We start from the raw sequence: 144,179 nt of genomic DNA, 5'->3' as shown, positions 1-144,179 counted from the left end.
GACACGATGGATGTTGGTAATCCATGGTGTTTAAAAATTTGTGATATGAAGAGAGTTGCCATTTGGTGTGCCTTAATAATCTTTTTGACAGGAATAAAGTGTGCTTGCTTGCTAAACCTGTCGACTATTGTCCATATTCCCGTATTCCCATGGATACACTTGGGTTATCCAAAAATCAAATCCATGGATATACTCTCCCATGGTGAATTTGGGATAGGCAATGGCTGGAGTAATCCAAATTGCTTCCCTCTATCATACTTAGTCTTTTCGCATACTGCACATTTTGAAACATACTCTTGTATGTCCACTTTCATGGTAGGCCAATAGGAGTATGTCTCAACTCCTCGGAGAGTAGGTTGAATGCCTCTGTGCCCCTCATAGCGAAGAACATGGGATTCATACATAACTTTCTCACAAAGGGAATGAGTAACACATAGCCTATTGCCGTGGAGAAGATAACCATCCTGCAAGGTGAGTGGTTCCTCTTTCTTCCCCAAAGCAAGGGATGACATTAAGTCTCTAAAGTTACGGTCAGTAGCATACTCATCTATCATATAAGATAGATCATTGTGAGTAGCTATAGACACCGCATTAATTTTTGGTCGTCATGAAAGTGCATCAGCCACTTGATTGTGCTTACTAGCAATGTGAGCAATAAGGAAATTAAATTGCGAAAGAAAATTTGCCCACCTCATTTGTTTGTCGAAAAGCTTGGTTTGCGTCATGAAATACTTGAGACTTTGGTGGTCGGTTCGTAGAATAACTGGAGTCCCCAATAAGCAGTGCTTCCATGTGTCTAGGGCATGTAGAACAGCTAAAAGCTCTTTCTCATAAATGCCCAAGACTCGTTCATCGATATTGGGCCTTCGGCTCTCATATGCTATGGCGTGCCCTTCTTGAAGCAAAACTGCTCCAAGGCAATCACCACAAGCATCACATTGGACCTTAAATGGCTTTGAGAGATCGGGAAGCATGAGGACTGGTTGAGATGTAAGCTTCTCCTTGAGCTTGTCAAAAACATTTTGCTCCTTAGCAATCCATACATACTTAACGTTCTTCTTAGTTAGGTCATGTAGTGGTCTTGTTATTTTAGAGAATTTTTCTATGAAGGGTCTATAGTATGCGCCCATACCAATAAAGCTTCTTAGCTCATGTAGATTCCTTGGATTAGGCCATGCTTTTATTACCTCTAACTTGGATGGATCCATACGGATACCATCTTGAGAGATAATATGACCTTGGTATCGAATCTCTTGAAGAAAAAATTCGTATTTCTTTTGGTTGGGAAAAATCTTATTCTCCCTAAATGCTTGAAAAATCACTTGGAGGTGTTGCTTATGTTCCTCCAAAGACTTGGAGTAGATGATGATATCATCAAAGAACACTCCAGTGAATTTGCGATAAGGTCTAGAATATTTCTCTCTATTAGACAATTGAACGTAGCAAGTGCATTAGTCAAGCCAAAAGGCATGACTAGATATTCATAAAGACCAAACGTTGTGCGAAACGCGGTCTTTAGGATATCTTCATACACTATCTTTATTTGATGATAGCCACTTTTAAGGTCAATCCTACTAAATTAGGTAGAGCCTTGTCGCTTATCAAACAGATCTTCTACCCGAGGCACGGGAAATCTGTTTTTGATAGTGATATGGTTTAGTGCGCGATAGTTCACACACATACGGTATGTACCATCTTTCTTTTGCACTAAAAGGACTGGAGAACAAAACGGAGAGAAGCTAGGCCTCACCATACTTTCTCTACCAATTCGTGTACTTGCCTCATGATCTCCTCTTGTTGAGCTTGAGAGACTCGATAAGGAGGCTTGTTAGGCGGTGAGCTTCCTGGAAGAAGCTCAATTCAATGGTCATCATCCCCTTGTTTTGGACGTAAGTTCATACGGATATCATCGATGAACAAATCTTGGAATCCTTTTAGAAAATTAGAGAAGATGGAAAGCTTCATGCATCACGAGTTTAACATAAACTTTGCAAAACGCATTGACTATCCCAAGCCTCAGTCCCAAGGCCTCAAACACCATCGAAGGTGGAGAGAGCTAGCAGGGAATGAGGGTAGGGAAGAGGAAGAAGAAACATTTCATAGGACAAAGAACTAGTTCCTCACTTATCATTACTATTCTTGCTACCATGCATAGTACCATAGTAATGAATATCGAGAAGATGGCAAGCTTAAGCATTGAAGCATGGCTCTTGGTTGAATTTGCATTCCATAGCCAAGAGTGTTGGTGTAGACTCTCAACCTCTCTACTTGCTTGGAGAAGGAGAGGGGGCTCTTGCACTTCGCACTCCACACAATGAGAGTGTGTGTGAGTGTGTGTGGGAGAGTATACCCCCTAAGCAGGCCCCCTACTGGCTTTGGTAGACCCCCCCTTGTAGCTCATGCTTGAAGCTCATTGGAACCATCCATGCGTAACTAGCCAATCACAAGCAAGAGTCATACCAAGCAACAAGGGTAGCCTTGGGACAAGTGTCCCCCTTTCCTCTTTGAGAGAGAAGGCTTGATAAATGCTAAAACAATCAATTATATTTTCTAAATTACCATTGGACCCCTTGGGTGGCCAACCAATAGGCTTCAGGCATACCATATGAGGGCAACATGAGGAGGAACTTGACAACTGTCCCTTTTGCTTTCTGTGTACCAAGCTTGCCTTGAGTGAGTGTGTGGGTGTCCTCTCTCATCCCCCCTCTTGTAGGGCCCCCCCCCCCCCCCCCCCCCCCCCCCCCCCCCCCCCCCCCTCCTTGTAGGAAGTGGTGTTGAATTTTGTACACCTCAAGCCACTCAACCTTGGGCCCGGTTCCTACCATAAGCTTGGCCCTTAAGCCCCTCAAGCTTCAGCCAGGTTCCCACCTAAGTACAACCCTAGCATCCCAAGTATGACAAGCACCTCAATCATCCCAATCATCAAGCACCTCAAGCACCTTAGTCATCAAGCACGACAAGCACCTTAAGCTTGAGCCGGGTTCCCACGTCAAGCTCAGCCCTAGCTTACCTAAGGTCAAAGGACTTTTACACTAACTATTGGAGGTCTTCAATGAAGCTAACCCTAAGGTCTTTATGCTCCATTGGTTAGCGTTTCTCTTTTATAGACCATCTTTCATTTGGGCCCCTTTACCATTGGCCTCGTGTTGAGATAGATCTATAAGCACATGTCTATATCTTAACCATTGGTCTCGTTTATTCTCTCACATTGAATGATTAGTTTAATATGAGAAAATCATTTGGATTGGTTAGGTATTAGATTGTATGACATTACCTCTCTCTTGAAATCATAGTCATCCTCGACTATGAGGTGGAAGAGATAAAGCCTTAGTCATTAGTCAATCTTACTTATCGGGTAGAGGATCCCTTTTTACCCTACGACATTTTTCCAAGATGGATGACTAATCCATTTGGTGCTTGGGAGACGTAGCTGCCGCAAGCATGTCTACTCCTTAGTCCATTTCATTCTCCCAAAGTAGAGTGACAAATTCTACTTGGTGTTTGAGAGACGTCGTCATCACAAACATGATTCTAAGCATGCATACTATTTAAATTTGTGCACAATTAAAAAGAGAACTAGTCTTATGAGACAAAAACATGGGTCATTTAAAGAAATTTGTACATTTGCTTACTCTAATGTAGCATTGTAAGCATTGACAAGGTTCATATTATCCTTAAGTTGTATTCCTTGCATCCATCTAGCATCTTCAAAAGGATAATTTTTGAACTTAATAAGATACCGTCGGATAGTCTTACCATGTCGGAGTACCTTGTCTTCATGCCGAAGGATAGCTTCGGGTTGTAGAACCTCTTCTCGGTCTTCAACTTCGGGAGGGATTTCAATAATTGGTTCACTTGGTGGCTCTCTTTTGTAGGGCTTAAGTAGGCTCACATGAAAGGCATTGTCTATGAGCCAATGGTTAGGCAACTCGAGTTGGTAAGCCGTCTCATTGATGAGCTTCAAGATTTGGAAAGGACCATAGTATCTTTTTGCTAGCTTAGCATAATACTTTTCATGGCCCATAGGATTTTTCACGTGGTTTGCCTCAATCTAGCCTTAGGAAACTTAAGTAAGACTCAATCATTTTCTTTGAATGTTAAGGCCCTTCTATGCTTGTGAGCAGCAGCTTTTTGCCTTTGTTGAGAGAGGGATATAGCCTCCTTAATCTTTTGAAAAGATTCTTATAGTTCACGGATATACTCATCGGCAACGAAGATCTTCCCATGTACTTTGAGTAGCAAGGGACTGTTAGGTCTTCCCACAATGATCTCAAATTGTGCTTTTTTCGTAGAAGTATGTACAATATTATTGTAGGCATACTCTATAAGAGGTAAGTAGTACTTTTTCCATTGTGAGCGTTGATCTACTTTTGTAACATAAGTCTTTAGTAGATCAAGTTTCATAGGATTGGCCATCTCACTTTGGCCATCCGTTTGTGGGTGATAGGCCGAAGAGAAATTCAATCTTGTTCCTAGATTTTCAGAGAGACCCTTCTAGAAATTACTGTTCATTCTAGGATCTCTATCTGACACGATGGACGTTGGTAATCCATGGTGTTTGACAATCTGTGATATGAAGAGAGCTGCCATTTGGTGTGCCTTAATAATCTTTTTGACATCAATAAAGTGTGCTTGCTTGCTAAACCTGGCGACTATTGTCCATATTCTCGTAATCCCATGGATAGGCTTGGGTAATCCAAAAATCATATCAATGGATATAATCTCCCATGGTGATTTTTTGATAGGCAATGGCTGGAGTAATCCAGGTTGCTTCCCTCTATCATACTTAGTCTTTTGGCATACTACACATTTGGAAACATACTCTTGTACGTCCACTTTCATGGTAGGCCAATAGAAGTACGTCTCTACTTCTCAGAGAGTAGGTTGAATGCCTCTATGCCCCGCATAGGGAGGAACATGGGATTCATACATAAATTTCTCACGAAGGAAATGAGTAACACATAGCCTATTGTCGTGGAGAAGATAACCATACTGCAAGGTGAATGGTTCCTCTTTATTTCCCAAAGCAAGGGATGACATTATGTCTCTAAGGTGAGGGTGTTAGCAGCAAGCTAACACGGACACCATTTTTTGGAGTTCTCTTTGTAAAACATTTATTATTTTGATAAATCAAGAATATTGTAACTCTTATTTTATCAGATAAACTATGTAATTAATGAGCGGGGGCTACAAGCTTCCAGATTGTATTAGCCAGTCATTACCCAGCTTTGGTAGAACTCCAGATTATTAGTTTTGACCACCCAAAAACCTTGGCTAAGGTATAAAAGCTAATTTTTGTAAGTTTTTAATAAGTTTTTGGATAAGAAATACACAGCGTGAGCTAATGGCGCTCACTCCTCTCCTTCTCGCGCTTCCTACTCCCTCCCTGGTTGTCACATTGCGATTGCGTTTGTTGCATTGCAACCGCATGTAAGAGCTCTACGCATTGACGTAAGCAGTTCACAGTATTTTGTAGCTTTTGGCGTCACCAACCCGCGGTCTAATTTTGTCATAACTAGGAATTTATACTTTTAAATCGAAAACTAAGCACAGGCGGGGTATTGGGGCATCATTGCTAAGCATTTAGATGCATTCTGGGTCGAAAACGACTAGGTCAAAAATCCACTGCTGTTAATAATCGCGACTTTGGAACCTGACTTAAAGTGGGGTTTGAGACCATAAGCATGTGTGCTTAGGTCTTATAAACTTGTCCTAAAAGTTTCGTTACATTTGGATGTCATTTGATGCTGTAACGGATGTGATTTGTTTGCCGATGAGCGATTGGCTTTTGGTGATTTCAGTCACTTGAGTGTAGCCTGAGTTAGATGCGAGTTGTTAGTTGTTTTTCGAGAGATTGACAACCTCGTGTAGCCTCTATGCACTAGTCGAGGTCAGCTTCGTCCCATGGTTTGACAAATTAATCGTGGTTCTCGCTAATACTGCAATAAGATAGGATGGTGAGGTTAGACATGCGTCCCACATTTGGCACCGTGTTGGGGATCGAAGAGAACTAAACTAGGGGAAAACACGAGCGTCTTGTGCAGATGTCCTTTAACTTCCTCTAGGTTCACCTAGAGTTCAAAACTTTCTTTTGGAAACCACATAGCTTAAGATTGTCGGCTTTTGCTGTGTAGAGGTAGCTTGGAAGTAATCGTACTTGTTGAGTGTCTTTAGGATTGTAGGATTGTAGAATTAGATTAGGATTTTGAGAATGATTGGTAGACGAGACAAGTCTTGAGATCAGTGCTCAGAAAGACATAAAACACAAGAAAATGAGAGTTTGTGGACACTTTCCACAACCCCATTGCATGAGAATCTAGGAGTAGGGTAAGTAGGATCCGAGGTGGATTTCAGAACATTGCTCTCTCTGAAAGAATCAAGTGTGAGTTGTTATTGGAAGTTGGAGAATTTGAGGTCTATGGTTAGAAATCGCTCGAAAAGACTCGAAATCACTCAATACGACTGGAGAGTAAGCTTAAGAGTTGTCTGAACCAGCTGGTAAGCTCAAAGACACTTCGAGGAAGGGTTGGCCAAAACTCAGATTATTTACTTTTTCTTGATATTGTAGGACAAATTAAGTTTTTACTTGATTTATAGGCTTAAAATAGCTCATATAAGGACTGTCTTTGAAAAAATTGCAAAAAAGTGTTCATTTCAAGCCTGAAGTTAATAATCGCGATTATTAACTTTCTGCTCTAAATTGACCAAGATTCATACCATTGACTCATTGCATGTGTACAAACAACTTTTGTAAAGGCCCAAGAGATTTGGATCATTAAATTGGCAAAAAACTGGGTAAAAACTAAAGTTTGTACTGACTTTTTGAATCTTGAGTGTAAATTGGGAAAAATTTGTCCAAGCTTGTTGAAAATTGATTCATAGGCTTATGTTGATGTAATAAATAGGTGTACATGCTCAGTTGACCAAAAATTTGTAAAAATTTATCAGAAGTAAATAATCGTGATTATTTACATCTACCCCATTTTCAACTTTTTTAACCAAGTCAGCATACCACTAGTTTTACCATGTTGTAATAAGCCCACAAACCAAATTTGGTAAGATTTGGATCATTGGATTGAAAATTGTGACTAAAATTGCAAAGTTAGTATGAGGACGGATAATTGATGACCATTTGAGCAAAAATTGTCCAAACTTGATGAAACTTGGCTAGTGACCTTAACTAAGGTGCTTAACAAGTCTGTGTCAAAGTTGGGGTAAAAAGTTACAAAAATATAGGTGAAGTAAATAATCGCGATTATTTACATCTGCTTCAAAACTTGATGATTTTGCAAATTTGAGTATACCACAAAGTCAAGCATATCAAGTAGACCTCACAAATCCATTTTGGTGAAATTTGGATCACAAAAGTGAGACTTAAGCCAGATTCTCGAAATCAGAGTCTGCGGACACAAAACAGATGATAAATTTGTTCAGATTTTGTCCAAACTTGTTGGAACTTGTCCAGAGACTTTAACAAGTTGTATACTTGCCAAACCAATCAAAAAAGTGCAAAAAAATGACAAAAGTAAATAATCGCGATTATTTACTTGTGCTATCCAGAGACATCAATTTTGGCTTTTGAGCTTATGCAGTGTTAGACCAACATATTATAAGGCCACAGAGCAATTTTGGGTTCAATCGGATCAAAATTGGTACATGTTCACTCAGTTTCTAGGCTGCAGATCAAACCTTTGATTTTTTGCTAAGTCAAATTTGAAAGTCAAATTTTGACTCCCATAGCTCGATTTTAAGTGATACACAGAGACCTATCATGAGAGTAGCAAAAACTTTACTGTCCTTATAGAAGAATAGCTAACTTGATCAAATTTGTACAGGAATCAGGTTGCAGACAAGGAATCAGTGGCTTGACAAAAAGTTACGATTGAATCAAGTGAAAATTGACGACAAGTCAATCTAAAGGTGAGTACTCTATCCAGGGCTTCATAAGTCTATATGAACCTTAGATCTGGTCGTGTACTAGGAAATCAGGGCATACTCGGAGAAACCTTCAGTAGAGTATCCACCGAAGAAAGCGTGAATCAAGGCACTTCCTTGCACACAATTCCTGAAGAAGTCTCAGACGCTTTTTCAGATTCAACATCCAAAATGTCTTCTTACTCGACTCACTCGGAAACCGGAACGACAATGCACTATAAGCATATACTATCTTTTTACAAGACTAACCGTCATGGAGCCCAGGTTTACTTGGACCCTAACGAGGACTATGCTATTCGCATTGATGACCATGGTATTGAGTTCGAAGAAGAGATTACCGCAAATAAACAAGGAAAAATGTACATGGGTCAAAACAGAACTCAGTATTTACAAGTCAAAAACCCTGACGTGATAGACAAATGGGGTTTAGAAGTAAACACCATAATCCCAGATATGTCAGCGAAATAAGGACCACCGACGTTAAAATTTGAGGGATATGATCAATTGGAGTTGAAACCTTTGAAACGACTTAGTACGGATAATCCTAGGACCGGAGTCTATTGTTAGGAAAATAGAAACATAAAAGATCTTCTATGGACTTCTCATGCCAAACCAGGACAACTAACGGCCATGAAGATCATCTATATCTTCAAGATCAAAGATAAGGGATCAACGGACCTACCAACCTACCTGTTTAGGGATTGTTATAACAACAACTTTGTTATGATGACTCCTAAGGAGGTAGAACAAACCAAATACCAAGGGTATTCCATACGAGATTGGATATTAGGACAAGGACCAGAAACAATTCCAAGAGATGAACACCGTGAGAGATTATCTGAGAGTAATGTGAAGAAACCAAAAACCACCTCATCGTGTAGAAAATCGGGTGACACTAAGGCCAGTCCAGTGCTACATGAGTCACTATTTTCAACAGACTGGTTTGAAGGACTCGGAACAAGACCAACTGCCAGAAGACCTGGAGTTGAACCAAACAGACGCGTCAGACTAGCTGATTTTCAGAAATGGATCAGAAAATACAGTGGAGGGGATCCATATGACCATTTAGCAAGCTTTAAGAAAGTGCTAAGAGCAGAGCGTATATTCGACTTCCATACTCAATTTGAGGGGTTTGGAATGACATTAGAAGGAAAAGCATTGACATGGTTCCAAAACATTCCACCAAGGTCAATTATGGACTTGAACACATTAGCTCAAGGATTTGTAGCTTCTTGTTTCAAAACGGGGATCAAACATAATACAGTAGCTTAAATCTACAGCTTTAAACAGAAACATGGTGAGTCTGTTAGGGATTGTGCAACTCGAATGAAACAATACATTGCCAGATGCCCAGAGCTGGAGATACCTGCAGAAGAACGACTTATATCTTTGTTTCTGGAGGGACTGCTAAACAAAGAACCTCATGCTATACTCTATAGTAAAAAGCATACCACCCTAGAAGCGTGTGTGTTAGATGCTATTGACTTAGGAGACAATTGTGAAATTTTCAACAAAGAAGATGCCCCTAAGGATAACCAAAGCGAGAAAACAGCATCCACTAAACCAGCACAAGTGGGAACGGCTGCTGCAGCAGCACTCTCAGCTATCGAAGATATGATAAAAAAGATGAATGACATGATGAACAACATGCAAAAAGCACCTGTGAGGGGACCAAGATAGGGAATACCTCCATAGAAACATTCAATTAGGCCACAAAAATGGTGTGCAATCGAGGGAAAATGGACCAACCATGAGACCCACAAGTGCTACTTCAAACCAAAGTAGGAAAATGGACCAACCATGAGACCCACAAGTGCTACTTCAAACCAAAGTATGATGAGAATGTCCAGTATGTGCCCATGAGGCCACAAAGACAATCCATGTACAGATATCAACCTAATATGGCCCAAGCTCAAAGACCACCAATGGGTATGGAAAGACCTCAACCTATGTTGGGACAACAACCTCCGTATCCACGACATAATGCAGTGCCTGTAAAGTACATGCACTCTAAAGGAGTCATAGATGAACAAGCATTAGTGCATGTTACACCCTATGCAGAGCCTAGTCCATCTACAGTAATGGTAGAAGGAGATTGGTATAATTCACATCCACCACAAATGGAGGAACCCGTGACTTATGCTCCACCAGAGCTCGCACCAATGTATTATGTAGCTAATCAAGGTGTCATACCTCCCATGGTAAGACCCATGATGAAGCCAAGAACAGGAAACTTTCATAACTATCATAATTGTGGTGTTGATGATAATTGGAAAAATGAATGTCCAGAGCCTGACAAAAACCTAAAACCAGTTGAAGCCTATTGCATACAATGTTGCAAAAAGGGAGGACACTTTCCGGAAGATTGTCCTAAAAATCCTTTGAACAAGGATAAAACGATAGTAAACGTAGTCCAAGTGATACCTAGTAGCTCATCAGAGAGTGAATCGATTGTTCCAATCAAGATAATCACTAGAGTCCAGGCCAAGAAGAAGAAACACAACTCCTCTGATGATTCGGAAAATACAAAAGTTTCTTCTCAAAGAATCAAAAGGAGCAGAAGCAAAAGATATGAGATGAGAAAACAAAAACAACGGGTTGAAATCGAGGAGAAAGCAAAGAAGATATTCCAGGAAAAGTTAAAAGAAACTGGAAGTGAATTCAAGGAAACAACCGTGAAATCTGGGGGATCTATTCTGGTTAATAAATTTTTTGAGCCGATTAATGCCGCCTTGGAAGACTACCAAGCAGGACTTAAAACAGGTCAAAACATGAAAAACGAATGGAAAAACTATCCTTCTCTAAACATTGAAGCAGCTAAGCTGGATGCTTATCAAAATTTGGTAAGAATCACGCAAGAAATGCTGGAAAAACAAAAACCCATGCTTGAAAGTATTGCAAAACCTGAGGAGCTTGTGGTAAAAGAAACGAAATAAAAATCCGATGTGGTGGCAGAATCCCACCTTGAAACAAACAAACCAGAACTTATAGTGCCTGACAGCCAAGATGCCTTAGACGGAATTCCATTCGTAGAGGAAGACTGGCCAGGATATGGAAAAAAGTGAGAGAGATCAATGATGGGAGCCTAACTCTAAAGTCAGCTCCTATAGAGGAAGTATGGTTGGATAACCTACCTTCTGATATGAACATGGATTTACAATCCTTGTACAGGGATTACGGATCGGAAGCTTCAAGAATGTCGAAACCATTGACCTTGAAAACATTACCTTCTTACTTGGGAGATAACAAAGATGAATCGATCGTGTGTAAGACCACTCAAGTAAAAAGAGCTGAACAACCCTAGAAGTAGACAACATTCATTCGATCATGTCTACACCCATCCAATGCACTCTTACCTTGGGAGAACTCTTAAAACTCAGACCATACTTATGGAATGATTTACAGAAAACCCTAGAGAAGGTGGGGATAACGGGATTAATCTAGAAAAATTTGGAAAATTTGAAAAATGAAATGGACAAAAAAGAGATTTGATCAGTTCCCATAAACAAAGTCGAAGAATATTGTGAAGGGGAAGAAGGAAACACCACCCTCCCAATGAAATATAATGACATTGAAACCATGGCGATACTGGATAGTGGAGCTAGCAGAGCCATAGCCACTAAAGCAGTATGGGAATCCTGGGGACAGCCAGCCATTAGACAAACTCGAATGAAATTCCAGTTGGCTGACGGACACATTGAGAGACCATTAGGACTGCTTAAAAAAGTGATAGTCAATTCCTTTGGAATTAAATATCAACACACTTTTGCCATAGTAGACTTTGGAAAAAAACTCAACTATGAAAATTATATTGGGAAAACCTTTCATGCGACAGGTATAGCTTATCCAAGATTGGGGAAACAATTATTTGTACTTGAAGCAAGTGGGATCTATAACAAGAGTAAATCTAAAAGATCACACTTATAGAGATTTCTTGAAAACACCCATCCAAGAGTTTGATTCAGTCTCTTCGGTTGAAACTAAACTCCCATCCTAGTTAAACAAAGACACTCCTATTTGGATGTGTGGAAACGGAAGCTTAAGACGAGAAGAATGTATCCTAGAAAGGGATTGCACAGACGAAGCCTATGTACCTGAACCCTTTCCTGAGCATTTGTTTGAGCCATTCGAGTGGACTCAAATTTTAGCAACAATGGATGTATGTGTGAATACGTCTATGCCTACTCAATTTTGCAATGAGGATGGCTATGACATAATTCCCATCCAAATGATTTCAATCCTCAACATTGAAGACGAATATGGGAAACCAAAGGACTTAATGAAAGCTGAACAAGTCTTTTCAAACCTCTATTACGATGCAACTGATGAGTTAGATGAACACTCACCTACCTCAGAAGGTTCATGGTCAGAAAAAGAGCATATGAGAGCTAAGCTACTCTTAAAAGGAGGGGAGGAAAAGTTTTTTGACTTTACAAACCAGAAATCAAGAAGACAAAAATGGTATAGACGAAAGAGAGACACCAAATTTGTGAAAACACGACCTATGTCATCAGTCTCTAGTAAAACAAAATTCATGATGTAGATAGATGCTAATGATTGTGTCAAGGACAAAATAACTGGCAGATATCCTTCAAACAAAAACTCAAAAATGTTTCAAACATCGAGAAAAACAGGGGAGGGTACTCAAGAAAAATCACAGAATAAGAAACCATTCATGACCAGAGTCGATGACCAGAGTCGAGCAGAAAAAGAAATATCAAGAGTTGAAAAAAGCTCTAAAGGAGATATACACAACTGAAATGGAAACCACGGAAGAGGATGGTAAGGATGTAATGCATGTTCCATCCCATTACAAAAAGTATACTCTCCAAGATCGGAAAATTATAGTCGAACAACCTATTAGGGAACTGCGGAAACAGGGCGAGTCTTATGAAGGACCTGAAAACGCTAAAAGGATAGACTTGGATGAACCAAGAGAAGAGCCTAGACCTGCTTACATTGCGAATGACCTAACAGAAGAAGAAGAAAAGCTTTTGATGAGCTTGTTAAAGGAATACCGAGATATATTCGCTTGGTCTTACAAGGATCTCAAGGGTGTTGATCCAAAAATCTGTCAACATACCATACCGATGAGAGATGATGCGAAACCAAGTAGACAAAGACCATACACGTATAACGAAACATTTTCCATGAAGATAAAAGAAGAGATTGAAAAACTAAAGGAAGCCGAATTTATTTACGAAATTGAACACACAAATTGGGTGTCTCCAATTGTGGTAGTACCCAAGAAGAATGAAAAATTACGAGTGCGTTTTAATCTCAAAAAGGTGAATGCAGCTACCATTAGAGACAAGTTTCCTCTTCCAATAACTGAGCATGTTTTAGAACGAGTTGCAGGAAAAGAAGCTTACAGCTTCTTAGACGGCTTTTCGGGATACAATCAACTGCATAAAAGTGTTTTGCAACAGAATGGGGTATATTTGTCTATCGGGTTATGCCGTTTGGGTTAACTAATGCTCCAGCCACGTTTCAAAGGTTGATGAGCCATGCTTTCAAAGGATATCTTAGGAAATTCCTAGAAGTATATATGGATGATCTATATGTACATTCATCAATCCGGGCTGATCATTTTGAACACCTCAAAAAGGTATTCGAAAAATGTAAACTTTATAGGATTTGCTTAAATCCTGAAAAGTGCACATTCATGGGAAGACAAGGAAAAATCCTTGGACATATAGTGTCTAAAAATGGCATAGCTACTGATATTGAGAAGATTCATGTCATTGCAAATTTGCCTAGACCAACAACAGTAAAGGGGGTACAAGCCTTCATGGGGCATTGTGGATATTACCGACGTTCATCTACATGTACGCTATAATTGCAAAACCCATGTATAGCTTGATTACACACACTTTGAATGGACCGAGGCATGTGAAGAATCCTTCATGAAGCTTAAGCAGGCTCTCACCTCAACTCCAATATTGAAAGCACCAGATTGGAATATGGTATTCCACGTACTTGTAGATGCTTCCAATTTTGCTATAGGTTGTATACTAGCTCAACCAGGAGACGGGAAAATTGACTTTTCTATTTCTTATGCTAGCCGACAATTGAACATGGCGGAAAATAATTACAACATCATCAAAAGGGAAGGATTGTGAATGATTTATGCCGTTAAAAATTATAGACATTACTTATTAGCCAACAAGTTTGTGTTCTTTGTGGACCACCAAGCTTTGTTGTATTTGGTCAACAAGCCATGCAGCACAGGGAGAATAGTGAGATGGTTCATTATTCTTCTTGAATTTGATTTTACTATGGTTGTAAAAAAGGGCACTACACATCAACGTGCAGATCATTTGTCAAGGATTGTTTCAGGGGAATCACTTAAAGGGGTAGAATATGATCTACCAGATGCCTATTTGTTCTCCATGGAAATGATACCTAGATGGTCGAAAAACATTGTGTCATTGATGACAATAGCTCAAGTGGATTTACAAATACCACTTTCTATCACGATCAGATTAATTGAGCAATCGGCTACGTATCAATTACTAGCTAGTAGGCTATACAAAAGAAATCAGGACGGGATATTGCTTTTATGTAGTAATCCTGAAGAAACAGAACAGTACCTAAGTCAAGCACATGTTACCATAGTAGGGCTTCACTTTGCGAAAAGACCAAACTATGCAACGAATCTTGAGACTTGGAGTATTTTGGCCAACTATGTGGAGAGATGTTCGATCGTTTGTACAAGATTTCCCTCAATGTCAAAAGCAAACACCCATACCTCATGTAACATTGTTTCAAATGTTACATGTTCCTAAGTGGAGTAATTATCTGGTTACTTACTTATCGAGTCGAACATTTCTTGAGAATATGAGTAAACGTCGTCAAAGAGCATTGAAACTGAAGCAAGAAACTATGCTCTTATTGAGAACCAATTTTATCGGAGAGGTAAAGATCAACATTTGCGTCTTTGTGCAAATGAAAACGAGTATATTCCGATTATAGAACAAGCACATGCTGAATTAGCTGGAGGTCACTTTTCTAGTGAGACCACCGCAAGAGCAATCTTGATGGTAGACATATGGTGGCCAACACTTTTTCAGATGCCAAAGAATATGTTCAAAGGTGTGATGCTTGTCAACGAGCAAAAATGCCAACACGAGTAGATAGCATGTCCTTAAGACCGATGATGGGGGGTAGAGCTTTTGCAAAATGGGGTATAGATTTTGTTGGACCAATACAGCCACCTGCTTATAGAACCCAAGGTCAATATATCATTGTAGCTACGGAATATTTGACCAAGTGGGTCGAGGCTAAAGCAACTCAAAAGAATGATGCCAGAACCACTGCTGCATTCTTATATGAGTATGTATTCACGCAATATGGACTGCCAATAGAGATTGTCAGTGATCGGGGAACTCATTTCCTCAATGAGGTAATCGAGTATTTCCTTAATGAGTTTATGGTCATCCATAACAAATCAGCTCCCTATCACCCACAAGCAAACGGACAAGCTGAGCATACGAATAAAATTCTTAGCTTGGTGCTGACTAAAGTGGTTAGTTCAACTTATCGAGTTTCATTCAAAACAACTTTAAATGCTATGCCCTTTAACCTTGTTTATGGTCTTGATGCCGTACTTCCAATAGAATTTCTATTGCCAACATTAAGGGTAGCACAGAATCTTGAGTGGACTGGACGTGAATTGTCAGAAAGACTTGAAGATTTGGAAAAGCTAGATGAGCAAAGGCTAACTGTTGTAGCTCATATCTATGCACAAAAGCAGAAACAAAAACAGTTTTTTGATTCCCACTTAATCACAAAAATCTTCAAGAAAGGGGACTTAGTTTTAAACTATCCCCTTAAGCAACACATTCCCAAGTTTAAGAAAAAGGGACACGGACCGTTTATCATCGAAGATGTATCTCCAAGTGGAGCAGTAAAATTGTCGACCCTAGATGATGAACCAATGGCTAATTGGATTAGTGGATGTCGTTTAAAGAAATACAATTTGCCACTAACCAATGAATTTCTAGAAAGAATGCATGCAGCCAAGCAAAGAAAGATCAAACGACAACAGGTTATTAATGAAGCCTAAGAGGAAGCCCGGCTTCGGATACTCAAGCGGAAAGCTGCTCTCAAGAATCAACAGATACCGATTCCCATCAACACTCTGGAAATAGACGACCGACAATGGGAATTACCTAAAAATGCAGTTTCAACAGATGAGGACTGGTTAGATGGAATGTGAAGTCGCGGAGCGGAGCATGGATCGACTCACACACACACACACACATACACAGAGAGCTTACACAATACGCAGAGAATCGTTTTGAAGGGTTATCTCCCAAAACCTTATTATCCACAAAAGTATAAGTGAGTATATACAAAGAGTTAGTGATAAGTGAGTAAGTAGGCGGCCGGCCGGCCATATCCGTATAAGAGGCCACTTGGGCTTTAATCCTGACAACCTCCCACTTAAATTCCAATGTGGCACTTTAAGTAACTATAAATCTATGAACATAAATGTACAAAGATTTACATGGCTGCCATCTATCCAATGCCCAATAACTCACAACAATGCACAAAGCCCTCTCCTGGAAGTCCCTTTGTGAGTAGATCACCAGGATTGTCCTTGGTGTGGATCTTCAGTAGTTGTATCTACTTGTCTTCAAGTACTTCCCTAATGAAGTGATATTTCACATCAATATGCTTAGTCTTCAAATGAACACTAGATTCTTTGCCAATTGTATAGCACTTTGGCATCACAATATAACTATGGCATATCTAGTTTGATTCCCAAGTCTGCTACCAATCTACCAAGCCAAATAGCTTCTTTGCATGCCTCATTTGTTGTAACATACTCAACTTCTGTAGTAGACTGCGTAATAGAATCTTGTAATCGAGATCGCCATGATATGGCACCTCCAACCAATGTAAAGACATAGCCTGATGTAGATCTCCTCTTATCCAAGTCTCCTGCATAATTTGAGTCAGTGTATCCTTTGACACTCAAATCCTGACTACCATAGCATATGCGCATACACTTTGTATGTTTTAAGTATCTCATGATACCTTTCACTGCCTCCCAATGTTTCTTGCCGGGATTTGACATATATCTGCTAACCACTCCCATTGCAAATGCAATATCTGGACGTGTAGCAATCATTGCATACATCAAACTACCCACTGCAAACGCATATGGTATCTTATCCATTTCAGCCTTTTCTTCCTCAGACACACGACAATCTTGTTTGCTAAGTTTCACATATGGTAGCAATGGAACACTCAATGCCTTTCCCTTCTGCATATTGAAACGTTGCAAAACCTTCTCAATATACTCTGTTTGAGATAACCAAACCAACTTCTTTGATCTGTCTCTCTCAATGCGCATACCAAGTATATGACTTACCTCACCCATGTCTTTCATGTCAAACGATTTTGCCATCTTTGACTTCAAAGCTGAAATTTCTTCCAAGTGTTTGCCAACAATCAACATGTCATCTACATACAAAATAAGGATTAGCCAACTGCCATCCTTAGCCTTCTTTGTATATAGACAGCGATCGAACTCACTACGTTTGTAGCCTTGAGAAAGCATAAACTGGTGGAACTTATGGTACCATGCCCTCGGTGATTGTTTTAAGCCGTAAAGACTCTTTAACACAACGGGCATACCAAATCTTCCTTGCCTTTCTCAACAAACCCTTCTGGCTGCTGCATGTAAATTTCCACATCTAAATCACCATGCAAGAACGTTGTCTTGACATCAATTTGGTGCAACACCAAATCCAATATGGCAACCAATGCAAGAAAGCATCTCAATGTAGTCATCTTGACCATTGGAGAGCAGACTTCATCAAAGTCAATGCCTTGTTCTTGCTTAAAGCCCTTGGCAACAAGCCTTGCTTTGTACTTTGGTTGACTATCATGAGCAGTGATCTTATACCTGTAAACCAATTTACAAGGTAGAGCCTTTTTGCCCTGTGGTAATTTAACTAGCTTCCATGTTTGGTTTTTATGCAGAGCTGTCATCTCTGACTGCATGGCCAACTGCCATTTTTTTTAGTCAACCACTTGTAATGCTTCCTGGTAACAAGATGATTCTCTGCAATCTGTGAGCATGACATAATTTAGAGATGGCACATAACGATTAGGTGGTTTGGAGATACGCTCAGAACGTCTCACCACAACTGATTCTGCCTCTCTAGCCACTATAGGCTGTTCCTGAGCCTGACCATGCTGTCTTGATGTGCTAGCACTAGGTCCATCTTCCCTGAAGACAACTCTTCTGATCTCCTCTGTCTTCTCTGGCTTAGCGTGAAACTTGGCTTCATTGAAATGCACATCATTGCTACGAATAACTTTTCTGGACTCACGATCCCAAAGCCGGTAACCCATCTCGCCCGATTCTTCGTAGCCAAGAAATATACACTTCTTGCTCTTTGGTTCTAACTTATTCCTGAACTCCTTAGGAATATGGCTATAAGCTTCACAACCAAAGACTCTGAGATGCGTATACGAAGGTGCCTTGCCTGTCCATAGCATCTCGGACACTTCACTCTTATCCAGAACCCTACTAGGAGACCTGTTGATCAAATGGACTATTGTAGCCACTGCTTCCGCCCAAAAGCCATCAGGCAACTAAGCATTTGACAACATGCTTCTGACCTTCTCTTGTATGGTCCTATTCATACGTTCTGCAACCCCATTCTGTGAAGGATTATATGGTGCAGTAAGTTCCCGCTTAATCCCTTTTGCTTCACAAAAGTCTTGAAAAGCTTTGTCACAAAATGGGGTTGCAGAACGTATGAATAGGACCATACAAGAGAACGTTCCCAAAGCTTTTCAAGACTTTGTGAAGCAAAAGGGATTAAGCGAGAACTTACTGCACCATATAATCCTTCACAGAATGGGGCTGCAGAACGTTTCCAAAGCTTTTCAAGACTTTTGTGAAGGATTATATGGTGCAGTAAGTTCCCGCTTAATCCCTTTTGCTTCAACAAAAGTCTTGAAAAGCTTTGGAAACGTGTTGTTAGTTCTCAAGCACTTGAGCTTCTGACCACTCTGATTCTCCACAAGCTGCAAGAATGTCTTAAAGACCTTGAGCACCTCATCCTTGTGCTTCAAGAAGTAAACCCATACTTTGCGAGAATAGTCATCTATGAATGTACAAAAGTACGTTGCTCCCCCTAGTGACAAACTAGGCATTGGTCCGCATAGATCACTGTGCACAAGAGCTAACCGTTCGTCCCTATGATTCCTCTTTGATTTGTGCGGTTCCTGTGTTTGCTTACCATAAACACAATGCTCACAAAACTCGAAATCTTGAAATGAAAAGCCAGGCAAATAACCATAATGAGAAATTATTTCCATTCCTCTTTTTGACATAAGTCCCAGCCTACGATGCCACAGTGACACACTTGGCTGCTCAATCACATTAATTACATGGTTTTTAACCTCTGAAACATGTAAAGTGTACAGAGTTCCTGACTTGCTGCCATGTGCTACAGTCATCAAACCTTTGGAGATCTTCCAAGCGCTGTTCCCAAAAACTGTCACATAACCCACATCATCCAACTTCCCTATACTGATCAAGCTCTTTCGGATTGTTGGAACATATCTGACATTCTTGAGCCATAAAGAAGAGCCATTCTGAAACTTCAATTGCACATCTCCCACTCCAAGTATGTCACAACCCTGCTCATTGCCAAGTCTGACATAATCTTTAGTAGCCACATATGATGTAAACCACTCTTTGTGCGGAGAAACATGTAAAGATGCCCCTGAGTCGATAATCCAATTACTCATAGCATGTCCATCCTCTGCAATCAAGAAAACAGAATCAAGATTGCTTGTTAGGAAGATGTCACCAGTTGCTATACCAGAATCACTGTCTGAACCAGATCCTATGACATTCACCTCTTCAATCTTCATTGGACTCTTCTTTTCATCTCGCTCAGAACTCTTTGCTTTGCCTTTTTCTTGTTTCCACTTTGTACAGTCTCTCTTCATGTGACCCTTCTTGCCACAATGGTAGCATTCTATATCATCCTTTGACTTCGAGTCACCAGACTTACTTCGGTTTTGTGCCTTCTTACCCTTCTTCTCTTTAGACTGTTGTCTCCATTGAATGCCCAAAGCACTGTTGCCTTTGCCTTTGTCAATGTTCTTCCTGGTCACTTCCTCTGTGAGAAAGCTGCCTTCTACATTGGCACTTGTAAGACCTTCTGGCGCGACAGAATTACTTAACGTTGTACGAAAAGTATCCCAATTGTCTGGCAAAGTGATTAAGAAAAACATAGACTTCACTGAATCTGGAAAGACTATCTCCTGTGTTGTTAACTGGCTGAAAATTGTGTGAAATTCATTGAGAAGATTTGACATGGTTGTCCCTTCCTTCATCTTCAAATCCACCAATTTCTTGAGCTAGTAAATATGAGAAGTAGCACTTTTTTTCTCGTACCATACCACATAGCTTTTGCCATACGCCATACGCTGTAGTCTCTTCTGCTACATTGAAGTAAACATTTTCTTCCATCTTTAGCCATACCTTCTGGTCTCTCCCCTTTGAGCTTCAGTGGCTTCACTTGTTTTTTCCGCACCAAAACCTGCCAAATCTGCTTCTTCCAGAATGGAAAGTTTGTGCCATCCAGCTTCTTTATGTTGTAAAGAGTCTCACTTTGAGAAGATGCCATTCTGCCAAACTATTTACTTTTGGGAAAAGAGTTTCTCCTGTAAACTGGCCTCTGTACACAATAAACAAGTTGTAAACAACAAGCTGAACACCTCTCCTTAGGAACTGTCAGTATTTTGAAAAATTTTGATAGAGCCTCCCCTATAAACTGAGCTCTGGGAACCAAAAGATAGCTCAAAAACAATCATAAATAGCTGACCAGTGACAAATCTAAAAATCTCTGTAATATGCTGTCCTATAAGCATACATTGTCTCCTGTCTGGGCGATCACAAAACCAGTATCTGTCTCAAGACTGAACCCTGAACAATGCCTCAACAGTCTGACGCATAAGATGCAATTCAGTGTCTACACAAAGTCATACATCCTATGGGATAAAAGTCGCCGAAGAGGATGTGTGTAGAGGGGAACTCCAGCAACCTAATCCACCTCACACTGGGTAACCCAGCCCCCAGTGCTTAGCTTCAAAAAACCTCACACACAACCCTCACAGATGGCTCAACAAACTGCCCAGAACTAGCATACATCCTACAATAGACCAATCACTACCCTATGATCGCTGCGGCGATCTGTCTGCTAGCGTGACTCACAACTAGCAGACCCACAATCACAGTACATCAATCTGCAATACATGCCAGTGGTGTCAAGCCGTCATATGGCCACACCTCCCCTGGAACCTGGCAAGCACAAGAAGTAGCAATGCAGACTGCAATATATATATTTGATGATATATATGTGTACCTAGTCTATAGATGATGCTTTGAAGACTAATGAGTGATGTATGTCGATGCCGATATTGATGCCGACCACCTCCTGCTTGCCAATCTACACAAGACGGGTTTCTTTGCGGCTAAAACCTATCTTCTGATGTAGTGCTCAGAACGAAATTCTGAGGGCATAAACGGCTTCGAAAGGGGGGTAAAACCTCCGGTCACCTCCTAGAAATGCTTCCGGAACGCCGAGTGTGAATTTCCAAGCTCCAGATCCAGAATCTGCCCGAAAAGTACGCGCGCGCACGATTACGCAAAACCGCACTGCACCTCGCTCTGATATCAATTGAAGTCGCTGAGCGGAGCGTGGATCCACACACACACACACACACATACACAGAGAGCTTACACAGTACGCAGAGAATCGTTTTGAAGGGTTATCTCCCAAAACCTTATTATCCACAAAAGTATAAGTGAGTATATACAAAGAGTTAGTGATAAGTGAGTTAGGCGGCCGGCCGGCCATATCCGTGTAAGAGGCCACTTTGGCTTTAATCCCAACAGAATGGACCTATGCATCAAAGCACATCTCAACAATCATAGCACCAATGCTTTGGTCGACACAGGAGCTAGAGTAAATGCAGTCAGGTATTCCACATATAAGAAGGCAGCACAAGCATTGACGTCAGGAATAGCGACAATCAAAGGATGCAACAAGAACCCAACCCCAACAGTGGGAGTAGTCAACTTGAACATAATAGTACATGGATTTTCATGTCCTCATCAGTTTGTATGCTTACCAGATGAGCACATGAATGAAACGATGATTCATGGAATTCCCTAGATGCGAACATACAAAGCAGTACCAGATTGGGATACAAATTAGCTAAAGCTATCACCTAAAGGAGGGCAACTCATTGTTCCAATTGCACCAAGCAAGGAGGAATGGAAAAGAAGCAATCGGAGTAGTCAATCTTCTCCATCCGGTCGACAATTAAATGCTACAAGTAGCATGCAAGGAGTCAGGAAAATTTGGGTACCAAAAGCATAGCTTAAGGATAAACCAATTCAAATCTAGGTGCCTAAAACTTCACCGACAAAGCAAAAGAAGGTTCCCAAGGTTCAAACACAAAAACAGGCATCTCCGAGCAAGGAACCTAACATGGAAATGGTTTGGAAGAAAAAGGATCACTTATCCTCTCCGCGAACTGTAAAACCAATCAAGCAATGGCGACTTAAGTCTCAAAAGACTCCACCACACCATGCAGCACCAAGCCGACCAAACTACCAATGGCGAGAAAAAGTCGACAACAGTCAAAAGTGCTACCAACAGCTCAAGCAATCAGTGTGCTAAAGCATCTTGATGGTACAATCAAATAGAGAGCACACAAGCTACAAGATTTGGTCTTTGGAAGACATCAGCAGCAAACCTCGACATCGAAAACCCTTGAGTTAATTACTCAAGACCGAGCTCTTGTACAACATATTGGTTTGAATTGCATTGAACTTCATAGCATGGTAGAGCCAACCATGGCTATGCATAGACACAATTGTTCAACCCATGCACACAGTCGTCCCGGAGTACGCCATCTAGGAGGGGTGGAAGGGCACTAAGTACTAAGTAATTAAGGGCAATGTTTGAAGAGGGAGGAAAAAGTTTGATGTTAACGTGTGATTTTTTTTTTGTAAAATTACCTAATAATGCCCTTGTAATTCATCATCAAGGGAAAATTCACTGATAATATCTTCCCGATGAGTGTAAATAGTGTATATACTATCAGAAAATCATCAAAGATAGTCCTTTTTTTGGTATTTTTCATCATTTTAATGATAAGGAGGCTTAAAAATAGAAAAAATCCAACAAAAAACAATAAAGCTTTGTTTTTCAATGGATTTTCTTAATTATTGGATTCTTACTTTACTTTTTTAGAACATTTTGCTATTTTCTTTGATTTTTTTCAAATAAATAGATCAAAAATTAATAATAAATAGCAGGGAAGCTCAGATGGAAAAACGGAAGACACGATGGTGATCAAAAAAACAAGGCGTACAAGCACAAAAATTTTCAATGAAATCAGAAGATGGAAGCGAGAAGCCTAAAACAGGCGGTCAAGCCTACTTTTGCAAATTCTTGCAGATTGAGCTACAGGAATCCGATCAGGGAAATTTTTGAGTCTAACATAGATTTCACGGCCTAGTAAGACTAACAGGGGAATCTGGGGAAAATTGGTTCGGGATGTCCGGGTATAAATATCCAAAGTAGGCTAAAATCACCTCATTTCCACTTGGAGCCTTTGCAGAGAGAGATTTCGACCTCTTTCGCGCGACTTTTTTGGAGCCCACAGTTAACCATTTTCAGCGTCGTCTCACACGTGACATGAGGGGTAAGTTCTTTACTCGTCAATGATCCAATTTGTACGGACGGTAGCTAGTCTAAAGCCTAGAAAAAACCCTAGAAACGGAGCAATGTACGAAGACCTACGACCAAAAACTGACCATAGCGGCCTGCCAGCTCGACCAAATCAGATGAGATCGGAACCATAGCATGCCCTAACATAATAGAACCTTTCTATATTATCAGATGACCATTCGGAAGGGGTCAAGGGGGTCCCCAGTAGAAAAGCTAGGTTTTTAGCAAATGCTAGAATTTCGATTTGACTCCACAGATGGCTTGCTTATGAAGTTCATATACAATATATACGATGGGTTTGGTGAAATCCATCAAGCAAAGCCCTTGAAAGCAGAAAACGGCTCGAATGATACAAAGTGTCAAATTCGACATACGGGGTCAAACTGACTCCAAATGAGCCAGAATTGGACAGATTGCTTCACGACTATGTTGCGGACAAGTCCAAAGCCTCAAAGTTGACCGACCAACCCAACAGGCAGTGTAGTCACAGAAAACAGTGATTTCAGAGTCGACAAAGCACAAAGTGATGCCCGCATGGCCAAACTTGACAAATTCAATTTAGGACTTGTATTAGGTGTATGGAATATGTTTAGGTCAAAATTTGTGAGCTTTGCAAAGAATTTGTCACTGTTGTAAATAATCGCAATTATTTACTTTTGCATCAGTTTTGCTTGGAAATTGTCACCTCACCTCACCTATCATGTATACACACCTAATGCATACCAAAAATCAAGTATGAGCCAAAATGCCCACCCATTACTTAAAAAATTGTCAAAAACGCAAAGAAGTCTTTGCAAGCCAAATTTTCGGTTATGGACCGCATTTCTTGATCCAAATCACCTTATATCTCATACTCAAGGTCTATACAATGTCTAGAACCAGTTTGTACCAAAAAATATCAACTTTGGAAGAAAAGTTAATAATCGCGATTATTTACTTTCTGGTCAAAATTGGGGAGTTTTGATATTTTGACATCATACATCCAAAGTACATGATGTGTTGAGCCCACTAGCCAAATTTGAACCAATTTGGATCTCAAAATCTCAAATTTCCTTTATATCTACTGTTTCAGAGACCTAAAGCCAAAATCTGGTACCATTTTCACCCTATGCATCCAAATGAACCCATATTTCACTCAGAGCATGTATTTGGTATATACTTCAAGCCTATGAAGCCAAGTTTGCAAAAAGTTGAAAAATTTTCTCAACTGTAAATAATCACAATTATTTACTTTGGTTGCCAAAATTTGTTTTGACTTCATAGTTTTGTTCCTTGCATGTTTTTATGCATCTTTGCTTGTTCAAATATTGATTTGAAGCAAATTGGGCCAAAATTGTCAGCATTTCAACCTAAAGGACATTTCAAAGAAAATTTCGACAATCTGCTAACTTTGCACTCTATTCACTGAACAGGAGCCATGCAAGCAGCAGAGAGGGCCAAGAAGAAGCTCAACCAAAAGGAGAAAAATTGCAGGAACTGCCCGCTGATCAACTAGACCCCGAGTCAGTCAAAGCAGCCAAGGCATCATACCTCTCCAGAGAACAGTTAGAAGAGCATCACACTACAGTCTTCACAGTGTGTGGGTTTTCTCTCTCATCCCCCCTCTTGTAGGGCTCCCCCCTCCTTGTAGGGAGTGGTGTTGACTTTTGTACACCTCAACACACTCAACCTTGGGCCCGGTTCCCACCACAAGCTTGGCCCTTAAGCCCCTCAAGCTTGGGCCGGGTTCCCACCTCAAGTACAACCCTATCAACTCAAGTATGACAAGCACCTCAAGCATCCCAATCATCAAGCACCTCAAGCACCTTAGTCATTAAACACGACAAGCACCTCATGCATCTTAAGCTCAATTCGATGGTCATCGTCCCCTCGTATTGGAGGTAAGTCCATAGGGATATCATCAATAAACACATCTTGAAATCCTTTTAGAAAATTAGACAAGTCTAACTCTTCTTGATTCCTATCATTTACATTGGATGAAACATTAGGATCTTTTAGAGACGACAAAAATCATGTATGAAGAAACTGAGCTCTTCATTGATTTATCGAAAGCAGGAGGATTTACAAGTGGAATAGTGCGACCACGCTCACTAGCATCTATATACATGTTCTTTCCCCTGTAGGTGAAATAGATTTGGTAATGGAAATGGACTATGAACTTTGAGAATAGCAGAATTAAGAGAATTGGAGTGATCATTTTTGTGAGATTTCCTTGAGAACATAGAGGGTGAACTTAATTAACTCAACATGAACAATACTTTTGCAAGAGAGAGAGTATTAGAGAACATGACAATAGTTGAGGATCGGATTTACTTGGAGCCGGTCCCCCCTCCACGGTTCCCCCTCCAAAAGGTGTTTGTATTATAGATTCTCCCATCAAGAGAGAGACTTGGTACAATACAATCTTTGTGTTCCTTGTGACCTTGGTAATGCTATGAAGATGGAAAGCTTCATGCATCACGAACATAAACTTTGCAAAAAGAATTGAATATCCCAAGGCCTCAAACACCATCGAAGGTGGAGAGAGCTACCAGGGAATGAGGGTAGGGAAGAGGAAGAAGAAACATTTCATAGGAGAAAGAACTAATTCCTCACTTATCATTACTCCTCTTGCTAGCATACATAATAGCATAGTAATGAAGATGGAGAAGATGGCAAGCTTAAGCATTGAAGCATGGCTCTTGGTTGGATTTGCATTCCATAGCCAAGAGTGTTGTTGTAGGCTCTCAACCTCTCTACTTGCTTGGAGAAGGAGAGGGAGCTCTTTCACTTTCCACTTCACACAATGAGAGTGTGTGTGAGTGTGTGTGGGAGAGTATACCCCCTAAGCACACCCCCTACTTGCTTTGGTCGACCCCCCCTTGTAGCTTATGCTTGAAGCTCATTGGACCCCTCCAGCCCTAACTAGCCAATCACAAGCAAGAGTCATACCAAGCAACAAGGGTAGCCTTGGGACAAGTGTCCCCCTTTCCCCTTTGAGAGAGAGGGCTTGATAAATGCTAAATCAGTTAATTAAATCTTCTAAATTATTATTGGAACACATAGCTTATTGATGAGTAACACATAGCCTATTGCCGTTTGGAAGATAACCATCCTTCAAGGTGAATGGTTTTTTTTTTCTTCCCTAATGCAAAGGCTGTAATTACCTACTTAAAGTCTCGAATAGTAGCATACTCATCTATCATAAAAGATATATCATTTTGAGTTGCTATAGATACCACATTTACCCTTGGCCGTTGTGAAAGTGCATCGACCACTTGATTGTGCTTGCCAGCAATGTGAGCAATATGAAATTTAAATTGTGAAAGAAAATTTGTCCACCTCATTTGTTTGTCGGAGAGCTTGGTTTGCATCATGAATTTCTTGAGGCTTTGTGATCCATTCGTAGGATGAATGGAACCCCCAAGAGATAGTGCTTCCATGTGTCTAGGGCATGTAGAATAGCTTAAAGCTCTTTTTCATATATGCCCAAGACCCGTTCATCTGCATCGAGCCTTCCGCTCTCATATGCTATGGCGTGCCCTTCTTGAAGGAAAACTGCTTCAAGGCAATCACCACAAGCATCACATTAGACCTCAAATGGCTTTGAGAGATCCTGAAGCATAAAGACTGGTTGGGAGGTAAGCTTCTCTTTGAGCTTGTCAAAAGCACTTTGTCCTTTAGTAGTCCATGAGTACTTAACGTTCTTCTTTGTTAAGTCATGCAATGGTCCTGCTATTTGAGAAAATTTTGCTATGAAGCGTCTATAGTATGCACACATACCAATAAAGCTTCTTAGCTCATGTAGATTCCTTGGATTAGGCCATGATTTTATTACCTCCAACTTTGATGGATCCATACGGATACCATCTTGAGAGATAATGTGACCTAAATATTGAATCTCTTGTAAGAACAATTCACTTTTCTTTTGATTAATGAAAAGTTTATTCTCTCTCACAACATTAAAGATTATACCTGGAGGTGTCACTTGTACTCCTCAAGAGAATTTGAGTGGCCTGAAGATTTTTGTCCATCGTGAGTTTGAATGCGGCTGGAGCATTTGTTAGTCCTTAACATGTAACTTATCAAATAGATCTTCTACCCGCAGCACGGGAACTTTTTTTATAGTGATCCTATTTAGTGCTCTATAGTCAACACACATGTGATATATGCCATCTTTCTTTTCCACTAAAGGTACTGATGAATAGAATGGAGAGGAGCTACGCCTCACCATTTCTTTTTCCACCAATTCATGCACTTGCCTCATGATTACCTCTTGTTGAGTCTGTGAAACTCAATAAGGAGGTTTATTAGGCGGTGAGCTTCCTAGTAGAAGCTCTATTGCATGGTCATCATCCCCTCATCTTGGAGGTAGCTCACTAGGGATTCCATCAATGAAAACATCTTGGAATTCATTTAGGAAATTAGACAAATGTAATTCCTCTTGATTTCCTTTATTGCTACTTGTGAAAACATTAGAATCATTTAGAGATTCTCTAACAAAAATCATATATGCAAAAATAGAGCTTTTCATTGACTTATCAAAATCAAACGTATTTACCAGGGATATGGTGTTCCCCGAATCATTAGCATCTATGTACATGCTCTTTTCTCTGTAGGTGAAATAGATTCTCCTTGGAGGGAACTTCATGTTGGCAGCCATGCAGTTGAACCATGGTGCCCATAGGATAACATCCTCATGTTGGAGAGGAGAGATTAAAAAAAATTATTCTTTGTCGATGTAGCTTTGGACATGAAGCCTCAACTTCCCAATCAAGGGAGTAACGGAGGCTTGCTATCCCTTGAAAGCTCCATTGCAAGTTACAATATCTCCCATCTTGAAAGATTGAATGCCCAACTTAGTGGCCAACTCCATTGATATGAAGTTGTGAGTAGAGCCGGGGTCAAAGAGAATAAAGGCATCATGCTCCCTTACTTTTCCCCAAGCATAGGAGAGGTATGATCCTTTGCAATGAGTATCCTCTTTTGGAGCTTCAACCATGAAAGCTCTAGGAGTGTCATTGAGTACATTTCTTTTGGGGCAAGAACGATAACCATGTCCTTGCTCCCCACACTCAAAGCATTTATGGTCTTTATGAAAGGCCTCTAATTCTTTGGGGGAGAGCTTATTTTTACCTTTGTAAGATCCTTTCTTCTTGGCCTTGTTGTTGTTGGTGTTGGTGTTGCCTTAGGAAGAGTTTTGAGCATTGCTCTTCCCTTTAGATACATTTCAATCCTTGTTTTCCATGGGCTTGAAATTTCTTTTCACCCCTTATTGGAAATTGATCCTTGAAGCAACCATAGTGTGGTGGATGACTTCGGTGATAGTGCTAGGCCATTGTGAGTTGACATACTCGGCCATTTCTACAGGTAATAACGTACAAAATTATTACTTTTGTTCGGAGAAGTCTATCCTTTAAAAGACTGTAGCTGTGAGATGTAAATCCCAAAACTTGTCTATATATGTGTGGATAGACTTGTTGAAGAGCAGCTTCAAGCTCCGCCATTTGGTAAGCACTTTGTCCTTTGCATTGCTTGCAAGGAATTGCTCCATGATGGAAACTCGTAGACTTTTCCATGTCTTTGGGGCCTCACCATTGCCACGACGGCTAGCCCACCATTGACGAGCAGATTTATTGAAGTGCATAGCTATAGGAGTAGCTTGGAGAACTCCATGAAGCCCTCATCTCCAAAGGCCACATCAAATTGTTGGATGAAGGCCAATACTCTGTCGGTGGCACCAAAGGTGCCATCATAGGAGAGAAAAGAGATGCTCTTTCCTCCCTCTTTGAATTTCTTGAGCTTCTGGGACCTTCACTATGTAGGGTAAGTTTTGTGATGTCCTCTCCTCTTGTATTCTCTAAGAGAATAGCTATTTATTTTGTCGAAAGAGGAGGAAGGTGAAGAAGAAGGAGAAGAGGGTGACCTCTTTCTTGCCTTTTTCTTCCTTTGTTTCCTCTCTTCCCTTTCGGAATGACAAGGAAAAGGACTATGGGTTGACCGTTTTCTTGGGAGAGTTGGCGACAGTTTAGACCGCCGTCTTTGTGGCACCATATCTTTAGAGGAACTTAGGGATTTTCTTCTTTCTCGTTCTTTGGATTCCTCCTCTCTTATGGGAGAGAATCTTCTTTTGGGAGTCTCATCAAGAGACCTCCTAAGCTCTCTCTCCTCTTAGAGAGGAAGGGAAATCCCATAAGCACAAAGTTGTTGGGTAACTTCAACTTACAAAGTAGGGTTGCCCATAGCTTGATGCAACCTAGTAACAAGATAATTGATAAACATGGGGATATCATCATTAGCACCTTCATGTGCAAAATCAAAGTTATCAATCTTCATTCTACTCTCTTGGTTAATGTCAACCATGTTAATTATATTTATGTGTTTACTTAGTGTCTCCTTTGGCAATTCAAAACCTTAGTTGTTACTCCTCTTAGGCTTTGAAAATAAGCACTTAAGTATCTACACCCACGGCTTGAATTGGTTAATTATAGAGAGTAGTAGGGTGGGTCTAACATAGCATAATTACTAAGGGATAGCTCCTTTCAGACTGCTTATGGCTCAATAATGGTAAAGCTTTAGGCAAGTCTAAAAAGATCCCATTATTAAGACCAAAGCTCTCGACGTGTGCACCATATTCCACATAGTCGGCTCAACAAAATCAATAATAGATCCCAGTCCCACTTACCCTAATATAATTAACAAAATCAACCATTAATAGGCTACTTAAGGACCTCTCTTCTTAAGCAAGAAAAGAGAAACCAAATTCCTCGATACCAATGTAATGGAAATGGCCTATGAACTTTGAGAATAGCGGAATTAAGAGAATTAGAGTGAGCATTTTTGTGAGATTACTTTGAGAACATAGAGGGTGAACTTAATTGATGGTAGCAACATAAACATAGTACTTAATTAACTTAGCATGAACAATACTTTTGCAAGAAAGAGAGTATTGAAAATAGTTGAGGACCGGATTTACTTGGAGCCAGCGGTCCCCCCTCCAAAAGGCGTTTGTATTATAGATTCTCCCATCAAGAGAGAGACTTGGTACAATACAATCTTTTTGTTCCTTGTGACCTTAGTGATGCTATGAAGATGGAAAGCTCCATGCATCACGAGCTTAACATAAACTTTGCAAAAAGCATTAACTATCCCAAGCCTCAGTCCCAAGGCCTCAAACACCTTCGAAGGTGGAGAGAGCTAGCGGGGAATGAGGGTAGGGAAGAGGAAGAAGAATCATTCATAGGAGAAATAAATAGTTCCTCCCTTATCATCACTCTTCTTGCTTAGCATAGCATAATACCATAGTAATGAAGATGAAGAAGATGGCAAGCTTAAGCATTGAAGCATGGCTCTTGGTTGGACTTGCATTCTATAGCCAAGAGTGTTGGTGTAGGCTCTCCACTTCTCAACAAGCTTGGAGAAGGAGATGGAGCTCTTGCCTTTGCACTCCACACAATGAGAGAATGTGTATGTGTGTGTGGGAGAGTATACCCCCCTCACATGCTTGGTCCATCTCTCTCTCTCTCTCTCTCTCTCTCTCTCTCTCTCTCTCTCTCTCTCTCTCTCTCTCTCTCTCTCTCTCTCTAGTAATATTTAATTATATCATTTGGGACATGTGTCCTCTTTTTCTCTTTGAGAGAAAGAACCTAATTTTTTATTTTTATGCATCTAAATTCTCATAGGACCCTTTAAAGCTTCTCCAATAGGATTCAATCACATCATGAGGGTCACATGTGGATAATTTTTTGAACATGTGTCTTTTATGCTTCTTAAGTCATTTGGTTTAAAGTGAATACTTCAAGTACTTAGTCAATCAATCATGGAAACTTTGATGCCTCTTGAGAGTTTATCTTTGAATTGAACACTTCAAGAACCGTAGTCATTTTAAGCATAAAAATCACCTCAAGCTTTGGGCAAGGTTCCCACAACCACTTTAAGAATCTTAGCACCGCATGCTTGGGTAAGATTCCCACCTCAAGGTTAACCATAGCTTGCATAAGGTAAAAGGACTTTTTAACACTAATTTTTGGAGGTCTTTAATGAAACTAACCCTAAGGTCTTTTAAGCTTCATTAGATGCACGTTGCTCTTTGATAGACTACCTCCTTTTGGACCCCTATTGAGATGTAACCATCTCTCCTCTTGGTCCCTTGCTGAGGTAAATCTAGAAGCACTTATTGAACATTGCTCTTTGGTAGACCGTCTCCTTTTGGACCCCTATTGAGATGCAAACATTTCTCCTTTTGGTCCCCTATTGAGATATGTCTAGAAGCACGTATCTACATCCTAACTCTTGATCCCCTTTTATCTTCCATATTAAATGATCAGTTTATTATGAGAAAATTATTTGGTAAAGTTAGATATTATATTTTATGATAGATTCTCCTTTCAGGGAACTTCATATTGGCAGCCATGCAATCAAACCATGGTGCCCCTAGGATAACATCCTTATGTTGGAGAGGAGAGATGAAAAAGTGTAATGGAATTGGCCTATTTAACTTGAGAGTAGCGGAAATTAATGACAATACTTTTGAGAAATGACTTTGTGAGCATAGCGGGTGAACATAATTGAAGGTAGCAACATCATCATAGCAATAAGTTAACTTGGCATGAACAATACTTTTGCAAGAAAGAGAATTTAGAGAACATGACAACAGTTGAGGACCGGATTTATGTGGAGCCGGTCCCCCCCCCCCCCCCTCCAATAGGCATTTGTATTATGATTTCTCCCATTAAGAGAGACTTGTTACAATACAATCTTTGTGTTCCTTGTGACCTAGGTGATGCAATGAAGATGGAAAGCTTCATGGATCACAAACATAACATAAACTTGAAGAAAGCTTTAACTATCCCAAGCCTCAGTCCAAAGACCTCAAACACCTTCGAAGGTGGAGAGAGCTAGCAGGGTATGAGGGTAGGGAAGCGGAAGAAGAAACATTTCATAGGAGAAAGAATTAGTTCCTCACTTATCATAACTCTTGTTGCTAGCATACATAATAGCATAGTAATGAAGAAGAAGGAGATGGCAAGCTTAAGCATTGAAGCATGGCTCTTGGTTGGATTTGCACTCCATAGCCAAGAGTGTTGGTGTAGGCTCTCAACCTCTACTTGCTTGGAAAAGAAGAGGGAGCTCTTGCACTTTGCATAGCACACGATGAGAGTGTTTGTGAGTGTGTGTGGGTGAGTATACCCCCTAAGAAAACCCCTAGCTTGCTTGGGTCGACCCCCCCTTGTAGCTCATGCTTGAATCTCATTGGACCCCTCCAGACCTAGCCAATCACAAGCAGGAGGCATTACAAGCAGCAAGGATAGCATTGAGACAAGTGTCCCCTTTGAGAGAGAGGAATTGATAAATGCAAAATCAATTAATTAAATATCCTAAATTATCATTGGACACCTTGGGTGACAAACCAATAGGCTTCAGGCACACCATGAGGACAACATGAGGAGGAACTTGACAAGTGTCCCTTTTGCTTTCTTTGTACCATGCATGCCTTGTGTGAGTGTGTGGGTGTTCTCTCTCATCCCCCCTCATGTAGGGCTCGCCCCCTCCTTGTAGGGATTGAATATTTGACTTTTTGACACCTCAAGCCCCTCATACATAGGCCCAGTTCCCACCACAAGCTTGGCCCTTAAGCACTTTAAGCTCGGACTGGGTTCTCACCTCAAGTGCAACCCTAGCATCTCAAGCATGTCAAGCACCTCAATCATCTCAATCATCAAGAACCTCAAGCATCTCAAGCACCTCAAGCACCTTAGTCATCAAGCAGGACAAGCACCTCGAGCTGGGTCGGGTTCCTACGCCTCAAGCTCAGCCCTAGCTTACCTAAGGTCAAAGGACTTTTACACACAATATTGGAGGTCTTCAATGAAGCTAACCCTAAGGTCTTATGCTCCATTTGTTAGCCTTACTCTTTGATAGACCATCTCTCATTTGGGCCCCTTTACCATTGGCCCCGTATTGAGATAGATCTATAAGCACATGTATATATCTTAACACTTGTTCCCGTTTATTCTCCCACATTAAGTGATCAGTTTCATATGAGAAGATCATTTGGGTTGGTTAGATATTAGATATTAGATTTTATAACATTTTCTCTCTCTTGAAGTCATAGTCGTCCTCGACTATGAGGTAGAAGAGATAAAGCCTTAGTCATTAGTCAATTTTACTTAGCGGGTAGAGGATCCCTTTTGACCCTACGACATCTTTCCAAGATGGATGACTAATCCATTTGGTGCTTGGGAGACATAGCTGTCGCAAGCATGTCTGCTCTTTAGTCCATGTCATTCTCCCAAAGTAGAGTGACAATTCTACTTGGTGTTTGAGAGACGTCGTCATCACAAACATCATTGTAAGCAAGCATACTAGTTAAATTTGTGCACAATTAAAAAGAGGACTAGTCTTATAAGACAAAAACATGAGTTATTTAAAAGAAATTTGTACATTTGCTTATTGTAATGTAGCATTGTAAGCATGGACAAGGTTCATGCTACCCTTAAGCTGTATTCCTTGCATCCATCTAGCATCTTCAAAAGGATAACTTTTAAACTTAATAAGATATCGTCGGATAATCTTGCCATGTCGTAGTACCTTGTCTTCATGCCGAAGGACAGCTTCGGGTTGTAGCACGTCTTCTTGGTCTTCAACTTCGGGAGAGTCTTCAATAATTGGTTCAGTTGGTGGCTCTCCTTTGTAGGGCTTAATTAGGCTTACATGAAAGGCATTGTGTATGAGCCAATGGTTGGGCAACTTGAGTTGATAAGCCGTCTCATTGATGGGCTTCAAGATTTGGAAAGGACCATAGTATCTTTTTGCTAGTTTAGCATAATACTTTTGATGGCCCGTAGGATTTTTGCCCGTCGTTTGCCTTAATCGAGCCTTAGGAAACTTGAGTAAGACCTAATCATTTTCTTTGAACATTAAGGCTCTTCTGTGCTTATCAGCAACAGCTTTTTGCCTTTGTTGAGGGATGGATATAGCCTCCTTAATCTTTTGAAAAGATTCTTGTAGGTCACGGCTATACTCATCAGCGGGCGAAGATCTTCCCATGTACTTTGAGTAGCAAGGGACTTTTAGGTCTTCCCTCAATGACCCCAAAATGTGCTTTTCCTGTAGAAGTATGTACAGTATTATTGTAGGCATACTCTACAAGAGGTAAGTACTTTTCCCATTGTGATCGTTGATCTACTTTTGTAACATAAATCTTGAGTAGATCGAGTATCGTAAGATTAGCTATCTCACTTTGGCCATCTGTTTGTGGGTGATAGGTCGAAGAGAAATTCAATCTTGTTCCTAGATTTTCAAAGAGATCTTTCCAAAATTACTGGTCATTCTAGGATCTCTATCCGACATGATGGATGTGGGTAATCCATGGTGCTTGAAAATCTGAGATATGAAGAGAGTTGCCATTTGATGTGCCTTAATAGTCTTTTTGACAGGAATAAAATGTGCTTGTTTGCTAAACCTATCTACTATTGTCCATATTCCCGTATTCCCATGGATAGACTTGGGTAATCCAAAGATGAAATCCATGGATATACTCTCCCATGGTGAATTTGGGATAGGCAATGGCTAGAGTAATTCAGGTTGCTTCCCTTTATCATACTTGGTCTTTTGGCATACTACACATTTTGAAACATACTCTTGTATGTCCACTTTCATGGTAGGCCAATAGAAGTATGTCTCTACTCCTCGAAGAGTAGGTTGAATACCTCTATGCCCCGCATATGGAGAAGCGTGGGATTCATACATAACTTTCTCACGAAGGGAATGGGTAACACATAGCCTATTTCCATGGAGAAGATAACCATCCTGCAAGGTGAATGGTTCCTCTTTCTTCCCCAAATCAAGGACTGACATTATGTCTCTAAAGTCACGGCCAGTAGCATACTCATCTATCATAGAGGATAGATCATTGTGAGTAGCTATAGACACCGAATTAACTTTGGGTCGTCGTGAAAGTGCATCGGCCACTTGATTGTGCTTACCAGCTATGTGAGCAATATGGAAATTAAATTGCGAAATAAAATTTTCCCACCTCATTTGTTTGTCAGAAAGCTTGGTTTGTGTCATGAAATACTTGAGACTTTGGTGGTCAGTTCGTAGGATAAATTGAGTCCCCAATAGGTAGTGCTTCCATGTGTCTAGGGCATGTAGAACAGCTAAAAGCTCTTTCTCATAAATGTCCAAGACTCGTTCATCAATATTGAGCCTTCGGCTCTCATATGCTATAGCATGCCCTTCTTGAAGCAAAACTGCTCCAAGGCAATCACCACAAGCATCACATTGGACCTCAAATGGCTTTGAGAGATCCGGAAGCATGAGGACTGGTTGGGAAATAAGCTTCTCTTTGAGCTTTTCAAAAGCATTTTGCTCCTTAGCAATCCATACAAACTTAACGTTCTTCTTAGTTAAGTCGTGTAGTGGTCCTGCTACTTGAGAGAATTTTGCTATGAAGCGTCTATAGTATGCGCACATACCAATAAAGCTTCTTAGCTCATGTAGATTTCTTGGGTTAGGCCATGCTATTATTACCTCTAACTTTGATGGATCCATACGGATACCATCTTTAGAGATAATATGACCTGGGTATTGAATCTCTTGAAGGAAGAATTCGCTTTTCTTTTGGTTGAGAAAAAAGCTTGTTCTCCCTCAATGCTTGAAAAATCACTTGGAGATGTGCTTATGTTCCTCCAAAGACTTGGAGTAGATGATGATATCATCAAAGAACACTCCGGTGAATTTGGGATAAGGTCTAAAAATTTTCTCCATCAGACGATTGAACGTAGCTGGTGCATTAGTCAAGCCAAAAAGCATGACTAGATATTCATAAAGATCAAATGTTGTGCGAAACGCGGTCTTTAAGATATCTTCATCCACTATCCTTATTTGATGATAGCCACTTTTAAGGTCAATCCTACTGAAGTAGGTAGAGCCTTGTAGCTTATCAAACATATCTTCTACCCGAGGCACGGGAAATTTGTTTTTGATAGTGATATGGTTTAGTGCTCGATAGTCCACACACATACGATATGTACCATCTTTCTTTTGCACTAAAAGGACTGGAGAACAAAAGGAAGAGGAACTAGGCCTCACCATCCCTTTGTCTACCAATTCCTGTACTTGCCTCATGATCTCCTCTTACTGAGCTTGTGAGACTCGATAAGGAGGCTTGTTAGGTGGTCAGCTTCCACGAAGGAGCTCAATGCGATGGTCATCATCCCCTCGTTTTGGAAGTAAGTCCATAGGGATATCATCGATGAACACATCTTGGAATCCTTTTAGAAAATTAGACAAGTCTAACTCTTCTTGATTCCTACCATTTACATTTGATGAAACATTAGTATCTTTTAGAGACTCTTTGACAAAAATCATGTACGCAAAAATTGAGCTCTTCATTGACTTATCAAAAGCAATAGGATTTACAAGTGGAATAATGCGACCACGCTCACTAGCATCTATATACATGTTCTTTCCCCTGTATAGGTGAAGTAGATTCTCCTTTCAGGGAACTTCATGTTGGCAGCCATGCGATCAAACCATGGTGCCCCTAGGATAACATCCTCATGTTGGAGAGGAGAGATGCAGAAGTCTTCTTTGTCGACATAGCTTTGGACATGAAGCCTCAACTTCCCAATCAAGGGATTAACAGAGGCTTGCTGTCCCTTAAAAGCTGCATCAGACATTACTATATCTCCCATCTCAAAGGCTTCAATGCCCAACTTGATGGCCAACTCCGTTGATATGAAGTTGAGAGTAGAGCCAGGGTCAAACAAGATGAAGGCATCATGCTCTCTTACCTTTCCCCAAGTATAGAAAAGTGATGATCCTTTGCAATGAGCATCCTCTTTTGGAGCTTCGATGGTGGAAGCCCTAGGACTCTCATTGCGAGAATTCTTCTTGGGGCAAGAACGATAGCCATGTCCTTGCTCCCACACTTGAAACACTTATGGTCCTTGCGAAAAGCTTCAAGCTCTTCAGGAGAGAGTTTGTTTTTACCTTTGTAAACTCCCTTCTCCTTGGACCGATTGTTGTTGTTGTTGGAAGTGACTTGGGAAGAATTTTGAACATTGGTTTTCCCCTTTGCATCATTTTTGTCTTTGTTTTGCATGGGCTTGACATTACGTCTAGCCCCTTGATGGAAATTGCTGCGTGAAGCAACCATGGTGTGATGGATTACTTCACTAATAGTACCAAGCCATTGAGAGTTGTTGTATTCGGCCATCTCTTCAGGTAATCCCGCACAGAATTGTTGCCTTTGCTCGGCAAAGTCTATCTTTTGAAAGACAATAGCCTTGAGATGTAAATCCCAAAACTTGTCTACATATTTGCGGATAGACTCATGGGAGAGAAGCTTCAAGCTGCGCCATTCGGTAAGCGCTTTGTCCTTTGCATCGCTTGCAAGGAATTGCTTCATGATGGAAACTCGTAGTATTTTCCATGTTTTTGGGGCTTCACCATTGCCACGAAGGCTAGCCCACCATTGACGAGCTGATTTTTGGAAGTGCATAGCTACATGGCATAGCTTGGAGGACTCTGTGAAGCCCTCATCTACAAAGGCCGCATCAAATTTCTGGATGAAGGCCAACACTTTGTCGGTAGCACCAAAGGTGCCATCATAGGTGAGAAAAGAGATACTCTTTCCTCCCTCCTTGAACTTCTTTAGATTTTGTGACCTTTGCCATGCAGGCAATGATTTGCGATGTCCTCCCCTCTTGTATTCTCTAGGAGAATAGCCATAGCTTTCATCGGAAGAGGAGGAAGGTGAAGAAGAAGGAGAAGAGGGTGACCTCTTCCTAACCCTTTTCTTTGTTTGTTTCCTCTCTTCCCTTTCGGAGTGACGAGGAGAAGGACTATGTATTGATCTTTTCCCAATCGTCTAGACCACCGTCTTCATGGAGCCACATCTATTGCTTTCTTGCTCTTTGGATTCCTCCTCTCGAATAGGAGAGAGTCTTCTTTTGGGGGTCTCTTCAAGAGGCCTCCTAAGCTCTCTCTCCTCTTGGAGAGGAAGGGAAATTCCATAAGCACGAAGTTGTTGAGTAACTTCGGCTTGCAAAGCAGGGTTGCCCATAGCTTGTTGTAGCCTCGTAACAAGATAATTCACAAACATAGGAGCATCATCATTAGCACCTTCATGTGCAAAATCAAAGCTATCAATGTTCATTCTACTCTCTTGATTATTGTCAGCCATGTTAACAAAATTTATGTATGTACTTAGTGTATGCTTTGGCAATTCAAAACCTTAGTTGCCACTCCTCTTAGCCTTTGAAAATTGACTCTTAAGTATCTACACCCACGGCTCGAAGTAATTAATTATAGAGAGTAGAGGAGTAGGTCTAACATAGCAGAGTTGTTGAGGGCTAGCTCCTTTCGGACTTCTTATGGCTCAATAATGGTAAGGCCGTAGGCAAGTCTAAAAAGACTCCATTATTAAGTCCAAGCTCCCGAGGTGTGCACCATCCCCCACATAGTGGGCTCAACAAAATCGATAATAGATCCCAGTTCCACTTACCCTAATATAATTAACAACATCAACCATTTATAGGCTACTTAAGGACCTCTCTTCTTAAGCAAGAAAAGAGAAACCAAATGCTCTGATACCAATGTAATGGAATTGGCCTATTTAACTTGAGAGTAGTGGAAATTAATGACAGTACTTTTGAGAAATGACTTTGTGAGCATAGCGGGTGAACATAATTGAAGATAGCAACATCATCATAGCAATTAGTTAACTTGGCATGAACAAAACTTTTGCAAGAGAGAGAATTTAGAGAACATGACAACAGTTGAGGACCGGATTTATGTGGAGCCGGTCCCCCCTCCAATAGGCATTTGTATTATGATTTCTCCCATTAAGAGAGACTTGTTACAATACAATCTTTGTGTTCCTTCTGACCTAGGTGATGCAATGAAGATGGAAAGCTTCATGCATCACAAACATAACATAAACTTGAAGAAAGCTTTAACTATCTCAAGACTCGGTCCTTTAACTATCCCAAGCCTCAGTCCCAAGACCTCAAACACCATCGAAGGTGGAGAGAGCTAGCAGGGTATGAGGGTAGGGAAGAGGAAGAAGAAACATTTCATAGGAGAAAGAATTAGTTACTCACTTATCATAACTCTTTTTGCTAGCATACATAATAGCATAGTAATGAAGAAGAAGGAGATGTCAAGCTTAAGCATTGAAGCATGGCTATTGGTTGGATTTGCACTCCATAGCCAAGAGTGTTGGTGTAGGCTCTCAACCTCTACTTGCTTGGAGAAGAAGAGGGAGCTCTTGCACTTTGCATAGCACACAATGAGAGTTTTTGTGAGTGTGTGTGGGTGAGTATACCCCCTAAGAAAACCCCTAGATTGCTTGGGTCGACCCCCCCTTGTAGCTCATGCTTGAAGCTCATTGGACCCCTCCAGACCTAGCCAATCACAAGCAGGAGGCATTACAAGCAGCAAGGGTAGCATTGAGACAAGTGTCCCTCTTTCCCCTTTGAGAGAGAGGACTTGATAAATGCAAAATCAATTAATTAAATATCCTAAATTATCATTGGACCCCTTGGGTGACAAACCAATAGGCTTCAGGCACACCATGAGGGCAACATGAGGATGAACTTGACAAGTGTCCCTTTTGCTTTATTTGTACCATGCATGCCTTGTGTGAGCGTGTGGGTGTTCTCTCTCATCCCCCCTCATGTAGGGCTCACCCCCTCCTTGTAGGGATTGAATATTTGACTTTTTGACACCTCATGCCCCTCACACATAGGCCCAGTTCCGATTGCAAGCTTGGCCCTTAAGCACTTTAAGCTTGGGCTGGGTTCTCACCTCAAGTGCAACCCTAGCATATCAAGCATGTCAAGCACCTCAAGCATCTCAATCATCAAGCATCTCAAGCACCTCAAGCACCTTAGTCATCAAGCAGGACAAGCAGGACAAGCACCTCGAGCTGGGTTGGGGGTTCCTGCGCCTCAAGCTCAGCAGCCCTAGCTTACCTAACGTCAAAGGACTTTTACACACAATATTGGAGGTCTTCAATGAAGCTAACCCTAAGGTCTTATGCTCCATTTGTTAGCCTTGATCTTTGATAGACCATCTCTCATTTGGCCCCTTTACCATTGGCCCCATGTTGAAATAGATCTATAAGCACATGTCTATATCTTAACACTTGTTCCCATTTATTCTCCCACATTAAGTGATCACTTTAATATGAGAAGATCATTTGGGTTGGTTAGATATTAGATTTTATGACAAAAGTCTTCTTTGTCGACATAGCTTTGGACATGAAGCCTCAACTTCCCAATCAAGGGAGTAACGGAGGCTTGATGTCCCTTAAAAGCCGTGTCAATCGTTACAATATCTCCCATCTCGAAAGCTTGAATGCCCAACTTGGTGGCCAACTCCGTTGAGATGAAGTTTTGAGTAGAGCCAGGGCCAACAAGATGAAGGCATCATGCTCTCTTACCTTCCCCCAAGCATAGGAAAGCGATGATCCTTTGCAATGAGCATCCTCTTTTGGAGCTTCGATGGTGGAAGCCCTAGGAGTCTCGTTGTGAGAATTCTTCTTGGGTCAAGAACGATAGCCAATATCCTTGCTGCCCACACTTGAAACACTTATGGTCCTTGCGAAAATCTTCAAGCTCTTCAAGAGAGAATTTGTTTTTGCCTTTGTAAACTCCCTTCTCCTTGGACCGATTGTTGTTGTTGTTGTTGGAAGTGCCTTGGGAAGCATTTTGAGCATTGGTTTTCCCTTTTGCATCATTTTTGTCTTTGTTTTCCATGGGCTTGACATTTCGTCTAGCCCCTTGATGGAAATTGATGTGTGAATCAACCATGGTGTGATGGACTACTTCGGTAATTGAACCAGGCCCCTCAGAGTTGATGTATTCGGCCATCTCTTTAGGTAATCCTACACATAATTGTTGCTTTTGTTCGGCAAAGTCTATCTTTTGAAATACAGTAGCCTTGAGATGTAAAGCCCAAAATTTGTCTACATACTTGTAAATAGACTCATGAGAGAGAAGCTTCAAGCTATGCCATTCGGTGAGCACTTTGTCCTTTGCATCGCTTGCAAGGAATTGCTTCATGATGGAACCTCGTAGAGTTTTCCATGTCTTTGGGGCTACACCGTTGCCACGAAGGCTAGCCCACCATTGACGAGACGATTTCTGCAAGTGCATAAGTACATGGCGTAGCTTGAAGGACTCCATGAAGCCCTCGTATCGAAAGGCCGCATCAAATTGCTGGATGAAGGCCAACACTTTGTCGCTAGCACCAAAGATTCCATCATAGGTGAGAAAAGAGAAACTCTTTCCTCCCTCCTTGAACTTCTTTAGCTTTTGTGAGCTTCACCATGTAGGGTATGATTTACGATGTCCTCCCCTCTTGTATTCTCTAGGAGAATAGCCATAGCTTTCATCGGAAGAGGAGGAAGGAGAAGAAGAAGGAGAAGAGGGTGACCTCTTTCTAGCCCTTTTCTTCCTTTGTTTCCTCTCTTCCCTTTCGGAATGATGAGGAGAAGGACTGTGTGTTGATCTTTTCCTCTTGGGAGGAGTAGGCAATCGTCTAGACCACCGTCTTCGTGGAGCCACATCTTCAGAGAAACTTAAAGTTTCATTGCTTTCTTGCTCTTTGGATTCCTCCCCTCGTATGGGAGAGAGTCTTCTTTTGGGGGTCTGTCATAATAATCAATATCTAATTCTCCTAAATGATTTTCTCATGTTAAACTGATCATTTAATATGGGGAAGTGCCAGGGGAGAAAAAGCTAGAATATTGGTTAAGCTAGCAGACCGGCCACAATAGGGATCCAAAGGAGGGAAAATAGGGATCCAAAGGGGGGCCCCCCAAAAGAGAGTCTTCTTTTGGGGGTCTGTCATAATAATCAATATCTAATTCTCCTAAATGATTTTCTCATGTTAAACTGATCATTTAATATGGGGAAGTGCCAGGGGAGAAAAAGCTAGAATATTGGTTAAGCTAGCAGACCGGCCACAATAGGGATCCAAAGGAGGGAAAATAGGGATCCAAAGGGGGGGCCATCTGCAAAAGAGCCATGTGCAAGAATGGGCTAAAAAGACCCTAAGGTTCAGCCCATTAAGACTTCCAAAATGCTAAGGTTCCAAAATTCAAAGGTTGTGTCCAAAGGTCAACCTTAAGGGAATTGGATGCTTTGTGTGTGACCAAAAAAGTCTTTGCATATCCCTACATGGGAGGGGGCGCGCCTTTATTCTAGGGGATGAGAGAGAAAGCCACACACACACACACACAAGCTCCCTTTACACAAAGGGGATGAGGGACACATGTCGGCTCCCTAGGCCAGATGCCCACAAGGTGTACCCAATTCCTATTGGATGGCCTTGGAGGTGGACCAATGAGAATTAGGCTAGAGCAAATCTAGTTTAATTAATTCAAAAACACTTAATAAAAGAACCAATGAGAATTAAGTCCTCTAGAAGACTATTGGACAGTCTCCCAAGGGGTCCAATGAGCATTCAGGAGCCCAATGGCTTGCCTAATTCCTACTGGCCAGGAGGCAAAGGGGTCCAATGAGAGTTTACTTTAATTATTAAATTACCTAAAGCTCTCACAAAAGGGGAAAGGGGAACACATGTCAGAAGGCTATCACTTATGCTGCTTAATTGTGATAGGCTAGCACTGGGGAGGTCCAATGGGGAGCCTGCAAGAGCAAATAGCCAGAGGGCTCGCACAAGAAAGAGAGGGGGATGATTTTTGCAAGGCATTATCACACACACACTCACACGCTCTCATGTGTGAAGAAAGAGAAGACTATCTCTTCCCAAGCTTTAATGGAGAGCTCATCACCTACTCCAAGCTTGTGAGATAGAAGCCTACATCGACACACTCTTGGCATATATGCTAATATGAGTGATTATGTGAGGAGATGTACATCTTTCTCGTAAGATACTCCTTCTTCCTCTCAATTTACTCTCATACCCTGCTAGCTCTCACCATCTTCGAAGGTGTGTGAGGTCTTGGGTCTGAGAATGGGGATAATTGATGTTGTGTTTGTTAAGTGTTTTGCTTAGTGCATGAAGCTTTCATCTTCATTACACTAGCTAGTTTTGAAGGAACACAAAGAATTGTATTGTACAATGTCTCTCTTGATGGGAGAAACCATAATACAAAGCCTTTTGGAGGGGGGACCGGCTCCATGCAAATCCGGTCCTCAATTGTTGTCAATAGCTTAATTTCTCTCTCTTTCTATCTAACTAGGTGTTATGATTTTTGTTGCTCTCTCCACCTAAGCACTCTTGTAATTCTCATTAGGAATCTATTCTAATGAAATGCCCACTATGTTCATGCTAATTTCCTCTACACACAATTTTTTAGGCCATTAAATGTTACATTGGTATCAAAGCACAAGGTTTCTCTTTTCTTGCTCAAGAAGGGAGGTCCTCAAGCTAGCTATAAATGGTTGGTACTATTAATTGCCTGTGAGTAAGTAGAATAGTGTTAGGAAATAAGACGTAGCTAAATAGATAATTGAGTAGATTACTTAATGGAGAGAGATAGATTTCACACACAAGAGATTATAGAGTAGAGAGAGAGAGAGAGAGAGAGTACACACGATATACGTGGTTCACCCAATGTGAGCTATATCCACGGGAAAGCAGCCACTCAATGGCTTTAGCACTTCAAAAGAAGAAGTAGTTTACAAAGGGATTAAACCCTTGATAGAGCTCCCGCCTTGCTTCACTCTCACCACCTCACACTCACCTTGTTGCATCAACTTCACACTCTGAAATGTGTGTAGAAATGGCCTCTTTTTATAGGCCAAAAGGGCTGCCCTCTCTTATGAGAGACAGGCATGTGTAGCCGCCCTTGGGCGAATAAGTCCAAATCGGACCCTCCAATCTGCCCATGTGTGACCGCCCTTGAGAAGACAAGTCCGCTTTTGAATTCGGCCACCGGCCATTGACTTCGGACCACCGGCCACCCGACCAGTTGTTTTCCGACCACTTTCCGGCCGCCGTCCGGCCATAATATTCCGGCGAAAAAAAAAGTCTCGGGTCCCTCCGCCCCCAAGGCCTTTAAAGTTGCCCCTGATTCTTGTCCATGAAAATTTTGGTTTCCGGTGAGTGATTTTTCTTCCCGCACGATGGCTTCTCCTCATAATGGGGGCCTTACAAATGTGCGCTTTTACCACAGAAAATTACAAGGGTAAATCAGGCTCCATACTTAACAATCTCCCACTTGGAGACTGATCTCCAAACCAAACCTGTGATTGCTTTCCATTCTGGCTTCTTATCCTTGAATGCCGATTGAAGATGAGCAAAAGCTCAACTTCTCCTTGTTGACCACCTTTGTAAACATGTCTGCAGGATTTTCACTTGTATGCACCTTTCCTAGCTTTAGTTGTCCCTCTTCCAAAAGAGTGCGTATGAAGTGATATCTCACCTCAATGTGCTTTGTCCTTGAATGAAAGGCTGAGTTCTTCGCAAGATGGATAGCGCTTTGGCTATCACTGTACAAGACACAATTGTCTTGTTTGAATACAAGTTCTTCTAAGAATCTGTGAAGCCACAGAATTTCTTTGCTTGCCTCTGTCATTGCTACATACTCTGCTTCCGTGGTAGAAAGTGAAACCACTTTCTGCACCTTTGAAGCCCAGCTTACTGCTGTGCCTCCAACCGTGAACACATAGCCAGTAGTGCTCCTTCGAGTATCTTTGTCACCTGCCATATCTAAAGCCCAAGAGGCCACTACCTCCCACTTAAAGTCCAATGTGGCACTTTAAGTAACTGTAAATCTATGAACATAAATGTACAAAGATTTACATGGCTGCCATCTATCCAATGCCCAATAACTCACGACAATGCACAAAGCCCTCTCCTGGAAGTCCCTTTGTGAGTAGATCAGCAGGATTGTCCTTGGTGTGGATCTTCAGCAGTTGTATCTGCTTGTCTTCAAGTACTTCCCTAATGAAGTGATACTTCACATCAATATGCTTAGTCTTCGAATGGAACACTGGATTCTTTGCCAATTGTATAGCACTTTGACTATCACAATATAACTCTGGCATATCTGCATTGATTCCCAAGTCTGCAACCAATCTACCAAGCCAAATAGCTTCTTTGCATGCCTCATTTGCTGCAACATACTCAGCTTCTGTAGTAGACTGCGTAACACAATCTTGTAATCGAGATCGCCATGATATGGCACCTCCAGCCAATGTAAAGACATAGCCTGATGTAGATCTCCTCTTATCCAAGTCTCCTGCATAATCTGAGTCAGTGTATCCTCTGACACTCAAATCCTGACTACCATAGCATATGCGCATACTCTTTGTATGTTTTAAGTATCTCATGATACCTTTCACTGCCTCCCAATGTTTCTTGCCGGGATTTGACATATATCTGCTAACCACTCCCACTGCAAATGCAATATCCGGACGTGTAGCAATCATTGCATACATCAAACTACCCACTGCAGACGCATATGGAATCTTATCCATTTCAGCCTTTTCTTCCTCAGACACAGGACAATCTTGTTTGCTAAGTTTCACATATGGTGGCAATGGAACACTCAATGCCTTTCCCTTCTCCATATTGAAACGTTGCAAAACCTTGTCAATATACTCTGTTTGAGATAACCAAATCAACTTCTTTGATCTGTCTCTCTCAATGCGCATACCAAGTATATGACTTGCCTCACCCATGTCTTTCATGTCAAACGATTTTGCCATCTTTGACTTCAAAGCTGAAATTTCTTCCAAGTGTTTGCCAGCAATCAACATGTCATCCACATACAAAATAAGGATCAGCCAACTGCCATCCTTAGCCTTCTTTGTATATAGACAGTGATCGAACTCACTACGTTTGTAGCCTTGAGAAAGCATAAACTGGTGGAACTTATGGTACCATGCCCTCGGTGATTGTTTTAAGCCATAAAGACTCTTTAACAACTGGCATACCAAATGTTCCATGCCTTTCTCAACAAACCCTTCTGGCTGCTGCATGTAAATTTCCACATCTAAATCACCATGCAAGAACGCTGTCTTGACATCCATTTGGTGCAACACCAAATCCAATATAGCAACCAATGCAAGAAAGCATCTCAATGTAGTCATCTTGACCACTGGAGAGAAGACTTCATCAAAGTCAATGCCTTGTTCTTGCTTAAAGCCCTTGGCAACAAGCCTTGCTTTGTACTTTGGCTGACTATCATGAGCGGTGATCTTATACTTGTAAACCCATTTACAAGGTAGAGCCTTTTTGCCCTGTGGTAATTTAACCAACTTCCATGTCTGGTTTTTATGCAGAGCTGTCATCTCTGACTGCATGGCCAACTGCCATTTTTTCGAGTCAACCACTTGTAATGCTTCCTTGTAACAAGATGGTTCTCCGCAATCTGTGAGCATGACATAATTTAGAGATGGCACATAACGATCAGGTGGTTTGGAGACACGCTCAGAACGTCTCACCACAACTGATTCTGCCTCTCTAGCCACTATAGGCTGTTCCTGAGCCTGACCATGCTGTCTTGATGTGCTAGCACTAGGTCCATCTTCCCTGAAGACAACTCTTCTGATCTCCTCTGTCTTCTCTGGCTTAGCGTGAAACTTGGCTTCATTGAAATGCACATCATTGCTACGAACAAGCTTTCTGGACTCAAGATCCCAAAGCCGGTAACCCATCTCGCCCGATTCTCCGTAGCCAAGAAATATACACTTCTTGCTCTTTGGTTCTAACTTATTTCTGAACTCCTTAGGAATATGGCTATAAGCTTCACAACCAAAGACTCTGAGATGCTTATACGAAGGTGCCTTGCCTGTCCATAGCATCTCGGCCACTGCACTCTTATCCAGAACCCTACTAGGAGACCTGTTGATCAAATGGACTGCTGTAGCCACTGCTTCCGCCCAAAATCCATCAGGCAACTCAGCATTTGACAACATGCTTCTGACCTTCTCTTGTATGGTCCTATTCATACGTTCTGCAACCCCATTCTGTGAAGGATTATATGGTGCAGTAAGTTCCCGCTTAATCCCTTTTTCTTGACAAAAGTCTTGAAAAGCTTTGGAAACGTACTCTCCACCATTATCAGTTCTCAAGCACTTCAGCTTCTGACCACTCTGATTCTCCACCAGCTGCAAGAATGTCTTAAAGACCTTGAGCACCTCATCCTTCTGCTTCAAGAAGTAAACCCATACTTTGCGAGAATAGTCATCTATGAATGTACAAAAGTACGCTGCTCCCCCTAGTGACAAACTAGGCATTGGTCCGCATAGATCACTGTGTACAAGAGCTAACCGTTCGTCCCTACGATTCCTCTTTGATCTGTGCGGTTCCTGTGTTTGCTTACCATAAACACAATGCTCACAAAACTCGAAATCTTGAAATGAAAAGCCAGGCAAATAACCATAATGAGAAAGTATTTCCATTCCTCTTTTTGACATATGTCCCAACCTACGATGCCACAGTGACACACTTGGCTGCTCAATCACATTAATTACATGGTTTTTAACCTCTGAAACATGTAAAGTGTACAGAGTTCCTGACTTGCTGCCATGTGCTACAGTCATCGAACCTTTGGAGATCTTCCAAGCGTTGTTCCCAAAAACTGTCACATAACCCGCATCATCCAACTTCCCTGTACTAATCAAGCTCTTTCGGATTGCTGGAACATGTCTGACATTCTTGAGCCATAAAGAAGAGCCATTCTGAAACTTCAACTGCACATCTCCCACTCCAAGTATGTCACAAACCTGCTCATTGCCAAGTCTGACATAGTCTTTAGTAGCCACATATGATGTAAACCACTCTTTGTGCGGAGAAACATGTAAAGATGCCCCTGAGTCGATAATCCAATCACTCATAGCATGTCCATCCTCTGCAGTCAAGAAAACAGAATCAAGATTGCTTGTAAGGAAGATGTCACCAGCTGCTATACCAGAATCACTGTCTGAACCAGATCCTGTGACATTCACCTCTTCAATCTTCACTGAACTCTTCTTTTCATCTTGCTCAGAACTCTTTGTTTTGCCTTTTTCTTGTTTCCACTTCGTACAGTCTCGCTTCATGTGACCCTTCTTGCCACAATGGTAGCATTCTATGTCATCCTTTGACTTCGAATCACGAGACTTACTTCGGTTTTGTGCCTTCTTACCCTTCTTCTCTTTAAACTGTTGTCTCCCTCGAACGACCAAAGCACTATTGCCTTTGCCTTTGTCAATGTTCTTCCTGTTCACTTCCTCTGTGAGCAAGCTGCCTTCTACATTGGCACTTGTAAGACCTTCTGGCACGACAGAATTACTTAACGCTGTACGAAAAGTATCCCAACTGTCTGGCAAAGTGATTAAGAGAAACATAGCCTTCACTGAATCTGGAAAGACTATCTCCTGTGCTGTTAACTGGCTGAAAATTGAGTGAAATTCATTCAGATGATTTGACATGGCTGTCCCTTCCTTCATCTTCAAATCCACCAATTTCTTGAGCCAGTAAATCTGAGAAGCAGCACTTTGTTTCTCGTACATATCACATAGCTTTTGCCATACGCCATACGCTGTAGTCTCTTCTGCTACGTTGAAGTAAACATTTTCTGCCAGTGTCAGCATGATTGTGGAACAAGCTAACTCGTCAAGCTCTTCCCACTCATCTTGAGCCATAAATTCTGGTCTCTCCCCTTTGAGCTTCAGTGGCTTCACTTGTTTTTTCTGCACCAAAACCTGCCAAATCTGCTTCTTCCAGAATGGAAAGTTTGTGCCATCCAGCTTCTTTATGTTGTAAAGAGTCTCACTGTGAGAAGATGCCATATCTGCCAAACTGTTTACTCCTGAGAAAAATCCGGCAGAGTTTCCCCTGTAAACTGGCCTCTGTACACAGTAAACAAGCTATAATCAACAAGCTGAACACCTCTCCTCAGGAACTGTCAGTATTTTGAAAATTTTTGACAGAGTCTCCCCTGTAAACTGAGCTCTGGGAACCAAAAGATAGCTCAAGAAACAATCATAAATAGCTGACCAATGACAAATCTAAAAAATCCCTGTAATATGCTGTCCTGTAAGCATACACTGTCTCCTCTCTGGGCGATGACAGAACCTGTATCTGTCTCAAGACTGAACCCTGAACAATGCCTCAACGGCCTGACGCATAAGATGCAATCCAGTGTCTACACAAAGTCATACATCCTAAGGGATAAAAGTCGCCGAAGAGGATGCGTGTAGAGGGGAACTCCAGCAACCTAATCCACCTCACACTGGGTAACCCAGCCCCCAGTGCTTGGCTTCAAAAAACCTCACACACGACCCTCTCAGATGGCTCAGCAAACTGCCCAGAACTAGCATACATCCTATAATAGACCAATCACTGTCCTATGACCGCTGCGGCGGTCTGTCTGCTAGCGTGACTCACAACTAGCAGACCCACAATCACAATACATCAATCTGCAATACATGCCAGTGGTGTCAAGCCGTCGTATGGCCACACCTCCCCTGGAACCTGGCAAGCACAAGAAGTAGCAATGCATGCTGCAATATATATATCTGATGATATATATGTGTACCTGGTCTATAGATGATGCTCTGAAGACGAATAAGTGATGTATGTCGATGTCGATATTGATGTCGACCACCTCCTGCTTGCCAATCTACACAAGACGGATTTCTTTGCGGTTGAAATCTATCTTCTGCTGTAGTGCTCAGAACGAAATTCTGAGGGCATAAACGGCTTCGAAAGGGGGGTAAAACCCCAGGTCGCCTCCTGGAAACGCTCCCGGAACGGCGAGTGTGAATTTTCGAACTCCGGATCCAGAATCTGCCGGAAAAGTGCGCGCGCGCGCGATTGCGCAAATCCGCACTGAACCAAGGCTCTGATACCAATTGAAGTCGCGGAGCGGAGCGTGGGTCGACTCTCTCTCTCACACACACACACAGTGAGCTTACACAGTACACAGTACGCAGAGATCTGTTAGAAGGGTTATCTCCCAAATCCTTAGTATTCACAAAGAATATGTTAGTATATACAAAGAGTTAGAGGTAAGTGAGTTAGGCGGGCGGCCGGCCATATCCGCATAAGAGGCCACTTGGGCTTTAATCCCAACAATATCTGCATCAGCATACCCTTCTAGAAAAATATCAGTTCCTCCAAAATACAAAGCATTTGTTGTTGTCCCTTTTAGATACCTAAGTATCCACTTCACAGCTTGCCAATGCTCTTTACCTGGGTTGTCCATGAACCTACTCACAACTCCCACTGCACAACTCCCACTGCATGTGCAATGTCTGGCCTTGTCCAGACCATAGCATACATTAGAGAACCTACCGCTGCAGCATATGGAACTTTAGACATATATGCTATCTCCTCTTGTGTCTTTGGACACATATCCTTCGTTAGTTTAAAATGACCATCCAAAGGTGTAGAAACTGGTTTTGCATTTTGTATTGCAAACCTTTCTAGTACCTTCTTGATGTAATCTTCTTGAGATAGCTTTATTGTCTTCTTCGTCCTGTCCCTTGATATTTTCATACCAAGTATCCTCTTTGCAGCACCTAAATCTTTCATTGAAAAAGATTTGGACAGCTCCTCTTTTAGGTCTTTGATGTCCTGCGTGTTAGCACTTGCAATCAACATGTCATCAACATACAACATTAGGATGATGAATTTCCCATCTCCCAAATTCTCCGTGTAGACGCAGTGATCCGAGTTGCATCTTGTGAATCCATGATCCAACATCCATCGATCAAACTTCAAGTACCATTGTCTTTATGCTTGCTTCAAACCATACAAGCTCTTCTTTAATCTGCAAACCATTTTCTCCTTACCTTTTACTTCATACCCCTTTGGTTGAAGCATGTAGATTTCCTCCTCTAAGTCACCGTGAGGGAATGCCGTATTTACATCCATTTGCTCAAGATTTAGATCATGAGCAGCCACAAGGCTTAAGACAAGCCTAATTGAGTTCATTTTTACAACAGGAGAAAATATTTCATTGAAGTCAATACCTTTCTTTTGAGAAAAACCTTTTACCACAAGCCTAGACTTGTACCTTTTCTTCCCACCTTCTTCTTCCTTTAGCTTGTACACCCATTTGTTTTGAAGTGCCCGCTTACCTTTAGGCAACTCAACCAACTCCCATGTTTGGTTGCGATGTAGTGAGTCCATCTCCACTTGCATGCTCTTCGTCCATTCTTCTTTGGATTCATATTGCATAGCTTCTTCATATGATTCCGGCTCTCCAGAATCTGAGATCAAGAGATGGTTGAAGGAAGGAACAAACCTTTCTGGAGGTCTACTTGCTCTTGTAGATCTTCGGGGAATAGGTTGAGGCTCTTCATTTGGTTGACGTTGTTGCACATTGTCACCGTTTGCAGTCCTTGAGTCTTCACTGTCCTCAAGCTCCATGTACTCATCACCTGTTTCTTTTGTTTGTTTTCTTTCCAAGTAATCTTTGTACATATTTTGTTCATTAAAAATTACATCCTTACTCCTTAAGATTTTACCATCTTTAGGATTCCATAGGCGATACCCAAAGTCTCCTTCTCCATAGCCAATGAAGAAACACTTTTTGGACTTTGCATCTAACTTTGATCTTAGGCTTCTATCTATGTGCATGAAAGCCTCACACCCAAACACTTTGAGAAATGCATAATTCACCGGTTTACCTGTCCATGCCTCTTCTGGAACTCCCCCATCCAATGTCGTTGAGGGTGAACGATTGATTAAGTACACAGACGTACTTACAGCTTCCGCCCAAAGCTCAAGCGGTAGGCCTGCATGTAGCCGCATGCTTCGTGCTCGTTCCATGATTGTCCTGTTCATCCTTTCCGAAATCCCATTTTGTTGAGGTGTCCTTGGGGTTGTCCTTTGCCTCCGAATTCCATTGCTAGCACAAAAGCTTTCAAAAGCTTGGCTGCAATATTCGCCTCCATTGTCGGATCTGAGGCATTTAACCTTGGTACCTGTTTCATTCTCCACAAAGGCTTTCCACCTTTGAAATATGGAAAATACATCGAATTTATTCTTCATGACATAAACCCATGTTTTTCTAGTCGCATCGTCTATGAATGTTACATAGTACAATGAGCCACTAAGTGATGGTGTACTTGCAGGACCCCAAACATCAGAATGAACCAACTCAAGTTTTTTATTTTTTCTTTCATTTCTTGATTTTTGAAATTTTACCCTCTTTTGTTTACCATAAACACAATCTTCACAGAACTCTAAGTCCACTTCTTTCAAACCTGGTAGAAGCTTCTTTGTTTGAAGGATTTGCATTCCTTTGGCACTCATATGCCCAAGTCGGTAGTGCCACACCGCACTGTCAACTTCTGTAGTTGCTGCACAAGCTGAAGGTTGCGTGCTAACAGTACACAAGTGTACCGACTTTTTCACCCTTGGCAACCACCAAAGATCCCTTTGATATCTTCCACCATTTGTTTCCGAATGCAATGTTGTGACCTTCATCGTCCAATTGTCCTGTAGAGATCAAATTTTTGCGAAGAGAAGGAACATGCCTAACATCTTTAAGCTTCCATTCATTTCCGTTAGCAGTTTTGACAGAAACTGTACCTTTGCCGACAATCTCACAAGCTTCATCATCTCCCAAGTATACATACCCAAAATTACCTTTGGTGTAGTCTTGGAAATGTTGCTTGTGTGGTGTCGCATGGAATGAAGCCCCGGAATCTACTATCCAAGACTTAGACACATTGTCTAATGAGAGAATTAGAGCATCTTGCTCTACTTTACCTGCCACATTGGCCTCCGATGTTGGCTTGTTGTCTTGAGACTCTGTCTCCTTCTTCTTCTTGGACGAGCAATCCTTCTTGACGTGGCCCTTCTTGCCGCAGTTCCAACATTCAAGAACTGACTTTGTGCGTGACTTGCTCCGCCTTGAGCGATCACGACCCTTTTGGTTTTTGAATCTCTCCTTAAGCCTTCCTCTTGTTTCCACTAATAGTGCAACACTTGATGATTCTCCTGTGCTTCTCCTTCGCATTTCCTCGCTTAGGAGAGCACCCACAACATCATCAAACTTAAGAGTATTTGTGCCAGAGATAGAATTACTTACAGCCATCACAAGGCTGTCCCAACTATCCGATAGAGATGATAGTATAAGGAGAGCTCGCACTTCGTCATCGAAATTGATTTTCACTGATCGAAGTTGACTTATGTTTGTGTTAAAGTCATTTAGGTGTTCTGCAACTGAACCATTCTCTGCCATCTTTAGATTGAACAAGCGCTTCATAAGAAATACCTTATTGGATGCCGATGGTTTCTCGTAGAAGTCGCCAAGTGACTTCATCAAGTCCTCCGTGGTATTCATCTCCGAAACATTGAAGGCCACCGTTGATGCCAAGCTTAACCGGATTGTTCCCAGTGCCTTTCGATCAAGGACAATCCATGCTTCATCTGCCATTGTTGCGGGCTTCTTCGCAAGACCGCCTAGTGGCAAATAGAGGTCCTTCTGGTAGAGATAGTCTTCAATCTGCATCTTCCAATGTTGGTAGTTTTTGCCGTTGAACTTCTCAATCTTGAGCTTCCCTTCCTCCGCCATAACTCCCACTCAATTCAAGGAATCCTTTCCTTGAGATAATTTAGCTACGAGCCCTTGCTCTGATACCAGTTGTTAGGAAATAAGACGTAGCTAAATAGATAATTGCGTAGATTACTTAATGGAGAGAGATAGATTTCACACACAAGAGATTATAGAGTAGAGAGAGAGAGAGAGTACACACGATATACGTGGTTCACCTAATGTGGGCTACGTCCACGGGAAAGCAGCCACTCAATGGCTTTAGCACTTCAAAAGAAGAAGTAGTTTACAAAGGGATTAAACCCTTGATAGAGCTCCCGCCTTGCTTCACTCTCACCACCTCACACTCACCTTGTTGCATCAACTTCACACTATGAAATGTGTGTAGAAATGGCCTCCTTTTATAGGCCAAAAGGGCTGCCCTCTCTTATGAGAGACAGCCATGTGTAGCCGCCCTTGTGCGAATAAGTCCAAATCGGACCCTCCAATCCGCCCATGTGTGGCCGCCCTTGAGAAGACAAGTCCGCTTTTGAATTCGGCCACCGGCCATTGACTTCCGACCACCGGCCACCCAACCGGTTGTTTTCCGACCACTTTCCGGCCGCCGTCCAGCCATAATATTCCGACGAAAAAGAATATTCCAGCAAAAAAAAAAGTCTCGGGGGCCTCCGCCCCCAAGGCCTTTAAAGTTGCCCCTGATTCTTGTCCGTGAAAATTTTGGTTTCTGGTGAGTGATTTTTCTTCACGCACGATGGCTTCTCCTCATAATGGGGGCCTTACAAATGTGCGCTTTTACCACAGAAAATTACAAGGATAAATCAGACTACATACTTAACAAATAGGGATTTTTCAGCCTTGCAGTGCGCCTGCCTTCGTGTAGTTAACGGGGCATCACCATCGAGAGCTATGGTCTTAATAGTGGAGTCCTATGGGGCTTGCCTACGGCTTAACCACTATTGAGCTATTAGAAGCTTGACAGGAGCCGGTGCTGTTTTGGTGTTGAAAGACCCTCTCTTCTATTCCTTGCAATTAATGGTATTCGATCCGCGGGTACAGTAGCTTGAGTGCTTTTTCTAAAGGGGTAAAGAGGAGTAGCAACTAGGTCTTGAAGTGCCAAAGTACACCTAAAAAGTTTTCACCTAAAAGTTGTTAGAATGGCTGACAATAGTAAAGAGAGTGAAATTAATGTTGATAACTTTGATTTTGCTAATGAGCAAGCTACTAATGATGCTCCGATTCTTGTTAACTATCTTGTTTCTAGGCTTCAACAAGCCATGGGCAATCCATCTCTCCAAAGTGAAGTGCAACGGCAACTCCGTGCTCACGGGATTCTCCAAGCTCATCACCATGACGAGAGAACACCTAGGAAGCCTCCTTGTGAGACTCCCAAAAGAGGTCTCTCTCCGATTTGGGAAGAAGAAGAGAATCCATATGAAGGGCTCAAGAATTTACTTCTTGATGATGCATCTCCTTCCCAAAGGAGAACTCAAGAGCCTCCACCGAACTAACGAGAAAGAAGCGAGTCTCTCTTCACCTCGGCGGAGATGGCTCCACGAAGATGGCGGGCTAAACGCTCTCCATCACCACCAAAGCGGAGAAGACCATCACACTCTTCTCCACGCCATAATTCAAAGAGGGATGATAAAAAGCAAGAGAAGAGAAAGGCGAGAAAGAGGACACCCTCTTCTCCATCTTCTTCATCCTCTTCCTCTTATGAAAGTGATGGTGAAGACAACGAAGATCAAGACAAGAAAAAGGCGAGAAAGAGGTCACCCTCTTCTCCACCTTCTTCAAATTTTTCACCTTCTGAAGAAAGTGATGGTGCAACCTTTGAACCATCAAAAAGAAGAGGCCATAGGAAATCCTATGCCGCATGGAAGAGGTCGTCCAAGTTGAAGAAATTCAAAGAGGGAGGGAAGAGCATCTCTTTCCTTACCTATGATGGCACCTTTGGTGCTACGAACAAAGTCTTGGCCTTGGAGCTGTTTTGCTCCAAGAAGGGTACGCCATAGGCTATGAGAGTCGAAGGCTCGACCCTGTTGAGCAAGCTCTAGGCATATATGAAAAGGAACTCCTTGCAGGTCTACATGCCTTAGACTCATGGAAGCACTATTTATTGGGGACTCCTTTCATTCTGCGAACGGATCACCAAAGTCTTAAGTACTTCATGACACAGACCAAGCTCTCCGACAAACAAATGAGGTGGGCAAATTTCCTTTCACAATTTCATTTTCATATTGCTCACATTGTTGGCAAGCATAATCAAGTAGCTGATGCACTCTCAAGACGACCGAGAGTGAATGCGGTTTCCATAGCAACTCACAATGATCTATCTTCAATGATAGATGAGTATGCTATTGATCCCGATTTTAGAGATGTGATTTAAGCCCTTGCATTAGGGAAGAAAGAAGAACCATTTACTTTACAAGATGGTTATCTTCTCTATGGCAATAGACTATGCGTTACTAACTCACTATGTGAGAAAGTAATGTATGAATCTCATGCTCCACCTTATGCAGGGCATAGAGGGATTCAATCTACCTTAAAGGAAATTGAAACATATTTCTATTGGCCTACCATGAAAGTGAACATACAAGAGTATGTTTCTAAATGTGTGGTATGCCAAAAGACAAAATTTGATAGAGGGAAGCAACTTGGATTGCTTCAACCCTTGCCAATCCCTAATTCACCATGGGAGAGAATATCCATGGATTTTATCTTTGGATTGCCTAAGTCTATCCGTGGGAATACGGGAATATGGACGATAGTAGACAGGTTCAGTAAACAAGCTCATTTTATACCTGTCAAAAAGACTATCAAAGCCCATCAAATGGCAACCCTCTTCATTTCACAAATTTTCAAGTACCATGGCTTGCCAATGTCCATAGTGTCGGATAGAGATCCTAGAATGACCAGTAATTTCTGGAAGGGTCTCTTTGAGAATTTAGGGACAAGGCTAAACTTCTCTTCGGCCTATCATCCACAAACGGATGGCCAAAGTGAAATAGCTAACCTAACAATTCTCGATCTACTAAAAGCCTATGTAACGGAAGTAGATCAAAGATCCCAATGGGAGAAGTACTTACCCTTAGTGGAGTATGCTTACAATAACACTGTACATACTTCCACGGGAAAAGCACCTTTCGAGGTAATTGAGGGGAGATCAAAAAGTCCCTTGCTACTTAAGGTACATGGGAAGATCTTCGCTGCAGATGAGTATAGCCGAGACCTACAAGAATCTTTCTAAAAGATTAAGGATGCTATCTCTATCTCACAGCAAAGGCAAAAGGCTGCTGCTGACAAGCACAGAAGAGCCCAAGCCTTTAAAGAAAATGATTGGGTCTTATTAAAGTTTCCCAAGGCTCGATTAAGGCACACGACGGGCAAGAATCCTACGGGACACCAAAAGTACTATGCTAAGCTAGCAAAAAGGTACTATGGTCCCTTCCATATTCTTAGGCCAATCAATGAGATAGCCTATCAACTCAAGTTGCCCAATCATTGGCTCATACACAATGCTTTCCATGTGAGCCTATTAAAGCCTTACAAAGGAGAGCCACCTCAAGAACCAACTATTGAAGACCCACCGAAGATCGAGGACCAAGAGGAGGTGCTGCAGCCCGAGTCCATTCTCCGACATGAAGACAAGGTACTAAGAGGCAGTAAGACTATCCGACGATATCTTATTAAGTTTAAGAATTATCCTTTTGAAGATGCTAGATGGATGCAAGGCATACAATCAAAGGATAACCTAAACCTTGTCAATGCTTACAATGCTTCCCAAGAGTAAGCAAATGTACAAAATGTTCAAAATGAACAAAGTTTTTGTCTTATAAGACTCTCTTTTTCTTTATTGTGCACAAAAATGAAGTAGTATGCATGCTTAGATCAAGTTTGTGGAGACGACGTCTCCCAAACACCAAGTAGAGCTTGTCACTCTACTATGGAAGACTGATAGGACTAATGTGCACACATACTTGCGGCAGCCTTAGGCTCTCAAGCGCCAAATGGACTAGTCATTCATTGTGGAAGGATGTCGTAGGGTAACATAGGGATCCTCTACCCGCTAAGAAAAGGACTCGTGAATATGCTTTATCTTCTCTACACCATAGTCGAGGACGACTATGATTTCAAAAGAGGTAATGTCATAATAATCAATATCTAATTCTCCTAAATGATTTTCTCATGTTAAGCTGATCATTTAATATGGGGAAGTGTCAGGGGAGAAAAAGCTAGAATATTGGTTAAGCTAGCAGACCGGCCCACTGTAGGGATCCAAAGGAGGGAAAATAGGAATCCAAAGGGGGGGCCATCTGCAAAAGATCCATGTGCAAGAATGGGCTAAAAAGACCCTAAGGTTCAGCCCATTAAGACTTCCAAAATGCTAAGGTTCCAAAATTCAAAGGTCGTGTCCAAAGGTCAACCTTAAGGGAATTGGATGCTTTGTGTGTGACCAAAAAAGTCTTTGCATATCCCTACATGGGAGGGGGCGAGCCTTTATTCTAGGGGATGAGAGAGAAAGCCACACACACACACACAAGCTCCCTTTACACAAAGGGAATGAGGGACACATGTCAGCTCCCTAGGCTAGATACCCACAAGGTGTACCCAATTCCTATTGGATGGCCTTGGAGGTGGACCAATGAGAATTAGGCTAGAGTATATCTAGTTTAATTAATTGAAAAACACTTAATAAAAGAACCAATGAGAATTAAGTCCTCTAGAAGACTATTGGACAGTCTCCCAAGGGGTCCAATGAGCATTCAGGAGCCCAATGGCTTGCCTGATTCCTATTGGCCAGGAGGCAAAGGGGTCCAATGAGAGTTTAGCCTAATTATTAAACTACCTAAAGCTCTCACAAAAGGGGAAAGGGGGACACATGTCAAAAGGCTATCACTTATGCTGCTTAATTGTGATAGGCTAGCCCTGGGGAGGTCCAATGGGGAGCCTGCAAGAGCAAATAGCAAGAGGGCTCTCACAAGAGAGAGAGGGGGATGATTTTTGCAAGGCATTATCACACACACACTCACACGATCTCATGTGTGGAGAAAGAGAAGACTATCTCTTCCCAAGCTTTAATGGAGAGCTCATCACCTACTCCAAGCTTGTGAGATAGAAGCCTACATCGACACACTCTTGGCATGTGGATGCAAATCCAACCAAGAACCAAGCTTCAATGCATGCTCATCTCCTCTACCATGCTAATTACTAAGCTAAGCTATGCTAATATGAGTGATTATGTGAGGAGATGTACATCTTTCTGGTAAGATACTCCTTCTTCCTCTCAATTTACTCTCATACCCTACTAGCGCTCACCATCTTCGAAGGTGTGTGAGGTCTTGGGTCTGAGAACGGGGATAATTGATGTTGTGTTTGCTAAGTGTTTTGCTTAGTGCATGAAGCTTTCATCTTCATTACACTAGCTAGTCTTGAAAGAACACAAAGAATTGTATTGTACAATGTCTCTCTTGATGGGAGAAACCATAATACAAAGCCTTTTGGAGGGGGGACCGGCTCCATGCAAATCCGGTCCTCAACTGTTGTCACTAGCTTAATTTCTCTCTCTTTTGAAAGTATTGTTCATGCTATCTAACTAGGTGTTATGCTTTTTGTTGCTCTCTCCACCCAAGCACTCTTGTAATTCTCATTAGGAATCTATTCTAATGAAATTCCCACTATGTTCATGCTAATTTCCGCTACACACAAAGTTTTTAGGCCATTAAATGTTAAAGGGTCTCTTCAAGAGGCCTCCTAAGCTCTCTCTCCTCTTGGAGCGGAAGGGAAATCCCATAAGCACGAAGTTGTTGTGTAACTTCGGCTTACAAAGCAAGGTTGCATATAGATTGCTGCAACCTAGTAATAAGATAATTCATGATCATCATTAGCACATTCATGTGCAAAATGAAAGCTATCAATGTTCACTTTACTCTCTTGATTATTGTCAGCCATGTTAACAAAATTGTGTACGTACTTAGTGTATGATTTGGCAATTCAGGACCTTAGTTGCCACTCCTCTTAGCCTTTGAAAATCGGCTCTTAAAGTATCTACACCCACGGCTCGAAGTGGTTAATTATAGAGAGTAGTGGAGTAGGTCTAACATAGCAGAGTTGCTGAGGGCTAGCTCCTTTTGAACTTCTTATTGCTCAATAATGGTAAAGCTGCAGGCAAGTCTAAAAAGACTCTATTATTAACTCCAAAGCTCCGGAGGTGTGCACCATATCCCACATAGTGGGCTCAACAAAACCGATAATAGATCCCAGTTCCACTTACCCTAATATAATTAACAAAATCAACCATTTATAGGCTACTCAAGGACCTCTCTTCTTAAGCAAGATAAGAGAAACCAAATGCTCTAATACTAGTGTAATGAAATTGGCCTATTAACTTGAGAGTAGCGAAAATTAATGAGAGTACTTTTGAGAAATTACTTTGTGAGCATGGCGGGTGATCATAATTGAAGATAGCAATATAAACATAGCAACTAGTGAACTTGGCATGAACAATACTTTTGCAAGAGAGAGAATTTAGAGAATATGACAACAATTGAGAACCGGATTTATGTGGAGCCTATCCCCCCTCCAATAAGCATTTGCAACACGATTTCTTTCATCAAGAGAGACTTGTTACAATACAATATTTGTGTTCCTTGTGACGTAGGTGATGCAATGAATATGGAAAGCTTCATCCATCACAAGCATAACATAAACTTTGAAGAATTCATTAACTATCCCAAGCCTCAGTCCCAACACCTCAAACACCTTCGAAGGTGGAGAGAGCTAGCACGGAATGAGGGTAGAGAAGAGGAAGAAGAAACATTTCATAGGAGAAAGAACTAGTTCCTCACTTATCATCACTCCTCTTGCTAGCATATATAATAGCACAGTAATGAAGATGGAGAAGATGGCAAGCTTAAGCATTGAAGCATGTCTCTTGGTTGGATTTGCATTCCATAGCCAAGAGTGTTGGTGTAGGTTCTCAACCTCTCTACTTGCTTGGAGAATGAGAGGGAGCTCTTGCACTTTGCACTTCACACAATGAGTGTGTGTGGGAGAGTATACCCCCTAAGCAGGCCCCCTACTTGCTTTAGTCGACCCCCCTTGTAGCTCATGCTTGAAGCTCATTGGACTCCTCCAGGCCTAGCCAATCACAAGCAAGAGTCATACCAAGCAATGAGGGTAGCCTTGGGACAAGTGTCCCCCTTTCCCCTTTGAGAGAGAGGGCTTGATAAATGCTAAAACAACTAATTAAATCTTCTAAATTATCATTGGACCCCTTGGGTGGCCAACCAATAGGCTTCAGGCACACCATGAGGGCAACATGAGGAGGAACTTGAAAAGTGTCCCTTTTGCTTTTATTGTACCAAGCTTGCCTTGAGTGAGTGTGTGGGTGTTCTCTCTCATCCTCCCTCTTCTAGGGCTCACCCCCTCCTTGTAGGGAACGGTGTTGACTTTTGTACACCTCAAGCCACTCAACCTTGGGCCCAGTTCCCACCACAAGCTTGGCTCTTAAGCCCCTCAAGCTTGGACCGGGTTCCCACATCAAGTACATCCCTAGCATCTCGAGTGTGACAAGCACCTCATGCATCCCAATCATCAAGCACCTCATCCCAATCATCAAGCACCTCAAGCACCTTAGTCATCAAGCACGACAAGCACCTTAAGCTTGGGCCAGGTTCCCACCTCAAGCTCAACCCTAGCTTACCTAAGGTCAAAGGACTTTTACACTAACTATTGGAGGTCTTCAATGAAGCTAACCCTAGGGTCTTTATGCTCCATTGGTTAGCCTTCATCTTTGATAGACCATCTCTCATTTGGGCCCCTTTACCATTGGCCCCATGTTGAGATAGATCTATAAGCACATGTCTATATCTTAACCTTTGGTCCCGTTTATTCTCCCACATTAAATGATCAGTTTAATATGATAAAATCATTTGGGTTGGTTAGATATTAGATTTTATGACACTTGGTGTGCAATGGAAGGATAAGTTAGCCCTATAGTGATGGGCGTATATACAATGCACGAGGGGAAAAACCTCCTAGTGAGGGAAAAAATACCCCGACAGTCCTAAGTGTGTTCAACACATCACTACCACATGTATATGGTAACAATATTCATCCTTCCTTGACCGGTACCTATGACCGAGATAATCAATTACCCTTGCTCTTTTATGGACTTTTCCCCTTTTGGTCCCAAACCTTTGATCGGGATGGTCCATAAACACTTAAAACAACTTCACTTGTTCTCTTTATTTTCCTCGGTCTTAAATGACCAAATTAAGATAGAAATTATTTTTAAAAGGTTAAAAATAATTTTCATGACATATGGTTATGTAAGTCTACATGCATTATTTGGAGCTTTATTCGACCTATTTCTCAAGTGTTGGAGAAAGGAGAAAAACCTAATCCAAGTGGTGATTTGATGGAAAGCAATCATGAAGATACCAAATATGGTTGTATAACTTTGGAACGGAGACAAGGAGAAGAGAAATCATACAAGTTTATGCCCTCATTGGAGCTACCATTCGCAAATACAAAGATAAAAGGTATTTTGGGCGCCTCTCGAACATTGTGCGAAGGTTTTGTAATATTTCTTGAATTGCTAAATGGTGATCCCGGATATGGTGGAATGTTCCTATGAGAGCTCAGACTCACATGAGTTCCACTTTGTATCTCATAAGCTCTTAGTTTATGCCTAAAGTAGTTATTTTAGGTATTATCCGCTTGACCAATTAATTTACAATCCTAGATATACATATCACTTTTTATAATTTAAAAGGCCTTTTGACCTAATCTCTAAAGGTGCTACTGACGATATAGGATCTAGGGTAGATACAACAAAATTTGCGCACGATTTGCGAAAGCTATGATCCACCATTTCAGCAAGGAAGCGTGCAACTAGAAGCTCCTCCGTGCAGGATCCTAGAAGCAAAAGACACCATCGCTCGTGAGAGCCTATAGCGTGAGCGTGACTTGCACTTTCCATTTGGTATGTAAACAAGGTGAAAATTCACTATGGCCTACATAAAGCTATTGAGAAGAATTTCATACTAAAAGCTTCTTTGTGAGAGAGAAAAATAGAAAGTGACACGTACTTTTTAACATGTGGTATCGCAATAAAATAGCATGTTTTTTGAATAAAAGTGTAACAATGAACTAATTAGATTACAATATATTCCAAAAAGATGAAAAAAAATTGAAAGGGTAACGGTGGCTTTCTAAAATAACAAGAAAACGATAAAATCATTAGGTTGAGTTTAACTAGAATTATATAAGGTAAAGCATTGTTCAAGAATATCTTTTTTTTTTTTTGGTGCAAAACTCGCAATTGTGAGTGGATAGTATTAAGAACATCAGAAATATACACCAATCCTCAAGCTCAGACCGAGCCTTGAGGGTCAAAGGATTACAAGTTATCTGCTTGGCAGAGAAACCACTACTACTCCTCGGCTTTACTTATTACAAGATGTTATACATTGTTCTAAACCAGTCCTCTGAGGCTTGTTTGCCTCCAATCATGTGGATCGTCACTCTGCTCTCTTGTATGATTTCCCAAAATCTTGCCACAGCCAGATCCCCCTCAAACACGCGGCGATTCCTTGCTTGCCAAATATGGTGCAAGAAGTAGTACCTGATTATTTGAGTGCAGACAAGAAGAGCAGGACTTCCTAGCTTGTTACTACCAAAGAACAGATCATTCTTGAAGAACTTAATTTTCCATGTCCTTTGAATCCACTTGCATATTTTCCCAACCATGCTCCTGATTGCTTGGCATCCCATGAAAAGGTGGGCTAGGTCTTCACTAGCTATTCTGCACCCCGAGCAACGATCGGACCCGATGCCTCTTTCTTGTATCTTCACGCCCGTCTCGGCAGAGCACCCCACATCACTTTCCACAGAAATATCTTCATATACTGAGGCCACCTTGGCTTCCAGATGTTCTCATGACTCCCTCCCACCGTTTTTTTGTCCAGTGCCTCTTCCATAATTTGTTGAGGGGTCTACACCAATTAGCCTCGTGCATTAATGCATGGTAAATGCCTTTAGAGTGTGGTTTCCAAAAGATTCTACTCTCAGACCATCTCCAAGCGTCCCATTCAAAGTTGGAATCACAGATTGGCATCACCACCTTATCAAGCTCTTTCATCACCCTGTAGACTAGTAAGGTCTCAAAGCCATCCAATTGATATTGGATGGCTAAAGACTCAACAATTTTCCAGCACTTCTTGTTGCCATCCCAGAATTGCTCTAGTTGAATGAGCCCCTTATTATTCACATTCCTGGCCATTTCTATTCAATAGGGGCTTTGCGGTGGCCCCAATATTTTAGAGAGCCAAGGGGACCATTGCAAAATAGAGTTCTTAAAGTATCTGGTTACTTCCCCCCATTCCAAAACCTCAGCTGCACTTTTGCACTTCCTCATTAGCTCTCCTAAGAGTCCACCAGATCTAAGATAAGACCACTTTGGGGCGAGAAGTTTTTCGTGCATCACAACCCCCTTCCACTTTCCTCCTTTCAATCCCAGTTTTGTTGCATCAAGCATTTCCTTGGTCATGATATCCCAAGCTTGGTCCTATTTAGCCAATGAGACCATAAACTTGGCACAAAGGGCCTCAGCATGGGATACAGGGTCAAGAATGCCGAGCCCTCCTTGGTCTACCAGGCGAGCAACTACCTCCCATCTAGCCCACTGCCATGGCCGGGAGGTTTTCGTGTTGTTCTTCCAAAGAAACCTTTTCACTGGTTTTAAGAATTCTTTCCAGTTACACTTAGCCATCTTGAGCACGGGGCTGAGGAAAGCAATATACGGGATCATAAAAGCATTGATCACTCTAATCCGGCTTTGGAAGGGTAGGAGAACGAACTCCCACCTTCTCATTTTGGCGCTTATTTTTTCAAGGACCCATTGAAATCTTTGATTGTGGGTTATGTCCACCCCTATGGGGGCTCCCAGGTGTCTAAATACACTCCCTTTCGAGATAATCTCTCCTGTCCAGACTGCAGGGTCAAAAGAGTCGTTCTTCGATAGGAGATTAGTTTTGACTTCTCTATATTACACTTGGATCCCGAGGCCACGATAAATGTATGCACAATCTCCAGAGCTCTCCTGACAACTTGAGGGCACGCCTTCAAGAATAGAAGCAAATAATCTGCGAACATTTTGGCCAATAGCTGGTCGTTGCCCGGCAATGCCAGACCTTGAATCTCTCCCTGCGCAACACTGGCTTCGAGCATCGTAATGAGAGGATGCAACCGGATGGCAAAAAGCAAGGGGACCAAGGGACATCCTTACTTAATAGACCTTAACCTCAAAAGAGCCCACAATTTTGTCATTAAACAGGAGCTCTGATTGGCTTCTAATGCCAAGTGTGTGTATGAGGCGACAAAGGCGAGGCCCAAAGCCTATGGATCCCATGACTTCTTCTATATAGGACCATTCTATCCTATCATAGGCTTTGTCGAGGTCCAGCTGCTGTGCAGCAAGATGCACTCTTGCTTGGAGAAAGATGCATACTGTATTCCTACCATTGCTACCAAGATATTGTCATATATAGATCTCCCTTTGATGAACCTGTGTTGATGGGGAGAGATGATCCGACTCAAGAGGGGGGCAAGTTTGAGAGCTATCGCCTTGGCAATAATTTTGTATGCTACTGACATCATCGTAATGGGACGCCAATGTTTAAGTTGAGAGCAACATATCTGTTTGGGGATGGGCTTGATAAGCCCTCTCTTAACACTTGCATCCAACGACTCTTCGGAAACAGCTAGATTGGCCATCCGTGTAACTGGACCCTTGAGATCATCCCAAAATTCCTTGAAAAATTCAGTCGTCGGTCCATCCCAGTCGGGGGACTTTTCATTGCCAAGAGCTTTTAGTGCCGCTGAGCATTCCTCCTCCGAGAAGGCCTTTTCCATGCGGTTGGCTTCCTCCTAGGGAACCTTCTTTTCAACACTTCCAAGTAAAGACGGCTGGGCTTCTTCCACTGCCTGAGATTGGGTCTATGGCTGGCCAATAATCTGGTTGAGATACTTGAGCATAAGTGTAGCCATCTCATCTTGGTTTTGAATTGTATTCCCTTTCTCATCATCGAGCACTTGCACGTGGCCTCGACTTTTCCTCACTTTTAGAGCCCTAAAAAAATGTGCTTGGTTAGAAGGCTCTGGTTGAAGGAAAGTTTCTCTAGAGAGCAATCTCGCCTTCTTGATTTCCTCCAGGTGTTCGTTGGCTAGGTGAGATTTAACTTCAAGCCATCCCTTGTGCTCATCTTCGGTAGCCAGACCGGCAGCCTTCCCAGAGGCTAATTGCGCTGCCCCCTCTATGAGATGTTTGATAAGTGCCTCATTGGCTTTTTTTACCCGAGGACCCAAAGTTTTGATAGTTTTTTGTACACTCCAAACAAATAAATTCCAAGCATTAGGTTTATTCATTCCCACATCTTTCTTGAGCTTTCCTAGCGCTTTCTTGGTGATGCTTCTGAAGAGAGGGTCTTTAAACAGGTGTGTCCCTGTAACAAGAAGCTTTTTCTCCCCTCTCGCGGATTGCCCCCCCCCCCCCCCCCCCCCCCCCTTCTTCTTCTTCTTCTTCTTTCTTGAGTTGTAAGTGTAATGGCATGTGATCGGAGAGGCTTTTTGTTGAGATTACCTTCATCTCTAACGTCAATGAGATCCAGTCAGCTTGATGAGAGCAGTAGCATCTGTCCAACTGGGAGGCGATGCGGGAATACTGAAGGCTTGTGTAGGTGAATCCAGGCATGTTGTTCCATGGGCCCACTTCCCACAAGTCAATCATAGCCCACTTCTCACATAAGCTCAGCCATTTAGAATTTTCTAAGCCAGCCAGTAGACTGGCGGAGCTTGTTCTATCCTTGATTTTCTCGACCATATTGAAATCTCCAATCATCAGCCACTCCCCTTCGATCGGAATATCCCTGAGCTGCATCCACAGTTTAGCTCTATCCTTTGCATTGTAGGGGCCGTAAACATTTACTATGGTGATAGGTTGATTGTCCCATCTAATTCTAACCCCAAGGACTCTTCCGGAGGGGTGGTTTAGAACCACCTTTGGCTCCAAATCTGTGTCAGCAATGAACAAGACACCACTAAAACTGTCACTTCCTTCCCCATAAAAGATAAGTTTTTTTCCTACAGCTTGTTTTCTCTTGCAACGAGCATCCAAATGGTGTTCTTGGATGGCCCAACAATTGACTGCCTTCTCTTTCTTCACTTCCTCCCAGAAGAGAGTGCCCTTCTTCCGGGTTTTTAGTCCCTTCACATTCCAAGATTGTATAGAGAGAGTATCCATCATTGGGAAAGGGGGACAAATCCTTCTGCCTCCAGGAACTCTTCACCAGAGTTCCCCTTCAGGTTTTCCTTTTCCATTGGCTCCTTTTCTGCTGGAACCTGCATGGTATCTAGCTTGGAAGTGAAGAGGTCCTCTTGATTCGTCTTCCCCAAAACTTTGAATAAATTGTCATATAGGACAAGAGGCTTTGGGAAATCCGGCGGGAGACCTATGATTTGTCGCAAGGCCCTAGCCTTTGCTTTGAACCGTTTACATGAAATATGAGATACTTGTTGCCAGCCCTCATCTTTTGACCTAATAATCGGAGACATCACGATCTTTTGCATTACTGGGGTGGCCGTTCTTTGTTGAGCGGTGGATGAAAAGCGGTAGCTTTGGGTGGTCTTGCCCTTACCCCGGTTGCCATGATCTTGTTTCTCCACATCTTTATCCGAGTTGACTTTATTTCCCTCCCCCCCTCTGCCTTGCCAAGATCTTCAATAGGCTTCTTTGTTGGATCTACTGTATTTGTGCCACCCTGTGGGGTAGCCTGTAATTCGCTTCTCTCATCTGTAGGCTTTAGCACCTCAGTGGGACACTCCCTCGCATAATGCCCGAATCTGTTGCATTTGAAGCAGGCCCCGAAGAAGGTGTTAAAGTTAACAGGAATGATCTTTAGCCCTGCCCCAACATTCACCACCAAGTTCTTTGGCTATGGCTTCCTCAGATCCCACCAGATACAGACCTTGTTTGCTGCTACACCTGAGGCTCTGGCAGATGGGACAAACAATGGATCTCCAAGCGAAGCGGCGAGGTCCTTCAAGTTCTTCCTAAGTCATATTGGGAGGTTGAAAAACTCCACCCATACTGGGCAGAGATCCTTAAATGCCTCGTTAGATTCAAACATAGGGTCCCAAGGGAGCACGCACACCGATGCGCGATTGAGGAACAACGGGCTTTTCGCCAAAACCTTCTCAACCATTGCACTGTCATTGAACTGAACTGACACGAATCCTTTTGCTATATATTGGGTGAATATTACTGAGCCATGTTGATTCAACACTAGTGGACTGCAAAGCCAATTACAGAGCTCAATTCTATTGGGAACTCTCCCCATAATCCGAAGACCAGAGTGGACTTTGCAACCTCAGCAAGTTGTTTTTTCACTATGGCAGGGGGAACAACCACTGTAACAACATCTTCCACCTCGACACGCTGCGGGAGCGCCTTCTTGAGTGCTTGGAAAGCTCTGTCCCCTTTGGCCACTTCAGCAGCATCCTCCTGTGTCGCTGAATCTTCGTGCGACCTTTTGCTCAATGACAGTGCACAAAGGATTTCCGCTAGGTCTTTTTTCACATGTATCTTTCTTTGTTTTAGTTCCTCCTTACTCAGATTAATAAGGGAGCTTTGACCGCTATCATCGGCGCCCGGTTTCGCAAGGTCGCCAGTCAGCTTGATAGCCTTCAGAGCGTCGGGCTGCTCTATGCCTGACACTGCTTCGCGTAGGACAGCTTAGAGGAGCTTGCCATGGCATGGTGATAGGCCTCACCGACACCAAGTTACAAAAGGGTTAATAATCGCCTTAACAAAGAGATGATAATCTCTGATAATAATCGCCAAAGATAATAATCTCGTGGTTCAATGGGGGGGGGGGGGGGGGAGATGCAGTGCCTTGCTGCTTAACGCACCGCGCGAATGCTCAGCTCACGGTCTCGTACAAAAGGGAGAACTTAATCGAGGAGATAGAACTCCACATGCATATGCGCTTATTAGGTAGCTCAAACTGCGATTATTAGGGCAATCCCAAAAGCGATTATATTATCTCCAAGTCTTAATAATTCCATATACCTGCCACAATAGGCAATCCCAAAGGCGATTATTAACGCCAAGTGTTAATACTCGCTCAGCAGATGGATGGGGGCTCGGCGTATGCAGGCACAGCTGGGCAGGAGGGGAAGCAGGGACGCTACTGCCCTACAACAACGAGAGCACTCCCAACTCACCGGGCGTGCACACCCTGCTTCTGAAGCCTTTGGGCAACTTTAGAGAACTCAACAAACTCTAACCCTTTGCAAACTCAGAACCGCTGTGTTGCATCCTCATTATACCTAAGACCTTCAGGACTCCATGCTCAGTGAACAATTGAACCTTCAAGAATATCTCTTTTATTAAGGGATTGAGTTTCCTCCTTGCAAAGAAGCAAACCGAAAATAATAGTTGAATTTTTGAATTTGCAAAATTTTTCAACTAAGTTCTCACATATTTCACCATTTTTTCTTCCCTTTACCAAGGTTTGCTCATTATATATATATATATGCGCGTGCATGTGTGTGTATATGTGTATGTGTAAAATAAATAAATATATGCATGTGTGTATGTATGTATATGTATAAAATTTACTAGAACTATGCAAGGTGAAGCTTCACTTTAGCATTCTAAAAGAACAGAATGCAAGTGAAGTCAAGCCTTGTAAGGATAGGATGTGAAATGAAAGGTGAAATAGAAAGATTCATTTAATATTTTGAAATAGAAATAACATTTAAGGTAAGTCTCCATCATGGCACTGAAAACAATGAAAGTATGCCTAACCCAACTCAACCCTAAGGCTTCTTTTAGGAAGCCAAAAATGTACCCAATGTCCCTATTTAAAGATGGAGATATACAAATGTCAATACTCTCTCACAAAGTCACAAGGGCCTAAAAGAAAGAACTTTAAAAAAAAGTTTACAATCATTAGCTTTCCATGTGGCATTTATCCGCAAGCTCTATCCAATGGTCCAAAGATGTACCCAAAATCTAACCCTTTACTAAGGACTACTTATGTAGTCCAAAAAATTGTGCTAAGCTACTCCGTGTGAGATCCTAGTAGCAAAAGACACCATTGCTCGTGATAGCCTATAGCATGAGCGTGATTGCACTTTCCATTTGGTATGTAAAAAAATTGTGCTCCTCTTGGAAGATGAATCTATGCTAGTTTAGAGTCATCGTAGCCATCAAGGATTGAACCTTAGACATAGTGAACAAATTTTGTACATGTCCATGATATAACAATGCTCCATTTTATTGGGATACGACGTGCCCTAAAGAGGGGCCATCTTTATATTGGCTCCTCTACCCTATGAATAGTCTTTTTCTTTTTTCTTAGGCGACTGAGTTTAAAGGTGCTTACCGGAAAGACTTAGAGATGAGTAGCCCCAGCTTTAGTAGGGTTAACGACCTTCTAGCAGAAAGCTGGTCGCACCCACACGGTCCTTGGTGTGCCTACGAAAACCTTGCTAAAAAGTGACGCTACATATCAAATCCTCATTGGCCATGGATTCCGAGAGTCAAGCTCCGTCCTTGTTGTCCAGGAAAATAGCTTATCCCCCCCCCCCCCCCCCCCCCCCCCCCCCTCTTTCAAAGTGCTAACAGCGCTTGCCTCCAGCTTCGACTTTCATGCCTGCTCTCTTGGAATCACCAAATGGAGTAAATCCAATCCCCCCACTCCCCCTCCTCCCCTTGAGTGAGACTCGGATTTTATCAAAATTCCAAATTTACAAGATTTTTGAAACCATTTTCTAGTATATTTTACCTATTTTTCTTCCCTTTACAATCAACCAGGCTAATAACCACTGCCTCGTCCCCAAAACGGTATGTCCGAGGCTTTGAAGTTCGGCGCTTGGCGAATCAAATGCTGAGTATGAGAGAGACTCATGCTGAGTATGAAAGAGGTGTCTCTGGGCTCCATTCCAGGTGGCACTGGTGGCTACAAAGGGCAAAAGCTCTCAAACTGAAGTACAGGGAGAGGGAAGAGGATCAGCTAGCTTTGCCCATCTCGATCCACAGGCTCCGCAAATACCGCGTGATTTCTCAGGTACTCTCTCTCAGCAGCAAGCACATCTCTCTCTCTCTCTCTCTCTCTCTCTCTCTCTCTCAAGCATTCACGCACACGGTTCGCTGGCCGGCTGAGTTTTGGTAATGCCCCTTCTGCACTGTGGATCGTGACGTGTCCCTTTGCTATTTTCAAAGCTCCTTCTGGCATTTGATCATCGTTTACCTATTGTTCGATCCTAAATACACTCTACCCCTCCCCCGGCGGGGCGTTTGCTTTCCTTTTCTTCTCTTCTGTCACAGGTGCTAATTCTATTGTTAAGTTCAAATTGCGTTTTCGGGAGGATCACCCTACTGACTTGCTCTGAGGATGTGCAATGCCGATTGATTTAAAGCTCTGATTGTGGGTTTCAGTCCTAAAACTGCTGAAGTTTACCTTGTTGTGGCGAAGCTACACCAAATCAGCTCGTTCAAATCAACGAAGACATTTTTAATCTCTCAGCCTAGTTCTCTTTCACTGCTTTAGCAATTTAGTCGAGAGGATTCCAATTGAGAAATCCATTCTTCCTTGTTGTTGAGGCAAATGGTGCCTAGCATACTGGCCTTTGTGGATGCTGCCTGAAGTTTTTTACGATGCCGAGCCCCGTGCCTTGCAGGGGCATGCCTGCTGCACAGCATCAGCCCAGGTTCCGTGCTTTAGATGATGAAAAGAGACCAACTCTTAGCTGCCCCACAGCCCCTGCCACTTTTGATCACATGACTGCTGCAGCTCGCTTTTCTCTCCATAGCAGATCATCTGGTCAGGACATTCACAGAATTAAGGAGGCCATGCAGACATGTGCGCGATCACATTGTTTAGATGATTTGCCCTGCCATCAAGGAGGCACTGTGGAACAAACTACTCAGTCTCCTGAAAGACCGAGAGCCTCTGAAGGCAGGAGTCGATTACAGGAGAAGCTTTCAAAGAACATCACTAAACGCTACTCAATCAAAGGGAAATCAAACAATGAAGGAGATGGTGGCCAAGCATTATGCGTAGAGGTCACAGGAAAGGGAACTCAATGGAAGTATTTTGCAGCAAAGCAGGGATCTGGCATAAAATCGACCAGCACTTTTCAAGTAGTCGACACTAAGCCAAATCAGAACCCTTTTTCTGTAAGTTGAGCTCACTAAGACAAGGAGTGTACAAGGTTTGCAGAGTTTATGGAAGGCATTGTGTGTAAGGTTTCTAATGTGAATATTGCCAACAAAGCAGGATTTAGTAGCGTTTGTGAGATCTTGTATAGTTCCGGAAGGATATCCAGAGAGCGTATCTTCCTCATATACACCCTACATGCATTGGCGGGCCTTAAAGGTAATGTCTTGAAAATTTGGACCTTGTTATTTTTTATATGTTCTAGCGTGAAGTATTTAGGTGGATGACATGTGCTTAAGAATGCTTGATGTAAGCATAATAATGCAACTTACCTTTTTCCTTTTTTTAAGACAATCTGCCCATTGTGTTCTTTAAGGAATCATGTAGGTGATCACATGTGATGTGCATGCTGAATGTTGACATTTTCTGCTACAATGTATAATAAAGATGTCTTTGAAGAGACACTTTCCCTCATCAGCTAAAGATAGTCAACTTCCCACCACGTGCAGTACTTTTTTGGAGGTGCAATGAGCGTTTTTACCACCAGGTCATTGTTGCATGCTGTTGGTGTCTCTCAAGGGGCAGCTTCTACTGCAGTGGCAGCCAATTGGGTCATCAAGGTACTCACAAGATAGGCAAATAAAAAAGGTTCAAGAATGTGATCAGTCATATCGATAGTGTTCGCTTATTAGACATCTCCAGCTGAATTGTAACCTGGCGTGCTTGGACAGGATGGAGCCGGGAGGATTGGAAAGATGCTATTTGCTCGACATGGAAAGAAATTTGACTGTGACATGAAACAGGTCTAGATTGTTTGCAAATGCATTCATTTCCCACTTGTAAAAACAAGGTGTTTACACGTGGTTTATTGGTCCTTTTCAGCTGCGTTTTATGGGTGATCTTCTAATGGAGTTTGGAGCTGCTATAGAACTTTCTACTGCAGCTGCTCCAAGCCTTTTTCTGCCTTTAGCATGTGCTGCCAATGTTGCCAAGGTCTGTTTTTACAATATATTTCTGCAATGTTCTCTGAGTGTTTCTATGGATAAGTAAGCTGAACTGAAATTAAGATGAGGTAGCAGCAAATGTTTAGTTTGATCTCTATACTTGGATTTTGAAAGTGAGGCAATTTAGGTTGTTGTTTTACTTCCAAATTTGTTATGTTGTTTGTTGAATCAGAATGTTGCAGCAGTAACCTCGACATCGACTCGTGCCCCGATCTACAAGGCTTTTGCATGTGGTGAGAACATTGGTGATGTGACAGCTAAAGGCGAGTGCATTAGCAACATTGCTGATTTGGTAATTGTCTTGACTTCCATCTAATTGTTATGTCAGCATGCACAACCCTCAAGTGATTGTTTGGAGAAAACATTTTGTTGATCATCACATGCGAAGTGCTTGTTCTAGGTCCTCAATATAGTCAGTCATATGTACTCTTAATGCTGAAATTAGTTTTAACTTCATTTGGTATTTTGTGCTGAGTTTGGTTGAAAGTTGGGAGGAGTCAAGGCCAACTTCATCTTGATTGAATTGGTGGCTCGACTTTGCATTACACCAGATGAAATGGGACCACTTGCTGAGGTAGTTCTAGCGGCACCAGGACGGGATGTTGCCATTACACCTGTCATAGGCAATCTTTGGTTGCATTGTGAAGGGCATCTAGGGCACAAGGACTTCTGTATCATGCCTTTGGAGGGGTGTGATGTCCTCTTGGGAATCCCTTGGTTCCATAAGAACAATGTGGTGGTCGACTACTGGGCGAGAAAAGTAACTTTGAAGAATGAAAAGGGTAAAGAAATAGTACTTGATGTAAAATTTAAAGGCGAGTCCGTCCCACTTGTGTCTGCTTTGGCCATTTCCAAACTAATGAAATCTAGTTTGTTTGTTTTACTCGATCTTCTTAGATGAGATAGATGAAGAAGAAAATTTCAAATTTATTCGACCTCGGGAAGGAATGACAAGACTTTTTGAAAGCTTAGGCTTATTGTTTCTCCGAAGGCTTACAAGGAGAGTTACCTCCTCAGTGTCGTGAAGATCACACCATTGATTTGATTAGCGCCCAAACGAGGAAATTATGAACCAAGTGAGAGAACTTTTACAGAAGGGTCTCATTCAATTGAGTACACCTTACTATTCACCAATGTTGTTGGTTTTAAAGAAAGATGGATCTTGGAGAATGTGCATTGACTACAAGGCTCCCAACAAAATCACCATCAAGGATAGGTTTCCAACACCCAGGATCGATGATATATAGGACAGCTACAAGGTTCTACATGTTTCAATAGAATCGACTTGAAAAGTGGCTATCATGAGATCAGGATCGCTCTTGGAGCTGTGTACAAGACCGCGCTCAGGATATCCTTTGGATTGTATGAGTATTTGGTGATGCCTTTCTGTTAGGTGCAGCGGAATGATTGTTTGTGCTTTGCTCAAGATGAGTGCTCCGAACTGTGCTCAAGGGTTCCTTTTGTTCTTATGGAAGGTAGAGCCTTCCGTTCTTAATGAGAGAATGCTATGATCACGAACAAAGTGAGTGGACACTGTGCGTGCAAGTGTATGAGACTGAGAGATAGAGAGAAGAGAGATATGACACCAGAGACGTTGTAAAACCCTCCTCCGAAGGCCCCACTCTCGTCGGTGAGAGTGGTCTACTTATGATTGCACAAAGTGGTATAATGACGATGCAATGGACTGATGCAACCTGGGACTATGTCGGTGATGACGAAGTCGACCTAAGGGCTGAAATCTGCAATCTTTCTACTGTTGTCCAAAAACGCTATGGGTTGCAATCTGCAAATCTTGTATCTGCTGAATTCTGACTCTATGTCGGTGACGATGCCGATGACGACGATGTGCTGAAAACGCAGATGCTGAAATTTGCGTTTTCCGGGCTGAAACTGTAAACCTTGCGGAAACTGACCGTGGGGCGAGGAACTGCTGCAGGGCGGTGAGATCTACGAGGTTCGGGACTTGATCTGCGATGTCTGACTGCTGAAAACTGAAAACGCTGGTCCTAGGGCTGATTCTGTCGCAATAGATCTGCAAAACGTTGAGGTTGCTGGCAGATGCAAAAACGCTAGGGCTGAAAATGTGTTTCTGTCGCCGTGGCTCTGCAAATGCAAAACGCTAGGGCTGATCTGAGGTCCTGCTGTCGCCGGAACTTGCAAGTGCAAATTGTTGGCTGATCTGGTCCAAAAATGCTAGGGTGTTGCAATTGGAGCAAAAACGCTAGGTCACTTGGGGGGTTCTGTTGAGAAGGTGCCTGTTGAGCATGTGCTCCTGCTGCTTCTTCTGCCAGAAAGTGCTAACTTGGGTTTGCTTATATACAAACTTAGCAAAATTGCCCTACCTACTTTTGTTGGGAAGTCACTTAAAAATAATAAGTGAAAAATGTCAAAAAAATAGGGAAATCAAGCTAAATGCACTGGAAAATTCCCCTAACTGATGCTAATGGATTCTGATGGGAATTCTGATGATCATGCTGTGTGCAACCAAAGGATATGAATCTATGATTGGGCATGCACGGTCTACGAATAGACTCACAAAAGTGCCAGATCACTTCTAAATCTAGACTGACTGGACTGATTGAACCCTGATCATGCTGTAGCTTGTCCATTGACACATAGGGTTGGATGTGTCATGTTTCACTTTCGGTCTCACAAATGCTCCTGCAACGTTCAATAGGATGATGGATAGGATTATTTGAGAGTATTCATCATTTATGGACATCATCTTATTCTCCAAGAATGAGGCAGAGCATCAACACCATCTGTTACAGGTTTTCCAGCACTGAGGCAACATTGATTGGTGGTTAATGGGAAGAAGAGCGAGTTTGTCTTACCCGAGATCCACTTCTTAGGACACATTGTCTCTGTGGAGGGTGTCAAAATGGACCCAACCAAGATCGAGTGTCACAAGACGGGCACCATGTGCCAAGAGAAAAGAACAGACTGAACGAACTTTTAGCACTTCAATAAAAGCTGAACTGAGAGAGAGAGAGAGAGAGAGAGAGAGAGAGAGAGAGAGAGAGAGAGAGAGAGAGAGAGAGAGAGAGAGAGAGACACGCGACACGGAGTGGCGGAATTCCACCCCAGAGAGTATTGGCCCCAAACCTTGGCGCCCCTTTCGGTGTTTCTTTATATTGCATCAACACAGTACAAGCCGATACTCCAGACTCTGCACCTTCTCCAAGAAGCATGCTAGAGAATGAGCCCTTAGCATATATTTAAAGGCCCTTAGTCTATGAAAAGCAGTTTACATGAAAAGCCTTTATACTCAAAAGCTTCTGGTCGCAAAAGCAATGCCAAAAGGTGCCATCGTAATTTATGGAAATCAGTACAGCTTGCCACATCATCAACCAACACAAAACGCGGAAATCCGTACAGCCTGCCACGTCATCAGCCATCGTAATTTTCGGAAATCTGCTACGTCATCAGCAGCTACACAATTTCTTGTGTGTGTGTGTGTGTGTGTGTGTGGGTACTGCTTTATTTCCTTTATGTCACTTGGGGCCGCATCGAACGGGGTCCCCATTAGTTGGTAGGACTTCTTCTTATGTTACTTGTTCTTCTTAGGGTTTAGTTCCCTCGGCCGGCATCTGCAAGTTGACTCCATTCTTCGGGACTTTGACACGACAGCAGTTTGTGACATCTCCCCTTCTTGAAAGAGAGTAATCGTTCGTGATTACAACATATTTGCAAAACAACTCAAGTTAGCTCAAAAAAATTTACGAGGGTCTTTCCGAGGGACAATCAATTTTCTCTTTTTGTTAAGGAGTTAGCTTCTCCTTTCGGCTCTTTTGATCAAGGAGTTAGCTTCTCCTTTTGTCCAGATCGAAACTCTTGATATTCCGGCGCAGTAAAAGTAGCCATCACACCCAGACCGTACTGATCTTCCACAGGTGTCTTGATGCACTAAAATTACATACCCAGGCAATCTCATCCAATTAGGAATATTCAATAGTTGACACATCACAATGCAACACAAATGCTTACATATGCATGTTACAAGACACAACAAACAGCGCCGCTGAGCACTCCCCCGAGAGAAACCGTCTGCGGTATGAAGCTACTGAACGACTACCTCGTCACTCCCCCGCAAATAACCTAAAAAGGTCCGGGCCATAAGCTCAGAGGACTGTACAACCAAACGCTCCCCAAACCGCAGTCTGCGTCGTTTGGAGGTTCAAGCACACAACCAAACGCTCCCCAGGTATCAGCTTGAGTGGTTCGGAGGGTTTCTAGCATACAACAGAACGCTCTCCAGGCATTGGCCTGCGTCGTTTCGAGGTTCAAACAATACCAAAATAGTATTTCTCAGTGCTCTACCCGGGAGTAAAATCTCCAATATTTGAAACATTAGTATTAAAACCAGAATAGCACAATTCAAATCGGCACCAAGACAGGTTTAAAACAGATAACATCCATTTCAAACAAATTCCAAACAATACTTTCTCAAACAATGTTCAAAAGTATCTAACTAGAAAACAACTAGAGAGGTCATTCAAGGTTTTGTTCGGACAACCGAACTTTGAGGACAACGGGCTTGCCCTTCTGCATCACGGTGATGGGTCGGTTCCGGACCTGGAGAGTTGCATCATTCTTGTCGTGCCAGGGTATGCCCAAGAGAATGTCGCAATTGCCCAACTTCATAATGTGGAAATCGGCTTTTCCATGATAATCTTGTATAGTCACTTGAAGTGCACCAATGAGCGGTACCACTTTCAGAGTTTGCCCCGTGGCTAGCTCAGCTTCAATTTCTCCACCCTCTGCATCATAGTTTGCCTCGTGGCTAGCTCAGCGGTACCACTTTCAGAGTTTGCCCCGTGGCTAGCTCAGCTTCAATTTCTCCACCCTCTGCATCATAATCAAAGTGCATCTGCTTCAAGAATTCTGGATTGATGAAGTTCTCCATAGCTCCGGGGTCAAAGAAAATAAGGGCTTTCAAGCCATTGACTTTTCCATAAGCTCTGCATAATTCATTAAAACTCTTGAGGTGTATACCATAAATATCGGGTACTAGTCCAATAGCAGGTCTAGCCTTCTTGGCCAGAGGTGGCCCTGGGGATCTGTCTGACGTGGGAGCAGAAGGTTGCACTGAGGACGTCGAGGCTCGCTCAGGACATGTATTGAACGTATGCCCTGTTTGGAAACATTCGAAGCATCGACCTTCTTGTAACAAGACGTCTCATTGACATTGTGTTAGACGAGGCCGTTAAGGTTGGTTTTCATGGGATTCCCGAGAATTTGTTCGTTGTTGCCGGTTTCTGGTTAGTGACCGGAGGTTCTTTTGTGGTAAACTCCAACTTTCCTTGCATGAGCTTGTAGCGGACCGCGGGATGGTCCATAAGCTCTTGCATGGTAGAGACTTGCTTGGAGAGACAATATTCCTGCAATGGTGATGGTAGTCCAATGGCGTAGTGCTCGCACTGGTCCTTTAAGGGAATGAACTTAAAGATGGACACCGGAAGGTACACATCGAGAAACCTTTGGTTCTAGTCGTCCATGGTTTCGGTGGCAAGCATTTTCAAGTTGCCCCACTTTGCCAAAATCCAGACTTCAAACATAGAAGTCATGTAACTACATGCAAAAACTGTCTTGAAAGCTTTCCAAGTCCTTGGAGCATGCCGTTGTGTCGCGATTGAACTCCACCATTGCATAGCATTATCTTTAAGAAATCATTTGCTCGAGAAATCTTGGATTCTTTTGTATAGTTCCCCAAAGCATAGGTGTTGTCAAATTGTTGTAGGAACTGCAATGCTTTCTTGCGATCTTTTACCCCGGAAAAAGTGAAAAATCTGACTGTTGTGCCACCATCTTTGAAATCTTTGGGTTGGTTAGGCGCATATCCCGGGTATGGATAATAAGGGTATCCATATGGGCTCCAACCATTGTAGCCTGGTAACGATGGCAGTGGCGGTGGTGGTGGAGGTGGGGGCAATGGCGGTGGCAAAGGCGGTTGCACTGGATCGGGGTCAGATGGCTGCACCATATTCCTGAAGACTCCCCCGATCGGAAGACGGCTAAGAAGATTGCCGGTTGGAAGCTCTCGTACTTTCTGGTGCCGGAGGAGGAGGTACCACCTGGGGCATCAGAGGGGATAGCATGTAGCTCAAAAATTGTTCAAAACTTTGCAGCATCGGAAGATTCTGCTGAGGATGCTGTGAAAGAATGTCGTGAAGCTCGTTGAGCAGAAACTGCAAATATTCTGCTGAATCCATGAATTCCAAGTCTTGGGTTCTTTATGTCTTATGCCCTGTAAGACATAGCGATGAAGACGGGAGCACGCCCGATGCGCGATGAAGTAAGGGTGGGAGTGGCTGATAAGTTCGGAGTCGGACGCCAAAGATACCTCAAATAAATTTTAGAAGTCGCCGAAGATACCTCACATAAATTCCAGAAGTCCGGTGTCGGAGGCCGAAGATACCTCAAATAAATTCCAGAAGTCTCTAGTTTGCTCTGTCTGCTCTTTTGTGGGACCGGTATGCTTTAAGAAAAGCACACGCTTGATGCTCTGATACCACTGTCACAAGACGGACACGACGTTGCCAATAGAAAAGAACAAACTGAACAAACTTTTAGCACTTTAATAACAACTGAACTAGAAGAGGAGAGAGATGACACGTGACACGGAGTGGCGGAATTCCACCCCAGAGAGTATTGGCCCCAAACCTTGGCGCCCCTTTCGGTATTTCTTTATATTGCATCAACACAGTACAAGCCGGTACTCCAGATTCTGCACCTTCTCCAAGAAGCATGCCAAAGAATGAGCCCTTAGCACATATTTAAAGGCCCTTGGCCTATGAAAAGCAGTTTACATGAAAAGCCTTCAAACTCAAAGCTTCTGGTCCCAAAAGCAATGCCAAAAGCTGCCAGCGTAATTTATGGAAATCTGTACAGCCTGCCACGTCATCAGCTAGTGTAATTTTCGAAAATCTGCAACGTCATTAGCAGCTACGCAATTTCTTGTGTGTGTGGGTCTTGCTTTATTTCCTTTATGTCACTTGGGGCCCTGTCGGACGGGGTCCCCATAAGCTGGTAGGACTTCTTCTTATGTTACTTGTTCTTCTTAGGGTTTAGGTCCCTCGGCCGGCTTTGACACGTCAGCAGTTTGTGACATCGAGGCCATTCGAGATTGGCCAGATTTGAAGAATATTCACGAAGTTCGAAGGTTTTTGGGTTTGTGTTCTTGTAGCTGAAGGAGGATGATTGGGTGCTTTCACGGTTTGAGAAGGCATGCCTACGAAAACAGAAGGGTAAGGAGTGACTTTTTCCAAAGTTGAGTATGCAATACTATGGCCCTTTTTAGATTCAGGAGAAGATAAATGATGTATTCTTCAAACTCAAGATACCAGATACTTGGAAGATTCTCTTGAGACCTTTTAAAGGTGAGGTGCTAGTGGACATGAAGCCAGAGGAGCAACCTGAGGTGGTAGAGACATAGGAGATTCTCATTCCAAAACAGATCCTGGCTCACAAAGAAAGGAAAGTGAAAGATAAGCTTACGCGTTGGTATTTAGTCAGGTTCCGGAATTATCCGGCTTTAGATGCGAAATAGAGGGAGGAGGAGGACCTAAGAGATACTCCTCAGATTTTAGAGCTTTACCTTGAAGCTTTTGGTTTTGGTTGGCTCTGTAGAAGTGCTTCTTCTTTGCATAAAACATATGGTTATCTGAGTCCGAACTGTCAGAGGATGACTCCTCTGTAGAGCTATCAAAAACTAGGCTATTGATTTCTTTGACTTTTTCTTGCCCTTTCCAAAGCTTTGCTTTTTGCCTTTTCTGTCCTCATCACTCGAGTTAGAAGAGCTAGAAGAACTGTCAGAAGAAGAACTGGGTAGTCCTTCAAAACGTACACGCTTCTTCCGCTTTCTTGCGGATGCAAAAGAAGATTGACGGCCCAAATAACCAGGGTAGTCAGTCCCCTTCTGGCGCTTTTTCAATTGCTTTTTGGATTGATTTTTTGTGTCCAAAAGCTGACTGATCTGGGTCTGAACCACCTCTTGAAGTTCTTGTTCTATAAACATCCTCAAAGAAGGAGGTTTCTTGAGTGCTGGTTTGATTGTCGGTTCGGTGGCTTTCTGCCACTGAGTGTGCACTTCAGCGATGGATTGCTGAGACAAAAAATTTGCAAACTGAGGGTCTTGCACAAATTTAATCATTGCACTTGTCAACCTGCTGTTGACGCTGCATCTCTTGAAGTTCATACTGAGTAGGCCGAGGTGGGCCATACTCTTCCTTTGTTAATTTGTTTAAATATTCTGCGTGATCGCCTCCCGCATCAGCAGATGCAGAAGAAGTTGATTGATTCTTTTCAAAATCCATAAATGTCGCGAAATAAGGGATCGAATTTCCTTGTAGAAGAGAAATCGGCCGTGCTCTGATACCATTAGTGGCTGATGTCTTTGTAGAAGTGCTTGATTGGTGGAGTTTGGTGCATGAGTACATAGAGTGAGTGTCACCGAAGACAATTTCTGTCCTTTGGCTGTTTTTGTAGGCGTAATCAAGGGTGATTACAATTCCTTCAAGACGTGTCACAAAGTGATGACGTGGCATGATCAACTGAAAGCGAAATAGCCTAGTGGACGAGAGAAACTGAACGGACTAACTTGAAGAACTTATGAAGCACCGGCCTTGGGGGCCTAAAACCCTAAAAGACAGAAGCTTGGCGTTGACATACTGACGTGGCAGATTGTACAAACTGCTGACGTGGCAAGATTGCACGGATTATCGGGTTTTACATTGTTGCGCTGACATGGCAAGACTGTACAGATTTTCGTAAATTATGATGGCAGTCTTTCCAACTTTCTTTTGGATATTCGATAGTTTGGGGTGCTGTGCTTTTGAAGCTGATGCTTTTGGGGCTCTGCTTTTTGGGCAACCCTTGTAAGTTTATAAGAGCCCTTGAGCCTCTCACTTTGCAAGGCATCTGGACACAGAGTCTGAGAGTAGAGGACCCTCGGGAGTTCTACCTGTGTGATCAATAATAAAAGAATACCGAAAGGGGCGCAAGTCTTTGGGACCAATGCTTTTGGGCGTGGAACTCCGTCGTGCCGTGTCGACTCTCTGTTTCTCTATAAAAGTTCAATGATTTTGAAGTTTCTATTCGTGTGTTGCTATTGATTTCTCGCTTAGAGTGTCCAAGCCTATAACATACACTGCGTTTGGAAGGCCCAAGGCCTATAAATTCATTGCTAGGGCCGGCCTTAGTCTGAGGCAGATTAGCTTGGGAGCGTTGCCGAGAAGAGGACCCTCGGACATTGTACTTTCTTAAGCATTAATATTAGAGAAATATAGAAAGGGACGCCAGTCTCTTTGTGCGTGGAACTATACGCCGTGCCGCGTCGTGTCTCTCTCAGTTTTGTTAAGTTCTTTCAATTTTTTTCCTATGTGTTGTGCTAGATTCTCGGCTTGGAGTGTCCAAGTCTGTTACAATCGGTGCTTCTCTCCGAACAATAGCAGGTGGAGAGAGGGCGGCAAAAAAATAGAGAGAGAGAGAGAGAGAGAGAGAGAGAGAGAGAGAGAGAGAGAGAGAGAGAGAGAGAGAGAGAGAGAGAGAGAGAGAGAGAGATTTTTAACGTTTATGTGAGGGCGAATTCGCATATGAGACAAATCAAGTTTACATGTGTGTATGTCTTTGGTCTATCAAAAAAGACAAAACAATCCAAACCGGTACAAAATAAGGATAAGGATAGAAACCGTGGTTTGTGATGGGATCTATGGGGGGGATGGAGCTCTAGTACTAGGGGTATGTGCATGTCTATATGCTCAGGTTGTACAACCATGCAAATGCATCAAGCTAGCTAGCTCCATTCTGTGTCAATAGGAGGGTGTAAAATATGGTGCATGGGAGGATTGTGAACAAGGGCTTCTGAAACCGGCCCGTAGGGCGGTAGGTGTTGGCTTTCACCCGAAATTCTTTACTTTATACACACACAGAGAGCACTTTGCAAAGAGAACCTGTAATGGGAATTAACACTTAATCACACACACAGCTCGGAAGCTAGAATGCTCCGAGCAGACGCCGACAACCTGTAGGCCCCAAAATTGGCGCCCCTTTCGGTATTTCTTTATTCTTTAGGAGGGTAAATTACAAGGTAAGGTCCTGGGAATCCTTCACGTGTATCCACCTAGATACCATTTGATTTGGCGAAATTTCGGCAGCATAACAGCCCCAAAACTTGCGCGAAACCAATTCCCCTGCTGGAACTCGCTTGCACTGTTGTATACCCTCTGATTCCTGTCCAAAAACAGTAAATTCAGCATGCTGTATTTACTGGTTTTTGCCCTGTTTTCAGCCCAAAACAGTCCCCTAACTGTCCTTTGCCAGTGGGGCACGATTCCCAATGATCCTGGCGTCCGTATGGCTGAAAAACAGTGAATTTACAACGCATACACAGTGCTGATTTTGCACCTGTACGGTGAGGTTATGACCCTCACCAGTGCCTGCTTTGGAGCAGCAGTTAGCTACCCCTGTTCCTGCTCAAGGAGGCTCTTGCCTCAGCACAAAAGCATGAACCCACACAACTGTACATCAGTCAAATGAGTAGCCCTCTTGTGGGGCATCACATAACTGCACGTAGGGGAGAGAGAGAGAGCAGTGTGTAGTGTGCAGGGCATCACTCCTAGCACCACACTGTACATGAGAGGGAAAGAAAGCACTCCATAGCTCTTAACCTGTGACAGGTTGCAAATGAGGCCTCTCCCAGCATAAAAATCAGCGCCCATTTTTCTGCAAGAGGCAAGTGCATGAAAAGTTGACACTTGGCGCATTTACAAGCATTTTCCCGTTTCGGGTTCGCCGCTTAAAAATATCCCAACCGACGCGTCAGTTGACTTCGCGGCAGAGTTATAAAGTGTTCCCCTAGTCATACCGGAGGTAATGACGCGAACACATTTCACGGCCCAAAATAGCAGTTCCCTAAATTTTAGGAGATGCTTCCGTTGGGCTCCCACTGGTCTTCTGACCATCTATCCTCATTGGGACCGCATCCAAAATTGCAATGTGGCCCAACTGTCGGATACTTTTTGTTGGTAGTCCCACCTTGACTTTACGCCTTAATTGAGTTCACTTCCTAGTATCCACCAACTTGCTAAGCGCGACGGGGGGACCTATATGATCTTGCTCTGAGCCTAGACATCCTCTTACCATACGAATTCCAGTGCCGACCACTTCCCGTCTGCGGGTGAATCTACCGTTCACATTGGCCATACAATGTCCGACCGTTTGCTACTTCAAAAAGAGGGTCTTAAACAAATAAAATAAACCCCATTGGAAAGAAACCAACAACCAAGGTTAGCAGTTGCCACATCTCTGTGACATGGTTAATAACTGCCACGTCCTCGTGACAGCTTCTCTGATGGATGCTGTCACAAGACAGGCACCACGTGCCAATACAAAAGGACGGATTTAATGTCTCAAACTGCTGACGTGTCAAAGCCCTGAAGAATGGAGCCAACTTGCAGATCCTGGCCGAGGGGCCTAAACCCTAAGAAGAACAAGTAACAGAAGAAGAAGTCCTACCAACTTATGGGAACCCCCCGATGGGGCCCCAGTGACATAAAGGAATTAAAATAAAGCAGAACCCACTCACACACACACGCGCAGCTGATGACGTGGCAGCAGTATGGACGCTCTGAAAACTACACTCACAGTGCTGACGTGGCAGGATGTACGGATTTTCGTGTCTTGCGCTGACATTGAGACGTGGCAGGCTGTACGGATTTCCGTAAATTACGCTGGCAGCTTTTGGGCATTGCTTTTGGACCAAATGCTTTGGAGTTTGAAGGCTTTTCATGTAAAACTGCTTTTGGGGCCAAATATGAGGCCATGGGCTCATTCTCTGGCATGCTTCCTGGAGAAGGTGCAGAGTTTGGAGTACAAGCTTGTACTGAGTTGATGCAATATAAAGAAATACCGAAAGGGGCGCCAAGGTTTGGGGCCAATATTCTTTGGGGTGAATTCTACCACTCCGTGTTGCGTGTCGTCTCTCCCTTTCAGTTCAATTGTTATTGAAGTGTTAAAAGTTTGTTCAATCTGTTCTTTTCTATTGGAACGGATAGTGGTATTAGAGCATAAGGCGTGTGCTTTTTTGAAAGCATACCGGTCCTACCAAAGAGCAGATAGAGCAAACCGGCGCTTCCAAAAGTCTATTGGAATCTTATTTGAAGTATCTTCGGGTCCCGACCCCGGACTTATTAGCCACTCCCACCCTTACTTCATCGCGCATCGAACGCGCTCTCGTCCTCATCGCTTTGTCTTACAGGGCATAAAGCCATAAAGAACCCAAGACAGCGTTCATGGATTCATTAGAATATTTGCAGTTTCTTCTCGATGAGCTTCTTTCGCAGCATCCCCAACAGAATATTCCGATGCTGCAAAGTTTTCAACAATTTTTGAATTACATGTTACCCCCGTTGATGCCTCAGGTGGTATCTCCTCCTCCGGCACCAAAAAGTACGAGGGCTTCCAGTTGGCAACCTTCCCAATCGTCTATTCCGATCGGGGGAGTCTTCAGGAATATGGTGCAGCCATCTGACCCAGATCCAGTGCAACCGCCTTTGCCACCAACGTTGCCCTCACCTTCCCCACCTCTTATCGCCACCAAGCTACAATGGTTGGAGCCCATATGGATACCCTTATTATCCATACACGGGATATGCGCATAACCAACCCAAAAATTTCAAGGATGGCGGAACGACAGTCAAATTTTTCACTTTTTCCGGGGTGAAAGATCAAAAGAAAGCATTGCAGTTCCTACAGCAATTCTACAACATCTATGCTTTGGGGAACTATATAGAAGAATCCAAGATTTCTCGAGGAGTAGGATTTCTTAAAGATAATGCTATGCAATGGTGGAGTTCAATCGCGACACAACCGCATGCTCCAAGGACTTGGCAAGCTTTCAAGACAGTTTTTGCACGCAGTTACATGACTTCGATTTTGGAAGAGTGGGCAACTTAAAAATGCTTGCCACTGAAACCATGGAGGACTATAACCAAAGGTTTCTCGATGTGTACCTTCTGGTGTCCCTTCTTTAGGATTGTTCCCTTAGAGGCCCAATGCGGGCGATACACCATTGGACTATCATCACCATTGTAGGAATATTCTCTCTAAAACCGACCCGTGGGGCGGTAGGCTTTGGCTTTCACCCAAGATTCTTTACTTTACTTTATAGAGAGAGAGAGAGAGAGAGAGAGAGAGAGAGAGAGAGAGAGAGAGAGAGAGAGAGAGAGAGAGAGAGAGAGAGAGAGAGAGTACTTTGCAATAGGAACCTGCGAGACGGGAATTAACACTTAAGTACACACACTGCCCGGAAGCTAGATTGCCCCGAGCAGACGCCGACAGCCTGTAGGCCCCAAAATTGGCGCCCCTTTTGGTATTTCTTTATAGGGTAAATTACGAAGTAGAGTCTTGGGAATTCTTTACTTGTATCCAGCTAGATACCACCTGTTTTGGCCAAATTTTGGCAGCATAACAGCCCCAAAACTTGCGCGAAACCAATTCCCCTGCTGGAAATCACTTCCATTGGCATAAACCCTTTGATTCCTGCCCAAAAACAGTAAATTCAGCATGCTGTATTTATTGGTTTTTGCCCTGTTTTTAGCCCTAAACAGTCCCCGAACTGTCCTCTGTCAGTGGGGCACTGTTCCCAATGGTTCTGGAGTCCGTATGGCTGAAAAACAGTCAAATTACAGCACATACACATTGCTGAAATTGCACCTGTTTGGTGGAGGTTATGACCCTCATCGGTGCTTGCTTTTGGAGTAGCAGTTAGCTACTCCTGTTCCTGCTCGAGGAGGCTCTTGCCTCAGCACAAAAGCATGAAACCACACAGCTGTACATCAATCAAATGAAGAGCCCTCTTGTGGGGCATCACATAACTGCACGTAGGGGGGAGAGAGAGAGAGCAGTGTGTAGTGTGCAGGGCATCACTCCTAGCACCACACTATACATAGAGTGGAAAGAAAGCACTCCATAGCTCTTAACCTGTGACAAAAACTGAAAAATGAGCCCTCCCAGCTACAAATTCAGCGCCACTTCTTCATGCAAGAGGAAAGTGCACAGAAATGTGCCACTTGGCGCGATTACAAGCATTTTCCCGTTTCGGGGTTGCCGCCTAAAAATCTCCCGATTGGTTGCCTAGTTGACTTCGCGGCAGAGTTGTAAAATGTTCCCCTTGTCATTCTGGAGGGAATGACGCGAACACATTTCACGGTCCAAAATAACAGTTCCCTAATTTTTAGGAGATGCTTCCGTTGGGCTCCTACTTGTCTTCTGACCATCTATCCTCATTGGGACGGCATCCAAAAATGCAATGCGGCCCAACTGTTGGATACTTTCTGTTGGTGATCCCACCTTGACTTTGTGCCTTTATTGAGTTTACTTCCTAGTATCCACCAACTTGCTAAGTGCAACGGGGGGACCTACGTGATCTTGTACTGAGCCTAGACATCCTCTTACTATACGAATTCTAGTGCCGACCAACTTCCCGTCTGCGGGTGAAACTACCGTCACATTGGCCATACAATGTCCGACCATTTGCAACTTCAAAAAGAGGGTCTCAAAAATAAAACAAAAATGATTGGAAAGAAACCAATAACTAAGGTTAGCAGTTGCCACGTCCTCGTGACATAGTTAACAGTTGCCACGTCCTCATAACACTCTCCATTCAAGTTTCCACCATGCAAGGGCTTATGGACCATGCCGCGGTTGGCTACAAACTAATGAAGGGAAAGCTAGAGTTTACCACAAAACAACCTCCGGCCACTAACCACAACTCTCGGCAACAACGAACAAATTCTCGAGTCTCGTGAAAACCAACCGAAAGGCCTCGTTTAACGCCTCAACAATGCGACACCTTACTACAAGAAGGCCGATGCTTGGATGCTTTCAAAGATGGCATAAACATTCTAGCTGTCCCCATCGCACTGATAGACTAGCGGAGCCAACGCCCGCACCAACGGTTGACAGAACCCCAGTGCCACCTCCTGCTAAGAGAACTAGATTTGCTATTGGACTAGTTTCTGATATTTATGGCATACACCTTGAGAGTGCAAATGACTTGTGTCGAGCATATGACAAAGTCAATGGCTTCAAAGCCCTTATTTTCTTTGACCCCGGAGCTACAGAGAACTTCATCCATCTAAAATTCTTAAAGCGGATGCACTTTGATTATGATGTAGAGAGTGGAGAAATTGAAGCTGAGCTAGCCATAGGGCAAACTCAGAAAGTGGTACCGCTTATTGGTGCTCTTCCATTGACTATCCAAGATTATCATGGAAAAGCTGATTTCGACATCATGGAGTTGGGCAATTGCGACGTTCTCTTGGGTATGCCTTGGCATGACAAGAATGATGCGACTCTCCAGGTTCGGAACCGAACCATCACCATGATGCAGAAGGACAAGCTAGTCGTCCTCAAAGTTCGGTTGTTCGAACAAAATCTCGAATGAACTCTCTACTTGTTTTTCTTCATAGCTAGAAAGTATTGTTTGAAAATTTGTTTGAAATGGATGGTATCTATTTTGAACTTGTCTTGGTGCCGATTCGAAATGTTTGACTCTGGTTTTAATATTGGTTTCAATGATTGGTGATTTTACTCCCGGGTGGAGTAGTGAGAAATGTTGTTTTGGTATTGTTTGAACCTCCTAATGACGTAGACGGGATGTCTGGGGAGCGTTTGGTTGTATGTTTGAAAAATATTATTGTTGTTACTCTTGGCCCGGACTTGGATGGTTATGCGGGAGGAGTATTAAGAAGTCTGAGCAGTGGTTACTCTCTGCAGCTCCAAACGACGCAGGCTGCGGTCTGGGGGGCGTTTGGTTGTAAAAGGCCTCTATATCTCTTGGCCCGGACCTTTTTAGGTTATGCGGGAGGAGTGATGAGGGAGTCGTTGAATATCCCCCGGCTTGGACCTTGTTAGGTTATGCGGGAGGAGTATTGAGATATGTTGTACTTGCGGACGATTACTTTCTTTCAAGAAGGGGGGATGTCACAAACTGCTGATGTGTCAAAGCCCTGAAGAATGGAGCCAACTTGCAGATCATGGCCGAGGGGCCTAAACCCTAAGAACAAGTAACAGAAAAAGAAGTCCTACCAACTTATGGGGACCCCGTCCGATGGGGCCCCAGTGACATAAAGGAATTAAAATAAAGCAGAACCCACCCACACACAAGCGCCTAGCTGATGACGTGGCAACAGTACGGACGCTCCGGAAATTACACTAACAGTGTTGACGTGGCAAGTCGTACGGATTTTCACGTTTTGCGCTGACATGCTGATGTGGCAGGCTGTACGGATTTCCATAAATTACGCTGGCAGCTTTTGGGCATTGCTTTTGGACTAGATGCTTTTGAGTTTGAAGCTTTTCATGTAAAACTGCTTTTGGGGCCTAGGGCCTTTAACTATGAGGCCATTGGCTCATTCTCTGGCATGCTTCTTGGAGAAGGTGCAGAGTCTGGGGTATCGACTTGTACTGAGTTGATGCAATATAAAGAAATACCGAAAGGGGCGCCAAGGTTTGGGGCCAATACTCTCTGGTGTGGAATTCCGTCACTCCGTGTCGCGTGTGGTCTCTCCCTTTCAGCCAATTGTTATTGAAGTGTTAAAAGTCTGTTCAGTCTGTTCTTTTCTATTGACACGTGGTCCCTGTCTTGTGACAGTGAACAAACTTTTAGCACTTCAATAACAACTGAACTGAAAGAAAGAGATCACACGCGACAAGGAGTGGCGGAATTCCACCCCAGAGAATACTGGCCCAAACCTTGGTATCCCTTTTGGTATTTCTTTATATTACTTGAACTCAATACAATGGTGGTACTCGCGCTCTGCATCTTCTTACCGAAGCGTGCCAGAGAATGAGCCCTTTGCACATATTTAAAGGCCCTTGGCCTCAAAAGCAATTACATGAAAAGTAGTAAACTCAAAAGCATCTGGTCCAAAAGCAGGTGCTCAAAAGCTGCAAACGTAAATCACGGAAATCCGATAAGCTGCCACGTTAGCAAGCCAATGCAAAAAGTGGAAATCTGTGCAGGTTGCCATGTCATTAGTCAGCGTGAGATCCGGAGATCCGTACTGGCTGCCACGTCATCAGTTTTTACATTTTTTTTTTTTGGGGGGGGGGGGGGGGGGGGGGGGGTGGGGTGTGTGTGTGTGTGTGTGGGTCTAGCTTTATTTTAATGCCTTTATGTCCTTTGGGCCCCATCGACAGTGTCCCAAAAGTTGGTGGAACTTTTACTTCTTCTATTGCTTCTTTTTAGGGTTTAGGACCCTCTGCCAGGATTTGAAGGTTGGTCCATTCTTCAGTGGCTTGACATGTCAACAATTTGTGACAAACGCAGCTGGGTGAGCCATCATGTGGGCTCGTCTCTCCTCACCAGCTCGACGCTGTCGGGTTTAAAAACCAATGCTTACATATCACTCCCTTGGCGTCCCTGGATGCAATGTAGACATAGACTCCCTCGTGAGGAAGCATCTGCTTTCTTTGAAAGCACTCAAAAAACATCTTGCTTTTCTTCAAAGATTCTCAAAACCCATCTTCATTCATGTGCTTGCATCTTTACGCGTAATTCTTACCAAGTTCGGATTTCCTCCTTAGACCACGGAGTATTCCCTTTTCTGATGCTACCATCACCTCGTGCATCTTGGGACGCATCGGGTGCCTACTTAATGCATGCTTGCATACATGCATGTATATACTGTACAATGTACACATATACTTACATGCATGTATACATTATACGTACACAATCCTAAAGACATGCATGTATACACTCATGTACGTGTATTTCTGTGTGCATATACATATCAACCAACATGTAAAGTACTCAATACTGCTATGGTATCTATCATATAGTATGGGAAGATTGATAAATACGTATTTGGAATGTAACCTTGGCCTCCAACGAATTGGTCGTACTCAAAGTTCATCTTCTTGAGGAACTCTGGGTGGATGAAGTTTTTGGTGGGACTTAGATCGAAAAAGTTAAGGGCTTTGTGGCCACAAATCTTTCCATAGGCTTTGCATAATTTTTTTGAAGCATCACGTACAGAAATTGCATAAATATCTAGTACATGTCCCAATGAGGGTCTAGCTTTCTTGGTGGGAGGTTGCTCTGGAGGCTTATCACCTTTGTGGGGGTAGACATAGGAAGTGTGCCTTGTCTGGAAACATTCGAAGCACCTACTTCCTTGTTGCAGAGTTTCACGTTGGCGGGTAGTCAAGCAAAGGTCAGCTGGTTGCCTTTCCCCTTAGGTGCAGAGAATGCCCATATCAATTTGAGATAGATGGCTGCTATTTTGCAATGAGTTGCCAGTAAGGCTAAGATGCGAGAGAGCACTAGGCCTGCCTACTACCTCTACTTCTTGCTTTTCTTAAATGATCATCTTGGTGCAAGTAACTATCTAGTCTACCCCTGACTGAATTGTTTAGGTTTCTTCAACTTAAAAGAAATCTTTGTAAAACACAGTTAACTGTGCCAAGTGTACTCGAGTTCGATCCGCACGAAATGTATCTCCAAAGACAAATTGGGTGAGACATGCACATGCTTGCTTGAACACATCGTGCTCCGCGATTGCCTTTGTTATGTGACCCTGAACTCATACTGCTAGTTTGCTAACTTATGCAGTCTGTTGTAGGGGTTCTAATGAATATGTTCGAGGATGCAGGTCCTATGAACATGTTGACAAAGGTGCGAGTATAGAATCCCGAGGCTTATGAAGTCTGTGGCTTTGTGGTGTAGTAGCATGTCCACGCTGCATACAGTGCCCACGTGAATGGGACAGGACCAGTGGTGTTTTGGGAGGTGTACTGACTGTCCAACATGGAGGGAGGACATGCGAACGATTATGTAGACTATGGCTGTGGGATGTAGTAGCTTGCCCACGTTGCATACCGTTCCCTCGTGAACGGGACAGGACCAGTGCTGTTTTGGGAAGTGTACTGGCTGTTGACTGTCATGTGCACATCTAACCCTATGTGCATTTGGACAAGCTACTTCAGGTCCAGGGTTCATGTCATCTTAGGAAGTGTTATGGCACCTTTGTGAGCTTGTGCGCATGCCGTGCATGTCCAGGCACTTAGAGTAGTTGCATATCCCCTGGTTGCACACAACATATCATCAGAATTACAATCAATAGCCATCATGAGCATTTTACAGTGCACAGAGCCCATTTTCCCTATTTTAGCCATTTTTCACTTATTATTAATAAGTGACTTTGTTGGGAAACGGGGTAGGGCAATTTTGCTAAGTTGATATATAAGAAACCTAGCGCTAGCACTTTATGGCAAAAGAGGCAGAGGAAGTACCACACTTGCAGTGAGCGTTTTTCAGCCATCAAGACCACATCAGCGCTTTTTGCATCAAATCAGTCCTAGCGTTTTTGCAACTTGCAGATCAGTCTAGCGTTTTGCAGATTCCCGGCGACAGAGCAGCCCACAGCATCAACTGTTAGGATGATCAGTTAGACTCCGCAAGTACTGACCTAAACCCCGTAGATCTCACCTTCCTGCAGGCAGATCCTCGCCGTGTGGTCAGATCAGCTAGCGTTTTCAGTTTCAGCCCGCTGTTTGCAGATTTCAGCATCTGTGTTTTCAGCGCATCGTCGTCGCATTGTCGTCATCGCCGTCCTCGCCGACACAGTGTCAGAATTCAGCAGATACCAGATTTGCAGATTTTAGCCCCTACCGTTTTCAGATTTCAGCCCGTTTCGTCGCCGTCATCATTGTCGTTGACATCATCTAGACCATTGTACCAGATTTGTGCAATCAATAGCATAGACCTCTCTCGCCATAGAGAGTGGGGCCCTTGGAGGAGGGTTTGACAACATTCTGGTGTCGTATTCTTCTCTCTCTTTCTCTCAGTCTCAGCACCTTCATTCACAGTGTCTATCGGCTTTGTTTGTGATCATTGCACACTCTCACTAAAGGAGCAGAAGGCTCTCCCTTCTGTAGTAAAAGGAACCCTTGAGCACAGTTCGGAGCACTCATCTTGAGCAAAGTTAAACATTCACTTCCGTTGCACCTTACATTGACATAGAGGGGTTGACAACAAAGATTCTATATCTATCATCAATTTCTCTCGCAAGCGAGAAGTGAGGTGGAACAATTTCTACATTCGACTTTTGATTGTGTGTGTTGGCTCTAACACTTTGACCAGTGATCAATTAGAGGCACTATTGCACCATGTGATAAGTTTGGAATGGAATGGTTGGTATGCCCCAAATTGCAATGTATGCCATCAAAGATCAGCGCGGTCTGGATGTGATTGCTAAATATGTTACAATGATCATGATTTTGTATCTGAGAGCCTCGAAGGAAATGTGATTGATCAGTGTTGCAGTTATTTGTAAATTCTCTCAAGTACCAGCCTTGTAAGCAACTGGCACCTTAAAAATATAGGGATGTAACTTGAAACGTGGTAATAATGTGATAGGGATGTTATAGAGGCGTGTCTAAAGACGTAGTAATCTGTTAGATGGTTGTTTTTGCGTGAAATTTTTTCGGCTACCTTTTTATGTTGCCCTCACGTTTTTTGTTTATCAGCTAGGAACAGGCTTAGGCATTTACATCTCGAAAAGAAATCCGTCTTTGATGGCTACATTCTTGGTAATGTCATGCGGGTATCTATGCTGTTCATACCAAGAGGTACACTTCTTTTCCCAAAGAGGAGTGATATATTTTTCCTTTAAAAGCCTCTCAATGCACAGGATTGCCAAGATGTCTTCTTGTTTATCATTTTGTTCAGATCAAATCAGTGGTGCTTCCTACTTTGAATAGAGCTAGGTTTGGGGTTGTGGTTCAGTCATTTCTTGATACAGGTTTGCTTTTCTTTATTGGTCAAGAGTTCTTTTAGTTTATTCTCTCAATGTGTGCTGATTACAGCATGCCATTTGTATGCTATTATGTATTCAAATGACACCATGGACGTATTTTTCCTGTTTTGTGATGAGCTTGTTATGTGTATGATAAAATTATTCTTTGCAGTCCAGACAGTGTGTCCTTATGGCTGTGCAATGTTGTCAACTTGGTCTGTGTGTAGAAAATCTCCATGTTGATTCCCAGGAAATGGACTTTGATCCATTGATTGGAGTCTTTTTTTCTTCATAGTGGAGGTCTTTATCTGGCTTGACTTATCATTCATTCATCGATCCGTGATGTATATGCTTGCTAACTTGTGGTCTTTAGATATAGTATCTCTCAATAAGAAGTGTTTTAAAAATCGACTTAGTTATTGCCTTTGTAGCTATTTAGCCTGGGTTTTGTGAAATTTGGCAAGCTTGGTTTTAATAAGGCTGTGGTGATCCTTTTATTCGTGGCACTCCGTCTTTTCAAGGTATACTGAATATCAATTTCAGGCTCTTTTGGGACAGGAATTGGGTGAAAAGTATCCAGTTTTTTTTCAGACCCAGTTCTATTCAAATGCTTGCTTAGACTCTGTGTTTTTTCTTTTTATTGGGTCTGCCGTCAATTACATAAAAGCTGAGTAATTTATGATGCTTTCCTATGGTCGTGACAATCATTCATGCTACTCTCGTTTGACTCCAATGACCTATTCAAACATGATACGTTTAAGTTTTTGCTTAATTTTGTCAGAAGCTTTCCATTTTGTGCTACAAACATGAGAATGTTTCTAAAGATGAGGGTGGTTTCTGCAGGACAAGTTCCATCAATATCCGAAGGCAATAAGCAGGAGAGTATCTTTTTGTTTCCCTGGGCTAAAAACAAGCCAGTTGTCCTTGGTAAATGGATTTGTTATCCCTAATCTGTGGTAAAGCCTGCTTTGAATTGATATGGTTTATTGACAAGGTGATTGTTTACAATCTTGTAGGGGCACGGGTAAATGAAGCTTTTGAGAGTCCAAACAAGTTTTTAGACCTCTTGCCCCTGTTCAAGGTTTGGTAGTTTTTCATGATGTGCAACACAGGTTGCATATATCTTATCTTGAGGCTTTTGGATTCTTTTGGAGCACTGGGAATTTGTGTGGGGCTAGTGGCTAATAGTGGTATTATTGCATGTTTTGTCATTGTAGTTTTGGGAATGTGTTGTTTCTTTTCTTTGATTGTTTTTTTGTAGGATTTAACGCTTGGGTTCAGTATTTGTATACGTTTATCAATGTTCAATTTTGTAGTATGAGAATGTCTATTAATAAAGTTTACTTCTGAAGTAAAGGGATTTTCTGGTTCATAGTGTTGTTGCATCTAAACCAGGAAATTCCTTAACTTATGAGCTCCCATGCTAGAAATTTGTGCATTGACCAAGCAGATAAATACCAAGTGTTTGGCATATAAAGAGATGCGTTTATGATGTATTTCCCCTACTTGATGGTGAAATATTCTCACATTAGTGTCCGGTTGTCATGAACTGAGGGTCCATCACTCCTTTGCTTTATCCCTTAAAACCAACATCATGAAACCCTTGTTCTAAGATATGAAATACAGTTTTCTATGGTGGATGTTTGAGATGGTCTCGCTTGAAGCCATGCTAATTATTGGCTTCTTTATCAGAGCATTGCTTGGATTATGACAATATGCAGCTTTCCATGTCGTTCCCGTTGCACGATTGGCAGAGATCGCGGAAAACGGGGTAGTTGACTCTTGGGAGTATTCAAAGTGGATACGCCTGCAAGGGAGACTACAACATCAAGGTACTATCGACGAAGCTGACCCGGATTTTGAGTCCGCGCCTTCGTCCCCGAACAAAATGAGTCACGCAGACGAAGACTCGTTTCACGGAGGAGGGAGTTCCCCCCCCCCCCCCCCCCCCCCCCCCCCCCCCAAGGATGATAGAGTGGGCCGCTTGGAGTCCCTCATGGAGCACCAAGCCACACTCATGCAACAACTCATACAGGTCAATCTAATGAACGCCCAAACGGTTCAAAGTAACCCGGCCGGCCAATATAGGAAAATGACATATAGGCACTTCAGGAATCCCCCCGAGTGGAAGTGATGGAATGGGGAGCTTGAAGCGACTCCTTGTTAGTTGAAAAATGGATCCGTGATTCTGAAAGCTTCTTCCGAAACAGCGGGATGGAAGAAGATCAATGGCGCTACGTAGTTTCCCACTTTCTAGAAGGTGACGTTTATAACTGGTTCCTCTTGGAGGAAAGGAAAAATCCCTACTTCACGTGGACCCGTCTCAAGGCTGAGATGCGGGACTACTTCGTACCTAAGAATGAAGATTTCAGACACCTGGACGAATGGAGAGTCATGGCCCAGGGTGAAAGCAAGCTGCAGGAGTATGTGTCCAAATACAGACAGATCATGCTAAAAATTGAGCAAATGACTTGGGAGAGAGTGAGGCTCCATGGTTTCCTATATGGGCTTAAGGATTGGGCCCGTAGAGAAATCGAAAAGCAAAATCCAACTGACTACATGTCAGCCCTAACCATGGCTGAAAGACTTGTGGACTCTGACTTACATCGGAAAGGGGCCACCAACCCAAAGACTACTGGGGGAAGTGGAACCAGCACTGCAAATTCAAACAGAAATCAGGCTTCAGCTGGCTCTTAGAGAAATGAGCCCACGAGAAGCACAACGAATCAAAACCGACCATATGTAGTAACAATCCAAGCAGCAGTAGCGGCTCATCAGCTAGGAGGAATTTTTTAGTAAACCAACGAGGAGGGGCTGTCCAACGAACCCTGCCTTGGAGAGCCCCGCCCCGAGACTGTCGTCACTGTGGGGGTTCTCATTGGGATTATGAATGCCCCAAGGTTGGCTCACAATCACGAGCTCCGCTTGGGCTAATGAAACCAATGCGGACAGAGCAGGAACGTCTCAAGTACAGATCACAGACATCATGGAGCAAGAAGCAGAAAGCGGGCCGAAAGAGCCGACCGAAGGAACAATTCGTGTAGGAGCCATCAAAGCTTCCCTACACTGCCTATCAGCACGCATAAAACCCATTCCCAACATGTATGCCAAAACAATGATCAACGGTCAGTCACAACTAGCAATGCTCGACTCTGGAGCAAGTCACAATTTTATCTCACCGTCATGCGCCAATCGCTTGGGGGTGAAAACCTCCAAGCCAGGAGGAGGACGAAGCATCTCATAGGCTATGTCCAAGGTGAAGATTCGAACTTGGCTATGGCATTCGATGTGACTGTTCAAGTAGGCGAATGGCGAGCAAGATTGGATTTCATCGTCGTGCCCATGGACTCCTACGACATGATGTTCGGCCTGGCCTGGTATGATTCCTGTGTAATGGGGTTGTATGCCAAGGGCATGAATCAACTTATGCTGGATATGAATGGGAAAGGGGTGATAGTCCCGATCCTTCGACCCGTGGACACGCCTCCGACCCGCAAGCCTCCTCAAGCAAAATCTCCTCCTGCGACGAAGCCTTACATACCGCTCCCAGCCCGAGGACAGGTCAATGCGGCCCAGTCTAATCTGAGCCGCTTGACATCAGGACCAACTAAAGCAGAAAAGGGGAACACTTGTGTCAGCGGGGACGATCTGGTCCCGGACTCGCTGTGGATCTCCCCAAAGCAAGCCGAAAAAGCTCTCAAACAGGGAGCTCAAATTCATTGCTGTGTAATGAAAGTGGCCCTGGCCGGCTCAGAAGAAGAATGCACGATAGGGGATAGCCGCATTATCAAAGCGATTCAAAGCCGTGGTACCGCCTCAACTTCCACCCGGTCTCCCACCTAAGCGGGCAGTGGACCACAAAATAGAACTAATCTTTGGCCAGTCGCCTCCAACACGACCACCATACAGAATGGATGGCACGTAGCTACAAGAACTGAAAAAGCAACTGGGGGAGCTACTTGAAGCTGGATTCATCAGGCCCAGTAAGTCGCCTTATGGAGCTCCAATACTCTTCGTAACAAAAAAGGATAGCTCTTCTAGGCTTTGTGTAGATTACAGGGCACTCAATAAAATCACTATCCGGAATCGATACCCTCTGCCACACATGGATGATTTGACAGATAGGTTGGCGGGGGCAAAGTTTTTCACTAAGATCAACTTGCGTTCTGGATATCACCAAATCAGGATTGCAGATGAGGATGTACACAAAACAGCCTTCAGATCCCGCTATGGAGCTCATGAATGGTTAGTGCTTAAGCCCCTTCAGCCTCACCAACGGAGTGGCCACCTTCTCAGTAGGTATGGATACAGACTCTGGTGACATGCTGGATGAATTTCTCATTGTGTACCTAGATGACCTACTGATCTATAGCAAGACTTACGAAGAGCACGTAGAACATGTTCGCCAAGTGCTCCGTAGGCTTAGAGAATGCAAGTGGTATGCAAAATTGGAAAAATGCGTCTTCGCAGTACAGGAAGTAGAATTCTTGGGCTTCTTGGCCACTACTGATAGGGTTCAAGTGGATAGATTGAGGCAGTAGTGAATTGGCCTGCTCCCCAAACTGTCACACAAGTGCGCGAGTTCGTGGGCTTTACCTAATACTGCAGGAAGTCTATCAAAGACTTTTAAAAAATATGGCTCCTATTACAGACACCCCCAGGGCTCGCTAGCATTCAAGTGGACAGAAGAAGCCCAACGAGCCTTTGAGCATATCAAACGAGTGATGTGCTCCCTTCCGGTACTCAAGCTCCCAGAGTTTGATAAACCATTTGAAATTCACACCGATGCGTCACGTATTGCTCTGGTAGGTGTGTTACTACAAGATGAGAGACCAGTGGCATATTACTTGAAAAAGTTTTTGGATCCTCAAAAGAGATGGGATATGCACGAGCAGGAAATGTATGTAATGGTGTACTGCCTGGATCAATGGTGACACTATGTGTTAGATAAGCATACGAAGGTATACACCGACAATGTATCATTGAAATACTTTCAGACTCAACCAAAGCTCTCGCACAAGCAAAGCCGATGGCAAGATCAGCTAGCAGAATATGATCTAGAGTTCATTCACAAACCAGGTAAGCAGAATGCGATGCCAGATGCTCTTAGCCGCATGCCTGAAGTCAATGCGATCAGCATAATAAGCAGCGAAGATGTTCTAGATAAGATTTGTGAGGCCAGTAAGACAGACCCCGTAGTATTACAGATGATGTAGATTTGGCGTCAAGGCAAAACCTCGGTGGGGCTGTTCGACTTGTGGGATGGGCTATGGTATGCTCACAACCACATTTATGTGCCAGATGATTCGGCATTGAAAGCCAAGTTACTTTGGGAGACCCACGACTGCAAAGTTCTAGGGTGCAGTGGGCAAAAGAGATCCTTCTACAAGCTAAGCCGTCACTTCTTCTGGCCAAAGATGCAAGAGGATGTGGTTGAAATACGTAAGAACTTGCCCTACTTGCCAACTAGTCAAAGCACAACGCATAAAGCCAGCAGGGCTGTTGATGTCTATGCCTACGTCGTCTCGACCTTGGGATGTAATCAGCATGGACTTTATAGTAGACCTACCAGAAAGTCACGGGTTAACAACCATCTTCGTGGTAGTGGACTATTTTTCAAAGCAAGCGCACTTCATTCCTGCTAAGCCACCGCTTACAGCTTACCAGACAGCTCGGCTCTTCTTCAAACATGTCTTCAAAAATCATGGATTGCCCCTTGCAATTGTGTCAGATGGCGACATGCGATTCTTGAGTGACATTTGGCGAGAATTGTTCAAGCTCTTGGGTACACAACTCAGGTTCTCGTCGGCCTATCATCCTCAAACAGATGGGCAGACTGAGCGAATCAATCAAGGCATTGAAGACTACATCCGTTGCTATGTACAAGCAGATCAAAAGAATTGGGCAGATTTCATGGAAGTTCTTGAGTTTCAATATAATAGTAGTGTTCACTCAGGAACGGGGTACACCCCTTTTGAACTGGCCACGGGTAAAGAAGTGATTACACCCATGGCTCTTGCTTCAGGCACCATGCATGCAGAGGATCAGGATGCTGAGCAGTTTTTGATGGCTTGGCACAAGCGCATGGATGTAGTTAGAAAACACTTAAGGACAACTATGTAGCTAAGCACAATGAAAAGGCACGAAGAGAGTTCTTTCAGAAGAGTGACTTAGTATTGGTCAGTGCACAGAACATTAATTTTCCAGAGAACTTAACTCCAAAGTTCAACCACCGCTACTATGGTCCATCTCGTGTTCTTCAGGACTTCAACAATGTCTCTTACAACTGGAGCTACCATCCAACGTCAGAATACACAATGTGTTTCACATCAGCTTACTCAAAAGATTCAGGTTGACAAGAAATTTGGCCGCCATGTACCCTTATTAGACAAAGGGGTAAATCCCTTTGAACTGGAGATCATCATCAAGCACCGCTTTGTGCACAAGGTCCCCGAGTTCTATGTAAAGTGGCGAGGGCGCCCTATGTCAGATTGCACTTGGGTGCTAGAAGACAGTCATTGCAATGGACAAGCAATTGTTATTCGGTACTACAATATATCAGAGCTCAAGCATAGGCCCAGGATATACGAGGCATCAAAAATGTACAGCAGAAATAACCAGTTGTAGGATGCATTAGTTTTCAGCAGTTATGCACCAGTTTTCAGCAATGTAGATATGCAGTATGCGACACCCTATGCAATGTAAGCAATGTGTGGTCAGTTGCCTCAGTCTTGACGAGGACGTTAAGTTCTTCAAGGAGGGGGAGAATGTTGGGATCCTCGTCGGGGGGGGGGGGAGTCTAGTTCCCGGCGGCCGACAGTCTTCCGCGTTCCGCGTGTGATCCTCCCTCCTACCTCAATGCAGGGGGGGACAGCGTCCCTCTTGCCCTTATACCTCAACAAGGGGGGGGGGGGGCAGCGCCCCTCTTGCTGGGAGGGACCCCGGGTCCCCGGTGCCCTGTTCGGTGAACCATCCCTCTCCGCGGCCATGCTCCCCGCGGGCCTCCGTGTGACAATTTTGGACCCGTCGCTCTCGTGAACCACCACGGCTCCGGGAGCCTCCGAAAGACATTTTACAAAGTAAGAGCCCCGTTTGCGCCGTGGTTGTGTCCACGGGGTCCCGTGGTCCAAATTGGCCCGGGAAGCGCCCGCGGCGCCGTTTCTGCGTTTTCTTGATTCTGAATCAGTTTTTGGAACCGCAGCTCTCGAGGGGGCCGACGGTGGACTTTTGGGTGGGATTTCTATCTCATTTTGCGGGGCTTGGGCGGTATGCTTGAGCGCCCCGAATTGTAACCCACTTATAAGGGAGTGGTTGTCACAAAACGGGAGCGTACACGAGCACTTAGAAATCTGAAAAATAAAATACTTTGCAAATGTGAGAGAAGGGAGAAGATCGACACAGTATTGGGGACCAGAAGATGGGCTGGTCCCCCCTCGTCAAGAGTATCTTTATTCAGGGAGAGTTCGTATACAAGCACAAGAACCGGAGAAAACCCCTCCGTTCTTTAGTCTTAGACCCGAAGGGTCGTTCCTTCCCGTGAGGGACTTAGGCACAAAGGCCGTACTTCTCGTGAGGGACTTAGACGCAAAGGTCGTACTTCCCGTGAGGGAGAATTCCTGCAAAACAACCACACAAAGCAACAACTCGCAATGCGTATCGACAAATTATACCTGTCGCTCCTCGCTCGGAAAAGCGACCTCCATACTCCGTCGTCACACTAACACTCGCAGATTCCTGTCGCCACACTTTGCTCCAAAACCTCAACGTTGGCACTTCTGCTACTCCTTGCGATGTAGAAAACTGTAACGCTAGCTGCCTTTTTATAGGCCCTTGCACCCGGCGGAAATAAGGCACAAAAACAAAAGCTCTGGCGCTTCTAGAGAGAGGAGAGAGAGGGATCGCTGTTTCAGCCTGTTTGTACCATGCTTTTGCGTAGGATTTTGGGGCCTCTGCTTTATTTTATTAATAAAGGGCTGCCCACTTAAAAGTGGGCGGCCAAACTTTAAAATAAAGTGTGAACTTGTTCAAACTTAAAAATCCACTCAGTGAGTTAAAATCGATGCTACACAAACACATTCCAGGCGTCCCCGGGTGCAGTACACGGGCACAGATGCAATGCAGACACAGATTCCTCGCGGGAAAGCATCTACCCTCCCGCGAATGTCCTGCTTTTCGTAAAAAACTTCTTTGAAGCCATCTTTATTCTTGTGCTTGCGTTCTTACGCGTATTGTTTTTACTAGCTCGGATTTCCTCCTTGACCTACGGAATGCCCCCTTCTGATGCACCCGTCACCCATCATGTGATGCATCAGGGACACCCGTATCCCGGTCTCTTCCACCGAACTTACGAAAACTCCTTCACGATGTTTTCCCGTCACCCATCAAATGACACATCAGAGTTGTCCGTTCCTGATGGCTTTTCCTGTAGCTACAATATTCCAACTTGTAATAGTTCTAGTGCGAATATTAAAATATCCTAATTTCATTAAAAGAAATTAATTCATAAAAACAAGAAAATAGTCCAATTAGCAACATCCCTCTTGCTTCTAAACAGTTGTCCTCAACTGTAGTGCTTGTACATATACCTCCAGTATCTCGGGATAAGCTGCTAATTCCTGCTCAGTCATCCACTGAGCATCTAAGTTCGAATAATTCTTAAACTTAACCAAATACTTCCGAGTTATCTTTCCGGACTTGAGGGGCCGCTCCTGATGACTTACTATCTGCTCCGGTTGGAGTATTTCTTCTGTTTCCTCAACTCAGGAGGTTCCTCAGCACTAGGCTGACTCGGAGGCGGTCCCACATACGGCCGGAGTAAACTGACATGGAAAGCATTATGGATCCTCCAATTAGGCGGTAGCTCTAATCGGAATGTGACATCATTCACTTGCTTAGTGATCTTAAACGGCCCATAATAACGGGTAGAAAGTTTTACCACCTTCCTCTTATGAGACACTTGTTTCTTAAGTCTTGCCTTCTCAAACTTGAGTAAGACTAACTGTCCGACTGTTAAGTCTAGATTCCTCCTGTGCTTGTCTGCAGCTTTCTTATGCTTTTCCTGAGAGCGTAGAATAGCTCTCCTAACTTGCCCGTAGGTTGTGTCCAAATCCCGGACAAATTCATCTGCTGCAAAGATCTTATCCTTAGTTAAAAGGATCGGTGGAAGCAAAGGTTTACCATAGAGAATCTCAAAAGGTGCTTTCCCCGTCGATGAGTGTATGGTATTGTTATACGCATACTCGACAAGGGGCAAATACTTCTCCCAGTCAGATTGCCGGTCTGACACATAAGCTTTTAACATATCCAATACTGTGGAATTGGCTATCTCACTTTGCCCGTCCGTTTGAGGATGGTAGGCAGACGAAAAATTCAACTTCGTACCAAGATTATCCATCAAGGCACGCCAAAAATTTCCTGTCATGCGAGGATCTCGATCACTCACAATAGACTTAGGCATTCCATGATGCTTAAAGATCTGTGCTAGAAAGACCCTAGCCATATGATCTGCTTTGATCGTTTTCTTGACTGGTATAAAGTGTGCTTGCTTGCTAAACCTGTCCACAATGGTCTAGATCGTGTCATTTCCAGTCTGAGTTCTAGGGAGGTCCATGATGAAGTCCACGGCAATACTTTCCCAAGGTTCATTAGGCGCAGGCAAAGGTTGTAGCAACCCAGGCGTCTTATGCCGATCATACTTCACTTTTTGGCAAACCAAGCATTCCCTGACATACTTATCAATGTATGCTTTAAGGATAGGCCAAAAGAAATATCTTTCCATTGCTAAGGTCGTAGGGAGAATACCCCGATGACCCGCATAAGGCGAAGCGTGTGCTTCATCCATGATCTTCTTTCTTAATGGTTTTGCAACACAAATGGCCTGATGGTGGTAGAGATAACCATCCCGAATGGAATAAGGGAACTCATTCTCTCCACGCTGTAGCTTTCCCCAGATGGTGGAGAAGTTTGGATCATTCAGATACAAATCCGGTAGTGATTCTAATTCTTGGTGATACACCGAAGTGATAGCGTTCACCCTTGGTTGCCGAGACAGTGCGTTTGCAACCACATTCTTACTCCCAACCGTGTGAAGGATCTGGAAGTGAAACATAGACAAAAAGTTTGCCCATCTCATCTACTTCTCAGATGGTTTCCTTTGCGTAAGAAAATACCGCAAACTCTGGTGATCAGTCTTGATCACAAAATCCGCTCCTAGAAGATAGTGCTTCCAGTTGGATAAGGCGTGAATCACAACTGTAAGTTCCTTTTCGTAGATTGATGCATGCAACTCTGCATCCTTAAGCCGTCTGCTTTCATAAGCCACTGCATGGCCTTCTTGGTTTAACACTGCTCCGATGCAATCACATGAAGCATCGCAGTGAATCTCAAATGGTTTCCTTAAGTCAGGCACTATCAAAATAGGTCCATGGCTTAGCAAGTACTTGAGCCGATCAAAAGCTCCTTGTTGTCTCGATCCCCATCTGAAAGGGATCTTCTTCTTTGTCAAATCATGAAGTGGTCCTGCTACATGGGCAAATCCTCGGACAAACCTTCGATAATACGAACATAATCCCAGGAAGCTACGTACATCATGTACCGTAGTGGGAATAGGCCAATCTTCTACCACTCGGATCTTGGCAGGATCCATACTCACTTGATTGTGAGAGACTATATGGCCGAGATAGTGTATCTCTGAGAGAAAGAACTCACTCTTCTTTTCATTCACATGCAACTCATGCTTTCGCAATTCTTGAAACACTAGGTCCAAGTGCTTCCGATGTTCCTCTTCTGACTTAGAGAAGATGAGTATGTCGTCAAAGAATACTCCCGTAAAAGCTTGATACGGGCTGAAAATGCGGTCCATCATGCGATTGAACGTCGCAGGAGCATTGGTCAAGCCGAAAGGCATGACCAAAAATTCATATAGTCCAAAGGTTGTGCGGAAAGTAGTCTTATGGGGGGCGACCCGTATCTGATGATACCCACTCTTTAAGTCTATGCGACTAAAGACACTTGCACCCTGCAACTTATCAATTATATCATCAATCCGAGGGATCGGAAAGCGATTCTTGACCGTGATCTTGTTTAAAGACCTATAGTCTATGCACATTCGAAATGTCTTTCTTCTGCACCAGTAGAACTGGAGAGCTGTAGGGTGAAGTACTTGGCCGTACTAACCCTTTCTCTAGAAGCTCGTTGACTTGCTTCAAAATTTCCTCTTGCTGAGCAAGACTCACCTGATAAGGGGGTTGATTGGGAGGCGAGCTACCCGGTATGAGATCTATGCGGTGATCTTCCGGGCGTACCGGAGGTAGTTCATTAGGGAGTGTTTCTGTGAAACAATCTTTGTACTTTTCGATAAATTGAAAACGCTTAATTTCCAAACTAGAGAGTGAATCCCCACTAGTTTTATCCTTCTCACGTGCAAACATCAAGTAAGCAGAAACACACTTCTTCATTTCTTTCTTAATGAAGATATGACTTACAATTGGGAACTACCAATCTCCTACGTCAGCATGAATCTTTATTTTCTTACCCCCATGATCAAAAGTGAGGGTCTTTTCCACATAATCGGGGACAGGTGTCATGTGGAAGTGCCATGGCATACCCAAGATGATATCACATCCCTCGATGGGTGCCATCAAGAATGATTCGCGGTCCTTGTACTCGCCAATCCGAAGATTGAGCTGTCCTTGCACGGGAGTTGCATTGGTTGTCAACCCCTCGAATGTCGATCCGGATAACCGGTGTGCCAAGCTGGGCCGGTGTGAGGCACAAACGTTCTGCAGTATCCAAGGAGATGAAGTTATCCGTGGATCCTGGATCATAAAGAATCAGTACTCGTTGGTTGTTCAAAGACCCCCAGCCCTTCAGAAGCTGACGCTTCCCTTTCTCCGTTTCTGTGTTTCCTTGAACATCTGGAATAGAGTTCGAGCTTGGTGGAGCGGGTTCCTTTCTTGCTTTATCTTGCCTCATAGGGGCGTGTTCTTGCCGTTGCTGCTTTAACAGGCAATCCGGTTTCATATGTCCTTTCTCGCCACAATAGAAGCATCTTCCTTCCTCTCTGAAGGTTTGAAGTTGAGTAGGAGAGAGATACTTAGTTCGCTTGCCATTGCCCTCTGGCTTCTTAGAATGATCATAGTCCCTAGATGGAGGACGTTTTCTTCCTTGGCCCCCTTGGTCATCGTAGACCCCTCTTTGTCTCGCACGGTAAGTGCTATGCTCCATTTTTCTGGGCGTCCCAGTTGAGTGCAAATCCTCAGCAATGATTGCTGACTCCATCATCCTCTGAAGAGTGTCATGCGGATACACTTTCATACTCTTTCGAAGCTGCGGTTGGAGACCCGCTTCGAACTTCCGTTTCTTTTCCTTGTCGGCAATCTTCATGAAGGGAGTGACCTTCAGAAGAACCGACCAATACTTGTCCACATAGGTCGTTACTCTCTCATGTTCCTTCTGGGCGAGCCAGTCCCATTCCTTCCGTATGTCCTGCTCGAAGTCAGGCGGAAGAAACTGTTCATAAAATTCAGATTTGAATTTCTCCCAAGTACTAGCCTGAGAACCTTCCAGAATCTTGGCTAACCACCAATTACTTGCCGTTTCCTTGAGGTGCATCCCCACATGGCGCAACTTGGATCTTTCTGTGAAGTGCCCATTGGTAAAGGTGACTTCAAACTGCCTGATGAAGGACAGTGCTTTGGAGATATCTCTCCGTCCGTTGTAGGTTTCGAAGTTGATGTCCTTGTCGCCCGATTTGAAGACTCTCATGCGATGATGAGACTTGCGACCATGCTTCTTGAATCGAGGCTTATCTTTAGATTGATGTAGGGTAGTAGTAGTAGCGGCTTCCGTCTTCTTGCGAGAAGATTGAGAAGTAGAAGTATAATAAGGAGAGTAAGATGGAGATGAGATAGAGATGTCCTTGCTCTCGTCTAGCAAAGAGAGCGCTTTTTCCTGGCCTTTCCTTGGAGTAGGCCGTTCATTCCGATCTGAAGATCCTTTGTGCACCTCGGCACTTTCCCGATCCGAAGATCCTTTGTGCATATCGACACGTTCTTCTTCTCTTTCCTCCTGTGGTCTCACGCCAACAGTGTGGTCTTGATGCCCGGCGGCATGGGTTCCATTCGTTCTCTTCATTCCGTCCAAGAGCTTTTGGACATCTGGCAACAGTAAGACTTGTTGCAAATCCGCAAGCTGAGCTCGCACTTGTTGAAGCTCCTCTTCAACGCTTCTCCCTTGGCTCGACATGGTTCTTCCCGTTCTTCCTGGAATCGTCCTTCTTTGCAGAGAAAGAGAGGAGTCCGAGCTCTGATACCACTGTCACAAAACGGGAGCGTACACGAGCACTTAGAAATTTGAAAAATAAAATACTTTGCAAATGTGAGAGAAGGGAGAAGATCAACACAGTATTGGGGACCAGAAGATGGGCTGGTCCCCCCCCGTCAAGAGTATCTTTATTCAGGGAGAGTTCGTATACAAGCACAAGAACCGGAGAAAACCCCTCCGTTCTTTAGTCTTAGACCCGAAGGGTCGTTCCTTCCCGTGAGGGACTTAGGCACAAAGGCCGTACTTCCCGTGAGGGACTTAGATGCAAAGGTCGTACTTCCCGTGAGGGAGAATTCCTGCAAAACAACCACACAAAGCAACAACTCGCAATGCGTATAGACAAATTATACCTGTCGCTCCTCGCTCGGAAAAGCGACCTCCGTACTCCGTCGTCACACGAACACTCGCAGATTCCCGTCGCCACACTTTGCTCCAAAACCTCAGCGCTGGCACTTCTGCTACTCCTTGCGATGTAGAAAACTGTAACGCTAGTTGCCTTTTTATAGGCCCTTGCACCCGGCGGGAATAAGGCACAAAAACAAAAGCTCTGGCGCTTCTAGAGAGAGGAGAGAGAGGGATCGCTGTTTCAGCCTGTCCGTACTATGCTTTTGCGTAGGATTTTGGGGCCTCTGCTTTATTTTATTAATAAAGGGCTGCCCACTTAAAAGTGGGCGGCCAAACTTTAAAATAAAGTGTGAATCTGTTCAAACTTAAAAATCCACTGAGTGAGTTAAAATCGATGCTACACAAAACACATTCCAGGCGTCTCCGGGTGCAGTACACGGGCACAGATGCAATGTAGACATAGATTCCTCGCGGGAAAGCATCTACCCTCCCGCGAATGTCCTGCTTTTCGTAAAAAGCTTCTTTGAAGCCATCTTTATTCTTGTGCTTGCGTTCTTACGCGTATTCTTTTTACTAGCTTGGATTTCCTCCTTGACCTACGGAATGCCCCCTTCTGATGCACCCGTCACCCATCATGGGACGCATCAGGGACACCCGTATCCCGGTCTCTTCCACCGAACTTACGGAAACTCCTTCACGATGTTTTCCCGTCACTCATCAAATGACACATCAGCGTTGTCCGTTCCTGATGGCTTTTCCTGTAGCTACAATATTCCAACTTGTAATAGTTCTAGTGCGCATATTAAAATATCCTAATTTCATTAAAAGAAATTAATTCATAAAAACAAGAAAATAGTCCAATTAGCAACAGTGGTACTCCACTTTTGGTGATCTGGACGTAAGAGCCGGGGTAGCTGAGAGGGGGCCGGTTGTTGAACCAGAGCTGGGGTGGCAATCCTCTCATCCATAAATCCATCTTTCCTTTCAAGGTTGGAGTTTAGTTGAACCCAGTCATCAGAGGCGTTGGAGAGGCCTCCGTCCCTCCTTAACTATCTTCTGGAATCAATAAAAAAGCGTGCGTTCTGGGCTTGTTCTCATCACATTGTCTCCCGCGTCCCTTTGGATTCATCGCTCAAAGTCTTGTGCTAGTCGGCTAACTTGGTTTCTTGTGAAGGATTGGTGAACGCGGGCGGCCTCAAGTCTCGTTTGAGGGCCGCTCTTCAGGGTCCCCTAACACTCGAGTAGTTGGTGTAGTCACTTTCCGTGGGTCTCTGTGCCCACCTGCTAGGCATAGACCGCATTGTTTTTCTAGCTTTGATACCAAGTGTTATGGGACCCTGAAGAGCGGCCCTCAAACGGGACTTGAGGTCGCGCGCGTTCACAAATCCTTCACAAGAAACCAAGCTAGCCGACTAGCACAAGACTTTGAGCAATGAATCCAAAGGGACGCGCGAGACAGTGTGATGAGAACAAGCCCGGAATAGACGCTTTTATATTGATTCCAAAAGATAGTTACAGAGGGACGGAGGCCTCTCCAGCGTCTCTGATGACCGGGCTCAACTAAACTCCAACCTAGAAAGGGAAGATGGATTTATAGATGAGAGGATTGCCACCTCGGCTCCGGCTCAGCTACCCCGGCTCATACGTCTGGATCACCAAGAGTGTAGTACTACTCCCTTATAAGTGGTTACAATTCGGGGCGCTCAAGCATACCGCCCAAGCCCCGCGAAATGGGATAGAAATCCCACCCAAAAGTCCACTGTCGGTCCCCTCGGGAGCCGCGGTTCCAAAAACTGATTCAGAATCAAGAAAATGCCAAAACGGCCCCCTGGGCGCTTCTCAGGCCGATTTGGACCACGGGACCCCGGGGACCCACCGGCCACGGCCCAAGCGGGGCTCTTATTTTGCAAAATATCTTTCGGGGGCTCCTGGAGCCAGGGTGGTTCACTAGAGCGATAGGTCCAAAATTGTCACATGGAGGCCCACGGGGAGCATGGCCGCGGAGAGGGACGGTTCATTGAACGGGCACCGGGGGACCCCAAGCAAGAGGGGCGTTGCCCCCCCCCCCCCCCCCCCCCCCTCCCCCCCCGGTTGAGGTATGAGGGCAAGAGGGGCGCTGCCCCCCCACATTGAGGTAGGAGGGAGGACCGCACTCGGAACGCGGAAGGCCGTCGGCCACCGGGAACTAGACCCCCCCCCACCCCCCCACACACACACACACACACACAAATGAGGATCCCAACATTAAGGCTAAGCCTTATTCTATGATCACAGCAACTATGTTCAGATTAGACCATGGCTTTCTTGGTCATGCCGATGGACGGACGTTCTTCAGGGGCATGAAAAACCTGAAGTTGAAGTTTGTGCAGCTGTAGCGACTCTATATATTACTTGATTCTTTTCTATATTGTGACGGATTTTTAAAGATGGAAAGCATGGCTCATGAGTTGTGGTTAGATGTTGCTTTTGCATCTTTAGTTGGAATTTTACTTCACCCTTGCATTTGCACTTGAACCAAAAGCAGGAACATGGAGCTTGTGGAAGATCAAGATGTTCCAGAAAAAGGATTTTAGAAGGAGATAGATTCTGGAGAATGATGAGATTCATTAGGTTGTAATTTGAGGTTCAGTCTCTGCTATATTTTCTCAAATGCGTAAGTCTAATGGTTGAGTCTGCCCTTCCTATGAGAGCCAGGACAGAAACTCAATATGCAGACCTCTGTTAATGTGTTTGTTTGTGCCAACTCGTGTGGGAGCATACACTAGTAGTGGGCAATGGATGACATACATCAGTCAATGGTATGCATGATAGAGCTGATTGTTATTTTGTCTTGTGGATGACTATTTAAAGGCAAATTTGGCTTTTCTTGAGGTGTTCACTTGTAGCCAAGAATGATGGGGAAGAATAGTATCTACATTTATTAGATGTTGGTGAATGGTCTGAAATAAAAAATAGTTGTCATGCAGGCATATAGTGAGTACTAAACGGTACGCCATACTTGTCACGTGACACATCCCAACCCTATGTGTCCGTGGACAAGCTACACCACAACAGGGGTCAGTCAGTTCAGTCAAGTCTAGATTAGCAGTGATCTAGTACTTTTGTGAGTCTATTCGTAGACCGTGTATGCCCAGTCACTTAGCATAGATGCATATCCTCCGGTTGCACACAGCATGATCATCGGAATTCCCATCAGAATCCATTAGCATCAGTTAGGGGAATTTTCCAGTGCATTTAGCCTATTTTTGGTTATTTTCACTTATTAATTTTAAGTGACTTTCCAACAAAAGTAGGTAGGGCAATTTTGCTAAGTTAATATATAAGCAAACCAAAGTTCACACTTTGTGGCAGAAGAGGCAGCAGGAGCACCTTCCTCAATAGGCAACTTCTCAGCAAGACCAACCCCCGCGACTACTCTAGCGTTTTCTCCACAGAAGACCTAGCGTTTTTGCATTAGATCAGCCTTGGCGATTTGTGCACATCAGATCAGCCCCGGCGTCATCACGACACAGCAGATCAGCCTAGCGGTTTTGCATTTGCAGAACCCTGACGACAGAAGGACCAATTTCAGCCCTGGCGTTTTTGGATTTCAGCAGCAAATTAAGACCGGCATTATTCACCTAAAGTGTAGCAGATTCAGCCCGTAAAGACCATCAATTTTCAGCCCTAAGAAACCTCATTTTTCAGCCAAGAAAACGCAGCCAAAACAGTCATTTTCAGCCACCGAAACAGTCCCGAAATTCAGCCATTAGAAGATCTCAGATTTCAGCCATCGTCATCGTCGTCGTCGTCGTCATTGTCATCATCGTCGTCGTCACCGTCGTCGTCATCGGCATAGACCAAGTTGCATAGTCCATTGCATACGAATTGTACACCTTTGTGCAATCAAAGAATAGACCACTCTCGCCGACGAGAGTGGGGCCTTCGGAGGAGGGTTTGACAACCTCTCGGGTGTCGTATCTCTTCTCTCTCCTTCTCTCAGTCTCATTCACTTGCACGCACAATATCCACTCTCTTTGTTCGTGATCATAGCACTCTCCATAAGACGGAAAGCTCTCTCTTTCCCTAAGAACTAAAAGGAACCTTGAGGAGTAAAGATCACTAATCTTGAGAAAATACAACATTCATTCCACTGCACCTTACATTGGTATCAGAGCTTTGGAAGTGTTCTGCATTACTCCAAGAAAGAACCACAAGAACTTTTTTTGCTTGTTGCGATTGCACGAACCCAAGTTTACTTGGGCGTGGCGATTCCTAATCGTGTTTTGTTGAAGAGTGACAGGAATCCCAAGAAAGAAGGGCTTGTCCAGCCTCCCCTTGTGTCTCTTTTCACTCATTGAGAGCGGACCGTGCACTTAGCGGCCGGCCAATCGACGTGAGGTGGTAAAAAGCAACCTTGGTGTGAGCGCAAGGCCGGCAAGGGGTGCGCCCGTAGAAAAGGGTAGAACTCGAGTGAAGAGAAGATCCTTCTCCAACGCGATTTGCAAGCGAAAGAAAACCCCAAGAACCCAAGACCCCCAAGAACTCAAGAACCTTAGATTCTCACGAATCAAGGACCCCAAGAACTCAAGAACCTCAAGAACTCTAGATTCTCACGAATCAAGGACCTCAAGACCCTCAAGAACCTAAGTTTCTCGTGGACTTAAGAACCCAAGACCCCCAAGAACCGAAGTTCCTTGTGGACTTAAGAACCCAAGACCCCAAGAACCCACAAGAACCCACGATTACAGAATGATCATCACTCGAAGCGGATTGGATACTTTGCTTGGAAGTGATGAGCATGAGAGAGGCGAAGAAGAATTTTCCCCACCAGGAGGTTTTTCCGACCCTTCCCCATCTACGACAACGATTGCACTAACTCCAATGGGAGGAGTTGAAGCTGTTGTTTATGGAACAAGACTTTACAACGCAAAGCAAGAAATGCCGCAAGAATGGCAGCCATAGCGGGTGAGAACGAGCAAGCACGCTTGGAAGCCAAAGCAAGAGAAGGAGAATTTGATCGAGAGAACAAAGCAAGACAAGCAGAATTTTATCGCAAGAACAAAGCACGAATGCAAGAGATGTTGCGACTCTTTTCTCAAGTGTCAACACCGATGCAAGAGATTCGGGGAAAGGAGACTCTCTCAGTCTCTTCTCCAAAGCATGACACACAGGATTTGCATGATTGTGCGAAGCATGAGGATGATTTGATTGACAATGACTTGAATGATGATTTGAAGCACAATGATAAGCATGATGATTTGGATGCCAATGATTTGCATAATGATTTGGATGACAATGACAAGCATGATGATTTGCATGATCAAGATGTGATTTCTCACAAGCATGATGAGTTGCATGAAGATGATGTGATTGTTCACAAGAATGATGTGTTAGTGGATGCTTTTCCTAGCGAAACTAACCTCGTTGTAGATTCGATCAATCACGAAGAATCGATCTTGGCTTTCGAATCGAGGTTTAAAGAACCCATTCAGGAAGAATCGATCTTGGCTTTCGAGTCGAGGTCCACAGATCCCCCACACGAAGATTCGATAGATCCCGAAGAGGCGATTTTGGCTCTCGAGCCTTGGTCCAAGGAACCATCACAGGAAGTATTATGTGTTCGCATGATTGATACGCACGCATTGTTCGAGTGTTTCATTCGTAAAGGTTTCCTGTATTTTAATCAGCATCGTTATGTGATCCCTTTTCCTAGGCATGACATATTGTATGTTGAGCACGTTTCTCTCATGGATGAGCACGAATGTATGCGGATTGTTCATGAAAAGTTGAGAAGTTTGTATGTCAGGAAGTCGCATTCCATGTCTCTTCCTTGGCATGACACAGTTTACGAAAGAGCACATGATTGTATGAGCATCAAGCATGGGCATTTCCATTGTGATTTGCCACAGTTGATTGATTTCAATCAAACAGAAAAGATTCGACCTCATTGTTTGCATGTGTTGGATGAACGGTTTGTCACTCCGTCTCTATGTTCATCGACATTGCATACACAGTCTTTAGCGAAGACAAGATTTTTTTCCTTCACTTTACATGGAATAGGTATGTTCATGGTTTTGTGTTGGAGATGGTTTCATGAATTTTCAGCCATGGAGATTCTTGAAGACGAAAGAAGCACGACTCTAGACGAAGTTGAAGCAAGAAAGCACGACTCTAGACGGATTGTTCATGAAAAGTTGAAAAGTTTGTATGTCAGGAAGTCGCATTCCATGTCTCTTCCTTGGCATGACACAGTTTACGAAAGAGCACATGATTGTATGAGCATCAAGCATGGGCATTTCCATTGTGATTTGCCACAGTTGATTGATTTCAATCAAACAGAAAAGATTCGACCTCATTGTTTGCATGTGTTGGATGAACGGTTTGTCACTCCGTCTCTATGTTCATCGACATTGCATACACAGTCTTTAGCGAAGACAAGATTTTTTTCCTTCACTTTACATGGAATAGGTATGTTCATGATTTTGTGTTGGAGATGGTTTCATGAATTTTCAGCCATGGAGATTCTTGAAGACGAAAGAAGCAGGACTCTAGACGAAGTTGAAGCAAGAAAGGAGATTCAGAAGACTTTGTGTCGCTTTCGGCGCGGCCCAAAGAAGGAAGCGTTGCAGACCTTTATGAAGTTCAAGTACCGTACGACCTACACAGCAGAGTGGGCCGGCGAAGAGTCCCTTCCAGGATTCCGGATTCTGTTGGCGATCTCCCTCGACGCCATACAGTTCGGTACCAGTACCTCACTTTGAAAAGGAGGGGATGTCACGTGACACATCCCAACCCTATGTGTCCGTGGACAAGCTACACCACAACAGGGTTCAGTCAGTTCAGTCAAGTCTAGATTAGCAGTGATCTGGCACTTTTGTGAGTCTATTCGTAGACCGTGCATGCCCAGTCACTTAGCATAGATGCATATCCTCCGGTTGCACACAGCATGATCATCGGAATTCCCATTAGAATCCATTAGCATCAGTTAGGGGAATTTTCCAGTGCATTTAGCCTATTTTCCTATTTTTGGTTATTTTCACTTATTATTTTTAAGTGACTTTCCAACAAAAGTAGGTAGGGCAATTTTGCTAAGTTAATATATAAGCAAACCAAAGTTCACACTTTGTGGCAGAAGAGGCAGCAGGAGCACCTTCCTCAATAGGCAACTTCTCAGCAAGACCAACCCCCGCGACTACTCTAGCGTTTTCTCCACAGAAGACCTAGCGTTTTTGCATTAGATCAGCCTTGGCGATTTGTGCACATTAGATCAGCCCCGGCGTCATCACGACACAGCAGATCAGCCTAGCGGTTTTGCATTTGCAGAACCCCGACGACAGAAGGACCAATTTCAGCCCTGGCGTTTTTGGATTTCAGCAGAAAATTAAGACCGGCATTATTCACCTTAAGTGTAGCAGATTCAGCCCGTAAAGACCATCAGTTTTCAGCCCTAAGAAACCTCATTTTTCAGCCAAGAAAACGCAGCCAAAACAGTCATTTTCAGCCACCGAAACTGTCCCGAAATTCAGCCATTAGAAGATCTCAGATTTCAGCCATCGTCGTCGTCATCGTCATTGTCATCGTCGTCGTCGTCGTCACCGTCGTCGTCATCGGCATAGACCAAGTTGCATAGTCCATTGCATACACATTGTACACCTTTGTGCAATCAAAGAATAGACCACTCTCGCCGACGAGAGTGGGGCCTTTGGAGGAGGGTTTTACAACCTCTCGGGTGTCGTATCTCTTCTCTCTCCTTCTCTCAGTCTCATTCACTTGCACGCACAATATCCACTCACTTTGTTCGTGATCATAGCACTCTCCATAAGACGGAAATCTCTCTCTTTCCCTAAGAACTAAAAGGAACCTTGAGCAGTAAAGATCACTAATCTTGAGAAAATACAACATTCATTCCGTTGCACCTTACAATACTCGTCTGTTCTTATCATATTCTATGACGGTCAAAATTGCCTTTGTACATGTGTTTAGTGTACTAATGCTTTAGACAAAATAGATATGGTGCAATGCCTCATGATAAAACTACACAAATACCTTTTTATTTTATAGTTATAATGCTTGGTGCTTACCTTTGTGCAAAGCCAACATAACACATAGAGGCTGATTTGAATTGAATTGTGCTTTTAAATAAGGTATGGTTTTTGGGTGCACAAATGGCTGCGTAGATTTTGGCAACTCCTGCGCTCTTAGTGCTAGTAGAGGTGTACTGTGTTTTTTCTTGCATGATTGCATTGCTAAGGAAAGTGAGGTGGATCGGCCTTGTATGTTCATAGCCTTGAATGTGATTAGCCTTTGTTTGCAGAAAGAAAACTACCTAGTAGCTTACAACTCGGAGAAGAGGCGAACTTATGTGGTTTTGAAGGAGAGGGCAAATTCGGATGACGTCTTACGTGCTACGTTTCATGTAAGTTTCATGTGGCACAAGACCTCGTTAAGGACCTGAACTTTTCAGTCATGAACTAGGTTTGTTAACAACAGGCTCAGGTGGTGACAAACATCTTACAAAGACCGCTATCTTGGGACTCTGATTCTGTTGGTGCTCAGAGCAAGACTTTGGATTGTATATCACAATTGAAGAGCAGTTGTAGTTCAGACATGAATGTGGAAGCTGCTATTAGAGAAAGCTGCAAGCATGTGACCGAGCTCTTTGAGGCATTCAAACATCAGGCTGATTCTCAGGTGTTTTCCGTTTTTGTAAACAGAAATGCTTTATACCTTGCACTTTTGGTTAAGGGTGATTTGGGCTTATCCTGGATTAATTTTGGTATATATTTTAGTCGTATAGGGGACATGCAGACCTCACTTTGCGAAGTTTTCGTCCAAGTCACGACCAGTTGATATTGTGCTAATTCTTTCTATATTCTGTGGTGCATAGGCCCTGTCAACTACCTCAATTTTGTGCTAATTTTTCCTATTTAATGCTTCTTTTAGTGCTAGGCTTCATTATGGCTGAGTTTGCCCTGCATCTCTAGAGTTAGGACAGAAACTCAGTATGGAAATCTTTGTATTGATGTATGCTCGTGTGTGTGTGTGTGTGTGTGTGTGTGTGTGTGTGCGTGTGTGCGCGCGCATGAGCATGTTGTGGAGGTGTGGGAGCATATATTGGTACCTAGTTCTCCACCCAATATTGGGCACTGATGACCTTAGTGGGAATGTTGTAGTATTTAGTCAATACTATGCATGATGGAGCTGATGGTTATATGGTCTTGTGGGTGACTACCATGAGTCTACACCTTGCACTTTCCATGAAGGGTGAATGTGGTCTTATCCTGGATTCATCTTGGTATTTATGCTTTATACTCGGGTCCAACCTGTCGTAAAATTAATCTCTAGTTTTTTTGTGGAAAACAGGGATGGAAAATGGGTGAATCACTTTTGAATCCTGGAATTGCCCGCTTATGTGCATGGAAAGGGGCTTAACAATGGTGTATTGGGTGCTAGTCCTGCATTCACGGAAGACCTCTTCAGAAATTTGAAGAAGCAGCCGGCGGTGAAGAGGTTTTGACAGGAGGCCATCTAGTGAATGAGAGAGGCTCTGGGGCTGCATTTCAAGTTAGGCCTCCTTGGAAGTCTTCAGACCAATTGATTGTGCTGGGATGGCATTTTTGTAGGAGTTTGAAGTGGCTATCCCTGGCAATGGCAGGATTCGGGGCATCTGGCTGCAGCTTCTCTGGTTCTTTCAATGATTGTTGGTGGAAGAACATTTGTTGCAGCTGTGGTACTCCTCAAAGCAGAGTTCAAAATCATAAATAGACTTACCAGAATATTGTAACAGTAGATCAAAGATTCATCTCTTAGGTTTGGGCTCTTCAATGTGGAGAGGTTTATTCAATCATTGTCGACCGGAAAATGTGGTTGCAGAGACTGCAGCAAGTGACAAGGTAGTGGGGGATTCTTTTTTCGACCTTGAAGGATCAATCTGCAGCTGTTGTCTTAAGGTCCTGAGACATGAAACAAGGTGGTAAAGGATTGGCTTGGCAAATGTATATGGAATTGGTATAGAGTTTGTACATACAGCGCAATCTGGGCCAGCATGGATTGTTTTTTTTGGCAAATGCAGTCTCAGCATAATCTCAACCGGCTGGTTTTGTCATGTCATTGGGTTTTGAGGCACAGATGTTGAGATGCTTAAGGTGCAGGAGTTAGTCTGCAAATATCTGTTGTTAGAAGTTCTGACCATCTGTGGTAAGGTTCTTGACAGTGAGGGTGTTAGCTCAAATAAATGGTTTCGAGTGCTTTTTAACCTCAACTTTATTGAGCTGAAATTTTCTCATGGCAGCTCTTAGTATTTCACTTTTAATTTGTTCGAAGATGCTTAATTACAAGCCAACTTTTGTCAATTATCATTTGGAGGAGGCTGAATTAGCATGGGGCCGAATTGCTAGATACTGGAATGGAGTCTTGACTACTGGTGTTTCGTGTGTTAAAAGTGAGGGCAATGCCAGGTGTTACACATCTCATTGAATTTCAAGAGATAGAAGTTAAGATGTTTCCATAGTGTCCAGGGGAGTTGCATAGTGGTAAAGGTGAGGGGCTTTAAGCATGCTCGCTATGGTTGAACCCCTGCAACATGGGGGTCTGAGTGGGTGCAATCCTGTAAAACTAGCTGATTCAAAGCATCAGATTGCTAAAAAGAAAAAGAGGTTTCTGTGGTGAACAATCCGTTGTAATTTTGGTGTGGATGGAATGAGATGTCTTTCTCTGGTTTGGAAGTCTTTTGTAGTTAAACAAGCCACTTGCAGACAAGAAATACACTTGAGCCTAACGGTGGGATAGAGTTTGTATGTTGAAGGTTGCAAAGATTTGTATGCAATGCCAATATTTAGCTCTTGATTGAAACAGTAAGGGAAAATCCCTAGTGCAATGAAAATTCATCTCTTGAAATGTTAAGAGATTGTGCCCGTTGTTTTCCTCCACTAGGATTCAAGTGCTCTTCTCGTCCTTGATGATGGGTAGTTGGTGGAACACTTTCCTCTTTGTCGGATTCACTGTTAGAACCCAAGGGATCAGATGAAGTATCGTTTGATCTAGTTGGTGATGTCACATGCACGCCATTGGGGCTATACAAGTCACTTCTATGTACACTTCCTGGTTCCATCTAGTGATTATCATTGTGTGTTGCTCCTCTCTCTCTCTCTCTCTCTCTCTCTCTCTCTCTCTCTCTCTCTCTCTCTCTCTCTCTCTCCATTCACAACATGGTATCAATGCAAAATTTATGGTTTAGATCGTTATCTTAAACTAAGGCGTAACCGGAATTCAATGAGCATCCTTTTTAACTGATGCATGTTAAGATTTCCAGAGAGCTTCTTTTGTTGGACTATGAGAAAGGCCTTCCCTTCTGCATAGTCATGCAGTGCCTCTCTTTTGTCATTGTTAGCCACGATTTTGTAGCATATTGAGTGCCTCGATGATCCCTCGACTATATTTTCATGTGGCTATCAGCCATTGAGTGCATGGTCTTTTGAAGTTTCAAGGAATTCTCCTTTTTAAATGAATATGGGAGTTGGACAGTTGAGTGACGGGTCCCGGTGCACATTCCTACAATGTTAAAATTCTCGTCTTCTTCTTTTCTAAGATGAACTGAAAGAGAGTTGCCATACGTAGTAGATGGTACACCTTGTAGGGTAGGAGGCAAAGGAGGTTAAATTTTACTTTGATGTTGCTCCAAACAATATGTGCTGTTGTGTTGGATTCTACATCAAGGACAGTGGACAGCTTAGTGAGTTTATAAAATTGGCAAAGGGGGTTAATGTATTCCAGTCTTGTTGTTTACATGGCAACCCCTCTTCTTTTCTATGTGGCACCATGTCTTGGGACTCCAATAAGTGTCGGATTTGCATGAGTTGAGTAGTCCAGCTTGATAAACAAGTGGGGGGAGGCGCGACAGGCATTTTTGCTTACCAGCTGCCTCTGTGCTACTCTTGGAGGTTAACAACTGGGTGTCCTAGTTTCCAGTTGCATCTATGCTACTCTTGGAGGTCAACTGCTGGGTGTGCTCTATCAAAAAGGTGGTTCAATCATGTAACGGATGGATTGATTGAGTAGCAGCATTAGCATGCGGGGCGGGATTGCACGCTTACTCGTCTGGAGGTTCCAACACTACAACTTGCATAGGCTTGCTGATTGACCTGCTTTTCAAACATTAACACTAGATTGGTAACCTAACAAAATATAAAGGTGTCAGGGTTTGGGAAATAAATTTGTTACTCCTTTGCAACTTGTCAATTTTTGGAAATCCTTGCTTGAAGCGAAGAGACCATGACTTATGAAAAACATAACATCCCAAATTCCCCCAATATGTGGTGATGGTAAGTTTCCAAAGTCAATGTACTACTACATTTCACAAAACAAAAAAAATCTCTTGTTCCATCCCATTCTAAAGAATATAGGGATTTTTCTAAACCATCAAACTATTTTCAATGGGTTGGTCATTAAAATTTATGGCTATTGAAGCCCCATCATAGAATTATGTATAAAAACATTATCATTATGTTGACCTGATATTTATATAGTTGTGTAAATTATCCCCACCAAAGTTTGTGTTTCCTCGAAACAATTTGCCAGGAAACCCTCTGGTACTTTATATTCACACATCAACATATAGAGCATCACAAGAATCAAAATTGTCTCCCTGGGAAAATGGAGACAATTTTGGACACTATATTCTTTCCAAGGCTCCCAACATGTAGTGAATTTCAATAAGTATAATGGGATTTTAAGATAAGATTTAAAGCTTCTTGGATTCTCCAAATAAAACTATCAATATTGAGATAATAGAGTTGTGAATTAAAATGAACTGAGATTCTGATAAAATATAAAAATTAGCCCAATGTTGTGTTGCCAGCTATATGAGGTATTAGGTGCCACAAACTTCAAGGAAGATTATTTATATGATGTTGAATCCATAAGCTCAATCTATGTTTTTTTCAAATTGCGTACAATTTACTGAAAAAGTCCCTTAAGTGAAACTTTTGTCAATAATTTAGCACAAACAATTTTACATAAAAATGCCATAATTTAGAATAGGAGCAATCCTTATCCTTAGAAGCATCCAAACATGTTAAAAGCTACAAAAACTAACTATATAGCACTTTAGACCTCACTAAGTGGGATTCTATGGTGGTATGTTGTTCGCATTTTGAAAAATGGCAAAAGACAATACACGTTTTTTTTTGGCACTGTTTAGATTGACATATGTTTTACAACACAACATTAAATGTGGAATAGTTCACAAAAATTCCAATTTTCTTTTAAAACATAATCCATTATGTGGATATAAATTCAGTGTGCAATTCTTGGAATAGACCTAAAAAGTTGCTCAATTAGGAGCACAAAAGCGTCTTCAGACATACACGTGTCCTATTACCATATTGTCAATAAAGTCTAAAAGCGGAGACCTAGGGGCGGGGGGGTTTCTTTTAACATGGGCAACATGTTGTGAGCTTTAGCATCATCAAGTCATGTGGGGCTAGGAATAGAAGAAAAACACTCTTTCTAGGAGCTCTAATTTTTTTGGGTCACGCAAGAACTCTTCCAAACTCACGATTGATGTGAAAAGAGTGGGAAGGAATCTGTTGAGCACATGTGCGGAGTGCATATGCGTAGAGAGAGAGAGAGAGAGAGAGAGAGAGAGAGAGAGAGAGAGAGATGCTCTGTGTGGGTGGAGCAGCCTCTCAGAATACTTGAGAGAGCTTTGCATCCTTTGCTTATTAAAGAATCAAGGGGATAGTGTACATATGTGGGTGGTCAGTATTGATGTGTGCCCAGATCCAAGGTGAGGCACACCTTTACCTCCAACAACCTCTTACTTAAAGGCGATTGTGCCAATAAGTGGACCTACTAGCTAGCTACTAGTATACACAATACAAGGAGAGATCCACTCTCAACCTACACCCACTAGCACTCTTAAAATACATGCATGCTTCCATATAGGATCTAATGATAGTTGAAACACATGTATCACTGCTAGAGTTTGCATGCATCCCGTAATGACCTACATAGCTGCACAATGCATCAAGCTACGTCAGTCATCACATGATTGGCAATCCCAATTATGAAAGCGTCCACTGTAGCTACCATGTCACGTCTCGACACTAAAAGGCCATGCATGAAACTCTTGAAAGCTGACGATAACTGCGTAATATCGGCTAACCTAGCCACCTCAATGATATATGCATCATATGCATCACCACCATCAGAACTAGTCATGTACGAATATGCCAATTTTGACAATGGGATGTCCGTCTTCTCATCCATAGGGATTGGATCCACATGTCTTGGCATAACCATGTCAACCTCTAGCATGAACATATCAAAGAACTCCATATCAGTCATCTTTGTCGTAGGACATGATGACTCAAATTGCGACTTACTAGAGCACTACCACTCTATCTTGGAGCTCATTTGCAAAAGAGACATGTCTCGTCTTGCTCTCTACATGTCATGAATGTAATAATAGACACAACTGTCTCATATATGAGATACATGCAAAGGGCAAACAATGCCAATTTCGGCATCGCCATCATAAACAAACCCTAATACATCCAAAAAGACTGCTCTCCAAGTAGTACGCGACATCCACTACCTCTCAACTGTTAGACCGAGATCAAATATCTTCTCAAATGAGGGACATAATGCACATGACAAATCATATACGATGAACCACTAGAAAATGACAAACAAACATCTTGTGCACCTTCAATATGGTATGATAATCCATCAACAAAATACACACAACCAAATCTTCTACTAGAGAAGCTATGAAATTATTCACAACATGGCGTGACATGAAAAGTAGCGTCGTTATCGAGAAAGCAACGTAGAGAAAATGTGCAAACTATAAACATAAAATATACAAATTGTAAGCTAAATGCAAATATGACATCCCCATCACTAGTATACTCGGCCATTGCATAAGCCTCTTCCTGGCATCAAAATCGAATCTATGTCACACATAATCTCTGATGTTGCCTCATACGTTTAAAGCAATGATGTCTAATGTGCAATGTGTGACTACAATGCCAACATCTCAGCAAGACCACTGCTTCTCACGAGTCACCTCTGTAGAGTCAAAGATGTCGCACATATTGTATTGAGATGGATGTCAAAAAACAAAGTACTGCATATACATCAAGGTGGAAGATGAACTCGACCACCACAACATGTAAACATGATCACTTCATCAATCCGATGTTTGCATATGCACAATATAACTCTACAAAATGACATCCAATAAATCTATGAAGTATTCTCTATTGTATACAATAGAACCTGCGCATGAACAAGTGCCACAAGAGATATTCAAGCACAAATAATCTCATTATAACCAAGGGAACTGAATCAGAGGATTAACGACTCTCAAAAGAGCATAAAAGGCTTAACCATATGCATAAGTAGTGAGTAAACAGGATGCTTAGAATGCATCCCACAATTCATACAATTGCCTACAAACTCTAATGAATGCGAATAACTTGTATCTATAAGATATAGAATCTATTAGAATGACTACTTGTAAGATATAGTCGCATGAGCATACAAACAAGCGCACTCATGTGAGAGTGGCTACGTAAGACCTATTCGTGTCTTGAATGATTGTATGCATCAAAGTGGGAGTAAACTCAATGACTCTATCTCATACAGATGTCAGTGGATACATACATATCAAAATGAGAGCATGGCTGTCAAACAGTGACTGCATCAAAGCATGGCAAGAAAATTGGGAAAATTTGGATAGAGTTTCCCGTGTAAGTTAGGCAAAACTCAACCAAAAGAAAAATTGGCATAAACCAATGCCTATACATGTGATCACTATATCTGAATTCAATTCGGCTATGCACCAAATCAGACACCCAGTCTCTTATTCACAAATTTCAAATATCAAGACAAAATGTATAGATCGACCATAAAGCTCTCCAAAAACCACGAAGAGAAGCAAACAACGTGTAGGTAACCTCAAAGAGCACAAACCTATCAGAGTCTAGAGAGACACAATGTTTCAAGCATGTGCAAAGGAACAACATAGAAGGCTTGGTGCTTGAAGCATACAAATACTTTGGACTTTGCCTTAAGCACAGCATACCTTGAGTAATCATGAATGAACTTATAAACTACAAACGATTCTCAAAAGAACGAGTGTGCATTGGACTACAAGTATCACTATGTACAAGCTGCAATTTGCAAGTAGCTGGCACAACACCATCTATGGAACCTAGAATGATACATTTCGCATAAAAATGCATCCTTCACATACATGTTTCAAGGGGGGCAATGAAGTATTTTTGCAAACACAACAAACTTGCAAAATTTAAATGACCAAAACAATCTTGTCAAAAAATTTCATTTGAAACAGCCTTTGAATCAAGAACTATGCATACTAAAGCTTACACACATTTCTTGTACTCATTGAGATTATATAGCCTAGGGAACATAGTACCATGTTACACAAGAAACAAACTACTTGATGCCACAATTGTATTAACCAAATTGAGATCAGGCATAGAACATATGTCATCCATAAAGTTGACTACAAGACTATGTCTTGCAAGTCCAGACATAGACAAAAGGTTCTTTGTGATCACAGGTACATACAAAGCATCAAAAAGTGTGAAAGAACTACCATTGTAGTAAGCACAATCTTTCCAGTTCACTAAACTAGATAAGAGGCATTATCAACACACATGATAGTATTTGCATTGGGGGTACTCAGTATGAAATGCTCACAAAAACTAAAATTAAAATAGTTTAGCATAGGGATATAGCCACAACATTGTAGTTGCTTCATTCCCTTTGGATTCATATGATTTAGACGACTGTGCCACAACTCAGTAGAAGGCAAGTCCACTACATAGATAGAATTGTCTTTCACACTAGAGACATGCAAAGACACAATGAGTTAGACTTTTGGCCTTTCAAAATGACCAAATTTCCCTTGGGAATCATGCAAGAACCATTGCCAAAAACTGTAGTATAGCCAAGATCATCTAGCTGTCCCACTGACACCAAGCTCTTAGTTAGCTTTGGCACATGTTTGACACCTCAAAGCATGAACTTGATACCATTACATATACACAACTTTACATCTCCAATGCCACAAATCTCAAGCTGATGAGAATCACCCAACTTAATTGAATCATGTGTTAAAGCATAACTTGAGAACCCCTCCTTGTGAGGAGTAACATGAAAATTAGCACCTGAGTCAATGATCCAATTTTACCCATAGCATTCATCAAGTGCTGACAAAGACTCTCGACTCAAATTGGAAGTGAAGACTAGTACATTTGATGGCTGTGGCACATCACGAACAATAGCAACATGTGGAGACTCAACGACATTGAGCTCCTCTATCTTCACACTACTTTTCGGAGGTGCAAGACTTACGACAATGGCTTTACCCTTCTCTTTTTGTAAGAAACGGAAATCTTTCTTCATGCGCCCTTTCTTATGACAATGGTATCATACAATGTTCCTCATGTCATGTCCATGAGTCTTGTTACGTGCATTTTTGCGATCTTGAGAACGACCGCACTTGTGACTATGACCTCTTTGCCATTGATATATTGGTTGGCTACTTCCACTATCCATATATGCATCACCATGCCCACTAGGGTCAAGAGATTGACATTGAATATCTTTTGTGAGCAAAGCACTAGTAACATCAGGGTTTTGTCCATAATCGTAAAGAAAATGGACTCATGAAGAAGTAGGAAAATGGTTGCCATAGCATGAGTATCAAACTCCTCCCACTCATCATTAGTGTAAACACCCTCTTTACGCTCTTTCAATGGCTTTGCAAGGCCCTTATTGACCAAGACATCAAGCATACAATCCTTCCATATTGTGAAGTTTGTGCCATCAAACTTCTTGATATTATACTCTTCTTTCTCAAAAGTTCTAGCCATAATCGACTGGAGCAAATGCAAAAGAGTGAGACTAGGAATTTATGGCAAAATTTATACAAAAAAATTGGCATATTCTCCTCTGTTCAGAGATCAAAATCTCAACCAGAAACTCAACAAGATCATTGCAATGTCAATGCAAAAGAGTGTGAGAGGCAAACTAGAGGACTCGTGGGAAAAAGCCGATAGAGTCTCCTCTGTACAAGGAGAAAAATCTCAACCCAAATCAAGGAAAAATCAATGCATAAAGTATCAAGAGTGCTCTTTGGGCATAAACCGGCATATACTGCTCAAAGAAACTATCAAGTGACTGTCAACTTGGCATCAAAGCACCTATACATATCTATACATATCCTATGGCGAGGCTATGAAGAATGGGGATCTTCTACAACCTAATCTACCTCACATTGGGTAACATCGCCCCCAATGCTCGGATTCAAAAAATCTCATGCAACGATTGTCACAAAAGATTATGCAGAAACAACTAGCCATAGTCTCAAAAAGGGCTCTTTCAAACCGAGGCTCAGAAATGGCCATGACTGCCAAAACAAACAAAAAGTGTCACCATAACGATGTTCAATGGCATTATCTGCAACAGAAGGTATATCCAAAATGTGGAACTATCTCTGCAAAACCATAGGGCACGTGCTCAAATAGGCACTATGAGTATGTGAGCAAAAGCACAAAACCAGCTTCTTACGAAGAGTAAAACACTCTCAAGAGAGCACAAGCACTTTCAAGTGCTAGTCTCACATAAACCATATGCATCCAAACTCCCACTCGAACTGTAATGGCTGTCTCCTATCAAAGGTTCTCGCAAATATTTTGTGTGCATATATCAAATCAGCTCCAAAACACCACAATATACAAACATGGTTTTCATATGTATGTCCAATTTCTCAAATACCCTGCAATCAATCAACCAATATCTCTCAAACCATTCAAAAATTTGTAGACATTTTCTTCTACAAAGTTGTAGATCTCAAAAAAATGGTCAAGAATAGAGAGAATGAGCATAAAAAAGGTGTTTTAACTGGTCAAATTAGATATAAGAAATCTACAGCTGTATACTCTTGATGTGTAGGCAGTCTGCCAAACGTACAACAAAATTGGTGTGAATTTTGAAAAACTTTCAAGTGGAAAGTTGTAGATCACAGCATTTTTGGTAAGGAAAGTGGGAACCAAGTTGAAAATTGACCTTTTACTTAGTCAAATTTTTGCTAACAAACAATTCTAATGGAATCTGCATTGTGACGCTGCAATGTTGTAAGGCTTTCACTCTGGCTTTGATACCACTTGAAGAGTGCAAGGCGCGCGTGGAGTGCAAGGGAGAAGATGAAGCAGACACGAGCATGATGTGGGTGGAGCTCTCATCGAGGGTTCAAAATTGCCTTATTATTCCTTATTGTTCCATATGATCAAAAGAATAGGCATGGTTAGTATGGTTATTGTGATGGGTGTTCGGCCAGTTGACCTGAACCCTAACACATGGAGGCTAAGAGGTTGTTGTCTCTCTAAACTTAACTGCAACATGGTACAAGCAAATGCCGATCTCAAAGTGATACCCAAAGCACTAAAAGCTAATCTATAGCCGCAAGCCAAACACAAGCATTTCACTTAGCTAATGTGATCTGATTGCAACCAAACTTGCTAGGGGAAATAGACAAGACATCTAAAACCTGTCTATGATCTCCAATCTATCAATAGGATTCCTGATTAAAAAAATGATACTTTACATCTGACCTAATTTTAAGTCTCAATTTTGGCAAGAAAAGAACCCTATATCTTAGTAATGTTGAACTCAATCCACTACTTTACAAAATTCAAAAGAAATACTCAGATCACAAGTTACAACAAAAAATAGCATGTGGAGGACCATGCCCAAAACACAAAAATATTTGAGACTTACGTTGTCACATAGAGCTTTCACCATGATGCCACTATTGAAGTTGAAAATCGACTTCACGCAAGGGAGATACGAACATGTAAAGCACACAGGTAGAAAAAAGTACACAACATGTTGGGCATTCAATTCATTATCCAAAAATCTTACAATTATTTTTCAGATTTGGCCTCTATACTTGTGCCAATGGTCAAAATAAGGTCCTCTAGCCAAAATGGCTCTCAAAAATAGAATTATATGTGTCATGGATAAGTTGATTACAAGTTGGAAGCCATCAATCCTTATTTAATAACACAATCTTTGAGCTCCTTTGGATGAGGAGCTTCAAAAGATATGGTCCTAGAACTACCATCTTTAATTTGAGGGATTCTTCTTTGGTGTATTCTCGTAGGGCCAAGACCTTGTTCTTATAATGATCAGGTGATCAAACTGCCATTTTCATTTGTCAAAGTTCTTTTTTATTGTAGACAATCTTTTCCATGTTTGATCATTGAAAGTCACCCTTAAACATAACTATTTAGCATTGGCACTTAGAGTAATGCACAAACTCTATCACAAATAGAATTTTGCAAGAGTATAAAAAATCCTAGTTTTTAACTTTGTGTGTGACATAGGTGTTTGATCCCTACATTGAATGCTCATGTGTCCTAAGTGCTATGTGTGTAGTTCCAATCAATTTGGAATCATAAATGTGGGTGAAAAGCCCAAAACCAATTTTGAACACTCTAACATTAGCTATCTTTGTGATAAGAGGCGAATTTTACGTCCAAACTTGACCAAACTTGAGGAGTGTGTCTAGTAGAAGGTGATAATATTGCTCATGATGAAAATTGCCCCCAAGATGAAGAAACGTTAAATATCACAATACTTAACTTTTCAGTAAATCTTTGATTTTGCCATTTCAAGATGGTTACCCACGTTGATTCAAGGATTCTATGAAAATTTGGATTGATTTCGACTACTAAGTGATGAGTGGTGCCAATTTTGTTTTTAAAGCTCTAAAATTTCCCATCTTGATTGGTTGAATGGGGTTTTATGAACCAAATGTGGTGGAAATTGGTGAGCATGATGACAAGACCCTGTGTGACAAGTGTGCAAGAAAGTACCCCCCTATATGCAAAAGTTATTGTCACGATATTTTAAAAAACTTGATTTTTTTCTAAACTTCACCCACACATTTTAAACATGTTGCAGATCACATTTATGTAATAAAAAGCTTGATCAAAAAGTTTAGATTGTGCCCATGGATAGCAGATCTTGTAGGAAGGACCCTGAAATGTTTCCTTTTCCTAGTGAAATATCCATGTGATCAAATTATCCTTAGCTGATGCAATTGTACACAATCCTTGATGATAAAACATTTCCCAATTTGGCCAAAATCCTTGATGATAAAACATTTCCCAATTTGTCCAAAATCCATAGTATCATGATATCTTACAAATTGTCAAAGCTTGAAATTTTTTACTTTGTTGCATTTTCTTACGTTTTTTTGTTGTCTCTATAGAGTGTTTTTGCATTCTTAAAACTCTACATAGACTTTGGTCTACCTGAAGAGACTGTGAGATACGCTTCTTGGTTTTGGAGTTAACATAGTAACCCAAATATGGATTTGAAAATTTTCACAACCTTCTTATGTCATGGTATAGCTACTAAGCCAAAAATTCTTGACATTTGCACACACTTTTCCCCTTTAGTCCTTCTTTTTCTCACCCTTTAATTATTTATCCATTTCTCATTCTCCTTGATGGAGCATTTTTGTTGACCTTGAAGTCCATATCTACTCTTGGAAAAACATACCATGAACTGATTCTATTGCGACCCTATAGTAAGCCTTCTTATTACTTTTGTACAATGTAGAGGGAATATGTACAAGAGGATAGTGGTGTTTTTATACTAGGGTCTAAGATTTGGATGACCAAAGGGGAAAACCCAATGAAAGAAAAGTGCCTTTGCATTTTTTGTTTAAGTACTTGTTCTTTAAAGGTGAGGGCTTGAGAGAAATAAAAGAAAAGTTTCAATGAAAGTGCCAAAAATGAAACCATGGTGTGGTTAGTGATGCATTGTTGAGGATGAATGATACGATGAATAAGTTGAAACTAAGTAGCATAGCAGAGTTAGACATGCACTACATGAGGTTTTGATCTCTAAAGCAGGAGTTAGAGGCTCTTGAGGATATGGTTCTAGATGCAAAGGAAGAGAAATTCTTGTATATTGGTACTCTTCAAGGATGTGTGGGAAATTAGGTTGCTTGCACTAACTTGTTGGATGTGAAGAGCATTGTTGATTTTTTGAAGCAAGGAAAATGGTTGGAAGATGTCAATCAGTCTTCTACTTCTTCATGCATTACACACAAGAGCTCCTCTATCACTAGTGATGATTGTAGCAGTGATGATGAGGTTGATTTTTTCTCTTGATGATGATTATTTTAATGAGGAGTTATGTGCAAGCATGCTGTGAAAGAAAAGACCTTGGAGTGCATGTATGACAAAGAGAGAAATGACATGGCTGATCTGGTTTCCTATACAAATGCTTATGAAGATGAGGTCTTTCATACTCCTATGTATTTGGATCACATGCCTATCAATTCTCTTGCTTGTGGTGAAAATTACATGCATGTTGAGATTCTGGGTGAAATTTTCTCTCCTCATTCATATGAGTTGATACGGTATCTAGATGACTTGTGGACATGTGGACCCATTTGGGATGTTGAGATTGATGTTTTGGACGTTGATGATGCTATTGGTGGCATTGAGTCTCCTACTACTTATGATTTTTATTGTGAGCAAGAGGTTGGTTTGAGTGACGTTGACTATGATGGTAGTCTTGATTGGGGCTTTGATGATCCGCAAGTAGAGATTGATGTTTTGGATGTTGATGATGCTATTGGTGTCTCCTACTACTTATGATTTTTATTATTATGAGCAAGAGGTTGGTTTGAGTGATGTGGACTCTGATGGTAGTCTTGATTAGGGCTTTGATGATCCGCAAGTTGAGATGGATAAGTTAATATGTGCCATGCATTGTCAAGGGTGAAGAAGCTTATGAAAATCTCACATGCATGTGTGGATGTTGAAGAGGATTGTAGCTTGGAAAGTTGGGACAACCAGACAACCATGATGACATGGATATAGTGGATGTTTTGCCTTTTCTTGATGTGAGTGATACATCTCATGATGTTGAGAATGTTGATCCATGGTCTTTTGGTTTGTATGACTTGAACCTTGATGGTTGGAGTTCATTAGTGATTGATGATTGTCCTTGTAAATTTGAGGGATGCAATTATGTGTGCACGATGGATGCAAGGGATAATAATTTTCCATTTGATCGTGGAAAGGATATATGGTGATGATGTTATTTTGCATGATGTATCTTTGTACATAAGCTTGTGCATAGTCTATTGCTGAGCATGAATGCCTAGTAGGATGGGGGTTTGACAAACTATGTTGCACGTATTTTGTGATCCCCGTTTTTTGTAAAAATTGTACATATGGTCTTGAGATATACTTTCATTAGAGTATTTGGGCATGTTATTTTTGGATTTTATGATTGCTTTAGCAAGCACATGTACATGCAAAGCAGGTCGCTAGTGTAGCGCCTGTTGTCGAGTTACTTTAAGTGCCCGTATGTGTGCTATTTGAGGTGCTTCTTGTATATAATCAAAATTCATGTTAAAACTAAAAAAAGTTCAGCTAAAGTTCAATTTTTAAAAAAGGTTTTAGCTCTTTGTACCTCCTTGATGGATTTTGATGCAGTTTTTTCCCTCACCTTGTCTTCTCTACATGTAGTCATGCTAGGACAACTCTCTGCTCGCATCAATTTTGCATGTAGAGGCATGTAGATTCAATTTTGGTCATCTTCAGCTTTCTCGCCACTCATTTTTCAAGATTTCTTCCAAGCTTTAAAGTGCCCCAATTGGAATTGTGCTCTTTTAATTACGACTAGTTCTCTGCAGGGTTATTGTTATGGTAGCCTAGAGGCAAATTGTGTGCAGACAGATTGGGAAGGTACGCATCTATGAATTGTGGAATTGATGTTGAATTTGTGGGTTTGTGATGTTCAATTGTGAAAGGGGAGGCCCTTGTCTTCATATGCATTGGTCGGCGTCTGCTGTAAATCTGTGCTTTGACAGGGTTTCGCTCCTATGTCCAATGGTCCTTTGGGTGGGCATGTGCTTGCAAATTTCCAAGGGACAATAGGCCTTTTGGTTGGGGTTTACTAAGAGTGGTTTTAGTATATGTTTTGGTGCTAAGGTTGAAGTTTTAACGCTCTTGGGCTATATAGCTATAGAGGTGTCCCACTTTTTCTTTTGCCCAACAACGTGATCTATCTTTGTTGATACCATGGACATGCTTTATGGCAAAGCATTAATGCAAAGAATATCAACTTTTAAAAAAAAAACCCGGCTTTTGTTGGAAATTCCACAAACACATTAGGAAAAATATGGACCCTCTAGGGACCCTTTGGGATTAAGGTTAATTAGAGGCCAGCCAATGAGAAGAGGGTGGTGGACACACTCTATGCCCTCAAAAAAGTAGGGAGACAAAGTAATCTTACACTTCTTAATGGTCTCTTACCTAGTGAGAAGGCGGGGAGAGGGGGTCTCCGCACTATTTGGCATGGGCGTTTTCAAATGGGATTGATGGTGGAAGTCATTTGGGCCATCAGAAGCATAATTGTAAATTCGAGCAGTCGTGTAAATTTGGGGCGAAAAGTAAATTCACACCGGCTAGTAAATACGGACCAGTGGGTAAATTCGGGTCCGCACCTTGACCCTCGAACCCACAACCTCTCCCAAGCGATGCATGTGCTCTAACCACCACGCCCGCATGCATTCGTTGAAGTATGTGGCATTTCAATGCCACATATGTAAATGCGGGCCGATTAGTAAATCCGGGCCAGTAGGTAAATTCGGGGCACAAAATTTTGTAAATTCGGGCCTGCGAAATCCTATAAATTCGGGCAACCCAATTGCATGCCTCACAATGCACGCGCCTCACCTTTTTCACCTCCACCCTTGATCCCTTTTGAATATGCCCGTGGCATATAGTGCTGAGGGCTACTGGGGGGGAGTGTGGTGGGCCATATGGAACCTCCAACTTCCCTCTTTTTTGATCCGGTTATGAAAAAATCTCAAAATTTTGAAATGTTTCAAAATTTCCAAAACTCAAATCTTATCTTCTTAAAACCTCCCTAAACCTATTTTATGATCAAAAAACAAAATTTTGACCTCAAAAAGTCAAAACATGCACCAAAAAACCCTAAAATTCAAATTTTTTCAAAAACATTTAAAACATCATTTTTTACTATCCAAAGTCCCCCAAAACTAGTCCTCAGGCAAAAAGTGTTTCTCTTTCTCTAGAACCCCTTTTCCAACCACTCCTTGGTTGCAACCATCACACTCACCCTCTACTCCAACACACTCTCTCTCTCTACCACCTCTCCATTGCTGCAACAAGAAATCTCCTCTCTCCTCTCCTACCACCTCCCATTGCCACACCAAGCAAGGGTTATCCACCTTGTCCTATCACTTACTCCCACCTACATTGTAGCAACACGCAAGGTCTTGCTCCTCCTCCTAATTGTCTTTGTTCAACCATGGCCAGCTCTACTCTGCAAAGGTGGCCAAAGGATGCATTTGCATGCCACAACACAAGAGGTATAGATGATGAGTGGGTGCCACAAGAGTTCACCGAAGGTGCTTGGGTATACATGCAACTATTTGCTATTGGCTCTCATCGTCTGCGAAATCATGCAAACTTGGATCATCATTGGAAAGGAAAGCTCCTTGGATTCAAGAACCGCAAAGACAAGGGGACCATAGCCATTGTGCAACATGTTTTCTCAATGTCAAGCATGCTATTGCAACAACCACCTCGATTTCCAACACATTGTAAGTACATGTTTTGAGAATACAAAGCTAGGTGTGAAATCACAGTGTAATGTTTTTGTGGATTCATACTTAAGATTTTCCATGCATTTATAGTCATATTTCCATCCACATTGGTGGAGGAGCAGCCACTACATCGTCTCTATGGCACATTCAATGCTATACATGCGGATATTGGAGCAGCAATTTTTGCACATCTTTGCCCAACCAAGTTGGTTCAAAGAAGGATTTTCTTATATTCTCACTCTTATATTGTACCTACTTCTACACAAGAGTTTGGAAAGCTTGAATCCACCAAAGTATAATCCTTATTAGTATGGAGTGGCCATAGCCAGATTTGTGGTCGGTAGGATCTTTCAAGAAAAAGATGATAATAGATGTCCAAAACTCTTTGAAATACTCTAAAGCTTCTAGGTCTGTGGGCTTGAATTGGTGTTTGCCTATTCATTGTTTCATGCACATTTTTAAGGAGTTTGGATTTGTGGAGACTACCACAATGCTTGTATGTAAAGAGGTACATTATGAAGAATTAGGAAGGATTTTGGAAGAGGACTAGGGTTTTTTGGAGGGCATGCACAATGGGGATATGTACCGTTGTAAGGTTGGAGCTTCAGGTATTGGGATGCGCTATTTAAAATCCCGCACCTCCTTGTACATACGATTTCACTATGATCGTTGGATGTGCAAGCTTGGAGTGTGGACTCCCTTACAGAGTGTAGATGATGCTATTGCAAGCTTTGACATTACAGTGAGGATGCCAACGATGCATTGGATGCTGTCCAAGTGAACAAACATCGGACTCTCAGTAATGTCCGAGAACATTTGGCTATTATGGGTTTTGAGGCCCTTCAACAAGCACAATTTTTTTTGCAAGGTCATAAGGTGAGAACCCTTCCACCACATTTTCAATACATCATAGTTTGGCGATCATTGGCTACTTATTGTAATGAATGTCCGCAAATTGGAAAGAGAATGGAAGACAAATTGAAGGTCGAGGAGGACTAGGGCATGGATGGAACTATGTTATCGCTCTTATAGCTTTGTAACTCTTGTAGTTTTGGAAACAATCCCCAATGTTATCAACATGATTCGCTTCGGCAGATTATGACTTTTAATATAATTTTTCACGTTGAGATGAAAGTTCATTTTTGGTGATAGTGCCTTTTTTTTTTTTTTTGGGGAAAGTGTCTTCTTTAAAAAAGGGACAATTATAAAAGGGGGGCTGCATAACTCATTCACACATTTCACTTTCGCAACACTTGAGCTCCTCCACTCTCTGTCTGCACCCCAGGCTAGACATGGATGCCTCCACAGCCTGTGCATCTGCACCCACATCCACCCCTTTGTCACGCTTCATCCTCTTGCTCAAGGACATCAATTACAAAGGGAAGTTGGACCTCCACACCTTCTTTACTTATCTCCCCAACTTTGACGCCACAATTGCCCTTCACATGGATGCATTCACCGAGATTTTAGCGTTCATGGAGGAGCACATCATAAAATATTCCGTATCTATCTCCCCACATGCAGGGATCTGGGTGCCTTGCAATCTTTTGCGCTACATACACAAAGGTGATCACTCATTCTCTAAGTGGTTGAAACGGTTCCAAGAAATTGCCATCGATGCATGCCATTTCTTGGACGAGTAAGCCCCAGGGGTGTCAGTGCTCAAGAAGCATAAGTTGGGGGTGGAGTACCTTTCTTGACTAGCAACATTCATCTTCTTTGTTAGCGAGGAACTTGATTTGGAGGAGCTCCGCCTACCACACCTGCAGGTTGGGTCCTTTATCAAGGACACCAAGGAGCAGAGCTTGTCCCCATGAACCTTGCAAGACAGACACTTCGACTCGAGTATCCCAGGGGGCTTGAGGAGGTGGTTGAGAAATCCATCGTTGTGGTTGGTCCTAATGACACTTCAGTGCCACTACCATTGACGGATGAGGCTATCCTAGAGGTAGAAATCAGTCGCTTCTCCTTAGTGTGGTAGTGGATGGGAAGGAGTGTGTGTTTATGCATGACTTAGAGAAAGCATTTGGTCTACGCATGGATGAATGCTTGAGTGTGCTATGCACAAGCGCCAATTTTCCCTTAGACAGTGTGTCATATGCCCTTGAAAGCAAGCTCTTGCCACTTGGGGACTCTGCTACCGACACTATTGCACTTGTTTGTGTGGAGGTCTTGGTAGCAAAGCACTTGCATGTGGATGAGAAAGAATTCCAGGCCACGCAAGCCAAGGTTGAGGCTGCTAGGATGCCTACTCCATTGCGTAACCCCCCTCTGATGATCCGAAGCTTGTAGGTGTGGTGCAAGGGAGCATCGATTTGGGTGGAAAGGGCAACACGTAGGAGGACGACAAGGAGCAAGAGGTAAACTCTATCCTAATTTTTAAGTTATTTTTTTAACCCTTCATTGTCTTTTTTCTTAACCTTGAATGGTTTATGATAGGACGTAACTGGAGGTTGATGAGTTTGCATCAAGGACGGGTGGTAGGGGGACAGGCTTTGGACCTCAGTCTTCCCTTGCGCATTACCTAGGACAACTCCCCCCTGGCGATGTTGCCATTGTACATAATGAATTTACTCCCCAAGGCCATTTTATGACGTGGTCGTTGAAAGCTCTAAGCAAGGTTTTGTGTTTGTGCACCATTGCTCAAACTGCCCATCTTGTGTTCCTAATGCGTAGATCCCTTGTATGCACAACATTTGGCACTGGCTTCCATGGTAAAGTGCTTGCCCAGATGAGGATACATGCTTCCGTTGGCTCAACTGACCCTAAGGCAATAGCGCAGTCCCTCCTGATTGGGGAGTTGTATGTGCAAGAGAGGCACCAAGAAATGGTTAAGAAAATCATGAGCTCCTCAGATGTATGATGTAAAATCAACTTTTAATAAAATATACTTTGAGCGATTTCTCTATCTTGTACATTCTTTTCAATGTGATCTCTCAATCTTATAAATTGTTGAAATTGGTGATGTGTTTCAATAAGTTGTGTCTTATTTGCTTAAAGTAACAACATAGCAAAAGTGGGATGCACGTGATATCTGCTTTCAACTTACCTTAATTCTGGGGACAATACAAAAAACATTTGAGTGAAAAGAAGTGGAATTTGTACTGTTGCATTAAGGTTTTCTTTCACTTAATCTAAAATGTTTTTGGTATCCTGGGGGGCAGACAAGGCTAGATAATGCGAAAAAAAGGGTGGCCATAAGGGTGTGCAGATGGCTCATTCAGAATTTTTGGATGGCTGTCCTATGCGCCCTTGTGGCCACCCTTTTTTTTGCATTATCTGGCCTTGTCTGGCCCCCTGGACCCTAGAAAAGGTGAGATGAACATGAGGTTTAACTTTTCAAGCATATTATGCCTTCCTTCAACTCAACTTACTAGTTCCCTGCACCAAAAGGCCAAATCACATTGGAGAGTATAAAAATCTAGTATAATGCTGCATAAACAACTGTTTTCACTATATATCAATAGTTTTGGTAACCAAAGGGGCAAAAAAGGCTAGCAAATGCAAAAAAAAGGGTGGCCACAAGGGCACGCAATTTTGGATGGCTCACCTGTGCGCCCTTGTGGCCACCCTTTTTTTGCATTTGCTAGCCTTGTTTGCCCCTTAGGTTACCAAAACTATTGATATTTGATTTAAATTTACCTTGTCATGGCCAAAAACACTTAACTTAAAACAATGGATAGTCCAAAAAGCCAAATGACTATGGAGACACTAGACAAAGACAATAGACAACTCATAATCATTTTGTCATTGCAAAGTCATCTGATTATAAAGAGAAGGGTGTGCAATACAAAAAAGGACGTGTAACTTTGGCTAATGCTAGAAGTCCCGTCGCAATCGGCGTGCAAGCTACTTATCCTTTGGCTGTATTGTCACTCTCTTTGCATGTATGGCGCATAGGTGGTATCTTCCAACACCGATATGATGTGGGCCTCTGTAGCTTCTTGAATAGCCTCCAACGCTATTTCTTTCATCCTATGCTAATTTCCATAGCTTTGACGCACCTCCTTCCCCATGCGAGCAAAGGGGACGCGTCAAATTAAAAGCTCCATAGTCTTCTGGTAGTGCCGGATTTCTACAAATGCCCTTGCTATTTTTCAATGCCGCTGAGGTTGTCTTGGGGGTACTTGCACATTTGCTGGTTGGTGGCGTTTAGGCTTCTTGAAAAAATATGATTTGCACCTGTTTACATGCTTTGGGGCTGGATTTGGAGCCTCTTCACAGTCATCCTCTTCCATTGCCTCCCGATCTTGTGCTATGGGGAGAGATCCCTGGCCACGAGGCAATGTCTTTTCCCCAACGGGCAACCGAGGTGTGCGCGGTATATTAGCTTGCTGCCATGGTGGCTCTATCTCTGATTCAGTATCTGTATGGACCACCCCAACTCTGGATGGTCTTGCTTGCGAATTGTGGCATGGCAGGTCCTCCGTATCAGACTCTGGTGTTTGTTGGGCTTGCTCTTATTGCCAACATTGGGCGGGTTGCTTCACTCTACATCAAGGCGTTTGTTGTTGAGCAGGTGAAGTATCTTCTGTCCTTGATGTCTCCTGGGCCCGACTAACATGTCCACTGCTAAAAGAGTAACTAGAACGGCCAGGTGTTCATGGCCGTTTTCTTGTGCCTTTAAGCTATGTCGGCTTGTCACATCCTTGGAGGGTGTTTCTGTTGGCAAGCAGATGCTCTTTTGCGGTTTGTTTGGTGCATTCCATTGGGTATGGTAAGAGCTATTTGTGCTTAAGAAATGAGTGATTTATTAGAGCATGCAATATTTATAAGGGCCCATTTTAAAAGGGCCCTTGTTCACACTAATTTTGGAAAAAACTATTATTTTTTAATGGATGCACCAATTTTTTTTTAAAAAAAATGTCAAGAGTTGGACCCTTTGTTCACATGTAGTCACTTGCATAGAATCCATTTAAACCCTTGTCACACTCTGCATTAGCGCTATGCAACATGCTTGGCGGGGCCTTGCGACATTTGTTACTTGTTGCTGTGCTCTTGATGACTCCATTTTTGCACTTCCCTAGCAATATTGGATTGTCGTGCACGTTCCATTGTGAGCTTACGAGCAAATGTTGTGCAAAAAAGCTAGTTGAACATCTTCTCCAAATAATTGGATTGCACCATTCCACCATCATGTCGAGTATTTTTGAAGTACACCCCCCTTGCTCAATAATGGGACTTCTCTATGCCTTGAGTGCTAAAAATCTCAAGCGAACCATATTTGTGCATAAAAAATGCACCATGTGCAAACAAGATATGCTGTTCACATGAGTAAACGATCCACATTATTTAATGAAAACAATCCCTTGTAATAACTTCACCACGTAACATGGCTTACCATGTAATGTGTGATGTTATTTTCACCCCAAGAAAGGGTGAAGACCTTGGTAAAATCCGCCAAGGCTTCTTGAAATGATTGGCATTGTTCTTTTGTTGTGCTGGTAAGGCCCATAAGCTTGACCATTTTATCAAAATGTACCCAAACTTCCTTGCACTTGTTTGCAAGCTCGTCATTTGAATCATTGTCAGTAGTAGCTTTGCATAACTCCTTCCAAAGTTCCCAAAGTTTACCTGTCTGCTGGTTGGAGCTGTTTTGAGCATCACATTGACGCGGCTTTCCTTGGGTTACTTTCTTCAAAAAGTGTCTGGCTTTTTGTCCACTCATTGACACTCTTTGGGCAATTTTCATGGGCCTCTTTGCATTAACGATAGACACATTTCCACCGTGACAGCCAATGGAATTCAAGAGTGCCTCCACCCTTTCAATTGCTCCCTCGGACTTTTCCAATGGCTTTATTGTGAAAGCATAGTCAATGTGGAGCTTCAATAGCATATAAAAAATGTGCATGAATGCATGTAATGTTCAAAAATGTACATTTGATAGAGGAAATGGAAACATTGGATTTCAAGCCCGGTCCTTTTGTGCACGGTTTGGGGCATTGAACATGGGACATCTCAAAATAGACGCTTCCCATTCTTTGCGTTCATCTCCGACATCATGACAGTCCAACCCTTGTTCTTCATCCCCTTGCTATGGAAGCATTGAACCGACCTTTGCAGGGCTCTTGTGTGATTTTTATCCGCTAGGTTTGTACCCTCGAGTGCAAAATAGACAAGGCATGAGAGAAGAACGCCCCTTGTTTGTAGCCAAGCAAACACTTTATGGTGTTCAAGTCCCCACCTAAGTTCCACTCCACATCATAACTACCAAAACCCTCAACCTGCAACTTCTCACCTGCAATTTGGAAGTGTATTACTTCTATGATCCATGGAGTTCTCTAAAAAATCCATGAAAGTACTCCATTGGTCTCTTTGGGCACCTCAATAGCACCCAACCACCAAATGTCTTTCTCTGATTGCATACTAAAAGACGGGGTGGGAGATGGCTCATTGATTCCCTTCGCTTGGTTTGCAAAAGGGCTTCATTCATTAGAGTGACACTTAGCCTCTCTAACCTTTGGCTTTTCACTCATCGAGTTTTAGCACAAAAGCAACTTTTGTGCCAAGCACTACAAATAAATAGTGGCAAGACCTTATACTTCAAAGTCTATGATAAGAACACAGCCAAAAGAAAGAAGTTTAGTGTGTCACCTTCTTCAGGTAACTCATAAAATCTAAGCATGGCTTGTTGAAGCCTTTAAGGTCCGCAAAAATATTATTCCACATTGTGTAAGGGAAGCCCTTCTTCGAAGGTCTTATGGATTGTTTCTTACCTTTTCCCCTTGACTTTGTTGTGCACGAAGCATAAAGCGAAGTTGTCATTGTGTCCTCAATGTGTAGGTATGCCCCAACGCGGAGAACACATCTTCGTTTGTGGCCTTCTTTGCAAGGTTGGCCTTGTGCGGAACGGCAAATAGGTTTTCCACAATGCCATGCTCTTTGAGGGCATCCTTTAGGAGTCAAGAAATAGCCTGATAGGCTTTGATGCTGATCCCTGCCTCATCACAAGCTTGTTGCATGTCATCTTCACTAACCACATTTCTCAATTTGCACATAAGGTCCTTGGTGAGTGCATCCTTAATGTGCTTATCTCCAGGTGAGTATAAGATAGAAATCACATCATGGGTATTGAGACAACTAGTGAGAAGGTTGACTCAATCATCTTGGCTTGTTCCACCGCATGCCCCTGGATGAAGTTTCTAGCAACCAATAAGATAAATGTTAGAAAATAGTCTGAAGAAAGAATGTATCATTCAAGTAAAGACCAAATCACCTCTTGGTTGTCACTTATTGTTTGCGTGCTCCACCCGAATGTGCAATGGTTTCAATGGATGAATACGTGCGTTTGCGTTCCCTTGCACCGAGGGATGTTTCTTTCAAATATGTGATGATGTTGGCAAGCTTCATAATGTGGGAATCTTGCTCTTGCATATGTTGTTGAAGAGTTTCAACCTCCCTCTCCAAAGAGGCAATACTATCTTGTAATGCCGCCGTCTTGAGCTGAAGAGCTTGACATTTGTGCATCCACATATGCAAAGAAGCACCTGCACTCATACACAACCGCTTGCAATAGCTTAACAAGTCTGCTTCTTCCCTCCCAAGATATTGAAGAAATATCGAAGGCTATTAAAGGATCGATGGAAGCGACCATAGGATCATAAGGATACAAATGGCCGTCCACCCAAATGTCAACATTCGTCTCACCGGCGGCGCGATGTTCCTGTGATGATCTTTGATCACCCTCACATGATACGGTCTTCGGTGCAAACACCGTGGACAAGCAAATATGCACGCTTTTGGTGTGTGGAGTACGTGGTGGTAGAAGCAAATGATTTGTGATGTCCGTAAGTACCATGACAGCTGTTGCGTGAGGAAGAAAAGGATGAAAAGATAGAGGGGAAGGAGGAGGGAGAGGGAGGGAGAGGGAGGAGAGAAGGGGGGACAGAGGGGGGGGAGGGAGAGATTGGGGAGGAGGAGGAAGGTAGGGGCAGGGAGGGAGAGGAGAGGGAGAGAGGAGAGAGGAGGAGGAGAGAACAAAGTGTTTTTTACTTTTTGGGGGAAAAGATTTTGAAAAAATGAATTTTCAAAGCTTGTAGGTAAAAAAATGGGTCAAAAAATGATTTTTGAATATGTATATTTGTTGGGAGGGAGTTTTAAGTAAAAAATAAGTAAAAATGAGTTTTTTGCAAAAAAGTTAAATTTTGGCTCTTAATGACCCCACGTTTTTACTGATGTGGCCACACCTCTATACTTCCTTCACTTTCAAAAATCTAGAGAAAGAAAGTAACCTCTTAGGCCCACATCTTACATTTGTCTAAAAGAAAAGCTAGAAAAGCCTACTCAAAACTACCTTCTTAAATGTCCTTGTCCCCTTAACCCTACACAACATTAGCCTTAATCCCTAAAAATTAGGATTCCTTACAAAGCCCATGCAAAGTCCATATTTCTCCTAATGATAGGTGAATGGTGTAACCAAACCAAATCTCAATTAGCTCCTTGATTCAATTGCCAATTAATTTTGCCAATGAAAATCAAAACTAAGCAATTAAACCAACGAAGGTAGGTAAAAAATAGCACAATTAGAGTGTGTAAATCCCTGCTTTGAGCAAAAAAATACAGCAATTAATCATTACACACATCAAATTTTCAATCAATATCCAATTAATCATGCATATTAATCAAGTTTTATGACACACACACTAATAATTGGTAATTTTTTACCAATTTCTATGTGCACACACACAAGCTTTGATCTTGTCAAATTTGGAAATTAGGCACTCATATGTCTAATTGGGCATGTCTATATCATAAATCAATCATCACATTTGTCAAATCACTACGAACACATTGATCTTTTGCGACACACACAAGGGCAAATTAATGCAAAAATTAGGCATACACACACTCAATTAGAGTGCACACACGCTTAATCTTAGTGCACACAATAACAATTTATGCATACTCAATTCTAAGAAAAATTTGGCATTATGATGGCATGCAAAACGTACAAATCAAAAGCCCAAAATCACAAATCAATTATGGCTATGCATGTCGCACAAGTCTTGCATCCAATGGAACCATCCAATTGTTATGCTCGATGTGTAGGCCGATTTTGTTGAAGCTCAAAGCCCTAATATGGCATTCCAAAATCAGTAAATGGTTAAGTGATGAGCACAAATTGACATTGTTAGAATACAATCCAAGCTTCTAATTAGGCAAGAATCAAAGCATAAGCACCAAATTTTAGTCCAACTAGTAGAAAATTAGTGTGTAAGTTAGTAAAAATTAGTGAAATTAGCAAGGGGCTAGTCATTAGGAACTTTCAAAGGTCTTTTAGGAGCCTTTTAGAAGAGAGAGAAAAAAGAGCTCCTCCAACGAGAGAAGGGCCAACATTATGTAGAAAAATAGACTAATATTAACAAAAATATGAAAAAGGTATCATCACCCACTCATTCACCAACGGTCCTTGAAAATGGTCACATTTTCAATTAAATGCGAGTGTCTTTTTCATGACGTAGGCACTTCTCATTAAATATGGCTTTTGTCATCATCAAAATAAAAAAAATCACAAAACTATTAGTTAGTGTCAAAATTTGAAGATTTTGACACCGCCAATGTGTTTGGAATGCCCAAAAAAATGGAACATCTACTTGCCTTGTTTTGACACCCGAAGAGGGAGAAAGTGTCCTAGAATGAGGTTTTTGTTGAATGACACGTGAGAGGCAATCCATGTGGAATGGCTTCTACGCGCTATCAGGCAAAATTTCTCCCAACAGTGCGCTTGAACGGTGCATGAGAAACAATCCTTTTCTTGTGAGTGACCTATGCATGCCGTTAGGCAAAATTTTCCTAACGGCACACATAGGCCATTCCATAAAAAAATAGATTGTCTCTCCATGCCGTTTGGTAAAAACTCCTTTTTAGGGGTTTTTTTTGTATTTTCTCCCTCTCCAGGTGTCATAACAGGGCAAGTAGACATTCAATTTTTAGGTTTTTGAGCATTTCGAATGCATTGGTGGTGTCAAAATCTTCAAACTTTGCCAAAAGTTATCAATTTTATGATTTTTTTAATTTCAATGATGACAAAATCCATATTGAACGAGCGCGCCACCTGCATGAAAAATATAGTCGCATTTAATGAAAAGGTGTTCGTTTTCAAGGACCGCCAAAACATTAGGTTCACTGTCATGCCAAGGGTAGGACTAGACGGGCACGGCCCGGGCAATGTGCCGGACACACATGCAGTAAAGGGGTCTATATATGGAAGAGGGCCAGGGGCCTATGTATAGGATGGTTGGGAGGTTATTCGCATGTCTGTCTACCCGCTGGTCTTACATTGGTATCAGAGCTCAGGGGGAGGGGAGATCCATGGACGAGGGAAAAGGACTCTCTCTCTCTCTCTCTCTCTCTCTCTCTCTCTCTCTCTCTCTCTCTCTCAATCGAAGAAGAAGGCAATCCCTCTCTCTCTCTCGCGTTTGTGTATGCTGAGCATGGATCTTGCCTGGAGGAAGGAGGAAGGAGATGGGCGCCATGCATGAAGCATGCAAGCGGTGATTGCATGAAGCATGCAAGCGGAGGGCCGTGGAAGTGGCAGCCTGCACAAGCCGGGGAGGAAGAAATTGATCTCGGACGCGTGCAGGCACCCCAACTCAAGGGTAGGAGA

At 42.7% G+C, this 144,179-nt stretch overlaps 1 protein-coding gene across 4 annotated transcripts; it reads left to right on the top strand.

Annotated features, from left to right (window-relative positions):
- The first annotated feature begins 71,169 nt into the window (after window positions 1-71,169).
- Window positions 71,170-118,374, top strand: LOC147459218 (protein root UVB sensitive 6-like). 4 transcript variants are annotated; one of them, XM_086510523.1, is made up of 14 exons: window positions 71,170-71,321; window positions 71,693-72,433; window positions 72,534-72,632; window positions 72,923-73,033; window positions 73,145-73,216; window positions 73,296-73,406; window positions 73,590-73,709; window positions 93,953-94,054; window positions 94,155-94,227; window positions 95,065-95,148; window positions 95,238-95,302; window positions 116,186-116,287; window positions 116,362-116,562; window positions 117,235-118,374. In XM_086510523.1, the coding sequence occupies exons 2-14, from the start codon at window positions 71,912-71,914 to the stop codon at window positions 117,301-117,303; spliced, it is 1,731 nt and encodes a 576-aa protein (XP_086366649.1). In that variant the 5' UTR covers window positions 71,170-71,321; window positions 71,693-71,911; the 3' UTR covers window positions 117,304-118,374. The 4 variants fall into 4 exon arrangements, with proteins under 4 accessions (XP_086366649.1, XP_086366648.1, XP_086366650.1 ...); XM_086510522.1 differs by having other exon boundaries at window positions 71,582-72,433; XM_086510524.1 differs by lacking the exon at window positions 71,170-71,321 and adding an exon at window positions 71,334-71,581.
- Window positions 118,375-144,179: the final 25,805 nt, after the last annotated feature.

Source organism: Adiantum capillus-veneris, chromosome 4, assembly GCF_014529385.1.
Source record: "Adiantum capillus-veneris isolate H3 chromosome 4, ASM1452938v2, whole genome shotgun sequence".
Taxonomy (NCBI): domain Eukaryota; kingdom Viridiplantae; phylum Streptophyta; class Polypodiopsida; order Polypodiales; family Pteridaceae; genus Adiantum; species Adiantum capillus-veneris.
Note: the sequence above shows the minus strand (reverse complement) of the source record. Positions and strands in the feature narration are given on the sequence as shown.

Excerpts from the sequence above, each read along its gene's own strand:
- LOC147459218 (XM_086510523.1), top strand. The coding sequence starts at position 71,912 with ATGCCGAGCCCCGTGCCTTGCAGGGGCATGCCTGCTGCACAGCATCAG. Across the intron at positions 73,034-73,144 it reads CAGCCAATTGGGTCATCAAG|GATGGAGCCGGGAGGATTGG; the intron begins GTACTCACAAGA and ends GTGCTTGGACAG. Across the intron at positions 73,217-73,295 it reads TTGACTGTGACATGAAACAG|CTGCGTTTTATGGGTGATCT; the intron begins GTCTAGATTGTT and ends GGTCCTTTTCAG.